Source organism: Dunckerocampus dactyliophorus, chromosome 12, assembly GCF_027744805.1.
Source record: "Dunckerocampus dactyliophorus isolate RoL2022-P2 chromosome 12, RoL_Ddac_1.1, whole genome shotgun sequence".
NCBI classification, from domain to species: domain Eukaryota; kingdom Metazoa; phylum Chordata; class Actinopteri; order Syngnathiformes; family Syngnathidae; genus Dunckerocampus; species Dunckerocampus dactyliophorus.
Genome location: NC_072830.1, coordinates 25,704,505 through 25,816,657, shown reverse-complemented (window position 1 = coordinate 25,816,657; position 112,153 = coordinate 25,704,505). Strand labels below are relative to the sequence as shown.

The 112,153-nt window shown below is 41.0% G+C and overlaps 2 protein-coding genes across 11 annotated transcripts; both read right to left on the bottom strand.

Annotated features, from left to right (window-relative positions):
* Positions 1–32,193: 32,193 nt before the first annotated feature.
* LOC129191054 (arf-GAP with Rho-GAP domain, ANK repeat and PH domain-containing protein 1-like) lies at positions 32,194–86,836 on the bottom strand. 10 transcript variants are annotated; one of them, XM_054794021.1, is made up of 35 exons: positions 86,693–86,836; positions 75,272–76,361; positions 72,212–72,375; positions 71,258–71,346; positions 71,105–71,187; positions 70,518–70,670; positions 69,527–69,596; positions 69,260–69,380; positions 68,946–69,130; positions 68,519–68,625; positions 66,801–67,000; positions 66,448–66,533; positions 64,701–64,883; positions 57,116–57,290; positions 56,600–56,734; positions 56,218–56,353; positions 55,984–56,086; positions 54,555–54,747; positions 54,415–54,460; positions 53,739–53,902; positions 52,390–52,602; positions 52,141–52,246; positions 51,917–52,064; positions 51,032–51,115; positions 50,372–50,449; positions 50,158–50,275; positions 49,227–49,340; positions 48,985–49,130; positions 48,814–48,896; positions 47,154–47,213; positions 44,977–45,040; positions 43,623–43,781; positions 40,173–40,209; positions 34,309–38,921; positions 32,194–32,650 (listed from the first exon to the last, which is right to left on the bottom strand). In XM_054794021.1, exons 2-33 carry the CDS (start codon positions 76,354–76,356, stop codon positions 40,189–40,191), a joined length of 4,872 nt encoding a protein of 1,623 aa, XP_054649996.1. In that variant the 5' UTR covers positions 76,357–76,361; positions 86,693–86,836; the 3' UTR covers positions 32,194–32,650; positions 34,309–38,921; positions 40,173–40,188. The 10 variants fall into 10 exon arrangements, with proteins under 10 accessions (XP_054649996.1, XP_054649997.1, XP_054649994.1 ...); XM_054794022.1 differs by having other exon boundaries at positions 34,309–38,916; XM_054794019.1 differs by lacking the exon at positions 40,173–40,209 and having other exon boundaries at positions 34,309–34,392; positions 36,277–38,921.
* A 7,264-nt stretch (positions 86,837–94,100) lies between these two features.
* stard10 (StAR-related lipid transfer (START) domain containing 10) lies at positions 94,101–111,155 on the bottom strand. The gene is made up of 6 exons (XM_054794251.1): positions 110,453–111,155; positions 100,859–101,006; positions 100,660–100,763; positions 96,748–96,865; positions 96,533–96,585; positions 94,101–95,423 (listed from the first exon to the last, which is right to left on the bottom strand). The coding sequence occupies exons 1-6, from the start codon at positions 110,609–110,611 to the stop codon at positions 95,217–95,219; spliced, it is 789 nt and encodes a 262-aa protein (XP_054650226.1). The 5' UTR covers positions 110,612–111,155; the 3' UTR covers positions 94,101–95,216.
* Positions 111,156–112,153: the final 998 nt, after the last annotated feature.

Sequence of the window (112,153 nt, the reverse complement as noted above, 5' to 3'; positions counted from 1 at the left end):
TCACCCGTAATAACGCCGCATTTTGTCATAAAAATTGCTGCATAAATAAGCTCTGCTTCTTCCTTCTCCTTTTCAGACACGTTGAATCGTGCAAACGTAACCACGTGATGTTCCTTAATGTAACTTGTTAAGCATGTCTGAAAGAAACAAGTGAACCTTACCATACCTTATCTTTGTTGCGTTTGCTGCTGTATTACAAAAAACATTTCCAGTCGTCCCTGGCCACTTCGCGGTCCAAATTTTGCAGCTTCACTCTTATCACGTTTTCCAAAATATATTCATTAATAATTCATGCTGTTTTGTGATTGATTATTGGTAAAAAAAAATATGTATATTTGAGCAAATTGTACATATTTTATGCCTAAATTAAGTTAAGTTAAGTTAAATTAGGCATAAAAATTCATAAAAATGGCTAAATGAACTCAAATGCAAATATAAGGCATTCGGAAAATGCACTCAAAGACGCTGTGAATGATATGTCGTGTTCTACGCTGGTCACTAGGTGTCAGTAAGGTTACTGCAATATACAGTGAGACACGCAAACGATTTATTGCTGGAACAACAGGCTTTTATAGCAGGTTTGAATTATCTCACAATCACTGTTGCTGTAGTAACCCGTGCCAAACTAAAGCAGGCTTTACATCCCGATATACGTGTTACCACACGCACGGGCTCCGCAATTTTTGGGAAATTTGTTGGCCATGGCCAGGACGTAGAGGAAGTAGGGTATCATAGGGGTTGCATGTGCGTCGTACTTATGGAACAAGTGATTCGTGACACCCACGTGTGTGCCGCTCACCCTCTGTTGGTAGCTTTTAGACTGTGACTGCAGCGTGCGATTCGTGCGTGCTAGCTGCACTTCATGTAAGGCTGTCGTACGTTTCACTCACTGGGGACGTACGTGTTTGGGCATCGTAGCAGCCCACTCACTTTGATGGCAAGATGGCCGTACTGGCTTCCTACAGCACCTACGGCTATCAGCGTGTACAGCGGGACGAGCCAGCTGCCGTGGCCGGGTGAGGTGCATTCATGTCGGATACGCTATGCGAGCAGCCGCCGTGCATCCACGGAGGTCGGGAGACAAACATAAGGGTCACATACTCCTCCTCTGCCTTGCCCTTGCGACATGGCTGCATGCACGCAGAAAATAATTTGCATCCCAATTTTCTTTCTACGGGCTTTGCGTACTGTCTGCGGGTTTGAAAATCCGTGCGGGCCACGTGTGCGTCTCTCGCGATTTTCCCAATTTTTGCACGTAGCCAGCATGTAGGAGCTCGCATGTCGTAATGTAAGGATCACTTAAAACTCAACTCTGATCCCTTGACATCCCTTCCTGTCCGCCCGCCCCTCAGCTCCGTAGGGACCACATTTATAGGAACACACACAAGCACAAGTCTTATTTATGTCTTAAATGGTTATTGACTCTTACTATGTCTACTATATTGGCTAATACGAGTGTAAAGTGATGATACTTCATGTCTAGATGGTGCTGACAATGTTAAAAACCTCATTTAAAAGGTTGTACAAAGGTGTTGTATGTTCTAACGACAAAAATATGCGATTTATAAATAAGGAATCCTACTTCCTGGAAATTCACAGTCGGGTCTGGACCCAATCAACCGCCATAAACGAGAGCTTGCTGTATATCTGTACCGCTGTCACTTTAGAAAGACACTCACACAAAGAGAGGCATTCTGTGATAATGTAGTAGCTTTCCTTGCGTGACCTTCTCAATCCAGGCTCGCTTACAGAGGTGATGACATCATCTTCATGTCTGACTTCTTTTGCATCAACCTGATTTTATAATTGCTAAAATACAATTGTGAACAAATGTTCCTCAAGTTATTACAATTAGTCCTTAACCAAATAGACTGTTGCATCCTCTTGCAAGGTCTACGGGATATACTGTACATTATCTACAGTAATTTCACTTGAGTGTTGTCCATCAACTTTAATAGACCATTGTCATACACCAACCAGACCCAGCAGGATACTACGGCCACAACGACCTTGGGCTTGAACTCTGAACCGTTTGGCTTGCGACCCACTGACTGGAACAAAAGCTCTCTTCTTTAAATGATTATATGCAGTAGCAAAATGAAGCGCTTTCCTGTGGGGACAGTGCTCTGGTACTTGCTAGTAAGTTGCCAACTCTGCTAAGCACAAAAGGAATTAGCTGGGCTGGAAAAAGCATTGCCCAGTGATGCGTATGCCCTGCTGTGTTGCGATTATGTCTTCTCAGACGGACACAGCTGATTGACTCCCGCTCTACCCTTCCTGTTTGTGTGTGTCTAGCGACTCTACTCTGGATACAGGCCCTGATGTGGTCTGCTGAGCCCTGAGTTGTCTTACAGGCTGATTTGTCATTCTTCCAGTACCTCCTGTCCACCTTATGCACTCAAGATAAAAGTGGTACATTCGTTAAACCAGAAACCATTGAACAAGACAAGAAACAAAATGCACCTTGCACTCCATCTTGTCCAATCACCAAATCTACCTGGCATCTACCGGTGAGTCCTCTTTCAAATGAATGGTGAAACAGCTGCACTCTACAACCTGTACCACTCTGCCTTAAACAAAATCTTGTCAGTTTTTTCCCCACTTACAGTCATTGACACTTGATATTAATCCCAGCTATGCGTAGATATAATGTACCAGTTCTAGTACTTTGTTTTCAGTTGTTGTGGTAACCCTGGCAACATCATTTGGAATCAAGTGTACCCAGTGTACCTTTGTCTCTCTCTTCCCTGCTCCACAGTAAATCAAACTTTAGATTCTCTTCCATTTCCTGCACCCACTAGAGGCATCACAGGGATTTTATACACTTTTTTTTTTTTTTTTTTTTTACAGGGGAGAGATTAAGGATCAGGAAAACACGTCCATCACACATGAAAGTCACCTGCCCAGACTCTCTTGTGAGCTGGCATTTGTTTTGTCTAAGGTGGTTACGTTGGAAGACAGGAGGCTTTTTGTGCAATCCCTGATTCCCCTGCAGTCCTGTCAAAGCTTCCCTGCACGAGGTGCCGAAACCCCAGATGCTCGTGATGCTGCATCATTAGTATGTGTATCAGCACAGTCGGTCACCTCAGCTCACTACACCGGCGGGTGCAAAGGGCAGCTTTTGCTTTTTTTTTTTAAGTAAAAGGAGTGCAAGCCAGAATAAAAAAGTGCCGTCTTCATATTGATATTTGAAAAACAAGACAACTTTCCTGAAGGGGGTGAACAAAACAAACACTTTAGGACTACCACACAAACACATGCCACACATCTCATGAAAATATAGGTGTGCTCGCAACCTACTGCTCTGTGTTTACTGAGATAAAGGCTTGTGAAGTTAATGACCACATGCCGCACATTAATAAAAGCCGGCTAAATGATTAATGCTATCGTGTTTTACATTGTGTTTACCATAAGTCACATTTAGAACACTTTTACTGCAAAAGCTTCTAATCTTTGCCTCCGGCATGCTTGTCTGATGTTTTTAGACCGAGTAAAGACAGTCAAGGCTCAACAGCGTCTAGATTATGTGAACTGTGACCTGCATGTGATGTGACAAAAAAGGTCACACCTAGAGCCGCCCCTCGCCACATGTAGAACACACGCTGTGTGTACGAGCCCTCCACAATGCATGGGGGGCTATATTTTGTGCAAGGGGGCGATCTCCACTAATGCACAAAGGATGCACATCGCTGCCGTGTCGCATCAAGTCAGCCCGTGGCAGGAGGAACAAAAGAGGAGTAATCTGACACCTGCCGGAACCTGGTGAGGTAATGTAACGGTACAGCTGCTGCCTCTTACGGCATCCCAGCCCTAAACAGTTTTTTCAAATTCATTTTTTTCCCTAAAACTAATTTATTGAGCAACTTGTTTGCCATTTATTGATATTACTCCAAAGCATGCATCTAACTAAATTCAGGTTCAAGTCAAATAGCACAGAAATTGTTTTCGATGGGTCAGTTGGGTCCTGGAGATGCGGTGACCACAGCTGCCCGGGGGCCCAATGTGATTTTTTTTCCACTGGGCCCAGAATTCCTGGCGGCCCTCCTGTTCAGGACACAAATAAAAAGTCAATTTGGCAAGGGGTGGCCCTGACAGTCTGAACAAGGTCAGTCCAACTCTTTATTGACATGACCGTGGCCAGACACATGGTGAACCTTCACAACAGCAACTCACATATTAAAGTGTGTTTTGAGCTGCTTGAAGTTTTATTTTTGCCAATCTCACAATCCAAGTCTTTTCATCAAGTGGTTTTCTGTTTGAATGCCAGCAAAGGCTTACCAATGTAATTAGCAGCAGCATACTCCATCTCCAAAACGAAATGCGACATGGTGTAGACACACGTCAACCAAAAGCGCTACATCCTTTAGCATACTTTTTTTCTTGCATGCATGTGGACTAAACGTGCACGGAAACGACACAAGGAAGAGACGACATTGCTGGTGTGACAGCAGTGTCGAAGCGGTGCTCTGCAATAAAGTGCACTGAAGCTTATTTTTATGAGCCGGGAAAATTCCTGCTGTTCCAGTTTGTCCTCAAACAGTCCTTGCCTTGTAAATTATATGATGACCAGCAAAATGCTGTTGACTTCTACTCTTTTCAAATGTCTCTGACTCTAAACCAGTGCTTCTCAAATAGTGGGTGGGGGGCACGGTGAGCTATCAGGGTGGGGGGTGTGAGAGGCTGGGAGCACTTTCAAAGCTATTTTCAATGTTACTCTTGAATACGCTTGTATGCTTCTCAGCTCTACATTTTGTTGCATTTTCCTGGTTTCGAGTTCAGTCTGACAAGTACAGATAAATAAGTAGTACTTCAAATTGGGGTTTGGGGGAGGGGGGCATGACAGAAAACAACAGAAAAGCACTGCTCTAAACCAGCACATTTACATGAGCATGAACAGGCTTCCTCGCAATAAAACCTGATTTGTTGTTACATAGGACTAAAATAGATACTGGGATTCCGGCAAATTTATTGAAATCCTAAAGCAGTATGTTTTAGATTGTGCAAAATGTTTTACAATCCAATATCAATATCATATCCAAAGCCAAAGCAATCTGAGGTAGCCTCATAGATCCATCAAGGTATAGGATTCCGATTAGATCACAATATCAATATGAATGTTTACTGATGATAAAGCTTTAATCTTACCGAGACAGCACAACAAAGATGTGCATTAAGGCTAAACTGTGTCAGCAGCTGATTAACATCCCCAGAGTGTTGCTCTCAAATCAGCTTCTGAGTTGATTACATCAGAGTTTGAGGTCTTCTGTGTAGGCAGCTTTCATGAAATGTTTCGAATGAATGGACTCGTCATCATTCAAGAGCATTGCCTGACTGGTGCATAGCTTCTCTCGTCTAGCGGATTGTTATCGTTCACCAAGCTGGGATGAAGCTGGGATGTGCAGATAGTGCGCCTGTAGCGTGTGTCTAGAGTTACAGCGTGGGTAGTAAACATTCTGGAATAAAAAAAAAGTGGGCTAATTAAAGACCCTTGAGAGCTGTTGGTGAAATGCAGCTGGTGAATGTCTTGTCCTTACCTGTCCTTCACATGGCTGCTCCCTCACTTGGAAGGGCTTCAAATCACACAGGGAAGCAAATGAGGCAGGGCTGGCTGGATGTCTTCCTGTGTGCATTTATTCTCAAATTGGCACACTGCTTTTTTATTTACGCATGTCTACATTTTAAGCATTAAAAACCACAACCACCTCCCCTGCTGAGCATACGACACAAGAACAGAACCAAACCATCAGCAAATTGATAACGAGTGCCGACTCGTTTAATGACACTGAACACCTTGGTAAGATTGGTCCTTCATTCCGTCTTTTGTGAAAAGACACACAGGCCAAAGAAAAAGCAAAACACAGGTTTTGCGGTACGCTGAAGTTTCAGCAGTTCTAACCACCAGGTTATGTGCAGCTTTAAAGGCATATTTTTCCTCAAAGTATACACGTGCTGTACAGTACATCAGACTTCAGAAGTGCCACGGTTTTTGGTATTTCTCAAGACTCTTTGGGGATGCGAAAGTTGTCAGTGGAGATTCTATACAAACATGTCATACACGAAGACAGTAATATTGCTAAAATGGTTTTCATCTCGCACATTGGACCAATTGATATCATTCCATATAACATCATTACTATCCATCCATCTTCTACCACTTATCTGAGATCGGTACATAAATACATCTTTACTAAAAGTGTTTTTAAATATAAGTGTACAGGATATAGTCCTGATAGCTTCATCCAGCTGTGACCTTCAGCATTTACTTGAGTGGTTGGTAGCTGAGTGTGAAGCTTCTGGAATGACCTTGGTCTGTCAGTCTGAGGCCACGGTTCTCAGCCGAAAAACGGAATGGGAGTGAAGTCCTGCCTCAGGTGGAAGAGTTCAAGTATTTTCAGCTCTTGGTCATGAGTGGATTGTGGTCGGTGCAGCATCTACAGTGAAAACATTGCGAGGAGCCAGTTGAGGCCACTCGGGCATCTAGTTTAGATGGTGCCCTCCCTGGTGTGTTTTGGGAAGTTTTGGGGTAGGACTCATTATGTCTCACACACATTTGAGAACGACTCTTTCTAACCACGGTGCAACTGGAGAAGGTGGCTGAAGACAGAGATGTCTGGGCGTCCCTACTGCTGAGTGCTGCCCACGCGATGCGGAAGGAAATGAAAAGATGGATGTTTACAGAAGAGCGGTTGTTTCTTTGCATCTTTAAAAAAAAAATGCCAGTGTTTTTCAAAGTAACCCCATTCGCACGGAGCTGCAAAAACGCCTCAAGACACTCTAATAGATCATACCGTGCCCGTACCACGTGTGCACGCCCCAACTGCTTGTCCCCCTTTCTCTTATCCAAATGCAGATTTTTTTATTCTGCTTATGAAGCTCGCTATCTTGAGCAGCACACGCAACAACAGCCCTGAGCTCTGCCATTAATGAATGAATGAATGTGACATACTTCAGCACTTGCATGTCTTCTAGTTCAGAAAAGATGTGGCTTTCACTTTTGCCAACTCCTCAGTAAGAAAAATAGCTATTGGCTGTCCGACAAGTCGCTAGATGATGTCATCAGATAATTTGCTTATTTTCTGCATACGACATTGTAAACAGATGCTGTAGGAAAAAAAGCATAACCTCGCAGGAAAGACAAAAATTTGTGAAAACACAAACTACAAATAAAGTGGATTCTTGGTTTGTTCATTTAAAATTGGCCATCACTTCATCAAAATAAAATAATTGTAATATTTTATCTCAGCTAGAACCTCTCAAAGTCTAGACAGCATCCGGACTCGCCTTCATCTTTTAACTTGCAGTTAGGATGACTTGTTTAATTTATCACACAACATTCTTCCATCACACGTTCTGACACCCAGACAGGCAAGTGACCGAGTCCCAATGAGGCTCGAGTGTAATGAGTAGCAATTTAATGAAGAAACATGTATGTTTTAGATCCCGCTATGTAACACAGGGCGAAACGGATGCTGCCACGCCGGCAGCATCGCGCCTCACGCATGTGTCATTCATGGATGTGTAGGGCTCCACTATACTCTCTATGGCGGGAAGCTGACCGTGCACTGACAGCTTGTGACTGCTTTGGGGCGGGGGCGGACCTCTCAGCAGCACCCACTGCAGCTCAGTGAGAACAGAAACTACAGAACAATACGGGATTTCACTTTTAAGTCCCCAAATACCAGAAAACTCTGGAAAGGCACCAGAAAAAGTCACTCGATTTGTCCCATCGAGGGCCGCATACTGAAAAATCAAAGAATGGGGCCACTTTGATATTTTCCATTTTGTAAAGCCATGCGGATATGCCAGGAAGTTCTATTTATTTAACATAGAGCATATATTCAACAATACTTACTATTTAAGAAAAAACAACCTGCACCTTTTTTGCTTGCTTTTCCATTTCTGTTGTTTTATTTTCCAAATATTTCAACATTTACATTTTCTTTTTCTTGTAATTTTATGACTTCATTCCCATAATATTTCGACTTTATTATTTATTTTCATAATATGATGACTTTAGAAAATAAGATCTTTTTTCTTTAATATTTCAACTTGAATTTGAATTTGTTTTATTTTTCTGTTTATTTCTTATCAGTGCTACTGACCGAACGAAACCTGGAAATACTTCCAGGCTGCGGACAAACGGAGCTTTTTAGTGGCAAAATCAATATTTCTGCTGTATGAACTTTTGCTCTGTTTGGTTGCAATTATTTTGTGTTGTACTTTTCACCTTTCGCTTATTGCACCTAGCTAGACCTCTCGAGAAGCAAGAGTGTCTACTCCCCTCGGGAACTCCCCCCCACACATGTACTTTCTCACCCTGATAACATGCAGCATGCCTGTACTGTATGTGTCTTTGTTCGGCATTCACATTCATACAGAGCAGCTTGATTGTTTTCTTACTGTCCGAGGGGGTAATCAAGGCGCTCCTAATAAAAAGACGAAAGCCAATATGGTTTCTCTGGACATTCTTTATTGATAGAAAAATTGCCAAAACAGCTTGCGAGCTTGTCGCTTTGTGGAGGATGGTGCAGTTTGATGAGGTCTCGGTCGAGCACCCAAAAATAAATAAAAACCGACACAGAGGTGATCCAACATCTCATTTTTGTTCCAATATGGGCCAATAACATCGGACATCCCAACTGCTACACTTTTTGGTAACTTGAAGACAATACAGTATGGTACATACAGTACACTCACTGCTCACTTCATTGGGTACCCCGCCTCTGTCATATGAGAGCCAATACATGATGCAGTATAGCTCTGCAACGCTTCACACTATACCACAAAAATAAACATCTACTAAATAATACACACACATTTATAACATGAGGTTGATTTGGACTCAACAAGCAAAGCAACCTGATTTATCATTCATCAACTGCAAAAAAGAAAAACCTTTGTCTGGCTTATGTACTTTTTGGACATTTATTTCCTAGTTTCTGTCCTTCTTTATCTTAATCCTCTCCTTTCTCTGCCTGAGCTCCCTTGCATCCCTGCTGGGGGTCAATTGCCTGAAACCCATGATAATAGCTCACCTTATCTGCAGATACATGTCTTGTCTCTGCTACCCAACCGTAAAGCATTATGAACCAAATCATCTTGAAACTAAAGCATCGCCACTTGATAGGCTTGTCTTAGCTTTTCAAAAAAGGTCCAAATGTGGATCACCTTGCTCCACTCCAAGAGCACACAACTCATAGTAAAAGCACTCTTCATCCTGTCTGTTTAAAGTGGTCTCACTCTCATGGCTTAAATGAATTGAATTACAGTACATTGTTTCTGCACGTCTGCCTGTTGGACATATTTATGTTTGCGTGCATTTTCCTGCGTCATTCAGCATGATGGTAAACTGTGCTGACATTACTCCACCCCTTTAACTGCACTGGAAAACATCAAGTTAATTAAATTGTGTGGGAAGGTACAAGAAAGTACTACAGTCGCTATTTGGTCAGTTTACAGTCACATGCAGTGGTAAACTGAAATGCACTGCAGATACTTAATCCAATCTTAGTCCAATCTAGACCATAAATCAGTCTGGATTAAAAGCAGAATAGAAACCGTGGACTGAATGGTTTGTTTTGGAGACCTCAGGCGAGGTAAAATGATGCACAGACAAGTAGGTTTTGTTTTGAAATGGAAACTTTCCTAAAGCTGCGTTGTGAAAAACTTGCCTGCATTATCAAACAAAACCTGCAGTGTTTTAGTTAGAAATCAGCATGAAGGCAGCTGACCATAGTTAGTCATGCACTGTGTCACAACACCGCCATGATTGCTACAAGGAGATTTTCTCCTGCAAAGCCTGTGCTTTTGCCCCCCACACTGGCTTTGACAGTCATATGCACGACTTAGCGTCCTAGTTAGTATAGAATTTCATGGCTCAGGACAGGCCACTGCGCCACATAATGTATGTGCCCCTGCCAGAACACAAAAATGATCCCGGAGCATGCAGTCAATAAGATGATGTAACTTTGCCTCTAGCCTCAGTATTTGTCACCAATGGGCACGTTTAGTGGACCCAAACAAATGTCTCAGGTGGTTTAAAAACAAATAAATAAAAACAAAAAATCATAGAAAAGGGGTAATAATGCATATGGAACAAAATAATCTTTCCTGCTGTCTGATGTGTAAAGTGGCACTTTACACTGTGCTCACACAGACAACAACATTTGTGATTCACTATGAAACCACATTAGATGCAGAAACATACAGTAGATCATCAAAATTGGTCAGATATTTTTTTTTTGTGGACACTTTGCCAGGCAGAGTTCACGTGTTTGTATATCAAACCCTCCAATTCACGCAAATTCAACCAATGCCTGTGTCTTATGGGTGCCCTCGCAATTTTGTCCAATCCCCGCAATTTCCCCACAAATTTTGGTCAATCACTGTCATTTTTGCGGATGAATTTGTCACTGAGCAGCGCTCAAACATGCACTTCAACTGTCTAACCAATCAAATAAGTCCCTGCATCGTCCAGCTGCATCCTTACCTCCTCGATCAGCGTTTCCCAGATGTTCTCAGAGAAATCCGTCGTAATCTACAAGCAATGTAGTGGGACATAAAGTGTGGTGAGGTTGTTTTGCAAGCTATGTATGCATTTGTGTCACAACAAACAATGAATGGCAACCTCGGAGATGATGGAGGCATGGCCCTATAGGCCAAGAGCTCAACAACAGCTTATCCGGTGTTATGCAAAAGAATACTTTTTAACAGTCTACTTGGGTCAATATTGGCTCTGATCATTTCAGTTATGGGAGTAATGACCCTCCGCTGTCACGGTAAATGTGCACTTTACTGGAGAAGGTCATTATTTTGAACAGCTCGCCAATCATGAACAAGTGTTACTCACACATGAACGTCCCCTCCGTCTGAGTGTTTTCAAAAATGTAATACACAAAAAAAGACATTGTCGTATAAAAAACGCATTACTATGCATCTTTAATGAAACAATGGTTTTGTTCAAACACAGCTCCTCAAAGCAGGGATGTCCAAAGTGCGACTCCGCGGCTGTTTTTTTTTTTTTATTGGCCCGCTACATTGTAAAAATATTATTTAACAAGAAAACTTAAACAAAAAAAGCCAACAAGTTGAAATATAAAAGAAAAATAGATTTTTTATGTCGTAATATTATGAGAAACATCACAACCAATACATGTTTTTTTTTTGTTTTTTTTTTTTAAATTAGGTTGCACAAACACTTATGTTACGAGAATAAAGTTATAATATTATGGCAATAAAGTGATAATTACCAGAAGAAAGTTCTGTCAGGATTGTGTGCTGCGGTACTGCCTTCTACTGCTTCTCTGTTGCAGCACACTCCTGAGCACCCTGATTGCTGATCATCTTCACCTGTGCCTGATTAGTTGTTCTATTTAAGCTGTGTGCTTACTCACATCCAGTGCCAGATTGTCCCTTTGCTACACCCTGTTCAGCTCCTTCCAGCTTGTTCTTGTGCATTGTGTTTTGGCTTTCTGACCCTCGCTCTGCTCACCTGTAAGTACCTACCTGCCTGCTTGACGTCTTCTGCAGTAGCTGTATTCTTTGGTACTTCTGCTAGTTTTTTGTTAGCAGCTCTTTTTGTTCTTGTCTGTATTTTTCCCTGCTCAGCTCACCTTGCTAGCAGTGTTTTTTGTTACTGTTTCCCGCGACTAGGTCCGGATGTATTTTGGTTGTACTTTGTTTCTTGTGTGGTTTTTGGTACCTTTTTGTTATCCATTTTTGTATTAAAGACCTTTTCTGTTTTCACCTATTCGACTCTGCATTTTGGATTCCTGCATCACGGCCTTGGCCGTTCATAACAGAACAATCTGGCCAAACATGGAATCCGCAGAGTTCGCACATATAAAGGCCGCACTATCCCAACAAGGTGCGCTCGTCGGCAGCCATGAGCAATCCCTCCGGGGAGTTATGGAGTCCCTGGCCACCCTCGCCACTAGCATTAGCGCTATTGAGCAGCATCTGGGACTTGGCTCTCACCCAGGACAGTCGGAGGGTGCAGCTCCCTCATCAGAGGTTGTTCGAATCGCACCTGCTGCCAGCAGCAGTAATAGTCGCGAGCCTAGCCTCCCACCCCCCCCACGCTTTTCGGGGGAATCTATGGATTGCAGACAATTTTTACACCAGTGTACCCTGATTTTTGACCAACAACCCAGCACTTACTATTCCGACCAGGCCAAGATAGCGTTTATAATGAGCCTACTTACTGATAAAGCAGCAGCGTGGGCTATAGCGGTGAGCAAAGCTAAGCCGGAGTTACGCACCTCCTATCCTGTTTTTTTGGAGGAGCTACGGCAGGTCTTCGATCACCCTATCCGTAGTAGGGAGGCCGGTAACCAATTGTTGGACCTACGACAGGGCAAACGCTCGGTAGCGGCTTTTTCTGTGGACTTTAGAGTGCTGGCGGCAGAAAGCCGATATGATGAGGAGGCTCTCCGCGGAATATTTCGCAAGGCTCTTAACGAGCGGATCAAGGATGAGCTGGCAGTGAGGGAGTTCACCACCACGCTCAACGAGCTTGTCGACCTAGCCATACGGCTGGATAATCGCCTCCGGGAACGTGATCGCGAACGCAGTGAGGGACTACCTGCAGGATCAGCCAAGAACCACCGTCAGGAGTTTCGGCTGATACCACTAACTTCCGGAACCAGCGGAACAGAGGGAGTTCCATCAACGGCGGCCACCGAGGAGATTGCGGAGCCCATGCAACTCGGGGGAAGACGCCTGTCTGCTGCGGAGAGGTCGCGGAGGCTACGACTCCGCCTTTGCCTGTACTGCGGCGAACCCAACCACACCATCAACAGATGCCCCGCGCGACCGGCACGCCGCGCCGGATCTCCTCCTGACGTTATTAAGGAGACTGGCGCAGGATCGACCGCCGTATCTAAGTCGAGGGAGAATCAGCCTACGCAGGACCGTTGTGAGTATGCTGAAATGCCTCCGGCGTCGGCTCCGACTCCAGCAGCCTTTAAGAGACTACAGGTGACTGGACTCATTACGGGGGGGGGCGTCAATGTTCGGATTTCTGCATTAGTCGATTCTGGGGCGGATGATTGCTTTATTGACTCTAATTTTGTTAAGGAACATGGCATTCAGGGGGTTGAGTTGAGAGACCATAAGGAGGTTCACTCACTGGATGGACGCCCCTTGGCGGTAGTCACTCATAGAACCGTTCCGTTATCTCTTCAATTGTCTGGCAACCACCATGAATCCATTAGTTTTTTTATCGCTCCGTCTCAATCCGCGCCCGTAGTTCTAGGTCTCACTTGGCTCCAGATTCATAACCCGACGGTGGATTGGACGAGGGGACAGATAGTTAATTGGGGCAGTCACTGTTTTGCTAGTTGCTTACGTTCCGCGGTACCCACAGTTTCAGGTAAACCTAGGAACACTGAGAAGATTGATGTCACTGGTGTTCCCGACGTCTATCATGACCTCCGCATGGTATTTAGCAAGGATAGAGCTCAGAGTTTACCCCCCCATCGTCCATATGACTGCGCTATTGAACTCCTTCCGGGAGCACCATTACCCAATGCTAGGCTTTATAGCATCTCTGGACCCGAGCAACTTGCGCTCAAGGAATACATTGCTTCCTCTCTAGCTGCCGGACTTATTCGCCCCTCGTCCTCTCCACTTGGGGCCGGCTTTTTCTTTGTCGAAAAGAAGGATAAGTCTCTACGGCCTTGTATTGATTTTCGCGGCCTTAATGACATTACCATTAAGAACCGTTACCCGCTTCCTCTCATGGACTCCGCCTTTTCGTCTCTTCATTCGGCCAAGATCTTTTCCAAACTCGACCTTAGGAATGCTTACCACCTGGTTCGAATCAAAGAGGGGGACGAGTGGAAGACGGCTTTTAATACGCCACTCGGTCACTTCGAGTATCTTGTTATGCCCTTCGGCCTTACCAACGCACCCGCCGTATTCCAATGTTTAATAAATGATATACTTAGGGATATGATTAACCACTGCTGTTTTGTTTACCTAGACGACATCCTGATTTTTTCTAATTCCCTCCAGGAGCATATCCAGCATGTACGCCGCATCCTTCAGCGGCTGTTGGAGAATCGCCTTTTTGTCAAGGCGGAGAAGTGCGAGTTTCATACCACATCCGTGTCCTTTTTAGGGTTTATAGTGGAGAAGGACAAGTTAAGAGCCGATCCCGCCAAGATCCAGGCGGTGGTCGATTGGCCTTCTCCCAAATCAAGGAAGCACTTGCAGAGGTTCTTGGGGTTCGCGAACTTCTACCGGAAGTTCATTCGTAATTTCAGCATAAAGGCAGAACCTCTGACAAGGCTTACATCAGTAAAGGTTCCCTTTGTATGGTCTCCCGAAGCTGAGGAAGCGTTTACCAAGCTTAAAGCACTGTTTACGTCTGCCCCTGTCCTTACTCAGCCTGATCCTGCCTTGCAGTTTATCGTTGAGGTCGATGCCTCGGATACGGGAGTGGGGGCGGTTCTATCCCAGCGCTCACCAGTCGACCAGAAGCTGCACCCGTGTGCCTTTTTCTCACGTCGCCTCACCTCGGCAGAGAGAAATTATGATGTGGGCAATCGGGAACTGCTGGCCATTGTGCTCGCGCTGCGGGAGTGGAGACATTGGCTGGAGGGTGCAGCCCAGCCGTTGGTAGTTATTACGGACCACAAGAACCTGGCATATATACGCTCAGCGCACAGACTCAACTCTCGCCAAGCCAGATGGTCACTGTTCTTAACAAGGTTTAACTTCTCTATCACTTACAGACCTGGATCACGGAATATTAAGCCTGATGCACTATCTAGGATCTTTTCCCCGGTGGAGTCGGACTCACCACCGGAGACAATCGTACCTGTCGCCCGGATACTCGGCGCCCTCCAGTGGGAGGTGGAGAGGAAGGTCTCAGAGGCAGCGGGACAGACGGAACTACCAGAGGGGTGCCCAGAGGGGAGATTGTTTGTTCCTGAACGACTCAGATCCGAGGTGCTGCTGTGGGGTCACTCGTCTAAGATTGCCTGCCACCCGGGGATTCGACGAACCCTATTCCTGGTCTCCCAAAGGTTCTGGTGGCCTACCATGACAGCTGACGTGAAGAAGTTTGTCGCCGCCTGCTCCGTCTGCGCCAGAGGTAAAGCTTCCCATCGCCCTCCTGCCGGTTTGCTTCAGCCGTTACCTGTCCCTGGTCGGCCATGGTCCCACATCGCAATGGACTTCATCACTGGATTACCCTCGTCATATGGCCGGACCGTCATACTCAATATCGTGGACAGGTTTTCGAAGATGGCGCATTTTGTGTCGCTCCCCAAGTTGCCCACGGCCCTAGAGACAGCTAAACTGTTGGTGAGGCACGTCTTCCGCCTACACGGGATACCTGCAGACATTGTTTCGGACAGAGGGCCTCAATTTGCTTCAAGAGTGTGGCGGGCATTTAATAAGGCATTGGGGGCGACCGTTAGTCTTTCTTCTGGTTACCACCCTCAGTCCAACGGCCAGACGGAGCGGGCCAACCAGGACTTGGAAGCAGCACTCAGGTGCGTTTGTCATCGACACCCCTCCTCCTGGTCGACCCACCTCCCCTGGATCGAGTATGCCCACAACTCGTTACCCTGCTCGGCGACAGGTATGTCACCCTTCAAGACTGTTTTTGGTTACCAGCCCCCGCTTTTCCCCTCCCAGGAAGCAGAAATTACCGTCCCGGCAGTTCATGTACACCTACGACGTGCCCGACGCATCTGGCGAGAGACCCGGGCTGCATTAACACGTACAGCAGAACACAACCGCCGGATTGCTGACAGGCACCGGGTTCCCGCACCTGATTACCAGCCTGGGATGGAGGTATGGCTGTCTTCTAAAGACCTTCCGCTTGCAGGGACCTCTCGGAAGCTGGCTCCAAGGTTCGTGGGACCTTACAAGATCAAGGCAATAGTTAACAAGTCAGCTGTCAAGCTGGAGCTCCCACCGGCTCTTAAAGTCCACCCAGTCTTCCACGTCTCCTGCATCAAGCCTGTCGCTACCAGTCCACTGTGCCCTTCGGTCGAGGCTCCACCCCCGCCCCGCATCATCGACGGTCAGCCCGCGTACACGGTGAGAGCCTTATTAGATTCGAGAAGAAGGGGGAGGGGGGTGCAGTATTTGGTCGACTGGGAGGGATATGGACCAGAAGAGCGCTCCTGGGTCGCCTGCTCCCGTATCCTGGATCCCTCCCTCATTTCCGACTTCCACTCCGCTCACCCCAATAAACCAGGTATGCCGCCAGGGGGCGTCTTATAAAAGGGGGGGATACTGTCAGGATTGTGTGCTGCGGTACTGCCTTCTACTGCTTCTCTGTTGCAGCACACTCCTGAGCACCCTGATTGCTGATCATCTTCACCTGTGCCTGATTAGTTGTTCTATTTAAGCTGTGTGCTTACTCACATCCAGTGCCAGATTGTCCCTTTGCTACACCCTGTTCAGCTCCTTCCAGCTTGTTCTTGTGCATTGTGTTTTGGCTTTCTGACCCTCGCTCTGCTCACCTGTAAGTACCTACCTGCCTGCTTGACGTCTTCTGCAGTAGCTGTATTCTTTGGTACTTCTGCTAGTTTTTTGTTAGCAGCTCTTTTTGTTCTTGTCTGTATTTTTCCCTGCTCAGCTCACCTTGCTAGCAGTGTTTTTTGTTACTGTTTCCCGCGACTAGGTCCGGATGTATTTTGGTTGTACTTTGTTTCTTGTGTGGTTTTTGGTACCTTTTTGTTATCCATTTTTGTATTAAAGACCTTTTCTGTTTTCACCTATTCGACTCTGCATTTTGGATTCCTGCATCACGGCCTTGGCCGTTCATAACAAGTTCAAGTAGTCAGAAAATTTAAAAAACAATAGCAGAAAAAACAGCTGCAATTTTGAGAACTGAGTGAAAATATTAAGAGAAAATTTTAGTAGCATAAACATCTAGTAGTTTAGTGGCAAAAAAGTCAGTTTTACAAGACAAACTCATACTATGAGTTCTTAGTAGCACAGAGTTGAAACATATAAATATAATATATATAAATATATATATATTTTTTTAACTTGGAATATTAGGAGAAACAAACAAAACCAGATGAAGTTGTAATTTTTGGAAAATTTGGTTGGAGAAAATATTATATTATAGGAATACAGGCATATTATTACAAAAAGAAAATTAACAGATTATTTAAGAAGAAATTCTTGCTTTTGCATTTTGTAGCTCTACTTAAAACCTCATTAAGATCCAAATGTGCAAAATGTAAATTCTAGCAATTTTTCAACTGGTCTTAAGATTTTATACATAGATATACTGTATATACATATACACGCACACACACACACACACACACACCCTCATATAGTATGTAGTGTTCTCTCGTTCCCAATAATAAAAAGTTTCATTTAAAATCTGCATTTTGTGTTCAGTTGTGTTGTCATTGACTGATATTTAAATTTGTTTGATGATCTGAAACATTGAAGAAATATAAGAAATCAGTAAGGGGTCAAACACTTTTGCACTACTGTAGTTGCTCATGATTAATCATGATTAATTAATATTAAAACTGTGATTAAAAAGGTTACATTTTAAATAATTTAAATGTTTTAACATTTTAAATGTAAAATAATGTAGTTGCACGAGTCCTAGCAGAACACTGTCAGGCTTCAGCATCACTTTCAGCAACATTTTCCATCCAATCAGTGTGTCATTCAGTTGACAGTTGACACAACACACTCACTTTAGCGCTGCACCCCTAAAGCTAAGACCACCATGTTGAAGTCACGACAACTGATATTCTTGCTCGCTGCGAACAGTTAGATTTGAGAATGTAGAGCCTAAGAACACACACGTGATGAGGGATATGTTTTTGTAGGAGATAGATAATAACCGAAGCCACTAAAATAGAAAAAAAACTGCTGTAAATGACATCACAACCCGCAGGACTGTCAGGCATCAAATGAAATGCTGACTTCAATCAACCCCCGGGGCAGATCTAGGAAAACACTGGAGGGATTATGTCTCGCAGCTGGCCTGGGAACGCCTTGGTGTCCTCCCGGTGGAACTGGAAGAGGTGGTCAGAGACTGGGAGTCTGAGCTTCCCTACTGAGACCGCTCCCCAGCAACGAGGATAAGCAGAGGAAAATGGATGGATGGATGGACTTCGATCAATATTTTCTTGTCAGTTCCCTCCACACCATACTATTTTGTTACTTAAATACAAAAATATAAAGTTAATGTTGGAACAACTCAAACCTCAATTAAAGTCAACATTTCATTTCTCGACTGCACTTTTTCCACACCAGCACAATAATAAAATAACAGTCTACAGTATGTGAGTTTGGTGTATTATAGCAGTGGCTCATTGGGCTCCGCGAGGCACCACATCTCTATTGGAATTGTCCGAACTTTGCCCCGCTATACGGCGCCCCTGCCCACCATCACCCCTTAATAACAAGCGGCGACGCTAATAGCGTCAATTTCTCAACTCAAATATTTATTTTTAATGCAAAAACTGAATGAATACTGTGAATTTTAAGTAGCGCAAAATAACACTGTGTGCCAGCCCAAAACCAGTTTCATTAACATTTCAGGAACAATCGTTTTTTTGTCCACAAGCTCAAAATGATTTGAACAAAAAGTGTGTTTTCAGTACATGGTATATCTGTAGAGTTTGCATGTTCTCCCCGTGTGTACGTGGGTTTTCTCCGGGTACTCCGGTTTCCTCCCACATTCCAAAAGCATGCATGTTAGGTTCATTGGAGACTCTAAATTGTCCATAGGTATGAATGTGAGTGTGAATGATTGTTTGTCTATCTGTGCCCTGCGATGGGCTGGCAACCAGTCCAGGGTGTACCCCGCCTCTCGCCCGAAGTCAGCTGGGATAGGTTCCAGCATACCCGCGACCCTAGTGAGGATAAGCAGCATAGAAGATGGATGGATGGTATATGCTTAGTGTCCATTTTATTTCTGTATTTTCTTTTCTACTTAACCAGAGCTGAGAAGCCACACTCACAGAGGTCGGTAGTGCTGAATGGAAGGAGTAAAACCCTCCTACCATGCTCGAGCGGCGAGTAAAGCATACTCGCTCATCACAATGCTGCACCAGAACTGAAAGCAAAGCAGCTTACACCTTCATGCCTTGACACGCTCTCCTTCATGCTCGCAGCACACAACACACTAAGGTTTCTGTGTCGTACCTGCTTTTCGCCATGCTCAATTGTAATTTCATGCATATACTGACAAATGTTATTGTTCTCCTTATGTGAAATTGAGTTTCAAAGAGCACTACACAGAGCTGTCACGACCTTAATAGACGACACCACCGTCCCCCTTCTGAATAAAAGTGCAAGATTATTTTTGGATGATTTTTTTGGACAACCACCTAAGACCTACTGAAAATGGTTGAAAACTGTAAAAAAAAAAAAAACAGTTTTTAAAATCAGAATCACTGTGCTACAGTGTCCTTGTTCTTAGAAACCCTCAAAGTTTTAATACATGACTTCCATTGGTGTGGAATGTATATAAGAAGTAAATAAATCCGTGTACAATGCAGGTGGCTTATATCGATCTATCCACACATCCATATTCAGTACTGCTTATCCTATTCAGGCTCGCTATGCCAGCTCACTTTGGGTGAGAGGCGGGGTACTGGAACTGACTCATGCACAGATAGAACTCCACACAGAAAGGTCCAAGTCAGGATTTGAACCCAGAGCCTTATTACTAATGTAGCTTGAATGTGAAGTTGCAGTAGTTTTTCAGCTTGTTTGGCCTATTTGTTCCTCTCCAGTGAGTCCATGTGAGTTTGGGCTTAGTGTGTTGTGTGTATTACCCTCCGGGTGTTTGGCTGCCACCATGACAGGCAGTGACCACCTCCTGGACAGAGTGGGCTGCAGCTGCTTCTCCAAAAGGAGGTTTTGAACAGGTTGCATTCCAGTTTGGTGCAGATAGATGGAAGATTAAAATCTATGCTATGATTGGGCTTGCTGGGCCTGTCAGTCTTGTCAGGCCGTTTCCCAAAAACATAATGCAACTATAAGTTCACAGTCCGGTCCCTTTTTCACCTCCATGCCCGGAACACAGGCTTTGACAGCAGTCTGATGAAATGAAACCTCCTCTTTCCAGCCCGAGAGCCTTGTTAGTTATTTCAACATTCATCATTTGGTAGATTTAAAACACAGGCCAATAAAAACAGACCTCCCAAATGTACTTTGAAAAAGTGAGCTTTCAAACTTTAACGAATTAATCAAAAGCATATGAAAGAAAACAAGTGGACACACTAAATGAAAGATGTGACAGTTTTCCAGAGACAAATCAGGAGCTTAGCTTGACTTGGCTTTTCATAAAGACAAAAAGCAACAGAAAGTGGGGAGAGGTATATTCTTAGCCAAGGGAAACATTGATTAACATGACTGTATTTTGTTGTATAGTTTAGAAAAGGCAGTATGAAGGCAGACACATTAAACAAATGTTTGTCTCGCCTTTTTCAGTTGTTTGGGTTCAGCTTGATTAATCTTTGCACCGTCGGTTACTCCCAGGCTGGTCACTTCATGCTATTTGTCTGGTCAACCAGTTCAGTCCGAAAGTGAGAACTGTATGGCATTAGCAGGGACGTGCAGTCATGATGAAAAATAAAACACAAACAAATAATTATACCATAAAATAAATATTCATATTTGTCCATTGAACAAATGGATTTTCTGTATGATTCCAATAGTTGTTCACATTTTCTTAAGTTAAAAAAAAAAAAAAGTTGAATTTGCACATTTCCTGATCAAATACAGACTCTTCTCGGCTTAGTGCGCAAGCCCTGCCTACCGTGAGTGTACTCAGTGAGTGCACTGATTTGGATCATGGTGCCTGCCAGTTTCTGTTCTGTCAGGATGTTGCAGTAATATAATGACGAAACATGAATTATACACCATGACTTTCTACAGCCTATGTAATGTCTTTAACGTAAGAGTAACGTAAGTGGCGTATTTAATCATTTGGGGGTCCGAGGCAAACCCAGGGCCCTGCACATCCTTGCAATGGACTGACAATTTAATTTAATTATTTTTTTAAAATTTTATTATTATTTTTTTTTTTACAAAAAGTGAGTATGTAATTTAGGCCACTTTTGTTCCCGTTTTTGAAATCTATTTTTGTTGTCATTGTTATATTTGTCCAAACAAAGGTACCTTTAGTTGTACCAGGTGTTAAAATGAACAAGAAACTGAAGAAACAAGGGTGGTCTAATCACTTTTTCTATGACTGTACATCCAAGCTCACCAGGAGGTGATCAGATTTTTGCAACAAAGAATAGGAGCTTTTCATGGAGTATTGAGTACATTTTTTCTTACCATAGTGAATTATTCTCTTCTTTTTTCTTATCCTCTTAATGAGCAAAATTAACATAAAAAATGTTATGAATGTTATGAATTAACATAAAAAAAACCTCCAAAAGGTCAGTGCCTCACCAGCCATGACCCTCACCGCACGTCACTGGGCATAAGGGACATTGCAATTTTGACGTACCTCTACGAATAGGACATTTAAATACATATTGCGGCACTTAACATATGCTGGCCTTGTGATTGACTGGCAACCAGCCCAGGGCGGACCTCACCTCTCGCTCCAAGTCAGTTGGGATACGCTCCAGTTTAACCCTGAACAGGATAATCAGTAGAAAATCGAATGACTGAACATATTCTTTAGAAATAATTTAGTGCTGTACTTTACATTATCGCTATTGTCCTCCATCACTCTTGACCCTAAACAGGATCGATGCATGTACCAATGAATAAACATTCACATTACCTAATACTCATGATATGTATCAAAAACATTAAGTGCAAAGTAACTTCCATGGGTACGCTGAACCGGACACAGATTTGTTGTGGGGCACTTTTATTGAACATTACAGCTTAACTGTAGACTGGTATGTCTCTATGACAGCAGTGAACATGTACATGGAGAAAAGTAATGAGGTTGTAAAAGAGAGGGATGAGAGTGGTGATTTTGTAGACAAGGAAAATGAGGGGAAGGAAGAGGATTATGCAGAAATTTCAACATTTCTGGGGACATAAAAAATGATAAAGAGGGAAGTTTACAGAATTGTAACAGGAATAGATGGAGTGTGTTTAAGACTCAGGAAACAATCTACATTATGTTTAGTCCTTTTATTTATTTATTTTTAAATACTATTCACCCTCCCTTAAACTGTGTGGAGTTTAGCCCTTTTCCCAAACAGCTTATATAACTCCGGACTACCCACACACACGGACACGCACACACACACACACACACACACATAAGCCTATGGCTACATCATCTGCACAGGGTCTATTTTTTCCCCAGTTCACAGAGTGACACCCATGTTGTTCCAGTATGTTGCTCTGTAGGGTGAAGGTAGCTGGAGACAGCATACATGCATGTGCAGCAATCATTGTCAATTCTTGCTGATCTACTGGCATAATGTTATCGCTGGTCGTTACAAATATAACAGACACAGGCGTGCAGCTACATATTATGACTAGCGTTGTGTAACAGCAGGACGGAAGCCACCTGAAGCAATTCCAATACTGCCTGCTTACAATAAAAGGACACATCATACCGGTGGAAACACAGCCCGGACCAAATTACAAACATATATTAAAAAACTCATACTTGAAACCACTAATGACATTTTTACTGGCTTCATCATCAGACAAAACACCAAATTGTCTTGTGCTTATCGTCTAGTACTAATTTCCCATAAGAGTTCAGTCTGATTCAGTTTGTACCTAGGCAACATAACAGTGGCTCTCTAAAATTAGAAAGGAGCAGATACAGGATCAATTATAGGGATAATCACATGCGGCAATGTTTAGCCAGTATTCCAATCGTTACACAAAAAGAGAAGAAAACAAAATATCTGACTGCTTTCATCAGATGATATAACGCCGGAAATCTAATGACAACAAGTAGAATAATTATCTCGGATTGTGCATAAAAGAGTTGTCTCGGGACTTTCATGAATGCACATAAGCAAACATGAAGGGGGAGGTTATTACTTAAGAGGGAAATATAACTTCAAAATGAACAGAATCCGTACAAACAAGGTTTTGTATTTCAGTTTGTGGTGTGAGACCATACAACAGTAGGGGAAGAGTTATAACAATGTGCAAACAGACAACACTTTAAAACTCAATCTAAAAAAATAAATAAATAATTACATCTCTGACATGTTCGAGCCACATAAACCATCTCGAGCTCGGAGAAGCTCAGGGAGTGGTCGCCTGCAGGTGCCCAGAGTCAGGACTAAACACGGTGTGGCTGCGTTTCAGTTTTATGCTCCCAAAATCCGGAACAATCTTCCTAAAGATGTGCGACAATCCTCAAGTTCAAATCCAAGCTGAAAACATGTCTATTCAACTGCACATATGACAACTGAAAGGATTTTATCTGCACCCTTGATTATTAATCTTTTTTTGTTTTATGGAATGATTTATGGAATTTTATGTAATGATTTGATGTTTTTATGGAATGATTTTATGAAGTGATTTTACCCTTCTTCTACTTTGAATTACCTCGTGTATGAATTGTGCTCTATAAATAAAATTGTCTTGCCTTGCCTATAAAAACATAAGACATTTATAATAATATTGTGATTAACTTCACAGTCATAGTTCTTACAGTCAGAAATGGAAATTGTATATTCAGTATCAATTAAAGGAACATGCAGAGGTGGCATTCGATAAACCTGAACTTTTGTCACGCTCCCTTTTGAGTAGGAAAACATACGTAATACTTCTACTATCCGTTATTTATTATTCTCATTATTTTTATTGTGATTATGATGGTTATTTTTCTTTTCATTCCCAGATCAGAGGACGTGCTGTGGCCACTGCGTGTGGGCTTGGCTTGGCTTTCTCTGGGTTCTGGATGGGCACGTCCGGCTAGTCGGTGTCTCGCTGCTTTTACGCGGCTAGGAAGCGATTAGGCAGCTACCTCGTGATGGCATCACTGTTGCTGTTTTTTCCGTCCATATGTCCATAGCTGCTGCATTATGTACAGTGTGTACCCTACAAGGTAGAAAAACAACAATCAACTAGAGCTATTTTTTATTCTCACCCTAATGTTCCCCAATTGACAGCAATCCATTGTTGCAGCAGAGAACTTTAAGCCCAAGAATAATGTCTAAAGCAATGGAGGAGTGAGGCAGTTTCTATAAGAGGATGGGATGAACCTTATCCATTTCAATTCCTCAGCTGAACTTTTAGCGAATGGAGCCTCTTTATATACTTTTTATGCTCAGAATCAAGATGGCAAGGTTTGTCCTGACCCATGCAGAGAGAAGTTTGATCCAGCTTTACAGGGTCAGTGCTCTGTTTGCAGGTAGCCGGTGCCAGTTTGTCTGAGGTTCTTGATGAGGAGACTTTTTCAGCAGTCACAGAAATGCCAGCGGTAAAGAGACCAAATGTTTTGGACGTTCTTCAAATTATGTCAAACCACAGAATTCGCTGCAGGGCATAACCGAGACAAGTACTTCAGCAAGTTAAACAATGAACGAGTCACATTATTTCCTCCCCCACAAGCTAATTAGTTATTTATTAAATGGCGTATGCTCAATAACATTCCTAAACTGGACACTACCTAATTAATGTTAAAAAGCAAAAAGGTTGGATATGGCTATCAGAAAATTTGACCGAAATGATTCAAAATGTCACCACACTTCCAAGGCCAGAGGTTGTGTTTGGGTTGGTTAGTCAGTTAGTGAACTTGTTAGCTGGCAGGATCATCAAATAGCACTGAAAAACTTCCACAAAACTTTGTAGAAAAACTTAAAATTATCATATTTTGAGGAAAATTATCATACATACCCAATTTGACAGCGCTTAGAACCATCTGCGACAGTAAAACATTACCACACAACGTGCGTACAGTAGTATACCTTACAATGCAGTTTTTACATTTAAAGGTGACCTGTTATGCTTTTCCTCTTTTCTGACCTATAAATGTTGTTAAAATGTTGTATTTTCATGTTAAACGATGCCAACATGTCAGATAATGAGGTTTGCACATTTGGAAGTGAGACCTGAAAGCACTTTTGGACGGCTCTGCACGCTGTGTTTGACAGAGTTTCTTTTAAACAACGAGTTCCATTGACGTCAGTGCAACCCAGACTTCCTTATACGGGCATGCTCAGGCAAACGCTGTAGGCCTGCCTTCCCCCGCTCTGCTCTGTTCACTGTTAACACGAATGGCTCCCAGGAAATGTTTGTTCGGGTGTGCAAGCATCAGGCAGAAGCGGTTGGAGTTGCTGATTCCCGGCCAGCAAAAGAAAAATATGCTCATCTGTCACCAGCACTTCACATGGGTCTGTCTGGTGAACATGGGCCAATACAAAGCTGGGCTATCCAGCAAACTTTTGCTGAAGTCCTTTCCAACGTTACTTGGTTGTGTTGAAGAGTCAGAAGAACAAGCTGTACCTAACAATTTATCAGTGGCCTAACTGTGTTTATTTTGTGTAAGTAATCGGACAAAAGGGGTTCGGCAGCTGTCCGGAAGTCCTCGCGAGTGCTTGGGAGTGTGACCAATCACAGCGGAGTGGGCTCGGCGGGAAGCCGGTGGTGAAGTAAATTACACAGACCGTTTGGGCGGGAGGCAGGAAAAGGTGCAGAGTCTGAAAGATCTAGAAAGCTTTCTGTGCGGGTTATCGTGTGGAGCGGCTCTATAGGAATAAACCAACAGCGCTGTTGTAAAAAAACAGTGTTGGCAGAAGAGCTCACACTGTCTGTAAAGAGGCACAAGACAAGTGCAGGATGTACTGTATCCTGTTTGTGTTTTCTAATAGCCATGTATTGAAGGGATCAAAATATCGTACATTATGGGATTCTTGAAAAAATTATTGATCGTGCACCATACTGTACAGAGAGTAAAATTATCGTCCAGTTGCGATCATTATTATACGTCTGGCAAAGCTGCCCACCGTATCCAGCAGAGCTGTAATGAATAAAAAGCTCGCTTGTGTGGCAGCTTTTAACTGCGCTGTGATGGCCATTAGTGACACCCGCCGTACTGGAGTACAATGGTGCTGTTTGGCATGTCAGCATAATAGGTCACATGGACATGTTGGACAGTTAAATGAGAGCCAATGGAAGGCCAGCCCCGTTGAAGAGCATCTCATCTACCATAAAAACAGTAATTAAATCTTTGGGGGTCTTACATTGTCAGTAATCCTCATTTTATCAGAAATATTGCGTTTTATGCGTAAACACTGCTGTTCATGTCAGACATTGTAAATCAATATCGCAATTTTTTCCACAAGTGGGTGACAACAATGCCATCAGCATTGTCCGCAAATGAAGCCTGATGAGAACAGACCACTTTATCTGCATAAAAGTAAGACGAGAGCTCTTACTTTTATGTCCTATATCTTGTGTTACGTGGTGGCCGTCATCCCATCACATTTTTTTCAAGGTGATGGTCTGATTTCTAAAATTGTGGCGATCTTCTTACAGCTCACGTTGTAACTCGCTTTACTAACTGCGCTTTACTGTGGGCCCACTGTTGTGATCTTATTTTTTTCTTTTTGCAGCTTGAAGGAATATAATAAATGGAAAGGAGTGTGCAATACTGGACTTTACAATAAATGCTCAATCCAAACTGAGAGAAGCCATAAATTCAAAAAGGCTTTCACTGAAAAACGCCTCAGTCCCTGGCGGTGGCGATTAATCAGACAGAGAGAGCCTATTTGCTGGAGTAAACACAAGAAAATGTTGACTGTACATTCTATTTAAAATGTTTCTATGTTGCAAACTACAATTGGGCTTAGGGCTGCAGCTATCAATTACTGTATTTTAGTAATCTATTGCTTATTTTGTTTCATTAATCGAGTTATCGGCTAAAACACACTTCAAAGCAGGACAAAACCCGAAACAAATTATATATACAGTTGTCCCTCGCTACATCGCGGTTCGAATATCGCTCTCTCACTCTATCATGTTTTTTCAAAAATTAATTAATGAATAAATGATCGCTGTTTCGTAGTTGACTATGCCCCATTATTAGTCACAAATTATTGAAATACAAGTTATATGTAGCATAATGGCCACTAGGCGTCAGTAATGACACAAAATATAGATGAGACATGACATTACATTACAGTACCGTCACACTGCATGTCGTCAGTCATAGCATGTCCGTCACAATAGAGTGAAAAGAAGTTCTCTTTCTATTCCGTGTGGAAGTGGGAAGCTTTTGTCTTCTTACATGGTCTTTCTTCCCCACTCTGTTTGAAACTCTTTAAGTTTAGAATAAATAAATTGGAGACTGATTAGTTAGCTGGCAAGCATCCTATCTAGCTGTGGCCATCTTTGTGTCCCTGCAGTGATCCCGTAGCCTGGGCATTAGCAATGTGGTGTATACAAAGAATAATATGAGTGTAAAGGTGACCATAAAAAACATCTTTAGAAAGTCATAAACAGGTTTTCTATGCTTTAACTAATATGCTTTAATACTGAATCGTACTTCGCAGAAATGAACCTACCGCGGGCGGGTCTGGAAGCAATTAAACACGATAAATGAGGGACGACTGTAGAGTGGAACCTTGGTTCATGTCCATCTCGACTGTTGCATTTTTCAGTTAACGTTGAAAATGTATGCCATAGTTTTTTAGAGGGCACAATAATTATCGGACTGCTAAATATTGGGCCAATATTAGGAATTATGATGCCATACCGATAAATCCGATAACATTAGAAATAGCTCCGATACTGTTCTGGCACTGCTTTTCTCCTGCCTGTGACATTAACGGCCTGTAGTAACTTACCCTGATATGACTTGTAAACAACCCGTCACTATTTCAGAGTAAGACATGTTAGTTTTGCCTGCTCGTTGCACCACATGCTCCACCATGAGGGAAAAAAAACATCAAGCTTCAACACATCAAACCTTATCATCCACCTGAAACGCCAACATCACTATGACGCCCGGGGCTTGTTCCTATCGGTGCAAAGTGGAAAAAGTTTGCCAGAGACGACCCGAGGGCTAAATTAATCTGTGATGATATCAGTTTGTGAAATCCAACTGTGAGCTGTTCTTGACTCCAGGTATGCACTACAACTAGAGTTAAATCTAAACATTATCGGTATCAGCCTTGAGAAGCAGAAAGTTATAAATGCACATCAACAACACTGAAATTGCACTTCTAACATGAGGGCATTAATAATGAAAAACAAAAAGAAAAACATTTTTCCTGAGTGTAGCCTAAAACCAGTTAATAAATAGATAGCTACCAAAATTGACTTTTACCTTGTTTCTGGTTTACTCTGTAAATGCGCAGGGTGCTTTCTGGTCATATGCTGCAGCATCAATGTAGTACTGTTGTGGAATGCCAGCTCGGTTTGACAGTACAAACATTCTACCACATTGTCTGTTTTTTTTAGTTTGAAATGAGCTCAAACTTTTGACAGATTCTATCATTTCCTTTGGGCCCTTTCCTCTCGTTCCCCCTTGTCACTCTTTTTGTTTGTTTCCATCACCACTCTCCACTGTTCCGCGCCACACGCACACACACGCACGCACACACACACACACACACACCACTGCTCTCAAGTGCAGCAGCCATGCGCAAACAATTTCTGCACATTTTATCTTCCAGTCACTCCGGGCGGAGTGACTTTATCCATTTTTATTAGTTACACTCATAAAATGAATCATAGAAGCAGAAAACAAATTGAAGCTTTTTTCCCTAATCCAAATAATCAATTTTATCGAATCGTTCAGCTCACGTCAGTTTGTTAATGAAGAATCCAAGACGGTAGACTAATGGAATTACTAACAAGATGTAATGGAACGAGATATTTCAGAAGAGCTGATTCAGTTCGGTTAAGCAAATAAAGAATTTAACCTTCGTTGTATATGGTGGCATGTATGGACAGTCTACACACTATAAAATACAGTCATCTATGTATGCACTAAAAGTGTTTGAGTTAATTAGGCTCTCTGTGTGTATTTGTGGGCATGTGGATTATGACAAATCAATGAACCAGAACACTGCATATGACATACATGGGTTCACAGTGTGTGTGCTGCACAAACTGTCAACGCTAACAACAACAATATAGGAACAGGAGCATCTAAAAAGGTACAAATTTACACATTCCATCTGCAGGCGTTTTATTAAACGGTCAACTGGCCATGCTTGGAAGCAGTGCAGTGCTATTTTTAATAAGTCATCAAGCATAATTTTCCAGATATGGTCGTGTGTTTTTTTAACTTTACACTGCAGCTCTCTTTCCACACATTAGCCTGATGACGCCACTACTACAGCTGTCAACATCTGCACTCTCTGTTTGTGCGTATGTGTGGCACATCATGTCAACCAGGTTTAATTCAACTATACGGTGATTAAGGGCAAATTCCAGAGGTTCACCCTCATGAATCCCCATCTACCCGAACACACACACACACACACACACACACACACACACACACACACAGTGACGAGCTGAAGGCACTTTGAGTGACTAATCTACAATTAGCACTTGTCTCCCGGCCATTCATTGCTCCTCCTCCATCCTTCTCTTCCTGCCCTCTTTCACCGATTCCTGCTCCGAATGCAACTGCTGTGAAGGTGTCTTTAATGCATTCATTTCCTTTTACTATCATTATTTAACTTCCATCATTCTTTCAACAAGGATTGCCACTCGTTGATCACTAATGTACTACGGAGAAAAGTGATAATCATTAAACAAATCATTCAACTCAACGACCTTTTGCACAGCACAGGACCAAAACGCAGACTGACCAATCCCCAAGAAGAGCAGAGCAGGCTCTGCCACTGACAGATGAGTTCCCATAGTGATACTGATTGAGTTTTAATTGTAGCTGAAGAAACAATAGCCGATATAACACTTTGCAAACTAGTTGAGATTGAATCAGCAGCATCTCCGCTAGTTTCAGCCAAGTAGCGCACTGCATTTTGTCCCAGTTGCTTCAAGTGTGATCAGTTAACAATGAGTTTCACATAATCCATCAGTAATTAATGATCAAGCACAGTGTTTCCCACATAACTGCAACCTATTTCTTGGGGGGAGGTGTCGAAGACGAGGGGAATGACTCACTCACACTCTGCTCACGAGATGAGGCGACACACGATATTGGGCTCATGAGAACATTACTTTTAAGAAAACTAAAATGACAAAATATAGGATTGACTGGACAAAATTTATTTAACCGAGTTAAAAACAATGCAGGCACATTTTGAAATGGTTTATGCATGTATGACCTAAGCATGATGCTTTTTAACTGTTTAACTTTTTTCCACTAATTGAAACAAAAACAAAAAATGATAAAAGTTAAAATAATGGCGGTAGTAGTTGCTACTACTCTCATTTATGTTGGTGTGTCGTTATGTAAAAGGCACATAGACTGCAAATTGCAGTAGATCAGTTTTATATTAATGCTAAAAGAACTATAGTTCCCAAGATGCTTAGAGTGCGCTCCAGGAAGCAGTGAAATAGATGCTACTATGACATGTTTTGATAGGAGTCTTATGTAGCGATCGTGTTTTGATCTGACAAATGTTATTTAACTTTGATCTAATGTAGAATGACTACAGCTTCTGCTTGGACATTAACACGGCGGCAGCTGTTCAACTCCGATAACAAAAACAGTTACATGTCACGAGCGAGTGACGCTCGGAACACCGTTGTACGTCGGATTGCAAGGTTTATAGTGTGCTTAAAGCACATAATGTGCGGTTCCAATCCGACCTCAAGTAAAATAAAACAATAAAACGTTGAATCAGGTTATTGCAACAAAACATCAGACACAAGACTTGTTGCTAATGTGACTTAAAACCCAACTTTGTTTGGTGTTGAGTGCAGTTATGCCCTGATGATAAAACTATGTTTCAGTCTGCTTGTTTTGATTTCCAGTTGCCTGTATCATTGACTTGAAGGCAGCAGTTCAAAGATGTCCTGGGTCTGATGGGTCCCTGAGAATGCTCTGTGCATTATTGAAGCACCGTGATTTGAACAGTTCGTCCAGGGAGTGGAGAGGGCAGTCCACAATTTTCTGGTGGTGACGACCCTCTGGGAGATTCCCCTTCTTGGTCGCTGTGCACAAATATGTTTAGATCTGCAAACTGACTTTCTTCTGTTGCTGCTTCTATTGCTTCTTCTCCTAATGCCTTCAACAACACAAGAAAAGGCTAGATTTGTCGCAGATTGCTTTTTGAAAATGAGTCTCTAGAGCAGGGGTGTCAAACTCGTGCCATGGAGGGCCGAGACACTGCAGGTTTTCTTTCCAGCCAGTCACTAAAGCAGGTGATTTTAATGATCAACACCTTCGGTTTGAGGGAAGGAGCTCATCAATTAAATCACCTGCTGAAGAAACTGGTTGGAGAGAAAACCTGCAGCATCTCGGCCCTCCATGGCACGAGTTTGACACATGTGCTCTAGAGTGCTCTGAATACCTGCTAAATATAGAGTCGCTAAGTTGGCAAAACTGATCCCTCCTGTAATGTTTTCTTATTGTCTGGCAGACAAGGTGTTAAGAAGTGCAGTTAGGATGCATACCGCCACCTACTGTCCAGAATTGCAACGAAAAGCTACATTCACAGACAGTCCCATTTTAGTGTGTTTAAAAGCGACGGCAAATGGGAAGCGGGCCGCACAGTGGCCTAGTGGTTAGCATGTTGGCCACATAGTCAGGATATCTGGGTTCGAATCTCCGTTCGGGCATTTCTGTGTGGAGTTTGCATGTGTGTGGGTTTTCTCTGGGTACTCCGGTTTCCTCCCATATTCCAAAAACATGCATGTTAGGTTAATTGGTGTGAGAAAGGGTGATGGGTTTGTGTTGTTCTGAACATTCATTTCCCAGGACTGCACCGTATCTTGTTATTGTTATCTGCTGGCCTTGTCTACCAGATGCTTGTTATGTACTGAGGAAGACAGGACACTCATATAACCAAACTCGGCTGCCTGGAGCCTGTTTTGTTAAAACAGTAACTCTGTGTGCGAATGCGTGAGTTTTGGGGCAGGCCACCCCGTCCTCATGCTCGCACGAACAGACTTGCATAAAGAGGGGTGAGCGAAAGCACCTAGACAGAGTCTGCTGCGGGTTTCGTACGGACGCCCAGCCGGTTGATGCACACTCTGCCAGGGTTGTAGGCTCTCCAACCCAGCGCGTCACGGTAAGAGCTACATTCACAGTGCATAGCCAATGTTTGAAACTGTAACTGTTTATGTGCGTTGAATAAAGATTCAAGATTCAAGATTCAAGAGAGTTTTATTGTCATGTGCATGGTAAAACAGCAGTTATACCATGCAATGAAAATCTTATTCTGTTCATTCTCCCAAGAAAAGAAGGAAAACACAAGAAAGAATAAGAACATAAGAAACATAAACACATAAACATAAATACCAATAAATTAAGCAACAACAACAGAAGAGACATTAATACAAGTAAATAATACAAATAAATAAATAAATAAATAAAGTGCTATGAGTGTGTGCGTGTGTTGCGTGCGGCGTGTGCGAGTGCTTCGTTGAGGAGCCTGATGGCCTGAGGGTAAAAGCTGTTTGCCAGCCTTGTGGTCCTGGACTTCAAACTCCTGTAGCGTCTGCCTGACGGTAGGAGTGTGAATAATGAGTGTTGTGGATGCTGTGTTCAGCCATATCCAGTTAGTTGTGGTTTGTTCTTTCCCGAGCCAATCTCCAACGAATCCTGATAAAATAAAAAGGTGTTTCATTACAATTGGCGACTCTAAATTGTCCATAGGTATGAATGTGAGTGTGCATGGTTGTTTGTTTATATGTGCCCCGCGACTGACAGTCCAGGGTATACCCCTTCTCTCGTCTAAAGTCAGCTGGGATAGGCTCCAGCGTACCACCGCGACCCTAATTAGGACAAGCAGCATAGAAAATGGATGGATGGCAAACAGGTAGCACCAAATCTATTCTCTTTATGGCGGCCTGCCACAAATAAATACATGTACAGGAAACACTGAAGGAATGATTGTGCCCATCCCTTCTTCATGCATCATCACTGTTTTGAATCTTACAAACACAAAAGCTATCTTGGATTATTGTACAGGAACAGCATTTACATGCCTGACAGTAGACACTTCATGCAGATTTTATCAATTCAATTTTCTATTTTAGGAGCTGACCCCCACCAGCATTGTTGACCCTTGCAGAAAACTTTGTTTGTTTAGGAGCAACCAAACTGTGGTGAACTTTTCATGACTTGCAAGGTTCTAAGAATATCTCAGACCTTTCCTCACTGTTCCATCATGCATCATCCTCAGGCAGCAGTCTTCTATCTGACCTAGACACTTACCCAAAGAGAGGGCCTTTTTTTATTGCACCACCTTTACTGAGTTCATCCAGTCCTCCAGTTTACACTCATACTGTATAGATTTTACCCTTTCTGGTTTTATTGATTTGACCTTTTTTACCCGTTAATTCAATTTTTATTGCTATTCTATTTTTATGATTTTTAGATTATACTGCTCCCCCCATCTTTTCTCTCGCTCCAGTTACGCCTTTACCCTTTTTTTTTTTTTTTTACCTCCAGACCTCCACATTCTCTCCTCCTCTCTTTCAATAAGTTCCTCTCTTCCTCCCTTAAGCCCTTGTCCTTCCCCTGAATACCTCTGCACTCACTGCTTCGGGGGAGATAAGTCTTGTGTCAGACAGAAAATGTTCTGCAATTCCACTCTAACTGCCACTAGGAAGAAATAGGCAGACTGGGAGAAGATAAGAATGTGTGATGCTATAGAAATACATGTGAAAAGAAAGTCATAAAAATGCCATTTCATTTTACAGATGCTCTTCTAAAACAGTGTGTTTAGGTTTGGTATGTAAGCCGTATGTGCTGATTTTAACTCCTGATTCATGCATGCAACATTGTGTATAAAAACACGGAAAGACAAGTATGTAAATTATGTAAATACTCTGAAAATAGACATAACCACAGTAAAAGTCCGATATCCTGATCCGCTCAGTCTGTGGCCGTGCTGAGACAGGACAGAGAACAAGAGTCATCCGACTGATTGTGAGGAAAAGAGGAGAGTGGTTGCCATAGGGACCAGGATAAGGACCTTTTCCCTCTGGTTTCTCGAGGACCAGTAATTGGTGATCAATTTGAAGGGCGGACCGGAGGGAGGTAATCAGACGCATCAGAAAAGCATGGTGGCTTTTGCATAATTGAGGAAGCACTGCAGGAATCAGGAAGTGTGTGTGTGATATAAAAGCCCTACGGGTGCATGTGTGTCTGTCTGTATGTAAATTCTGGCGCTTTTGCATGTTTCCTTGTCAGCCTAGAGGTGACTGCCAACAAGGTGTAAATGAAATGCTCGAAAGGAAGCTCTTCAGTCTTACTGCATCCAATTCAGCGACGCTCCACATGACTGCAGACCATCACGCTCATCCTATGGATTGTTCCGTGTGGGCGAAGGGGATGCTCTGCAAACAAAGAAAAATGTCTTGGATAAATGTATTAATAATATAAAAATATACATTTCTGTATTATCACTACATTTATGAAGCTATTAAAAAAAATCTAGAGAGATTTTTAATTTTATATAACTACAAATGTATTGACAATAATAAAACCCAGAAATAGAACTGGTTTATTATTTATGCTTATTTTAATCATAATCATTAATTGTTAAAATCTTGAACTTCCAACTATTGATATAAACCGTTAAATACTGCTATTCAGAGGGTCACTGAAATAACCTGCCTACGCAGACATAAATCTCTCACGCCTCATTATGTTTTGCTAGGATCTCATATCTTAGAGGGTTGACGCAGCTGCCCTCTCACCTCTTCCATCTCAGTGACAGCTGCTCGTGTCTACGCATGCCATTGAACTTCACGGATATAAAAAAAAAATGTTTTAAGTGGAGAAAGATAAGTGGAATGCGTGAAGATTTCAATGCATCTTGACGTCACATGAACACAGCCAACTGACATGAAGTGGAAGGTTAAAAATAACATGCTATGACCTCTGACAGAAATATTTTTATTGTGCAAATAGACTGAAAGATCCAAAGCCTTGATGGGCTCGAACAACATTACACAGCAAAAGCTTTTTAATGCTCATCAGCCGCAGATGCAGGTCATGGCTGCAAGAAGGTGGAATTCAGAATCCCAACTCTGGTTTCAAGTCTTATGCATTTCAACACTGCTGGTGAAAGAACCAGGAGGTATGGACATGAAGTCATGAGGAAAAAATAGGTACTCCGTGGTGGTTTCAATTTTTAACTGTAAATGACACGAGTGGCGCCCCTTGTGTGTCGTGCTCCAAATGTTTTGGAAGACATGGCATCATACATGTAATATTGATAACCTCAAGGTTTTATAGTCATTAGACAAATGGTCTGTGACTTACGGGCAATTAGTTTCCAAGTCCAGGAGGTGACTCTGCAAAGACGTTCTGCTTGATGGTGGCCATATTTTTTTAGCTTCATTATAAAGCTCACATTGATTCAAACATAAAGCAATGCCCAATAACAGTAACAGAAATGATAATACCAAATAAGTCTTATTTTGCATATAGTTGGATATTGGTATTTTATATAGCTTTTTTACAGCCATTTTATTTGTTAATGTTGTAAATGTAGCTTTTGTATTGAGTTATTGTGCGCAAACTGTGTGGTTATTTCAGTTGTTTGATGTTGATCGCTGTATTTACAATTTATTACCACTATTATTATTTATTGACTTGTGCGCTACAACTAGTTTCCCCTGGGAGACAATAACTTGTGGCACAGCTGCGCCAAAATGATAACAGTTGTGTACATTCTACGTTTGGAAAATGATCAACGCCTTAAAACATATATAATAATTGTAAAAAAAAAAAAAAAATGTTTGCTACTGCGCGGATTTCACTTATTGCGGGCAATTTTGGGAACCCGTCCCTGCAGTAAACGAAGGAACACCGTATTCATTCATACTTGTAGAAGCCTTGACACATCCAATATGGCGGCGACGTTGGCGTATCGCAGAAGTGGACAAATGCACTCGATGAGGCGTCTTGCTGTCTGAGTGTACCCAGGTAATTGTTGACACAGAGTAAACTCCTATTCGGAGGCTAATTTGTAACATCGGAGTGAAGTCATGCTAAAAACAACAACTTTAAACGAACAGACACATATTACACAAGTGGATAGCCACCCTTTAGTGTACAGCTATATAGCATGAGAGGCTAAGCTACCTGTGGAACTGTATCACTCGCACTTCGGGCTAGCAGCCAACAATTAGCATAAATAAACAATACGCGCATGCCATTAACATATGCTTTATAGCATATTTAAAAAATTAAAAAAATTAATTATGCCTTACCTGCTTGCATCTGGGAGCGTTTACTCAACTTGTTCAAACACTAGAACACCTTCCCATGCACCTGTTCATTGACAGGCAAAGCATTGTGGGTAAAACTCTTGCTTTCAAAATAAAAGTCCACATTGAGGTCAGTAAGAAAGACAAATATAATGTACAGGAGACTCACCAAGGCATCAATGTGTCTGTGTGCAGGTCACGAAAGACTGTACAGAAATGTCTTTGTAGGAATGGATTGGAATGATAATAACTTGTCAGACATTTTATGTTCAAAATGAAACACAGCTGACTGCAGGTTGACATCAATCTATTTTCTATGGTAGCTATCCTTTTCAGGGTCAGTCTGGAGCCTATCCCAGCTTACAGGTGGGCTATCCTAGACTGGTCACTAGGTCAATAGTATCAATAGTATTGGTAGTATTGGTATAGGCAATACTGGCCCTGTATTTCCTTGGTATTGGATCGATACTAAAATTGGCAATAGCGACCACCCCTACTGGTCACCAGTCAATCACAGGGCACAAGAGAGAACAAGTAAACTTCCCAAAATCATGCGTGGAAACAAACCTTTCTTTCTATGAAGGTTTTTTATTTGCATAAATGTTGTTTAAAGCTACCATAATACAGAATTTGCATACCTACACCTTGTATTGAATATAATGTAAGTCCGTACTTTTTATTCTGTGCTTCGTTACTAAAACAATGAAGACTGTTGTAGCTTTGCGCAGACATTAGCATAAAAAAACCTCACCAAATGTTTTTTCATATATTCCATCTGAATGTAAATGTCTGCTGATGAAGCTCAGCAAGCAGCATAAACCACTTTAAGCGCCTCTCTGTGACGCTATTTCCATCTACTGTGTGCTTTGACAGGAAACGAAAGACACTTGACACCCACAGGTGCACATTCAGATTTCTGTGGAGCGCCACTGTTGACCCATGTGACCCCCAAACACCCTTGAAGCTCACTTTAAATGTATCTCTGTCTTCCATGTGGGCCGCCTTTGAACAGCTCTGTTCTGTCTCAATGCTTCTGATTTATGCAACTGCTGCTATGACCTTTATAGTAAAGGCCATTTTAAATGTGTGTCTGTGAGCGTACAATTATGCATGAAGCTGTGTTTATCTTCGGTGGCTCTCGTGTGTGTGCATGAAGAGTGAAGGTCTCCTAGTGTGCAGGAACCTCGCGGGGATCTCCGGTGTGTGTCTTGAGGTACACGCTAACCCTGATGTGTCAGTTCTGCTTAGAGAAATGACCACAGAGCTGGTGGACCACCGTGACTCAAACATCCTCACATGAGAAACTCTGCAGCACCCCTTTAGCCCCATATGATCACTGTAACCCCTCCACATACATGCCTTTGACACATGTCCTGGAGGCGCATCTATAGGCTTCGCTCCCTGGTTACAACTCAACACTGACAGAAAACCCGCAGGCCAGGAAAAGTTAGCTCCTGTGTGTCACGTGTCGTTTACAGCAACACACACACACACACACACAATTAGCAGTGTTTATTAGAGTTGTGTGGACATACGGCGACTTGTGAACATATACAAATATCTCTAGAAATGACAGATTAAAAATGATTCTTCTGTATCGCTGCTGCTTGCATATTTTAGTCAAATGAACATGGAGTGTCATTTTAGGGTTAAGTACACTTGTGGAAGACCTTTCATTAACGGCAACAGTCAAAATAACAACTTGCAACAACTTTCCTAACAATAAATAAGTGGCATCATGACATTTGTCTTGATTAGCTCTCATGATATGAGAAAGGCCACTGTGGATTCCACATTTTTCTTTTAAGAGTGGCAAGAATTTGCTTTTTGCGATTAATATTATGCTTTTGGGCTATAATAACTAAACATACACTAAAAACACACACGCTATATAAACAATTTACTATTCTATTTTTTCAAATAAATAAGACCATTTTGCAAGAGTGCCTGACCTACAGGTGGCACTCTTGACAGGTTATTGATGCGCAGTCCAGTGCTGCAGGACGTTACAGTTAAGAGATTGTTTCATAACTCTGTTTTGCACAAAAATACAAAGTCGTTCAGACGAGATGACAGACAAAAAACGGTGTTATGTAAATGGTTTGAAATGTGGCCTTTACAACACACACAAGGACACACAAGCACACTCTGACCAAGGTCTCACAGTACAAAACACTTATTTTGCTTACAATAGCAATGATTGCATGTTCAACTGCAGGGTTACCGCTACAATTCTTTGTGAGCATAATACAGAAAATGGAATTCAGAATGAAAAAAAAAACACTCTATACTTGTGTAAATCCTTCTTGAAAACAAACAGATACTGTAATAGGATTTAATGTTTCCTTCAGACTGTCTCTAATGCTTCAGGCCCATGATGCAATGCAGTAAAAAAGTGTGGAGTGCAGGCTGAGGACTCACACTTGACCCTTGCCAAGCTGGAGGAAACCAATAGGATGACAACACTCCGTCAAACTGTCAACCTCAACTGCTCAGGAACAAAAACAGTTTACCCATTGTCCATTTATTTTGTGTTTTGGTCCAGTTCATTTCGTCCTGTTCCTTCTCATTTCACGCTCCTTCAGAATCACAGACTGATGATGTCACTGGAGTGTTGACAGGCCACCTGCTGACGCCAGGCACCTGCCCTTTAAAAAGATGTACAAGCTGAAGGTGAGTGCTTCCATTCCATGTCTGCTATCACATCCATCAAGCTGCTCTGACTCTTCCACTGAAAAGTCAAGCTTGAAATTTTCTTTAAGACTGCAGACTTCATGGAGCCATGGCAACCACACAATGCTGCTCATAACACACAGTTTGAGTTACTACGGCATTAAAGGAACAGTCCACCCAACTGAATCATAATCATCCATGAACCAAGAAGTAGCCTGCTAAATATCAAACACACAAATACAAGGCACACGTTTTAACTATTTTGCCGTATTAGAGGTCTGAAATTTACAATACAGTATAGTCAAGCAAAATGTCTTTACTTTTTTAAGTTTTTCCATAATGCACTGTGTCTGAGCAACACATTCATTAGGGTGCTGCAATGACGTTAGCCCCTCTCTGGGCTGCGGGCTCCTCTGGCTCCCTTTGGTGGACAGAGACAGTATTGCAGCACCAGTCACCCTTTTCTAAGCTGCTTGTCCTCCAATGAAATGCTTTGCTCAAAGAAAATGCATTATTGGAAAACTTTAAAATGTCCCCCCCCCAATTTCAAACTCATATTGGTACATGTCTGTATATTTATTAGGTATACGTTTTGAGTGTTATGTTGCTGTGTGACGAGTTTCGTGTTCTGTGTAAGATGACATTGAGTCAGACTGTTAAATTAGTAATGACCTCCTGCAATTTCCAATGGATTGACAAGCTCATCCTGAGATTTTTCATAGCTCATGATTTGCTCCTGTCAAATAAAGACCTGGCTGTTCCTCATGGACGTGTGCGTGCCACAATATGCCATCTTATAACGTGGACACATGCGGCTTACACACCGGTGCGGCTTATATATGTACAAATCTGTTTTTTCCTGGGCCGCACGGTGGTCTAGTGGTTAGCATGTTGGCCACACAGTCACAGTCGGGATCGGGAAGACCTGGGTTCGACTCTCTGTTGAGAGTAAATATTTGAATCTATTTACTTTGAGCAGCTTAAAAGTTGTAGAATTTGGACCCCAATTAACACTTCATGGGGGAAGCTGAACCGTAATTATGCATGTGGTGTCCTGCACGACTTCAATACTCAGTTCAGTCAGCAATAAATGATGTGCATGCTTTCCTTTTTCTTTGCCTTAGACAACATCTATTCCAAATGAGGGACCTGAGACGATCTTGCTGACTGCTGTATATGACTTGTTATCAAAGGAGTGTTTTAATTGTTTTAATGAAAAATCTCACCTTAGTGCAACGTCCACTATCGAACATCTCTAAAGAGCTGGAAGATAAATGGGCAAACAGTTTAGACCATTGGCAGGGAGGAGAAGAGGGAAGAATCTGTGTCACACAGTCGCGCACGCGCACGCACGCACGCACATCAAGCTTTAAAACACATTCTAGATGTATCACAAAATAATTCAACCCTCACTGTAAATTTTATTGTTTTCATAGTTTCTAAACTTGCAGTAGTTTCCTACTTCAAATATATACTGGGTGTCCCAAAAAGTATACACACTTTAAATAATTGTAAAGTAGTTGGTTATTTTAATTTATTAAATTTTCAAAAGGTAATAATTATTATTTTGGCATCGCCTGTTCTCAAACTGAGGTCTGTTCTGGTCTGGTCTGCTGACAACGTGAAGCAGTGGAATCACACGCATCACAAAACAAATCCCTTAGTATTTGTGTGCATTCACGCTTTTTTTTTTTTTTAGAGTGAATTTCTTCCAAGTTTAGTCTTCAATGGGTTTATAATCTGCAAAGGAAAAACAAACAATTGAATTACCAGCAGCTAAAGGATGTATACATTTTTTGGAACGCCCTGTATATGTAGTATATAAGTATTCTAAAAATATTGAAAGTTTGTACATTTTGAAAATGATTGGAACTCACAATGGGGGTTGAATAATTTCAACTGCAAGAGTAAATATACGATGACAAGCAGAGAACTTTGAACACATCAGCGTACGCTGTATACGCCAATACCTCCATCCACACATAGGTGCAAGAACCCAGCAACCTAAAGCATCCCTAAAGCAATCACAGCTCCTGTCAGACCCTTAAAAATGACTGAATCAATGTACTTGAAAGATGAGAATCAATAGGTACAGCAATCATGTCACAGTGCGGCATTGCACTGCTGGCGTCTAATGGTAAATAAGGGATGCCTGGAGAGGGCAGAGGGAGACAACAGTATCACCATATTGTGGACATTTGGTCCCCAAGCATGTCTACCTTGTGAAGCCTTCTGGATGGTTGCACTAACCATTCTCCAAAAAAATGAGACCAGATGGAGTGGATGATATTAATGTTGTTGGACTGCTGTGGTCAGATGTCTGTGTGCTTGTAATGGAGCTTGACAAAAGCTACAGAGATGATGTTTGTCAGATTCCTGCCAAGTCTACAAGGCTGGAAGGCTGCAAAGCGCTATGGCAGCAGTGTTAGTTTAGATGGCCTACAGGCACCAACTCCTTTTCGTTGTCTTTGCTTCTTGTTGTTTTGAAGCTTCCCAAAGTCCTGCCAGAAGAACTTTTGCACGTGTCTTTTCCTGGCCCACACTTCCACCAAAGGCGATTTGCACATAGTGCAGTCTACCCGTCTCCTCTTTCTCTGGTTTTTAGCCCAGGATAATGGAACCAGTTTGGGTTTTTTTTTAAAGTATAAACTCACAATTTAGGAAGCTGCATCAGTGGTGTGACAATTAAATCAAAGATGAATCACAGAACAGAGATTATGTTGCTTCACAGGTACAAACCCCACATTCTTGTCCAGGAAAATAAACAGAAATAGGTCGACATATTCCAATGTATGTCAGTGATCCTAACTGTTGTATCAAAACCCCAGCCTTTACAAATACAGTTTTCCCTCGCCTTGCATTTTGTATTTGGCAGGTTCACTCTATCATGGTTTTTCAAAAATATATGAATGAATCAATCATGCTGTTTCGTGGTTGAATACAGCCTTTAAGTAAAAAATATGCAATATTGAAGCAAACTTTACTTTTTTTTTACCTAAAATTATTATTTTCAAGCAGAAAAAAGGCTACAGTAAATGTTCGGTGAGCCACACAAGACAAGACTTGATCGCCGGAACAACAGGTTTTTATTGCAGGTTTGATTATCCCAAATAAAATTCCTGAATAAAAACACACACAAGCTGTTGTTGTGGCTGTAACCCACGACGAGCTAAAATTCAACTATGAATCCCCAATGTCACTCCCTGTCCACCCGCCACTCTGCTCTCCTAGCACCGGAATGCATTTACAGCAACACACGTGAGAATAAGTCTTATTTATGTCTAAGTGGCTTACTTTCCGTTATAATGTCTACTATATTGGGTAATACGAGTGACTATGGGGTGTTATTTCATGTCTTGAGGGTTCTAGTGATGTTACAAACTGTATTTAGAAGGTCACAAGCAGGTTTTCTATGCTCTAATTATGAAAATATTTTATTTATAAAGGAGTTTTACTAAATTCACTAAACAAGATCGGGTCTCGAACCAATTAACTGCAATAAACGAGGAATTACTGTATAATGCTCTTTAATTAGTATTTTATAACAGCAGTTTTGACCGCTGTTTGTTGGTAGATTGTGAGCACGATAGCAGTGTTACCCAATAACGTAAAGTCGATTTCCATGAAACTTTAAAGTTGTCCAGTACTGTGCAAAAGTTACAGTACTGTACAGGATTACACTAAAAACACAAAACCAATTCCCACCAAACTTTGTAGAGGGGAGGCACATGGACCAAGAAACAAATCCATTAGACTTTGGTGAGGATATGGATAAAGGGGTTCATATAGTACAGTATTTATTATTACAATGGAAGTCATCAAAGTAACAGCCCACCACTCAGAATTGTTACTAATACATTCCTCAGTTACATGTATGTTCTTCCTTGGTGGAGGTCTGTACGCTCTACTGAGTGACATTGAAGTTCTTTATAATCATTAGGAATGCTTCCATCGATCAGCCACTGATCAGTATGCCAATAAATGACTTTCAACGCCGACCACAAAAGCTGATCACCTGTGGCTAGTACTATTGCAGACCGCAGCCTGTAACAATCCCTGCGTGCAGTCCAGTGTCTTGCCCTAACGCAGTGGTTCTCAATTATTTTTCTGTCATGCCCCCACTGGGAGACAGAAATATTTTCTGCACCCTCCCCCCCTCAATTTGAGATGTAATTAATTATTCATTTTTATTAGTAATTACCTAGTTTTTGGGCCCCATGGTAGTCAAGGGACCTAGGAATTGTCTTGACATTTCCCCTTTATACAGCACGCCTGGCCAGTAGCACAGACAAATTTATAATTAATTAATATGATTAATCCATGTGATATCGGTGTCGGCCGATTTCATTCATGGATGATCAGTATTGGAATTGAGAGCATAATAACGTGATTGGCGCATCCTTAATAATCATTAAAGCAACACATCTAATGGTGACCTAAGACTTTTGCTTTTACTTTTCTGTAAAGGCAGAATTTTGAATACTTGGAACTCATTAGATCATGTGTACCTAAAAACGTGTGAATGAATGCATTTCAATTATTTTGGAGTCTACTGAGGACCAAGGTTGAGGGGGTTTGTACCACCAGTTGTGCACCACCATCTCTGAATAGCTCAAACAGCTTGGAGCCGTCTGCTTCTGCTGAGATTGGACACAGTGATTGGTAGGGTGACTCACAGCAAGCGGATCTTGGCTGAAAGCTGCTACGCTGTTCCGCATCTCATTCTCACTGCCACGCAGCGGTATCAGTGACACATTACCGTGACGCGTGTCCGGCAACACGCGGCTCACCCGGCTCGGCTGGAGTCCATCCTGAGGCCACACGTCACCATCGTTCTTTAGAGAGGAGCAGAGTGACGACAAAGACAATGATTTTGACACCATCTATGACCTGCAGCTTTTATGTGGCCATTGTCCTCCATGCTTGGTCATGTTGGCTCTAAGGGCTACAACAAGCACAAGGACAGTGAACTTTTTATTTTCACTTCTTGAAAATGTTGCCAGAATTTGGTTCCTGAATGAAAGTCTTGACAATCTCACAATTATGCTATTTTTACTGTATCACATCCTTTTGTTTTTGTTCACCATTTTCAAAGGTTGCAAGTTCTAAGTATAACATATTTTTCCGAAATCAAAGGAGAACACTCCTGCGTACGTAGTTTTATATAATAAGCACACATTGTGCCATGCTGATGTAAACAGCACACGCCTGTACTATGTTTAGATTTTCAGGGGATTTCTACTTTAGTGACACAATATTCCCATGCCTGATGTGGCCAATTGCACTGTTTGCTGTAGAGGGTGTTGTGTTGCAGCAGCTGAGTCACAAACATGAACAGTATTGAATATATTATTGTTTAGAATTTAGCAACCTTACATACATCACAACTATTGCTGGTATGTGCTCTGCTCACAGGATCAAGAATACAATCCGATGTAGGGCTGCAACTAAGAATTCATTTTCTTAGTCGATTAACCTGAAGTTTGTTGTTTCGTTTAATCGAGTAATCGGTTAGGACCTAAACGGACCAAATCAATATGAACCGAACACAGTTAGCGATTTGGTCTGCAACATATCAGAAAAAAGGCAAAAATGTCAATCACTGTTTTCCAAAGTCCAAAGATGGCGTGTGTGTGAATATCTTGTTTCCTGAAATACAAAGATAATAGGTCTGCTTTCATGGATGAGTAAGGATATTAAAAAATATTCACATTTGAGAGGCTGAAATCAGGATATGTACATTTTAAAATCAAAACACGATTCATCAAATACCAAAATAATTGTTGATTAATTTGATAATAGAATAATCATTGATTAATCGGTTAATTGTTGCAGCCCTAATCTGATGCTCAAAAAGCACAATGTGACACTGTTGGCATCCGGACATAAGGGTACCAACAGATATCGGGACACCAATAGGAAGTAAAAGTGGAGTCAATACAGCTTCCACTCTTCTGCGAAGACTTGTATGCATCATGTACAGTCGTGTCACTGTGTGTGTGTGTGTATATGTGTGTGTGTAAATCGAACCTGAATACTCAGAAAGGTAGCATACCACTCCCTCATTTCTGGCTGAGTGTCACAACAGAGATACCTGAAAAAAAAAAAAAAAGAAAACATGATAGGTTACCATGTTCATTCATTCATTCCTTCCTTCTCTACCACTTATCTTGTTTAGGACCACGGGTGAGCTGGAGCTTATCCCAGCTGACTTTGGGCAAGAGGCAAGCAAGGTACACCCTGGACTGCTCGGCAGTCAGAAACAACCGTTCACACTCTTATTCACACCTATGGACTTTTAACCCAGTGCTTCTCAAATAGTGGAGGCGCAAGGGGCAGTGGGGAGGGAGGGCTTTCAGTATCAGTGTTCTGCTAACGTTTGGTCTCTACTTCGCAAGCTCAGCAAACAGGTTTTCAATAAATACAGGTTCTCAAAAAAGATTCCAGTTGAGTTCCATTTCAGAGGCTTTACCTTGAAGCACTTTAAAACTGAATATACAAAAATAAAGCACCTCAATTAAGATACAAATAATTTGTCTGTGACATTCAACACACACAAAATGCATTTAAACAAATGCGCAAGATCGATGCAAATTTACATTGCCAACTTTGTGACTTTCTCGCTAAATCCAAACCCTCTTGGCGACTTATTTTCTCAAAAGCGACTAGCAACAAATCTGGTGAATTTTCCTGGCATTGTTGGAGACTTTTCTGGTATTTGGAGATTAAAAAGTGAAAGCAGATATTGTTCTGCAGTTCTGTTGTCTCCTGCCGAGAGATCCGCCACAAAGCAGTCACAAGCTGAATTAATCCACTGAATTAATCTAACATGCACACAAAAAAACTTAAGCATTTGAGTTTTGTGTGTGTGTTTGTGAGTTTATGGAGTGTATCTGTGTATGTACAAGCATACTGCATGCAACTCAGGTTGCCATCATACAGCCCTCTGAGTCATCAGCAATGCTGTGGTGCTGAATAAATACCTTTTAATTATACATGATTTTGGCTTTCAGCACATATTTTGAATAAACATTTATTCAGTTGCTCTCCATTGAGACCTAACAAAAACACAGATAGATCAAAAAAAATATTTGAACAATTGGTGAACAAGAAGAGGTCAAGTAAGAGAGAAAAGATTTGGCCTCATACGCACCCTGGTTCTGAGATACAGCTCTTGTATTGGATCTCATTAGATTGTGCAGGTGTACCTAATAAAGTGTGAGTGAATATATTTGCCCACCCCCATACACGTCACTCGCATACACATACCTGCTTTCCCCCAGCTTTGCATCATGAAACCTAACAGAGCTCATTAAAGCTTGCACGCCAACAAACAGGACAGTCTATCTGCTGTATCCTTAACAGATACATATTTATTATTTATTCTTGGTTTGCAGTATTCAAATCATTGTCATTATTACTATTATAAATTCAATCATAATGACACACATTTAGCATGTCCCCAAAATCAGTTCTTATACTGTATTTAATATGAATTTTATTAGGATGTATCTATTGGTTGGTTGATTGATATCTATTGATATCTATTGGTTGGTTGATAAACTATGTGGAGGAAAATATGAGTACGCCTGTCTATTACAAATATTTACATTAATGCACACTCACACATACAGTACACCCACAAATTCAACTGAATGTCTTAGCAGCAATTAGATTCATCAACCTGGCTTCAAGTGCATTTTGGAGCCACAGAAGAAGAGAATACATTGAACTGTTAATAAATTCCATATGGCTGAGTAATATATTTTTATTTTTGCCCTTACAATTAAGATGACAACTCTTTTATTATGAGGAACTCAACATGTAACCCATCACAGTCACACAGTGAACACTGGAGCAGCAGGCAGCTTTCCAATGCTTGGATACCTGTTGGTGGAGTTAAGTGCCTGGCTCAAGGGCAACACCCTGCTCCCTACTGCTCCATTTCTCCCTAACGTGAGCAAACTGTGGGACGGGAGCAACACTGCCATTACTCGAGTTGATGTCTACTGCTGTTGACAAGCTGTAATCTGGCACACACATGGATGAACATGCAACGTACCCATGCATGTCCTACAACATACTGTACAATGTCAACCATCCTGGCTGCAATTTAGCCAATACAGATGTGGCTAATAGGTTTTTATTTGAATATATACAGTATATAAGCATATCAAGATAAATAAATAGGCAGAATTGCTACTCACCACTGCTGTCTTTCTGGCTTCTCTTGTTTCTTACTCTCATAGACAACAGTCAGGCCCCAGCTACAATCAGGAACAGAGGTTGGTTATTTGCGTGGCATTTTTGGCCACATCCTGCCCCCTACAGGGCTTTCTCACAGCCTATTAGTCCCGTCACAACATTTAGCTTAAATGAAGCCAATCATTCTTGCATAATAAATATGATAAATAGCAAGTTGAGTTTCATTTGTGACAGAGAGCTGGCCAAAGTTAACAACATATTTAATGCGGTTTAGAAATTATTTTAAAGTCAGTGAAAACCATTACAAGTCAGTTGGTTTATTGACGGATTCAGAAGCTGTGTGTACTGCATATATCAGCATATTTTTGCTTAGAAGCCTGATTACTTTCTCTGGTTGGATGAGGAAGGTTGTAGTTCATCCTCTAGTGGTCTTTAATAGTATATTTATGGCTAAAAGTAGTAAAGTCATCATGATTATTTATTTGATTGTTGATTTTGTATTATCATTATAATAGACATCAAATGACATTTGGACACTCCATCTACGGGAAGTCAAAATGTGAAATATTGAGCTCTCCCCTCTGCAGCTACACAGCTTCACTCCTCTGGTAAGACTTTCTACAAGATTTCTATCCCAAAGGTGCAGGTTCATGCCTTTATAGACTTACTTTTTATGCACAGGAACCAGAAATGTCTCAGTAAGATGAAAAATTAAGATATAGGGGAACCAAGGGGTCTCGTTCAATTCCTAATTTATTAACTCATTCAATACCAAAGACATATTTATAAGTTCTCATAAACCCAAACGTCCGATCCCTAAGACTTATCTATATGTCTTTTTTTTGCGCGAGAGGCAAAAAGACATGATGACGCAAGGGCACATTAAAATATGTCACTGTTAGCAGTTAGCAGTTAGCAGTTTTTAAGCCATAAAAAAGGCCACAAGGTGGCAGAAGTGCATTTGATAACTCTTTTGCATGAAAATACACACTCGACAGCAAGGAGGAAGTGAGAGAGCGTGGAGGAGTGTAGCGTGCAGAAGGTTACGCATTGTAGGGACATTTTAACGCATGCACACACGTGCTCACGTGCACATGCTCACGCGTGCACACAGTTTAGTTCCAAATGTGAAAATTGGTGTTAAAATTCTGTTATATTTGTAAATAAATTGTTATTTTGATGTAAAACAACCCTTTTTTGTATTGTTTATGTTGTGGTATAGTTGTTTAGATATTTGAGCTGTCACAAAAGCAAAGCAAGTGTGTCAAAGTGAAAGTTATCCTTCAAATGCATCTTTTCACAAAAAGCTGTTTGCCTCCCTTTCTTGTTGGGAACTGATATTTTCCTGAAACTTACCTATGTTGTACTGCTGATTACTAAAGAACAGAAAAAGGTAGAAACAAACTTTTTTTCTGATGAAAGATGAGAGTCTAATCCTTCTTTTGGTAGGTTCCATGTTTATGTATGCCATAGAACACCATATTCTGCGTGCCTTGAAAAATCAGTCAAAATCGTCTAAAATGGCACAAGCACACTGAAGAGGTTGAATTTTGAAAAATGTCTGGGTTTGAATGTGTTAATAAGAGGTGTGTACCAATTATTTTATATATTTATATAGTGCATCTTGAAATTGTGTCATGTGATTACATTGTATGCTCTCACCATGTGGGAGGACGCAGTTTCTTCTTGATGCCCAAGTAGATCCTCAGGTTCCTTACCGGCCAGTCACGTTCCGGGCGGTTGCTCTGGGAGACAGAGGAGAAGAGGTGAAGGAGCTGGTGTGAAATAGTGTGTGGGAGGAAGTGTTCGCATGTGTGCTTGTGCCAATCTTACTCTGACTTCCTTGTACATCCGCAGAGAGCTAGAGTTTAGGATGAAATACCGGTCGTGGAAACTGCCCGAGGAAAGTCCCAACCCCAGGATGCTTCGCTCCTCTCTGAATTTCATGATGCCATGTTTGGATGGGTCAACCTTACTGGCTGGACAGCATAAAGAAATGAGGTTTTAATAGCAGATCATAGGTCATAGGGACGTTCAACAAAAAGAAACATATTGTGATCAAATGATTTGCCCACCTAGGTAGATGATCATTGCCTCCATAGCGATGTGTTTCTTGACAAGCAGATGTGAGTCTGTGCCAAAAGAGTGAAGGATGGGTAAGACTCGCTCCTGATAGTGCAGGGGACGCTCTGAGAAGAAAAAATTGAACAATATACAGTATGTCACTCTCTAGCAGACAGTGGGGGAACAATTAACATGACAACTGCAATCTACAACATTTTTAGTGTCTACAAAAGAGAAAGGGAGGCACAATAATTCGACTTCATCTTCTTCAGCCATTTCCACACCTACACATTGGACTCAAAATAGGTGCTTAGTGTAGTGTGTGGGAAACAACTCAACTGAATTCTCTCCAGCTCATCACTTTCCCAATTCCCTTTCTCAGGTGTCCCTTGTTTTCTTTTCACATCAGCAACAGGAAATCTTTCCAATTATATGAGCGTTCCTGGCATTTCAAAAGCCACCTACGGGCTTTGAGATGGTGAGCCAGATGGCACACCGGGAAGGCTCACAAACAAACCGTAACACAGCTTGGTAAGTGAATATTCTTGCCTCTTATGTTTGTGTGTCACTTACATTGATTGATGTGAACCCATGTTCCTTTGGATTAAGCTTTTTATCGCTGTAATCGTTTGCCCTACCATTAATTCCTCAATTTGCACATAATGTTACCACTGCACATATAGAACTTTGCACACAGAACTTTTTCTTTGTTTTTTTTTCTACTTTATGCATTTTTAATTTTATTGCACAGTTTATTCTGTAGTTGTTGTTTAGTTTATAGTACTCCTTTTTTAATGTATACTTAGCTTTTTTTTTGCCTTTTATATTTATGTTTAATGTTATTTGTGGGGCACTGTTTGGCATTCATTAAGCAAAGAAAAAATGTCATTGTACACATGGCAATAAATCTTATCTTATCTCATCTCAGGACATCAATCTCACCCATTTCTTCCTTGTCAATGACCTCCCAGCAGTTCCAGTACTCTTTGTCTTTAACAGGGATGTTACGCCTGTCTAATATCTCACATGTCAACTCTGCTGATGTCATGGAAGCAGGGATCTGAGGATATAGAACCCAAATTTCATGATGTCAGAAGTGTCTGCGATATTTTCATACAGCATGCAAAACAAGAGTGTGTCCTGTGAACCAGGGTACCTTAACATGTTGTTCTGCAGTGTCCTTCTTTTCCTCTAAGTAAACTGTACAGATGAAATGCCCACCTGGTTCAGTACTCTAAGGTTGTCAGTAGATACACACGAAATATTAGAAGGTGTTAGTGAAAATGCATTCACTCATGTCTAACTGCAGCATAACATATGCTGTGGATGCACATATGTTATGCACCCAAGCATCAAACTGATGTAAAAAAAACAAATACTTTGAATAACTACAGCACTGTGCTAAAGTCTGAGGCCACCATTAGATATGTTGTTTTAGCAATACCAAGGCTAAATTGTTAACTAGAAGCCATAGTGACACAAACTTTAATACCTGTACATTCCTGTATCAGCACCTTTATCCACATCCTCACCTATTTAACAGATTCTTCCTTGGCTGGACTGGTGGAAAATTGGTTTTGTATACTGTTTAATCCGTCTGACTGTCCTATTTATTGTTTGGCTGTGTCAAAATGAAACAATAAAATTGGTAGCTGCCGAATGCTTTTGCTCTTTACTGTATGTGATATGCATATGACTTTAATACTTCACAATGATGCCGTAAACTCCAACACATGTGCACGCTCACATCCAGTCCGTGCCGTGCGGTGACACAAAATACATGCAACATACAGTATATTAAAAGTTTGTGACTCACAGGGAATTTTGTGTTCAGCTTCTCGCGCACTTGGATGATGGCAGTGATCTCTTCCAGCTGCTTTTTTAGCTGCTGCTCATCCACCTGCATACAAGTAGGTATACACATATTGATTTGCTCTTTGTTTCACAAGCTGGGACTTTTTTTCTAAACGTACATACATCTTTATCTGTTTGTGAACACAAAAACAAGGTTTGGGGTTCTGACAATCTGACAACAAATTTTAATTACCAGCCAGCAGAAATTTTTACAAACTGGTGTTTTCTCAGACTCAGACTCTCGAACGTACTATTTATAAAAGGCAAGACCGCCAACTGGCCTGTAGGTGGTGCTGTACCTTGCGTCAGAAACAGCCACAGTAATCATGGATCAGTGTGATGTTTTCAGAAACAACAGAAGAGTGTCTCTGCGGGAGAAGATCTGCAGATGTCAGGCCTAGTTTTGCCATGTCCAAAATCATTTCTGAGTCGGGCTCCAAAGACATTTTAGCCTCCAGAGCCACAGGTACACAAGCATGGGCGTTATCATTCACTCTCTTGCTTTGAAAATGAAAACCTCCGGTGTCCAAATATTAAAGACACATCTGTTTTTGGTCTGTCCCCCCCCCTCCCGCTTGTATTTCCATTTTATGTTTTGTGTTTCAAAATGAAATTAAAATAAACCCATCATTTTTGTTTATTGATTCCCATTCACAAAGAGAAATGTGCTGAAATTCCCACATGCATTTCAAAACTTTTTAGCAAAACTAGAAAAGAACTTTGTTGATAACGCTCAAGCACCATCCTTATCATTGCATTTTCATCTGATAAACAAAAGAAATTATTATAGATTATTTCATCTTTCATCAGGGATTTAATGCTTCACTACACTCTTAGTGTCTCTTACCTGAAAGATGAGTGTGTAGTATTGTATGAGGTCCTCGATGGCACGGCCTGCCGTGTAGTCCTTCCCATCATTCTGGAACAACGTTGGACCAAACACTATGGCCAAGTTATGGAGATTCATCTGGTTCAGCTCAGCAAACCGCTGCACACTGGAACACAAGCAGGAATGTGTGCATGAGTTTTTTGTGGCGCTCACAGATGGACGCATGCTTATGTGTTACTTACCAGTAGAGGTGGTTGATAAGGGCCCGTAGTGTAGCCCTGTTAACACGAGGCAGCTTGTTCAACAGCACTTGATACTGAGAGATTTTCATACTTTCATCCTGTATAGCTGGGTGATGAGGCAGAGACATTAGGGAGAAATGATCAATGTATGCAGCAAACATGAAAAAGTACAGCATCAGAGACAAAATGTTTTTTATGTGACTGATCAGGCATGACAACCGCTCTGCAAAGCTCTTATTTGAGCCTTACCAGCCGTAGTGAGCCAGGTGCCGCCATCTTCAGACGTGAAGAGCCCTTCTCCTAACTCCCTAAAGAAGCGCTTAAGTGTGTTGGAGACGTCGTCCACCTGGTGCTCTCCTTCCCTCAGGCGGAGGCTGCGAGCATCTTGACGAAACCTCTCGCACAGCGCTGCAACGCGCGAGTTCACACCGCTTTTGCGATAAATCCCCTCAGATGTTAGGCCTAAAATAAAAGCCAACATGTAATCATAAACACCAGCATGATCTAATGAATGTTTATTTTTGTGCTTTATTTTTTTATTTCATTACATTTATAGGTACAGTTATATTGTGCACCCTTTATGTAACCTTGAAAAGATACAGCGTAGCTAATAATAAAAACAGTTAAACTAATATTAGGGATGTTCACTAATGTCAGCCGACCAATATTATTGGCATAGAAATGAGGTATTGGTTCATATCGGTATCAGTTTTCAGTTTTTCTGCTGATAATGTTATCGCACAAGATTGCTAGTTCAGTATGTCCGCGGCCTGGAATGCCTTTGGAATGTAAACATGCACTCAACATACACTGTAAAGTGCTGCGAGGGGAAGTAAGGCGTCTTCCTTTACAACTTTTAATCTAATATCACACCTCAGGAAGAATCACTCTGAGTCACAAGCAGCTAGCTGCAAGGAGCAGTGCTGAATAAGCCCAGTTTATACTTTCACTGATTATATTAGTCCAGCGGTTTACACTTTTACACTTTGCACTTTAGTTTGTTCTTATACGGATGTTTGTGCCACATAAAAATGTGCAGCTTTCCAAATTGTGTTGTTGCCAGCATTATTTCATTGGATTCTTATATGTTAATTTACTATGTCTAACTGGTCTAACTTGTTGCTAGTGGGAGAACATGTTATTTTAGTTGACTATTGGTCATGATTCTTATTTTGTTGAGAGAAAATGTTAAAAATAAATATGGCACTTTTTCTATAACTTATATTGTACATTGCAGTATTTGCCTTACTTTGTACTTTGTTTATTTATGAAATGCATACAGTGGCATCACTGTAAAAGAAGCATAACGTGTTAATCACATGACTTTAGTTTGCGGGAAGAGCTACTGCCAATATTGGTATCGGTAATGAAGTGCTGGACAGTATCGGCATATCTGATATTGGTAAGAAAACCAATATTAAGCATCTTTAACTAATACCTGTCTGTCACTTAAAATTGAGCATTACAATCTGCAGCATTAAGTGAGATTTTCAAATTAAGCTTCAACAAAAGGATCACGTTGATGAAGAAGAGGTGTCTTTTTCACTGCCTGTATGCATCTGTATTGCTGTGTGTGACTGCATGGATGGTCCCCTCACCGCATTGTGTGATGTAGTCGATGCAGCTGTGGACTATGACCGGTATGTCTGTGTCGGTCAGCTGCTGCTGACTCAGAGTGTCTCCTCCACTCCCTGCTGCTGTCTGTATGGCAGCACACCAGCCAGCAAAGTCCAACTTCCTCTCTCCCTCTATGTAAAGTGTTCTAAGTAGAAAGAAACACAGACAAAACCAAAGATTAGATTTTATATATAGGGTACCTTCAAAAGCGCACAGTGAAGTGAAGCCATTATTCATTCACTCCTCAGTCACACACTGGTGGTGGTAATCCACATCTGTAGCCATAGAGGCCCTGCGGTAGACTGACAGAAACATGGCTGCCAATTCGCTCCCACGGCCTCTCCACCACCACCAAACATTCAAACACCAGTGTGGGCAGCACTGGAGGGAAGGTGGGTGAAGCGTCTTGCCCACGGACACAACAAGACTGACTGGATGGAGGGAGAACGCTCGAACCACCAACCTTCCAGTTTCTGGACGACCTGCTCTACCTCCTGAGCCACTGCTGCCCAAACAGGACAAAAACAAGTGAAGAGGAGGAGGAAAAGGGGGAGGCAAAAACAGCCGACATGGCTTTACTCCCGACATTCACATTATTAGACACTCTAAAATTGTTGTGTGAACTGTTGAGAAAACAAACTGCAGTTATCCTCTCACCTTCCTCTCTCCACCAAAACCAGCACCTCATTATCTTGTTGGATAGCTAAGAAAAACGAAACATAAAGCCATATTATTTCATGAGCTCAAACACTATGTGGTGTTGTTTTCTCACTTGTGGATGAATATGTGTCACTTACAGAGTTCATTGAGTTTGCGGAGGTGTATCTCCTCTCCCTGGCTGTTCTCCAGGTAGGCATGAAGAGTGGAGCCCACCAGAGCAAACCAGCCCACCTTGGACGTTTGTAAGTTCAATCCGTCTTTACACTTCAGCCGCCCGATTCGCTCAAAGCCTAACCTCAGTAAAGGCTCTGCTTTGGCCGGGATGAAGCTCTACAAATCAAAGAAATTCAATATAGCTTTGTGAAAAGTTATACGCAAGTCTCCCTGAGGTCCTAATATGTTTACTGAAGCACACAGCAAAAGCCAATGCTAAGTAAATTTTGTGAACAAAGAAGGCTACAGCTCTTCCCTTTTGTGTGTGTGTGTGTGTGTGTGTGTGTGTGTGTGTGTGTGTGTGTGTGTGTGTGTGTGTGTGGTGTACCAGAAATATAGTCTAGAGGTCACTGCAGTACAGTGAGCTTGATCATACTGTCTTAATGGCGAGACATGCTGGAGCCATGGACCCACTCTCCAGTCATCGTTTTAAGTGTTTCGTCTTCTTCTGATTCAGTATAGATGGCTTACACGGCATTAGGCAGACACTACAGCATCTTCGTTATTATTATGAATTTTAAAATAAAGCAAATTTTTTCTTTCATCAGCTGAGTACAGGGAATTTGTCCGTTTTAGCTCTGCCCAATAATTCAACAGCGAGACAAGCGATCATACTAATGCTATTGTATTAGAAAATTAAGCATGTAAAAAATAATTTTCAAAAATAGTTTTTCCTCCTTTCTAAGGACGAGTATCTTATTATATCAGAAATGTCATACTGGTGAGCTCAAGGAAAGGCAGCATTGGTGTTCCAATTATTTCATTTGGGGCCGCACGGTGGTCTAGTGGTTAGCATGTTCGCCACACAGTTCAGTCACAGTCTGGAGATCGGGAAGACCTGGGTTCAATTCTCCCTTGGGCATTTCTGTGTGGAGTTTGCATGTTCTCCCCGTGTGTGCATGGTTTTTCTCCGGGTACTCCGGTTTCCTCTCTCCACATTCCAAAAACATGCATATTAGGCTAATTGGTGACTCTAAATTATCCATAGGTATGAATGTGAGTGTGAAAGATTGTTTGTCTATGTGCCCTGTGCCCTGTGATTGGCTGGCGACCAGTACAGGGCGTACCCCGCCTCTCGCCCCAAGCCTCCAGCATACCCCCGCGACCCTAATTAGGATTAGCGGCATAGAAAACGGATGAATGGATATAATGCTTACAGCCTGGGGCATATTTGCAATTTTGCATTGTATCAGGGCGTTACAAAGTCATCTGTCTCCTAATGATTGATAATTCAGAACATTGAATAACACATCAACAAATGACAACAAATGATATACAGTAGTATAGAATTTCCTTCCTGGACATGGTTCATTCGTTCAAGTATGTGCATTTCTGGGCCATTAAGCTGGTTACCTTGGCAATGGACTTGACCCATTCTTTGTGGCTGTTGGGGTCATCTGTGCCAAACAGATAGAGGCGCTCTGATTCTGAGTAGATCTCAAAAGTGTGGTCATACCTGTGAGATGGATGCAAAACACGACTGGTAAGCTATGTGGCATTTTGTGTATCACACACCATCAGATATATGCCATTAATTTGTGGACATGCGTTTGGTTGTGTATATATACACATATATTATATATATACCCATGTTTTTCAGGGACATCCACAGCCAGGCAAACTATTTCTGAGGCTTTGAGAGCTCCATTAGGATTGGCGTTCTTGTCACTCTCATAGTAGCTGAAGGTCCCGTCGTTGAGGATGCACCAACGACGACTGAACTCTATATACAAGAACAAATGCAAAGTTTCACAATGAGTCACTGGACACTTCATTGGCAAATCAAAACAATAAAAAGAAACTCCTCAGTATGATGCAGTGCAGTTCTAATTGTAAATTAAAATCTCAGTCTAAATGGCACATCTCTGTTGTAAAGTGTGAGTAAACAGTGCGTTTCTAGATAGACCCGATGAGGCATTTGCAGAGTGACTGAAATATGGTTGGATGCTTATCCAGCATGCTCGCATACCCTCTCTGGCCTTGCGCTCTATGATAGCCCGAGCCATAGAGCCAGTCTTGAATAGGAAGCCATTGTGATACACACAAGTTGGAGCTGAAAAGTGAACTTCCTCCATTCCTCCGTCCACCTCAGAGCAAGGAAGCTCTGTGTAAGCAGGAAAAATACAGAAAAAAATTGAAATACCACTAAATAAAGAGAAATTCAGATTGAGGCAAAAAAAAACAAAAAAACACTGAAAGTCATTATGGTTAGTGCTACACATTAGATGCCCATTGTTTTGAACATACAGTAACACAGATAAACCATTTAGGAACAATTACGCTTGGGAAAACAAAATATAAACATCTATTTTTCCCCCTAATAGTCAGGTGTATCATATGTATACAGTCTTTTCCCAAGGTATGTATTTTATGGGTAGAGTTGTCATCGTATGTTGACAAATACACTGCAGATGCAATATAAGTAAATGTCTGTCAGCAAATCAAATAGTAAATGCACTTCCACAAACCTGCAGTCATCCTTTACCTGTGTTCTGATTGTGCCTCAGTAATTCAGCTTGCAAGGGTTGTGAGTGTGCGTTGGCCAGGGAGAGGGGAGAGGGGCAACTGACCATGCCAGTCGAGCAATTCACATCTGCGCCACAGAAAATCAGGCTTAATGTCTCCAGCACATCACTGCACTGTACATTTATGCACAACGCCTGTGGAGAAGGAGACAAACAACAAGCATCGGAAAGTTAATATTCACACAAACAGGAGGGTCTGCGATGTAAGCCTGACACAAACTGTGTATGCCATAAACTGTGTTGAGAATCAAATAGCGGCAATTAGAAGACATTTAATTAATTTCTTCATTAAATAAATGAATAAATTAAATATACTATTATTTTAAAATAATTTGATTATTTTTAACAATTAATGTAATTCATGTATTTATTTATTTTAAACCCTGAACTATATTGAGGTAGCTGGGTGATTTACAATATAGACAAGCTAATATACAACAACAGAAAAAAACAAATACAAAGGACAAAATCATATAAAATATGTGAAAATGGTATTTTAAACAAAAAGAAAATAAGTAAAATAATAAAACCATATTTTAAAAACTTATTTAGAAAGTCGTAAAAACGTTTTCTATGCCATAACAACTAAAATATTGGAGGGATTACTGTACAGCTATTGGAGACTCCACGTTTTAATAAACAGCATGAATCTGAAAGCAAAGGCACAACTTAAAACCACAATGGAAGGGTGAAAAAGTCAAACTAGAAAACACACTCATATGCGATTGGAAAACACACACACACCAACACGAGACAGGAAAACCTCAACACTCTGAAACCAAACCAAAGCTGCAGTTAGTGGATTATGGCTGTCACTGGACATTATTTGTTCTTACCGGTTGATGACAAACAGCAATGAAACCAACCCCAATGGACAAAATGATTCTTTAACTGCAACTTAAAACAGTGAAAATGAAAGATAAGAGTTCTAGAACACGGAAGACAGGGGGCAGAATATTAAGGCTATTATGACTAAGAAGAGTAGGATGCAGTGTTTTTTCAGCTGCGGAACCCAGTGACACACACACACACACACACACACAAATATACAAAATGGGCCAAAACAAATACGTGCCTTTGAATCTGATTGAGAAATTCCACAGCACTCTTTTAGACATCTAAAAAGAAACCCTCCTTGAAGCACGACTGACCACACACATAGATTCACTCACTGCCTCAAGTTTTGCAATGATAAACGAGTTTTATTCAAATTGATCAAATACAGTATGATCGACCGTGACAAATCAAAGAGACTGTCAGTCAATGGCATATCAGGATTTTTTGAGCTACGAATGAACAATTATCGTGACCGTCGGTCTGTAGTCATTTATTTATGATCCAAACAGGGCCTTATTTCACTCTAGCTTGAAGATGGTCTTGTGGGAATATTGAAAACTTGCTCAATTGCAAAATAAATACAAATTGGTTTGATGAGGAAGTCTCTGAAATGCAGAAGCTGGTGTCCTGTCAACTTAACAGCTCCTCAGCAATTGCAAAGGTTGCAGAGATGACACATCAGCTTTATACAGCATTTAGTAAGCATACTGTATGCTAAATATGGTGTTGCTGCATGCAGCACATCACATATCTAATGATGATATGACAACAGTGACAAGAAACCAAACAACATGGCTCTCATCTAGGCCAAAATGACTGGTAATGCAAGTTAAAAAAAAAAAAAAAAAAAAAAACATGAGCATACCAAAGGTTACAAGTATACACTAATATATTGTAGTATGTGTGCAGCAGTGACATGCAGTATTTCAGCTTTGTAATAATGGAATATTGAAATCTAGCAGCATCAGCTAGATTTAGTAACAAGTCAAATGCATGACAGATTTTCATATGCTCTGATGAATAAATGAATTAATAAATGAACGAACGAACGAACTAGTGAACTTGACTGTCAAGATGGATGATTGTGGATGCAAGCTCAACGGAAGGGGATGAGACTTTTACAACAAAGTAACAGAGCTTTTCCTGGAGATGGATAGGAAGGATTGCATTTCATATACAAATAAAAAGGTAAGACCACAAATGTTTTTCAGTTTGTAAAAAAAAAAAAAAAAAAAAGGAAAAAAATATATATTTTTTTTTAACAAAAGGTGAATTGTTCTTTCCTTTTCTTGTTGCCCTCATAAAGAGCAACCTGCATGTCCCAAAAAAAGTGTGCGATCAATACATATTTGGATCTGACTGTGTCATTTAGTAACGTTTCCCAAAAGAATGACCCAATCAAATATTCACACACACAACTTGCCACAAAATATACTATACCATGTCAATGGTATGATGTAAAACAAGCAAAGCATCTACAGTTGCGGCCCAATGGTTTGACATTTTTTCTTGTTCTGCTACTACTTTTTTATTTTTATTGAAAAAGAAAATCTCATTTTACAATGCTGATCTACTTAGGAACTTCCGAATGTCAAAAATACTTACTATAGTAATTACCATCATAATCAAAGCAAAACACAAAATTGAAGCAGCAATATTTGTGAAATAGAGAATTTTGCCAACACTCTACTGTCTTCTATTTTATCAACGAGACTGTCCTTATCAAGCCCAAGTTTAATGACACAGAACTTTGAATGGCGTTCTAATCTGAGAACACAATGATGTCGCACTGTTTTTATGCATTCGGATGAAACAAAACTAAATCAGCCTCTGGACATCAATGTGAAGGGTTATCCTGTACACCGCATGTAGGTCAGTGTTACATATCAATAGCTTGCGAGAGCAGTGAGCCAATTAGAGCAAAGCACAATGAGGAAATAGGTTGTTTGGCTGTTTGAGCGCAAACGTTCCTCCAACATCTGCAGCCTGTGAAAGAAAAGCAATGGAATAACACACATAAGCAGGAACGATGGAGGTAATTGGAGAATCTTGGCCAACATCCCCAGAGAGCGAATGAGAGAAACGGAGCGATTTTATCTGGGTGTGTCGACATTCGCAGAGCTCCATCTGGCTACTTGGACAGAAGTGAGGGGAGGAAACGAAAGAGTGGAAAGAAAAACTATTGTGAAAAAATGATTAAAGCCTCAGAGTCAAATTCATTAATCAGACACTACTTGTACAAACTGTAGCTGAAAAAAAAACAAATGATGACAACAGACACTCTGTGAATGCGTGCTTCGGCACACACTTCATGCACTTTATCACATATTGGACACACCCACGATATATTAAATACCGATGAAGTAGCCTATTTTTTTTGCATTAGTTCAATTATTACGTAACGTGGGTTTACGGAAAGAGAAAGAATGAGAAGGAGGTAAAAAGAAAAAAAAAGCAGTTCCACACAAGTGTGAAAGATACAATGGTGCATAAGAAAAAACTGGAAAAAGATAAAAAGGACACTAACTTATTGCTGTTATACCAGCAAAGCACTCCACAGTCGTAGATCACAATATGGCTGCCCATTCACAAAATTAGATCTGTAATTGAAAAGATAACTACAATGGCAGATATCCTTCAAGGCACAGCAGGGCCGCCCCTGGCCAAATTGGGACGCTAGGCGGGTGAATTCTGCAGTTTTATTCTCTAATTGGTGACAGAGCAGGAAAGGGCAGGGAGTACGTTTGCTATAAAATGTCATCATATACTGTCAACACAGATGGTAAAATCATATTTTAATTTTTACCTATCTTTTGATGCTCCGTCAGTCAGGGGCCCTTGGAATTGTCCTAACTTTCTCCCCATATGGCAGCCGTGGTTTCTCTCTCGTGCCACGGGCTGACTTGGTGCTCTATACAAGCCTCACAGCAGCAATGCACTTCCATGAGCATTTGCCGAGAATGTGCCCACTTGTGCTGAATGGGTCGGATCGGGGGGGGGCCTAGGCACAGCACATCTTCTGCGGACATGCTCAACTCATTATGAGTCGCAAAACACTGTTGTACTCCAGTCCTGTAGGTGATGCGTGCGAAAAAAAAGTGGTTGCCAAGTGCCAATTGCTAAATAAAGCTGCCACACTCCGTAATGCAAGCAGACTGTAACGGCAAAAAGTGAACATAAAGGTAATGGCTTATTCCTTCTAGTAACTACAAGTTTTAAAAATAATGAGCAAATTTGTTGGATTGCAAAATATCGTGCAAGTGTACCTCATGTTGTGGCTGGTAAGCATATGCTCTGTCCGCCATCGTCTCATCCGGGAACAGTGAAGGACTTTAACAATCTTTACAAAGTTTGAAACAAATGTAACAAAGAAGCACTGTAACATGAGAGGTATCTGTGTCTCAACTAAACACCAATGCAAAAACACACTGACCCAGTGTTCCACACATACGCTCCTTGCTGGATTGCGACACTTTTCGCATGCATTCATACATCATTTTAGGCTAATTTCTGCGTGGAGGAAAGTTCATGAACTGGTAGAGAAGACCAGAGAGTGAAACGGGATGAAACTGAATGACATGAGAGAAAGACACACACAATGATCTCCATTGACAGAATGGCCAACCATTCACAGTACACACACACACACACACACACACAAAAAGCAGAAAATATGCCTATGCACGTTAATATGTATGTTGACCTATCTCAGCCCTCAGTAAGCAAAGTATACACAAAGGCTGCAATGTGCAAACACTTTCACGTCAAAACTAACACATGCAAGCACTGTCAGAGATCCAAAGTCCACTGACACAGATCCAGGCTTCCAATAGTCAATAAACATTTACACCCCTTAAAAGGACCAATCCACATGAACGCACATGCAGACGAAACATACTTTCAGGAGTAAACAATCTTACCTGTACACTTTCAGTCCTTACAGTCTCTTTAGATTCAGTGAAATTGGAAAAAGCGTAAAACACCAGAAAAGGGATACACTTTGCAGCACGTAAGTTTGAGAGAAACGTCAACAAATAGCAGGCCCTTACAAAACAGCAAATGAACGAGTGAAGAGGGAAACTTTCTTCAGCAGTTACAGCCCAACAATGAAGGGCACAGGGGGAGGAGGAGAGAAGCAGAGGCGGAGTTACAGCACATTCCAGCTATAGAAGTGAGTAGTGATGTCACATTCGGGAAAGGGGGAAAAACAAGGAGAAAGGAAGCTGAGATGTGGGAGTAAAAAGGCAAAACCAGATGAAATATCCTGAGCGGGGCTTTACTTTTACGTTGTCTAAGGAGCTGCAGATGTTTCTATTGACCTCTCACACACTGCTTGAGAGTAGCAATGGTAACAGAGACTATCTTGAGAGGGGGCTCTGGATTCGATTAGGTCCAGCATTGAAACAAAAACACAGAATTCAAGATATCAAATGACAGTGAGGAAGACAAACACTGAGAAAGTTGAAACAGGAAAAAGTGACAGCTATCTCACAGTGACAGCCACAATGAAAATGTTGAGTGTGCATTGTTGGAACTGTATCACCTGCATATCCCAAACATATGACTCACACACACACACACACACACACACTCGCTGAAACGCTTGATAGGAAAGAAAAGTGCTCATAGTCAGGTGGTAAATGTGAGTCACAGACAAACTTAAATGTGTGTTTGTGGTAAGTGGGTTAAGCCACTAATGACTGATCCAGCTGGGTCTCCAATATGAACACATTCACAGGACTAAGTGAAATACAGAAAAAACACATTGCAAAATCTTCAACGACTTTTCAAAAGTCTTGCCTCCCCTTCAGACAGTAAAATAAACCACCAGCACAGGTACTGGTAGCCTGTTGCTCCATCTGGTTGTCAACAAGTAGTTCTTTGACAACAATGCACTACAGTGTGTCCACAGCCAACTAATCATTGTCTTACATACCTCATATAATTATAGTGGAACCTTGGATCTCGTACGTCCCGGTTTTCGTACGATTCGCTTTTTAACAGAACTTATTGCCTAAAATATATCTCAGTTTTCGTACATTGTCGAAGTTATCGTACAGCCAAAAGTGCCCAAACTAATGTGGGTGGTTAAGTTGTTCATAGAACGCACACAGAAAGATGGACAACTCTGTTTCTGTCCCATTCCTTCTTCCTGATAAGCAACGTGTGCCTTGTGTTGATGAGGCGTTCAAGCACATTGCGTATTTGTGAGTGTTCCGTGTGCTTTTTTTTAATTATTACAGCTGCAAAATAACCCACTAAGATGCCAAAGAAAACTGATGATTGTACCTGCCGCTGAAGTTTACAATAAAGTTCAAGACAACGAGTATACAACTCTAACCTCTTTACTAACTCTAATCTCTTTAAGTTGGTAACGGATTAGAGTAAAATAGCGTCCGTAAAGGTCTTCCGTCCCCTCCCTTTCTCCCTCCACTCATCTCTGTGTTAACCAACAAGAGTCTTCAATAAAAGGTAACATTGATTTTAAATGTTCATTGATGCATTTCATTCATCATTTATCTGTATTTTACATTGTTTTCTGCATGTAACACTACAATTAATCTCTATAAAATATGTTTTTTGTTCATATTTCTGGGTGTCTGGAAGGGCTTGCTTGGATTTACATTATTTCCAAATGGGAAAAAAATCGCTTCCATTTTTGTATGTTTCATTTTTTGTCGGCTGGATTAATGAGGAAAACGGAGGCTCCATTGTACCTGCAATTTGCAAGTATCGGTCACTGAGAGGGCCGCAAGGTGGCCGAGTCGATAGCATGTTGGCCACAAAGTCAGGGGAACGGAAGACCTGGGTTCAAATCTCCGCTTCGGAAGTTTGCATGTCCTCCCCATGCATAGGTTTTCTCCGGGTACTCCGGTTTCCTCCCACATTCCAGAAAATATGCATGTTAGGTTAATTGGTATAATGAATGTGAGTGTGAATGATTGTGCCCTGCGATTGGCTGTAAAAAGTGGATGGATGGACGGTCACTGAGAAGCTGCATCATTCATTTCTGTTTTTTCATGATTTTGGCTCAACACATGGGACTCAATACAGTCAGCTTTTCTAATCAAGCACATCATTTTGGAAGGGTCCACAAAAAATAATTAGGGAAAGATTGAAAAAAAAAATAATAATAATCATCTGTTGTACTTCCTTGTTTTTGATGTAAGAATAGTGAGACACCAAAGTGTCAGATGAGTGACGCAGAGCGTTTTTACATGCGAGTTCAACACGAGAAAGATTAAATGCTATGGTGAAAACCTGTCCATCTGTCACAGTATTTTAAAAGAGGATAATAAAAGAGCAAAATGTGTCTTGTCTATTCTTAGTGTCTTAGTCATTGTCTGACAGCCGTACTGTGTAGGGTGAGTGTGCAACATTGTACATAGGAAGAACCGTAAGCCTCGAGAACAGAAACGCAAAACTGCAGAAATCGACACCGAAATGTGTGGCGGGGAGGGTGTTGACAGTTACATAAATTACTATGGGTGTACTGTGAATGAAGTCAAGATGATGAGTCAGTTTAGTGGTCTACGACAAAATCTTCCCAATGCATTACGCTTGTCTTTCATGGCTGTTGGCTAAGTGTCGCAACTTCCAATATCTCTTCGCTACCTACAGGAATGCTCAAGCAGTGAGTCAGCTGCACAATGTGTATGTTCATATTCACAAACTTGATAACAAATTAAAGAGGAAACTAGGACTTACATTATTGAGCTCTTTCTGGTTGCCGTACAGAGGGTGGTACTTCCTGTATTTGCCGTGGCGGTACTTGTTAGTGATGAAACGCCGCCGGTCGTCGCTGCAGCTTGAGGGTGACAGAGCCTCACTTGGCGGGACGTTAGCTGCCCAGAAACTGTTTACACGCACGTTACCAAGCAGCAGGAACACCTGTGCACAAAAAATAGGGCCAGAGGAAATATTTCAAAGGCAACAAAGTCATCAAGATGTGTGTGATCACCTACAAATACTGTACATACTTTAATTATTTATTAGGTATGTAGTATAGGGGCAAAAGTACAAGGACACATTCACTGTAGCGTCTAAAAATGGGCAGTACAGTGTCACATGTGGTTAGTACAGCTCCATCACGATCAAAGACCATTGGTTTGAATCTCAGCTCGGACCTCTCTAGTGAAGACTCTAAAGTGTAATGGTGTGATTGTGCTTGTATGTGTCCTGTGACTGACTGGTGACCAGCCCGGGGTGTACCCTCCCTCTCTCCCAATGTCAGCTGGGATAGACTCCAGCTCACTCGTGACCCTGAACAAGATATGCGGTAGACAATGAATGGAATTATGGATGGATGGAAATGAAGCTAAATTAATGCCCAAGGATGTCATGTTGAAACAAAAAAATAATTTCCCCAAAGTGTTTCCCAATTTTCTGTTCACACAAAAATCTTAGTTGTCCAAAATGTCTTGGTAAGATAAAGAATTCAGATTCAAGGAAACGCCACCAACCTCTGATTGATTAATTAACTGATTAGTACGAGTGTAATACTGTACTTTGCCATCCAAGTACTACTACTACTACACATATTGGTTCTTGTGGAAGAGTGTTTACATTTTCAGCATTTAAATACTCTATTAACTACAGTCGGCGGGAGAGGCTCGCTACAGGCTGCAATAATACAAGCCAGAGGTGATCAGCTTTTGTGATCGCCGTTGAAAGGCATTTATTGGCATATGCCGATCACATGCTTTTTCACGGAACTCGGACGATTTTGATCGGTCACCGATCGATTGGTGCATCCTTAGTTTGTACTGTTATTTTATTTGCCTTTCATAGATACGTTTGGAAAAAATAAGTCAGGGGTCCTCATTGTTTTTTAGGCCAACGACCCCCCAACAATATATATTGTATAAGAATGTGCTTCATATTAAAACAGAGCCTTGTGCCATACACGTACCTTCTTATATCCAAATAATACACAGGTTCATATATTCCAGTTTGTTTGTTTTTTTTTAACATGTGCAAGGTACAATGAGTAGGGTGGCCATGCCACTGCCAGAGATCCTCTGTCGCTGGATGTGTGCATTTCTGACTGAAACATGCTATCTTTTGTCGCCATTTACCCATTTGTTACGATATGTTAATGCTATGTGTATGTAAATGCATTTAAATTTGAGGAAAACAAAAACTGATGGGGGAAACATAAACACTGTTAACCAAATATAGCAGCACCTGGAACCCCTGTTGAAGACCTCTGGCCTAAATCATATTTTTAAGATTTTCAAGAAAGTGAGGGAAAAAAGTCCAATTGATTTGTGACTTTCCTATTTCCTTAAGTGACACTGTCGACATTGACAAATATACTTTTTAAAATATATTTTTAACTGAGGATGGAAACTAAATGTTTTTTTGCAACAACAAAAAAAAGCATTATTTAAGAAACGTGACAATATAATTCAATGCACATCTCATGAAACTGCAACATGGGCACATGATTTACCTGTATAAGCTCCTCTGTCCAAACCTTCCTGTCCATTTTCAGACTACGAACCTTCGAGATGCTCGGGCCCAGTCCTCTGTGCTCCCCTGAAACACATGTGCACATCAAACACACACTCACCAACTTTGACGGAACCCTACATCTGCTCAATGGAACACGCTTCGATACTTTGATTTGGCCACAACATCTAGATGAGGACAATAAGAGTTTTTCCGCCATTCTTGATATGTCCTATATTTTCTTCACACATGGAAAAGCCAAACATTCCTGGCATTCTACAAACCACATTTGGAAACAAAACCATACGCACCCTTCTAATAATTCTATAAAGATGTTTTCCTTAAAACACAAACCTGCACATCGTTTGCAGACCACAACACACAAGTTGATAGCTGCCCATTCCGGTTTGGGAGCCCCGCAGTCTGCACAGGAACTGTTGCTTGGCTCCGCCCATATGCGATCTGCGACCTCGCTATTGGACAAGGCCTCACCTATGGAATCCCTCATGGCCTCCACCCACTGATCTTTGAGTTGCTCTGACTCCGCGATGAAACTGCGAATTGAAAAAAACAAACTTCGAAGTGTTAATGCCGCCATGACAGCATCCCTTGGTGACTACCAAGTAAGACGAGTTAGAAAGCCAAAGTAGCCTTTGCTTGCGAATTGTCTCTCATCCTCTGAGAACTAAATCTTATTCTGCTTTTGTGCTGCTAAATATATTTGAGCTCAAGACGGGAATCCAAAAACACACTTCCATACAGACACAAATAAACACTTCTTCTTCTTTCTTCTTCTTCTCAGTCTAAAAACATGGTGTCTTTTCGCCATCAAGAAAATACTTGTTTACAGAAATGATTCAAACAGATGTGCAACCACAAGGCTCTCTTCTTAATAGCAATTCTGGGCAAATTACTAAAAAAAAAAAAAAAAAAAAAAAAAAAAGTTATTACTTATAGTTATTTTCCCCAAAAAGTAATTGAATTAGTAAGGTAATTCCTATTTCATAATGTAATTTGTTACCAGGAAGGTAATTACTGTGTTACTTTTTTTTTTTTAACCTTCAAATATATAAAAGAATTGGGATTTAGCTTTGTAACGTTGTATGCTGTTGAGAGATGTTTCATGAGAAAGGCTGAGGGCTCGACTGGTAGATCTCTACCAAAACGCTAGGGGCAGTTTTTTTCTGAGTATGAACAACCAGAACTCTTGTTGACTAGCTATTTAGCTTCCTGTGTAGTAGTAGTAGTAGTAGTACTAAACAATGGCGACTGAAGCAACAGGTATATATATATATCCTTGCATAATAAAGTGCCACAATTCACTGTAGGTAACAATAACGGCGTTGCATCATTTGAAACAGTAATCAAGTAAATTACCCATTACTGGAGAACAAAAGTTACACTGTGGACTAATCTAGACTGGACTGCTGGGATCCCTTTCTTTCATACTTAGTTGAATCAACTCTTATTTTGAATCCATTCGTGCCTTATTTATTTTCAATGCATCTTCTGCTAGAGTTTGCACCTCTCTCCTTCCCTATTGGGAGTATAATAAAACCCCCGTCAGGTGACTTGACGGTTGCTCTACACAAATAATAAATAATACATCCATTTAAGAAGACTCAACAATCAAAAGAAATAAGACTATACATATGGTCAGCATGACAGAGACAGACATACTGTAGTGACTTATGAAACTACACAATGAGCTTCAGATTTCCCCATCCTGTCAAGCTGAGCCTTTGCACAGCAGGCAGTGAAGTCAGCCAGAAGGCCACACATACCACACCAACACATGCACTTGTGCACACAGACACAACTTCTCCACAAATAAACACACACAAAAGGCTTTTCACCCTGCAGAGTGATGTCTAGTGGAGGCCCCTGTGGATAACCGAGTGGTGGGAATTCTCATGAAGTAACTTTATCCAATACTAGCAGAACAACTACTGCAAAAAACTAGCTCCAAAAAATTGATTGCAAAGATAAGAATTGTGCTTTCTCATTGCACATTTACAATTCTAAGTTTAAGAGAGGGCACACTTAAGGCTTTGGGTGCACACATACAGTACCTGAAAATGCGGTAAGGCGTAGTGAGATCAAAGCTGCGACGATCTGTAACTTTAACATTCCCTACATTCATCTCAATGGATGTGATTCCCACTCCGATACGGTAATCCTGCAGAGAAAAAATGGTTCTATATCAAAAGCCAGTGTTAATATACTCCATTAAATCTTGTGTTTTACTGTGTGATCGGTGTACCACCAGAGATTTGGACCGTGCCTTAAAAATATCCCTCTGGATCCCCCATCAAAAAAAATTACCAATTTATTGTTTTCGAGGGCCCCTGTCCGACATTAGTAATGACTTTATATATTTCTGTGTATGTTTAATTTAGTTATCTGACATTGCTAATCAACTGTTAATATTAATACAGTATTTCAGTGCAGTTAAGTAAATGTAACTGTGTGTTTCCCAAACACACAAATGACACTCACCTCCATGTTTTTATAAAGAAAGACTTTATCTGTGGCCACAACTGTGAAGAGTTTGGAGCGTAAACCTTTCAGCTCCAAATAGCCTTTAAAATCTGGAGTCAAAGGTGAACCAGGGTTCATTGTACTGCGCCTCTGGCGCCCTCTTGTGCAGTCCTGCAGCAGTGTCACCCACTCATTTCTCTCAGCTGGATGTACAATCAGTGGAAAAAGAAATACGTTCACACAAACTTAGATTTGAGTTTTTCATATGCGTGAACTGTAACCGTGCATTATAGTGGACAACCACAAAGAAACAAAAAAACAATCAGACAAACCTTCACTTTCAGCCTTGAAGATAAATGTGCGATTGTTTGTGATGACCTCAAACTTCAGCTCCCCCACACTTGTCACATTAGTTATTGACGCAGTCGAGATGATTCCTTTCGAATACACTTGCTGTAACAAACAACAGCCACAAATGTTTGATCAAACTGCACCATACCATGACATGCAGCCTGCAGATGTGGACATGTTTGAGCAAAGGGTCTGAGTGCGTATCTGTATGTGAAAGGAACGGATGTTAATACATGTGTGGTTAGTACCTTGTCATTGTCGAAGTATCTCAGGTAGTCAATATCTAGCTTTACCCATCGCCTCTGATAATAAAGAGCCCTGTGTAGGAGCATACAGACAGGATATATTGAAAATGCAGGATAATGACAACAATAGGAACGATATATGCTGTTAAACTGTAGTAGCAATAGTGATTGCCAAACGTATTAGTTATTCATTCATTGATTAAAGAATGCTAGGAAAATGTTTTTTTAATGAGTACTTTCAAACTGAATTCACCTTTTTATACCCTAATTTGAGCTGGCACACTGGACTTCTCTGAGAAGTCAAAAATTATTCCAGCATTTAACAAATAAAATTAATTTTTCAAACTTTTCTAAAGTAAATGCCTATAATATGGCATCTTAATCAAGAAAAATAATGTGCTGTACTATTCCTCTTTTAGAAAAAATAACACCCCTATAGTAACCTTTACGCTGATATTTCCCAATATAGTAGACATAACAGAAAATCTAGCTCTCTCATGACCCGAAACAAGTGAACATTCACAGAAAATGATACTGCAGATAGAAAATGAAGAAATGTATTTCTTAATTAGGAGTTGGGCATGACTCCTTAGCCCGTCATTAATCTGAATTATTTCCAATACCATCTATCCATCCATTTTCTATGCTGCTTCTTCTCATTAGGGTCGTGGGGGTATGCTGGAGCCTATCCCAGCTGACTTCGGGCGACAGGCGGGGTACACCCTGGACTGGTCGCTAATACATTCTAGTGAATTCTATGTTTCCAACTTTCTTGTCCACCATGAGTGACCTCTAACCCTGGATGAATGGGAAAAAAATACTAAGGAAAATGTTTCATTTCCTGTAGGTGTAATGGCCAAGTGTCCTAATAACTTCCCATACAGTGTGGGATCAATACAGTGCTCCAGGTTTGTAGTTTGCCCATATGCAGAAAGTACCTGTGCAGTCTCCGAGCTACTAAACTACCAATATGTAGGTGTGTTATCAGCCATACCCCTGGGGTGGATTCTTGTCCAGCCAGCCCATCTTGATAACAGCAGAGGCCTGAGAACCATCTTCTTTAGGAGGTGAAGCCAGTCTGCCCGTGTTAGGTAAGTAGATGCTGCTTTGAAGGCTGATGAGGCCCGGTTCCTCCCAAACACTGGAACTATGGATACACAATGATGACAAAGATCATATGCAAAAATAAATAAGACAACGTGGTCTCAGGAAAACACAATGTCAGCAAAACTTTAATCGATGAAAGAGTACATTCTATCCTGTTTGGTAGCAAACAGATACTGCTGGTCTTTCCAGGTTGTTGCGGTCATAAATTACAGTAAACACTGTGCACGTCATGTAAATGTCAAACACACCTCACTCACTGTATACCAAGACACAATTTATACACAAGTAACGCACAAACATTTAAGTCATTTGAGAATGTGAAGAAATGTAATAGATGCCGTTCTTGAAAAACAAAACCTCAAGGTAAGTAAACAAGTAAAGCCCGTCAAGTAAAGGCTGTGTCTTAAGTTCATGTGTGCGTGCGTGAGTGTGTGTCTGTCTGGCTTGTGTAAATGATCCTTGCATATGACTTACTCATCATCATCTAACAGTTCGTCATCACTGCACAAAGAACTGTACCGTCCCTTTGCTACAGCAGGCACTTGCAGGGACATTTCCTATGGGAGGAGACTGCTGTCATTCATAAATGCCATAAATGAATACATTCATTATAGTAACTCCACAAACCCTTTCTATAGGGTTCACTTGATTAACGCTGGCGTAGGACGTGTCCGTTTCTTCATAGTTGTCAAAGTCACCATCTAGGGAGGACAACGCTGGAACAAAACATGAAAAATAATGACGAGCAAAATGATTGATTCCACTGAGGTAATAATCAGAGGTGTGGACAATTTTGATGACTTTGGACTAAAATTGGACTCGGACTTTAGTCCGATGACTTAAAAATACCTGAGATTTTCAGTGTGTTGAGTAAAATGTGTCCCCATTCAAAGTATTCAACATTTTCCCACAGAATCTGCTTAATTGAATGCATCAATTAAGGTCCAATCAGGTTTAAGGGGAAACTGCACTTTCTTTGAAATTTTGCACATCATCCACAATCCTTATGTTTTTTCTGTGCGTTCTAAAGATATAAAAACAGATAAAGGGACAGCTCATTACTGCACGTAAAGGGAGACACCTATGCAGTCTACAAAAACAGCTATTAAAACACCTCCAAAAAACCTCCAACAAGGTTTTATGGTTTTGGCTGCGACCAAGTAGTAGCAGGTACATTCATGATCACAGGTAATACAGTATTTTGGTCCTTTTAAGCATTATCGGAACTTCCTTCCTGGGCGCATTGATTTCACATAGCAACATAGAAACGAACGCCTACATCTAGCATGAACATTTCCAAACTCTAAAACAAAAACACAGCAGCAGTAGTTGCAGCTCCAATATGTAGCGTTACCTTTCGGTAGTGGCCTGAGGCACGTCACATTATATGTAAATGGAGCGTTTTTTTTTCAGAAGTCTTTATAGGCGGAATAAGTGTTTGCCATATATTTATATCTTTGCCATATATTTATATCTTTAGAAGACAAAGAAAAGAGAGAGAGATGTGCTCATGTCTCACATAAGGATTGTGGATGATGGACAAAATTAAAGTTGAATTATTGTGGGTGCCACTGTACATACTTGTCTCAGGAGGAAACTGGAGGGCTCCCCCAGCAAGCAAGGCAGGCTGAGAGTCTGGCTGGCTTGACTTTTGTAGGATTTCTTGAGTTTGAGAAGTCTTGATGCGAGGAGGAACCCTTGGAGTTTGTTCTTGAAGCAGCTGATCAGTTTTGCTAGAAGACGGGCTGTGAGACATGTCAACAGAGATTTGGGGAGCATCAGAGTTGTCATCTAGCACCATGGTAGTTGAAGAGTGGGTGAAAATCCCACACAAGCGGCTGATTCGATACATTCGCCGTTGGAAAGAATCCTTTTGACAGAATGTCCTGTCCTGCCCTGTCCCCTCTCATTCCAGTGTAAATGACATACAAAGAGGAAGGTTTTTCAAGTGATGAGAACCTGGTTAGACTACTTGATTCTATTCCACAGTCTTGATAGCTGCTCTGTAGCCTGATTTCATCATGCTTTAAAACAGTGGTCCACAAGCACAAAGTGAATACAGACCCCCTATCCACCACTATAAGCTTGGAGTTTGTTTTTCAGAGAGAAGATTATAGCGCCACTGCTCGATGTGTGTGCTAACAGGCAGTGTGCTAGCAGGCAGTGTGCTAGCATGAATTAACTTGAAGCTGTGCACACAACAAATATACACATTAGCACTCAATAACGTCATCAAACTTTACCTTTATGCATTCCCACAGAGTATCAGCATGTGGGAGCAAATATGAAGTGAAAAACCCCCGATAAAAATCCAGTATTGTTGACAATCTGTGCACAGTTGGAGAAGGCTAGCGCACGTACAATGGTGCGTTCAAGGACTGTCAAACAAAGTGGTGCACTCGCAACAAACAACATAAACATGCAAAAACTTCAAACTATATTATTTTTTTAATGGCCCATATTTCCAAAATTGATATGCATTTACTTAAAATTGTATTTAGTTATTTACAAAAGTATTTTTTTGTGTGTGTATTTTTTTTTTTTATCATTGAGCCTAAAAGGTTTCCTCGGCCCAGTTCGGCCCCGCCCACCGACTGGTACTGGGCCCCGGCCCGGTGGTTGAGGACCCCTGCTTTAAAAAATAAAAGAATGAATTTGCTTCACTTTAAAAAGCTAGTGTCTCTCTTCTCTTCTGCTCTTCCTATCTGCCACATTTTCTCCTTCTATATCTCATTTTGGCAACAGGTCTGAACCTGACTCCTGTGGAATACCATCGCTCTGTAAACGGCATACCAAGGCATCCAATGCAAACACACACAAATGTAACATGCCACTATGTGTGCATGCTGAAGAGTATTTTAATATACTGTATAGAGCTGAATCATATACGCTTTCTTCATGCTTTTATCGTCTCCGACAAGACTATCTTTAACATTAAGAAATTATAAGTACACAATTATACTTTTTTCAGTTTTTTTTAACTATATAGGGTAATACGGGTGTAAATAAATAAGAAATCCAACTTCACTTATCACGGCCGGGTGTGGAACCAAAGAACCGTGATAAATGAGGCATGACTGTAGTTAGAATCCACAATGCGTGAACGTCATCATGTCATCAGTGTAGGATTATTATACCTCCCTAAAATAGGTCCACAATGACGGGAAACTGGCCTTTTCACACAGTTCCTCCTATTTCTCAGAGGAAGAGCAGAGAGAATGGGGGGGGGGGGGACACTTATGTTGCTGTACTTAACACAATCTCAGCTACCTCATACAGTAAACCAACGCCTCAATGAGTGCTCTTTGCTCCATCAACCTGAGATATGCGTTAAGTGTGGAATTCTTGAAACACTGGTAACCTACTGGAAAGTGCAGCAGATACGCCCAACATATGAGCATCAAACTTTGCTGTGACACACGCACACCTATTTAATGCTTTGTGGCTGTCAATGTGATATATGAGCTCCACCAATGCAGCTGAGAGAACAGCTTCTTCCTTAGGTAACACATCCACAGCAGCTTTAGTTAACCGTTGCAAAAACGGCATTTCTAATATTAGCACATGCCTTCTTCATTGTGTACAATCCAAGAAAACCTGGGGCATCCCTTTCGGCACATTACAATTTCAAAACGTCAGGTATTGTCTTGTAACCCAAACAAGAAAACAGCAAAGCCAACCACAGATTATTTCTGCAAGCATAAAGAAGACAGCACAGAAGTAGAAGTCTTCCTTGTTTAGAACACAGAAAAGAGGGGAGGGGGTGTGAAGGACAAAGCAATGACGAGACGCATAAATGTGGATCAAAGTTACCTGCTCGGTCATGATAAAAACAAGTCCTCTTCCATGACGATAGAGGCATTTTAAAGACACACTTATCAGCACTATAGAGAGCAAGGAGAGGGGGGAGGAAATGACCAGTGAATCAGAAAGGGGGAGGAGGGACAAAAGCACACTGACATCAACACAAAAAGAGCATGTGAACATGAGCTGTCACAAGCAAAACTACGAAGAGACATCCTGGAGAAAATTACTTCTCCATCTATTCCCCACTATCTCAATTTCTCCCTGTCACTCACAGATTAGCTTTCAACTGTGTTGTTCTCCATTGTGACTTCCTCCCTCTCACTGCAGCTACTTCCTGTTTAAGCGAAAGCAGAGGGTACAGACCATGTGTGCAAGTAGTACATGTGCCGCTACTACAAAGTTAAATATTAACACAAGCGTTGTTGTTCAAGAAATAAAGTACAGAACGTGCATCCATGAGAGGCACACATTTTATTTTCCCAGCCTCCACAGGTGGATGAGAAGTTCATTGTATCATCTTGTCCACAAGATGGCAGTACCGTCTTTTTGGTCCATCAGTAAGTATCATCATACACTCAAGGACTGCATATTAAGGAGAGCGCTAACCTCCGCCAAAGCCTGTGTGCTTGGATTTTGTTATTTTGACTGCATACAAAAAAATGTAATAGGTTCTTCCTTGGTCCACTCCCCACAGTAGCATCTGTGACGAAAACATGACCTTCTTGATGGAAGTAAGATTCAACTAAGTGACAGGTGGGACTCACCTGAACTAAGCTCCCGCCTCCTTTAAATGGCATGCACATAGGAGCAGAATGAATCTGCATGCAGACTTACCTGTGAGTTCTGGAAGACAATACAGGACGCCTGCATGGAACTCTTGGAGGGCCTCTTGAAAATGTCCCAACTTTTGGAGGTAGAGGTGGAGCTTTTCTCTCTTCCTTGGGCGAGGCTGTGAAAGATGTTGGAGAGGTGTTTTGTGTTCCATCACTGCTTGATTCTTGAGCTGGCACGTCAAGGGATAATGTCTGACGGTGTGTTTGGGAGGAGGGGACCCGAGATGGCTGGACAGGTTCTTGTGTGGGGTTCTGGGTTGGGCTACGGAACACAGATGGACTCTGTGCAGTTTCCATTTCGGTAGAAATGGTCTGGAGTGTTGAGGCGGGGCGTTGTGCAGGAGGTGAGGGTGTCAAGGCGGAAGTGAAGCGCAGTGGAGGGCAGTTCAAGGTGCTCCGTGGAGGGACTGGAGGCAAAGAGGTGTCACTAGCAGGAGAAATTAGGGAGGTGGGTTGAGAGTCCAACAGCACTGGAGCACTGGAACGGAACTTTGTCCTTTCTTTTGGAACGGGTCTCTCTTTTTCTACATTTACGCATTCAACCATAATGCGCTCCTCTTTGGGTTCAACGACTATCACCCCCTCACCCTCTTCTCCAAGTTCCTCCTTCTTCCTGGACATTTGTTTATCTTGAGGGACTGGCTTCTGTTTGTCTCCACCTGCAGATTCATTGGTCTGTCCATTTTTCTTCTCATCTATGTTCAGGACAGGTTCTTGTTCAACAGGGACTGGTGGTCTCCCACTCTGTGATGCTTTGTGCAGACTATTCTCCAATCGTTGATCTCGCTCTGCTTTCTCAGCTGGAACATAGACTGAATATCCATCAAATTGTGGCGGCGAGGGGACATCTCGAGTCTTGTTTAGGTTAGCAAGGATGCGTCTCTGGTGGCCTGGAAGTGAGATTCCCATCTGCTCCAGCTGATCTAGTGTGAGGTTTTGGCATTCTGCTAAAGTTGATAGTCCTGCACTCTGAAATGCTTCACAGTATTGGTCAAGACGGAGGCCACTTAACCAGTCCCACACAGTGATGCAGTCCTCAAGCTGAGACATGTCAATGCAGTCAAACCTCAGATCATCATGGTTCATGCAATCTGTGGAAAAGCATTAAGAGTAATGTTGTAAATTTCAGACAAGACTTGAAATAATTTTGTCAATCAATTAACCGCACAATAAATAAAAACAAACTTGATAATTTTGCCAGCCTCGATTTACTGGCAGACGCATACGTGCTTGTTTTCCTCCTCTGTTCACTGTGCGCATCTGTCTCAACACCTGAGAGCTTTGGTTCTACAAGCGGAATGAAATTATTTGCTTATTTTATTTAAAAGCGCTTGACATTCCAATTACAATGTTAAATACGCTTGAGAAATTAAAGTTTATTGCTTTTGATACAGTGTACTCAAATTATGTCATATATTACCATTACATTAATGCAAAAATGGTCTCAAAATAATGTTGAAAATAATATTGTTTATCGGCAATAATTTGTAGGACAATTATCATCCAGAAAAATGTGTTATGACAGACCTACGTATCTAGAAAAATATCAGCTAACATAGCTGTCTACACACATGTACTGCAGCCATCCTCCTCACTCATGCGCCACACACACACACACACAAAGCTTTCCACCCGATGCGTTCGTGGCCACACAAAGCAGTTGGACATCTAAATAACCCAAAACCTGCAGGTTGCTACAATATGATACTTGCCTGTAGAGAGGAGTATATTACAGCTTCACAGAAAAGCAATAATAATTAGGGACACACAATATTTTTTTTTCCAAGGCCAGCAACTTGGGAAACTTCCTGTTTCTCAAGACCGATACCCAATAACTTTTTATTGCTATTATTATCTCAGTCTTTCTTTCCGTTTTTCCTCACTAGCATTTTGTTTAGCAGTTATATAAGCTATTTTTAATGTCAACGAATCTATCAGTATGACATCATAATTCCCCATATCGGCCCAAACAATGAGATCATGTAGCAACTCGGAAGTTATGTGCGATGTCAAAAGTTCTGTTTGTGAAGCCTGTTTGTGAAGTTTGTGTCTGTGAAGCCGCGTCAAGGCTTGTGTGTGAACGCAGCACTGCATCTGGAGAGACAGCTACTTTCGCTGATATTCTTGTAGATACCTTTAGTGATATTCTTTTGTCCTGGTTGCATATTACAGCAAAATGAGCTCCGATATGAGAATTGTATGGATAACGGCAGATACCAACATGTACATATCGGGATCAGACTGGAAGTGAAAAACTGTGGATCCCGGCATCCCTTGTTCTTGAGTAGTGTAAAATAGGGGTGTCCTGATACAACTTTTCCACTTCCGATACGAAACCGATATTGCAGCCTTGAATACTGGCCCATACTGATATTGCTCCAATATCAACACAAATCCTAAATACTTGAATTTACTTTGTAGTGTAGAATGTTAGAAAAGGCTTAATCAAGTGATATCACTCAAACAGAGAACAATGGGCAGCCACAGTAGGTATGAGGAAAACTGACCCATTTACTTCTTTCTACATGTGGGGTATAATTTTATCCACTATGTAGTGGCGGTGAGGCATAATATAGCAAGGTTCAGAGTGCTCAATGAAACGTTTCAACCTGACTTTACTCACCACCGACCGGGCTCGTTCCTTTCTGTGTCGGGAGGACACAGAGACATTCCCAGGCCAGCTGAGACATGATCCCTCCTTGGGCCTCTTCCCGGCTGGGCATGCCCATAACACCTCACCAGGGAGGCGTCCAGGAGGCATCCAGACTAGATGCCCGAGCCACCTCAACTGGCTTCTCTGAGCTCCTCATCATGTCTTAGGGTGGGTCCATCCATCCTACAGAGGAAACCCATTTTGGCCGCTTGCATCAGCAATCTCATTCTTTCTGTCACGACTCAAAGCTCATGACCATAGGTGAGGGTGGGCACATAGATCAACCGGTAAAGTGAGAGCTCTCTCTTCACCACAACGATCGGGTACAGCGACCACAAGACCACATCATCTGCGAAGAGCAGAAACAAGGTCCTAAAGCCTCCAAACCTGACCCTCTGGACGCCATGGCTGCGCCTAGAGATTCGGTCCATAAAAGTTATGAACAGAATTGGTGACAAAGGGCAGTCTTGGCGGATGCCAACATTCACAGGGAACAGGCTCAACTTACTGCTCTGGTTTCAAGGACTGAAAATATTTAACACAGTGAAATGTGACATCAGTGTCAGACTATAAAAAGCAAATGGATAAACCCTGATGGCCAATGTAAAAGAGGAAGCTGTGTAAGAAAAAGGAAGTGTTAATACCTGGTTGACAACAAATCATTTTTGACTAGTTTGGCAATTTTCTGCATTTTTCCCAACATTTGTGTCTGTCAGAGCCTAATTAACAGTATATTCATAAAATAATTACAGAAATGACTCATTTACCACTTGGTCAGAAGACCAAGTGGTAACCAGACTGAAATCAAAGCACTGATGCCTTCAAATGAAATAATTTGAAGATTATTTTATAGAGCTGTCAAAAAGTAGCAAGCAAAGACACAATCTTACAGAGGAAGTGCAACTTACACCACAAGCATTGGGACACACAGCTCGTCCACTTTACCGCAAAGAAACTCGTAAGATCTGCACTGTCCTCACATGCTGCCCTAAACATTAATCCAGAAAACGACTTCCTTGGTACTACATAGAAGCTTCTTTTATACTAAAAGATTATTTAGCCAAATTTTACAACAAGGTTACTACAGATGCTCATGCCAACACAGCATGCACCAATATAATAGACCACTAAGGTAAGTGACAGATGGTCGCCGTGGCAACGCCAAACATCCTCCAACTTACACGTCAGTCTACTGTCAAAATGATGAAAACCTTATATTGCAAAAGTTTGGTTATTAGTATATTTTGTTGTTAGGACAGATTCATGGTGGCAGTCTTAGAAATACTTCACTAAACTGACCTAGTGTTGAAACAAGTGCAATTTCCTTTGGCAAGTTCTCTTCTAACAGAGTCGAGAGAGTAGAGTAGAGGTGAAAGGGACAGTCTTCCTGCTTTTAAAATGAACAAATGATTTGGTGTGTTACTCGCTAACACACACACACAACTGCAGGTTCAAGTCAGACAGTTGACGCCTCCTTGTGTGCATGAGTGTGGGTGGAAGTATATGTGTGTTGTGGCTTGTTTTGAAGCATTTGTGAAACCAAGAGTCCACTACATTTGTAGGATGAACTACCCCATCGGCGGTTGTTGGATTAACATTTGGTCAAAAGTTCTGTTGTGATGTAGGGGCAAGGGAATGCATCATGACAGTGGAAGGCCTCCACGAATATACAGTAATGACACGACAATCAGGGTAGCGTGATTCAGACACATGCTTTTGTCTTGTTTAGTCCAGAACTTATAAGAGACAAATGGAAAGCATGTGCATACAAAGCTGTTCATACGAGGCCTGGCTGATACTGAAGTCATTCAGTCTGTCTCCGATCAACAGTGTGATTATGTTAAATGATCGTCACTGCTTGGAAGAAGCGCAAAGAAGTCCCTTGATATCACATGAGCCCAGGAGTAAGAAATAGCATGAAACTATTAATGATGAGAAGAACAAACAGTCCCAACACTGCTTGGGGTTCAGAAATTCTGCAGAATGTATGATAAGCAAAACTTCCCCCGGAGAGAAGGGCTGTGTGAATGTGCATGTCTGTGTGTGTGCACCCGTGATACCAATAGCTGTGAGTGCTTTGGCTTCGGCTATGCTTTGGTTTTGAATGCCGCTGTGGATGTAAAAAAAAAAAAAAAAAAAAAAAATTGCACCGAGTTGTTGGAGAGATGCTTGTCTGCTTCCTGACTACTGATGGTATGATGCTATGCTATAAACAAACAAAACTCTAATTTGTCTAATTACACCAAGATCTTGTTTAGAGAAAAATGTAAACATAAGGAATTTTGTATCTTTACTGAGCATATTACAATACCATGAAGTAAGCATGGCGGGCATACCAACTAGTCAATTACTGACTGTTGAGGATTGGACAGTTGTGTGTAACTGGCTACTGATTGGTAGCAAAATCTGTGCAGCAATAATCTGACTGGAAACAGGAGTTCAGAACATTCTGAGAGAAATTATCCCATTCCTCTATTTCAATCCCACAAATTTATAGAAAGAGTGTTCTTGTTCTCCTAAATAGAGTGAGGTTACGCATGCTAGCCAAGTTAGCATAGAGGCTAGCAAATTTAGAACACCAGCATCTGCATTACTTCAGCTGTGCCTTTGCTGGACTGTCTGTCTGAAGACTGCGGTCTTGTTGCCATGCTCATATTTCTCAACCCGGTGTAAGCTTATTTGAAAATGCTGAGGTTTTCCAGTGTTGCAAATGCTGACATCCCTTTCTCAAAGGCTTTACTTCATCACCGCTGTAGTTTCCTCAAGCAGTGTTTTTTTTCTTTCTGGACATTTCGATTAATTTACGTCCCCACTTTCCCCTATTGTAGTCATATTCACCTCCCACTGCATCCCTCCCGCAGCCAATAACAGGGTCTCTGTGCTGCCCGCACAATGGAGCGGTCTGTTGCTTGGGCAAATGCACCAACACACACACAACCATACACACACACACACACACACACACACACACGGTGAGGGAACACTGTAAGACTCTGGTCACACATTCTAAAACAAGTCGTCACTTAATAATGTGCGTGAATAGGTGACGGGGTGCCTCTGGCAGTGCTTCAGGCCTCATATCCCCTTTTTGACACACACGTACACACATGCACGCCAAGCCAGGATGTTCTTAAACACATTCTTTTGCCGTTAAACACAAAACATAACACAAAATGACACAGTTGAGGGGCATATCCTGTTCAAAGAGTTTTATCGTAATGTGGTCTAATACAGATAATGTGTCTTAGGGCCTGTCCACGCGGGAACATTTTCAGGTCAAAGGGGTAAAGTATTTCATCATTTCAGCCTTTCATCCACACAGCAACAGAATTCAGGGGTGCCCTGAAAGAATATTTTCTGAAAACGGCTTCCAAAGTGGGAAAATCTGACAATGCTGCCTTGTCGTTTTCGTGTGGACCAGCAAAACACTACCTTCTGGTCTGTGACCAGCTGTGTACTGCTGTCAAAAAGCCAACATAATATCTGAATATTTCGACTGGCATGATTCCCAGTCGACATTCTCCTGAATTTTTTTTTGTTTTATACTTAAAAATTACTCGCAGAAGTAATTCTTCTTTGTTGTCCAGTCCAGTGCAGACAAGCTGTCTGTTTACAGCGCCACATGGAGGTGTGCCTTGTGTTTTACACTGTTTTCACCCAGTATTCCGTTCTCGTGTGGATGGGATTTTTTTTTTTTAATCCACTTAAAAAAAAAAAATGTGTTCCCATGTGGTGAAGACCTTAGTTTTGATAGACTACAACCACAATGTTAAACACATTGTTAACTCTCAAGTCCTAAAACTTTCTAAAAGTAAGTTCACACAACTAAAACATAATATTCAACCTATCTGTCGATGACATTGGAATACAATGAGACAACTTATTTCCCTAGGTTTTATACATATTTAATATTTTATTCCCCTCAATTACTTTACCTGCTGTGGCAAGCTGACAAAAACAAAATGAAAACGACCAACAGCGAGAGTTCTCAAACACGTTTCACATTGCTGTGGTTTACACCAGTAGCTACTGTGGCCTACTGTTTAGCCGATGCACAGGATTGTGTGTGTCACTCAGGTCCCATGTGTGAATGAGAGCAGAACGCCTAGTTAATGAGGTCAATGAGTCTTTATTTTCACATCAGCACCATACAAAGCCATCATTAGACAGAAACCTAAACAGATGCACTGGCATTTTTGACAATACTTACATTTACTGTACTTTGTCTACTGCAGTTGCAAATTACTATGAGCCATCTTAAAATTATAATAGCATATATTAAGCTTTACTTACAGATAAGACTGCTTGCATGAACTGTATTTTAATGGTTTAAACAGAATGATAATACTGCACTTCACTGTAGATCACCACAATTGCTGGGATTCTTTTTCCCAGTCACTCGGCAGACTTCATAGGGCACCATCAATAAAACATGGCAGTCATGGTCACCGAGTGTTTACATTACTAACTAGGGGTTGATGGGCCTACTATATCCAAACACATTTGATTTTACTGTATTTCACAATTGAATCATTACTCTGTATTAAATATAAAATCCATGGAAATAAAGAAAATGTAGTGTCATGTGCCGAATCTGGTGTATGGGGTATAAGTTATTTTTGAATTCATAGTGGACAAGAAAGCACATGCTCCAAATGACTAATCCACTCACCACTGGATACGCTGCTTTCAGCCCACTTTCAGCAACATTTCAATAGTGACTCAGCGCTGCCAGTAAAAAAATGCATCCCAACAATGTCTTCTCGTGAAATGTGCGTGTGTGTGTGCGTGTGTGTGTGTGTGTGTGTGTGTGTGTGTGTGTGCTAAGACAAATGCCTCTTACTCCTCAGTGATGTGTTTCCCATCAGGTCCAAACTAACGCCTTATACACAGTATCCACTTAGAAAAGCGGAATGATTTTTTTAGCTTGCATAAATTGCAACATTTTCTAAATGGAAAGTATAAATGCAGCAATTTAAAACCAGGACCACATACTCTGTTGTATTTTGCTGAAAATGTTCAGATTATTGAATCTTTAATGTCATTAATAGGCCACATCCTCATTGCAGGGTTTCCCATGCATTCACTTGTGGTGGCCCGACAAAATTTAATTTGGACCGCCACAGAAGGATTTAGCGGTACCCTGTTTTTTCGAGATTTGATCTGCTAGATTTAGATCTGCTCACCCTCACTCGCAATCACATTACAGTATAATGGGACTGCCTGAATGGCTTGTCGTTACAACTCCGTCCAGTGGATGGCAGCGTAACTGTGCATCGTCACAGGCCATTCATCTCGCTTAAGGAACCGGTACTTTAATTTGCAAGCACACAGTGCTTTCTCACGGTGCGGACCAAAGAAAAAGGTACATTAAAGGTACATTAATGCACAACAAAAACGCCATTCAATGTGGGTAACAATGCTTAAGCTCAAGCAACAAACTCATAACTTGAACTGTTACTTATACTGCCCGCAAGGCATGCTAGGCGCTCCGGCGGCAACTCCTCCCAGCGCTACAAAAGAGTGTGATATTAGATCTATAATAAAGTGCACATTATCTTTAAAATCTGCGCCCAGACCTGGGGAAACACTGTGTTGTATCATTGTACATACTGCTTGATGTGTCCCTTGATTCCAGTAACCTCGCCCCTCCTCTCAATATATCATGGAGTGACTCAGCCATGAGTAAGCCGCTGAGTGTATGAAACAAATGGAGTTGAGGGGGGAAAAGGGATAGAAAAGTGATGAGAACAAAGACGAAAACAGATGGACAAATGTCAGAGAAAAAGCCTGCATTCTCTGTCACTGCGTTTCAAGTACCCAAACATGGTTTGGATGTAAAAGAGATTTAATTGAGAGAAACTCTTGGCATGACCCTGCATCTGTGGCACACAGTAGTGTCAGTAGACATGCAGATTAAAAATCTGGCTTTACAAACTAGATTACTAGTTTACTACTTTACCAACAACTACAACAGCAAGGCAGCTAGGCAGGTTGGGAAAATGTCTATAAATATGGAATGCTTAACCAGTTCAGGGTCATAGTTTTGTATTTTTACTGTATGTTTTGCATATGGCTAATGGCTATCACATCTGGTGAATGTGTGGGTTTTCTCTGGGTACTCTGGCTTCCTCCCACACCCCAAAAACATGCAAGTTAGGTTAATTGGAGACTCTAAATTATCCATTTAGGTGTGAATTTGAGTGTGGGTGTACATACAGTGTCCAGTGCCCGAAAAAAAGAAAAAAAAAATCATGTTGGGACCCATTTTTTTATCTTTTAATAATTACCTATTTTTTTGTGTCCCCTAGCAGTCTGGGGCTCTTGAAATTGTCCTAACTATCCCCCATACGGCGCCCGTAGCAGTCTCGCCCAAAGTCAGCTGGGTAAGAAAACAGCTCTTCCGTGACCCAAAAGAGAACAAGCGTTATAAAAAAATGGAGGGATATGATACATACTAGAGGTGTCACGAGACACTCAGTTCACATGACGAGGCAACACATGAGATTGGGTGTACGAGAACAAGACGAAGACAAAAAGTACAATTTTTTTTTCTAAATATAAGAGAACATATTGCAATCTACTAATTCTACTATGTTACACTTTGCTGTATGCTACCGGCCCCACCTCCACAAAAAAGATTGTATGATTCACAAAAGGGCTCACTCCGTTCACGCCATTGTTCTATGGAACAAACGCACCAAGGTGCTGAAGGCAATACACAGAGTGAATCCTCTTCCTGCTTATTCGGATGGCAAGAGATGAGGAAAACAGACACGCATGTGCGTGGCGTTGTATAGAGGCAGGCAAAATGATCCGGTTCATTTTCATTTATAGTGTGATTAATTATTTCATCATCCCGGGTCGAGTGCCCAAGAGACTTTTTTTTCTGAACGAGAAATCTTGTCGCATTTGAATCTCGCGAGATCTTGTGACAAACCTAATACATACCATTTTGTAATACTATAATAATTCCTGATTAAACAGTACTGGAGAAGTGAGAGGTATTATTGTCGTGATGCATTCAGTGTAGCATCACTATGTGGTCACAGGGTGGCAAATGAAGAACAGTGCAGAGTCTCGATATTATGTCAAGCGGCTGAAATTCTGAGAATTGCATGAACGCATGTGCGACCAGATAAAAGTACGTGTCCCCTAGGGGCGTCCCTCCTTAACGTGACAATGAAAAATAGTCTGTGAAATGTGTATTCAATTAACGACAGCTTGTCAGTCTAAGCCTACCGATGCCAGTGTGTGTGCGTGTGATCGGTCACATTTGACTCTCAATTATTTTACCATCTTTATTTACACATTTTGCCTGGCTCCACTCTCCCTGTGGCGACATTATCTTATTATTACTGAACATTTTTTGTTGCTGAAAAACTTGAGCACAGCCCAGTACTTGACACTAACGCACAAATGAGCGAGTTTGCCAACCCACACTAGCTCCTAAAGAGGAAGAAAGGAGACAAACACCAAAGAAGAAATAAAGGGGGCGGTTTTGAGGTTATAATGTATATGATGCCAACAATGAGGCCTTCCACAACCTAGGGACAGAAACGAGGTGGAAGGCAGTTGCTATTTATTATTTGAGAATTTATATCAGTAATACAGTGAAAATGAGAGGAAATGTGAATATTTACTTTGCCAGTCGATTTTGGTGTGCGGCCTTAAATTTTTTTGCTTACGCTCCAAAAATTTTAAGTTGGCACCACTGTGCTCCTAGTTAGTCTGGAGCCCTGCTGCAGCAACCGCAGAAGAAAAATGCTGCAAATGTCAAAAAGACACAGAACCCCCCAAAACGATGAAATTAAGGAATGAAAAGATACATTATATATGTTAACTTTGACAGCCCAAATGTTACATAAACACGAGAACGACTCAAAAAAAGCCTACACTGTTCAGCGTTTAAATTATTTCAAAGTAGGCCTACACATGCCCTATGTACTTCTGTTAGTTGAATTCTGTTCTTGTAACAGGTCAAATTTGAAAAAATGTTCAAACTTTTAAAAGTTTATAAGCTGTGTAATGTTTTGCATTTTTTGTGTACTGGAAGAGGAGGCAAAATGTCTCCTTTGATGCTAAAGGTTGCAGACTCCTGGTGGTGTTACCTGCTTTTGTGGCCAGTGAGCCACAGGATACCCATGACAGAAAAGAATTGAAACATTGCCAGAAGGAGTTCAGAAACTCGTGCAAGACAAAAACCATGCAATGCGTCTTCTATTTGACTTCTCACAACAAATTACAGTTTTATGGAAAGTATATTTGCATCTAAAACGACATCTAAAAACTGTCACAAATTCCACACACAAGTGACACAATCGTAAAAAAGTTTCACTTGTGATCACACACTGCCAAATGAGCTCAAAATAAAGTACCATGTCAGCAAGTCTCCACCCAGCACAAATTGTGTCGTGTGAGAAGCTTAAAAAGAATGAATTCCACTGGGGATCAACATGCTCCTCGTTGGCGTTGCACTTTGCTCGGCCCTTGAGAAAAACAGCCATTCAATAGTAAACCAAAACACCAGAATGGCATGCTTTTCTATATTAATGGATAAATGTACAGTCATCAGTACTGTATTGTCACCGGCACGTCACATTTGTTACACCAATGCAGCCCAAGCTAGCCAACACGTACTTTGTGAAACCCACCACACATCAACATCAACATCATCATTATCATTATCATTATCATTATCAGCTGTTGTGAGAAAGTTGATGAAAAGCTATTGTTTTTTTTCTAAAGCGCTATTTTTTAGCACCTTACCGTTTTAGTCGCCGGCTTAGTGAAGTAACTAAGTTTTCTGTCAAAAGTCAACTTAGTATCCCAACAGCGACGCCAAATAACGGCATTAACATTTTCTCACGGATGAACAGCAGTGAGCAAACACTTCCAAGCGACACACTCGCCGAGCTACAATTAAGCTATTATATATCTTCCGGGTTTGCCCTTCAGATTTAAAACACTTACTGGTGTACACGCGTTTCGTGTTTTATTTTGAATGAAGTGTAACGTGTACTTCCGTCTGCACTATTTGCCCATTGTTGTTGTTTTGACACGGCAAACGCTGCAATTGGGTGGTCACATGACCGGTGGTAATTTGGACAGCTAACCACTCAAACCAACGTGAGTTGTAACTGACATAAAGCTTCTCTTATTTAAGCACCAAGCATTGAAGACGTTTAAGAGAAGACCATGCTTCGAAATGAAATGACATTTTGTATTCTACTGTAGTCGAACGTTGGCCTGCATTTTTTATGTTCTGGAGTATTTTCATTCAGGTAACAACTAATTAAAGTCAATAATTTATCTGCCATGACTTTATCAGCCTGACAAACACCAAGCAGCAGAAAGCAGAAGTTTTGTTCAAACATTTGGAAAGTAACGGCTTTGCTTTTTTCCTTCCTTGTAGTACCTAAATAAACCAAAAGGGGGCGACAACACATAAGAATATCTTATGTGTTGTCGCCCCCTTTTGGTTATATGGATCCACCGTTATCACTGCATTATTTATCAACATATTCACTTTTGCGTGTCTGTAAATTTGTTGTCCTCTTGTTAACGGGGCCCATGCAGACTCGAAACCAAACTCAAAAAGGCAAGTTTAATATCTTAGATGCTTTATTGTACTTGCTTTATAATACTTGGACTCTTGACAGCTGTGCCTATATCACCTTGGAAACGATTAATCATTCAATTCACAGGTGGGTGTGTAGCTCTATGGAAGGAAGGAGGGGTGGACATTTTTTAAAATGCAATGGCAGCCAGCTCAGTCAGTACAGACCAAACTGTCATGATGCTGTCCAGCAACTCCTGTCTGCTTTCACCTCTCTCTCCTCTGTGTTGCAGTGCCTATGTATGGAGTTCCTGGGGCGGAGCTACCTTTTCACACCTGTAAGCAGTTTGACAGACTGTTTTCCTGCTCTAACCTTCTACTGTCCCCAGCGCTTGTTAGCCATTTCTTGTACCTGATGTTTTTGCTCTGTGTGGTCGGATCTTTCTTGCCCTCGCGCCTTATGTTTGTAAGTGCCTAGTATGGCTTCCCCTCAGTGACCTTTTGCCACTGTTTCTTTTTTGTTCCACCTTTTTTACGACTTGTATCCACATACCATGTGCTTTTTGTTTTGTAATGTAATGTAATGTAATATAAATTACATTTTCATTGGGGTCCAACAATTGGTAGGAAATTATGGAGGACTAAAAATGAGCGATAAGAATGGATCTGGGTATGACCGGAGCAGAGAGGCTGGATCACTTCCTGAGCACTCCCAAGGTTAAACAAGGCAGCTGACATCACCAAAACGGCTCAGGGAACAGCACTGTTGCGTACTCAGTAACATCTCTCCCTCTAGGGGTGTAAAGCTTCATCTACTACATCGATGTTATGATTTACATTCCTATGATTCAACTACATCAATGTGTGTTCGGCAAGTTGCCATTCCGGACAACATATTTAAACATAGTTTAAAAAGGTAATCAGGTAATCAATCGATTGCATCGATACAAGGAAATAAAGCACTGGATTTAGGCACGGCAGGCTTTATATGGATGTGTGTTTTTAGCACTTTTAATGATAAAGATGCTAAACATTACTCGATGCAGGCTGTCTGTCTGTGATGTCATTGCCATGCCCAGCAGACGACAAAACGTAGCATGGCGGATGTCACAGGACAAGCCGGTGAGCGAGAACTAATTAACCCACCATAACGGTCCAGTGTGTGGAAACACTTTGGCTTTTGCAAAGAGGGAGTTGTTCTAAAGTCGCTCGCTGTTTGTAGGATATGGCATGGCAGATGGCTGAGGACAAGCCGGTGAGCGAGAAATAATTAAGCCACTATTGCAGTCCACCGTGTGGAGACACTTTGGCTTTTGCAAAGAGGGAGATGTTCTAAAGTTGCCCGCTGTTTGTACGATATGTAAAGGTCAAGTAAAATACCACGGCAACACGACAAATCTCTCCAACCACCGTGACCTACTAAGGCGCCGTGGGATTTCACACTGACCATCCAAGCACCTCTTGAGTAGCAAGTAGCTGAAGAGATGTTGGTTGCACTTTATTTCAATATCAATATTGTATTCTTTTTTGTTGAAAAACAAAAGCAGAAGTAGCAGGTAAACCTACTGTTGAAATGTTGGTTGCACTTACTGATTGAAATCGGATTGAATATTGAAAATGAGAGCAGAAAAGGTTAACCTCCTGTTAATTCAACCTGAAGTCTTGGTTGCAGTTTATTCAAATAAAATGTGAATGCAGTTGCCATTAATTGTTTACTTGTTTATATCCATAATTAATTTCTACCTGATTCCCTTACAAAAAAACAACGGGAATCTAGGAAGCGTCACCTTCACTGTCCAGTATCCAAGTATTTATTTCACAGTCACACTGGTTGGCTAAAAAGTTACTGAATCAATTTAAAGTTACTGAATCGTTTTGAATCGGCCACATGGTAATTGGTCATTTCTGATGTAACGCATGCAACAAAACAAAATAAAAGGTCATAAAATGTTCTAGAATTTCCACTCCTCCATGAGGACACAATCGAACTGGTGGATAATGGCGATATCACCTCAGCAAGGTACTGATCTAAAGGTGTGTGTGTTTGGGTTTATGGCTAGAAAACTGCTATGTAGCCCAGTTTCTGTGCTTCGGAATGTCATCACACGTTAGAATTTGTTTCCCCTCAATGAACCGCAGCGTACCAGTGGCAGCAGCACTCATGCAGCCTCAGGCCATGATGCTACCACCACCATCTTGATACTCACTTGTGTTGCCAGCTATGTAGACAATGGCTGTGTGTCAAGTCAAGTTCAGTGAAAAGTATATATTTCCCCTATACAAGGTGGACGTTGACTACTATAAAATATACCCATGACTCATCTCTATGGTATTGTCACTTGAGAAGATACTATAATATAATGAAATGTGATTGGTATACTGTACTCACTTTGTGAGATACTGTCAAACTGTACTAATGTAAAGGAATAATACAGAGAAAAAGGAAACCTTGTGAGAAAATCAAGAGAAATCGGATTGAGATGGGGTACTGGAGGCAGGGCGTAACTGGAAATGTGGGAATTAATGAGGGGGGAAATGAAGAATTAGGAAGAGGGTAAAAAGGAATAGACACAGGAAACAGACGGAGAAGCCAAAGATGTGTGAAATGAGGATGGAGAAAGGGGAGATGGAGAAGCAGGGGCAAGGCTAGGAGGAGGTGGGGTCTCTCAGTTCTGGTGGGCCAGGATACTGCAGGGGTGGCAGTATGACACATGCAGACACACACACACACACAAAGGGATGCTGGTTGTCAGTGGTTATCAGTCTCCTCCTACTGCGGAGGCAAATGGAAGACAACATGGGGATGCCACCACATTACACACACACACACACACACACACTCACACACAATGATGTTGGCCTGAGTAAGGGGGCCTCATTAGACTCTGAAGATGGATGGGTGGTTATACACAAAGAGCTGTAGACACCTCATTCATACTTTATTAGGTAGTGCATATGCTGGGGTTGTAAAAAGGCCACCGCAAGTGTGCAAAAAAAAAAAAAACAGCATCTAAAGCCAGAAGCCTTTCTGAAGCACTTGCATGAGCAGTAAAGTAATAATTTTTACTAAATTTTCTGTGGTGACATAAACCTTCCACAAATCACAGAGCAGCTTCTGCAGAATGAACATGCACTTACCCTGACAAACTATACTTACATTCATCAGTGACATGAATGCACTCATCTTTCCACTCCGGAATCGATCACACTGTGTTACTGTGGCAACAGATTGGGAACTCTTAATTAAGATGTAGGTCAGCGCGCAAATATGCGCTACACACATTCATGTGCATGGACCCATGCAATCAAATACATGCTCACTGTGTAACAGCGGTTTGATGTTTTAATCACGGTGGGATGTTTTCTAGTCAGTCACTGTGTGACCATGTGCAGGGGCAACGACAAAACATGTTGGGTTGGTTTTGTTTTGTTTTTTTTAAACTCATTTACACGGAGGGCCGCACGGTGGTCTAGTGGTTAGCACGTTGGCCAATACAGGAACAGCCTGGAGATCGGGAAGACCTGGGTTCGATTCTCCCCTGGGCATTTCTGTGTGGAGTTTGCATGTTCTCCCCGTGTGCGCGTGGGTTTTCTCCGGGTACTCCGGCTTCCTCCCACATTCCCAAAAACATGCAGGTGAGGTTAATTGGCGACTCTAAATTGCCCATAGGTATGAATGTGAGTGTGAATGGTTGTTTGTCTATATGTGCCCTGTGATTGGCTGGCGACCAGTACAGGGTGTACCCCGCCTGTCGCCCGAAGTCAGCTGGGATAGGCTCCAGCATGCCCCCGCGACCCTAATGAGGATGAAGCGGTATAGAAAATGGATGGATGGATGGATTTACACGGAGATGCAACATTGCTTAAAAGCACTGTAATTTGCACAAACTGCTTGTGCTTCTGGTATTATCCAAAACCAATACAGGAATTTGAGCTATGACCGGAATGTGTCTCTGCTGGTCACACTTGGCTGGAGAGGCTTGAGCAGCACACAAACAGCCCTGCGCTTCGGGTCAAAATTACACATAGATTCAAATATATACTGTACATGCAATCTTCTAGCTATAAAAATAGTGCTGAAGAGTCTTAACTTGACAAGGCAACACCCTATTCTATTAACTTCTTGCTAGTGATCATGACTGACTGCAGTTGACAGTTTTTCTTTGCCTGCATAAAATAATTTGAGAAAACAGTGTGAAAGTCTAAGAAATTCAGTGAAGATCTAACAGTAAATGGTCACAAACACATCAGTTTTGATGTGTGCGTTTCAATGTGCTGTTTTAGGATGGATAAAGCAGACCAAAATTCCAAAAGCCCGAACCTCAACCCTATTGAGCATTTGTGGACAGGTCCACACCAGGAAACCAATCAATTTAAATGAATTCAACCAACTGTGCCAAGAAGAGCGGTCAAATATCCAGCCAGAACGCATCTGGTCAAGGTGAAACTTGCTAAGGGACATTTCACCAAGTATTAGTGGGGGATCTCCAAGTATACATTTTAACCTGTATGCATTATTTTGATCCTGAAAAAATAAACTCAAACTTGTGAAACCAAGTCTTGCTTTTAAAAAGATGCATTTTGTACATTGGACCCTCACATATTTGTGATAGTACATTGTCTGTACTCAATCATTATCAAATTATGTTTCTGTCAAGTACAGTATTTTATCAGTTATCAATTTATTACTATCATTAGGTCTGTAGTTTCCTTACGGTACGTATAAACCTCGACTATCATTGCACCATATTGTTATAGTGCCTCATGACTCTCCTTGGTATTTACAAAAGGCAAAAAGTACATTTGGAATACAGGAGATGCACAAATGTATTGTGAGTGAGTGAAACTGATGAGGGGTGCTTCTTCCTACTCGTTTTTGGACATGCAGAACTGTGAATTGTGCTTATGTGATGTTCTCAAGTGTAAGTTGTGTGCATGTTCAAGATGAATTAAACCATTACCATGAATTAAACCATTAAACCATACTAGCATACTAATATATATAGGGGTGAAGGAAATAATCACTTCTTGGATGTATCGCAATGTGGACACTGGCGATTACTAATAGAGTCACCTAAGTGTACGTAAGACGCTACCAAAATGGCTGAGCATAAACGCCGCATCCGCTGGATTTAAAGCGAGCGTCTGGAAGCACTTTGGCTTTCATGTACTGTAATTGAAGGTAAAAATGAGGTGGAAAAGAGCCAGACAATATGCAAGCTTTGTCATACAAGCTTCAAATATTTTGGGAACAAGACAAATATGAGAAACCACAGAGCACGTTTCCACCCAAACCAGAAGGGAAAACAGCCAGCTGAAGTTGCTGCCAACCAGAGAACCATCGAGCAGGTGATAACTAATTTTCCACCCAACTCGGAAAAGGCGAAGCGAATCACAAAGCTAATCGGAACTTTTATTGCAAAGGATTTGTGGCCGGATTCGATTGTTGAGAAGCAAGGCTTTCGTGCTTTGTTCCACACTTTGGAAACTAGATACGTCCCATCGCAACGTTATTTCACTGACACTGCAAATGTGTTTTTTTTGGTTATTCATAATACAGTATACTGATGCCTGCAATCGTTATTCTTGTATGACAGCCCTTGGTACAGAAATGTATTTTGTTTGAAAGCTGTTTTTGACTTTGTTATACAGCAAAAATATTATTTTGTCTGACTCTATGCTCAGGATTTTAGTTTGAATTCAGAAGTCTATTATTTATTTGTGAATAATAGCAGATTTTTTATGTTGGTTACTCAGAATATGCTGAAGTTTGTTAATTTTATACATACTGCTACTGTGGCGCTTTACTTTTCCTGCTGGTTCTGTACAATGGGATATGTTGGTAGATGTAACCTTACAATTATTAAATCATAATGGAAGTAAATAAATGTGTTTGTTTTAATTTTGGATCATTACAAATGTGCTTTGTTTTAGTAGTACATAGTGAGTAAAAAGAAATTCTATATAGAAAAAAAATTATCCATGAAAAAACTGAGAAAGTATTGATCACAAAACCAGATGCATCGATAATCATTTTATCATCGCATTGCAGGCCTCTGAATTGTAATCGCATCGAATCATGAGGTGGCCAGAGATTCCCACCCCCGAGTATATACTAGCATTTATTACCCGCAAGACATGCTGGGAAGCCCAGGCACCCATTTCCCCAACAGGAAGTTATCCGGCATGCCTTGGGGGTTATAAATACCAATATTATTTTGCATGTGTATGTGTGTACGTGTGTATTTCGATGCTCGCATTGTCCGTGTGGTGCCATTACAGTGTGTTCCATAGGTGTTGTTTTCTTTTTAGTTGCTCATGCAAATTAAAGACACGCACAGTACTGCCTAAACATAATAGCAGAGCCCCCCAGCTTGATTGTCAAAAATAAAAAATTTTCATGGGTTTCTCAATTACTCGCCATTTGCCAGTATACGACGTAAAAGCAAGCATCTACTGTGTAATCATTCCAATTCGTTCAAGTCATGTATGGCCCAAAATAACATTCACTCCCATGAGTGTGTGTAAATTTGTAATAGGAAATGTACCATCAGAGTGTCAAAAACACACACATACACAAACTTTATATAAAAAGGAAAAATGACTCAGATCTCAGTGGAAGTTTGAAAACCTCTGTAGGAATCTGTATTAAATTTCTAAACTTACATTCATACATCACTTGAGTAGAGAAAGAGAAGGATGTTATGTTACAGCTGCATGAGTACATGTCGTTCTATCTTTGTGAGGACTAGGATTAAAAAACTGCAAGTGAGGATATTTCCGCATTGGAGGAATTGTTTGGCTTCCCAGATAAAAGCACAGTTGAGCATTAAGACAAATGGCAGTAATGAATTGGTTTGGTTTGCCATGTATCATTTTGAGGCATCAAATTGGGCTATGTGGGCATTTCATTACCATCTTGGTGGAGCCTCCCTCTGCTGGCTATTGGAAAAAATGCAGGTTGAAGGCACTTCCAGATTCGCTTCACCTCTCAGTCCAGAAGGCTCTGTCTAGTCTTGGGTTCAGATTTGTTTTAAGGTTGTGGTCAAACTAAGATTAAACATTGGGATAAGGCATTGAGTTGATGAGAGTCCTCACAACTATAGAACTGACGTTCTTAAGGGTCCGCTGGGATCAACAGCTGCCTGCATATTTCTTGTGTGCTTACAAAACAACTACAATGATGGCAGAAAGAAAGAAAATTGAAATGATGTGCATAAATGTACTGTGTGAGAATCATGTCTTTGCAAACTTGAGCTACATTGTTTTTGCTGAATGAAAGGTACAGGTCCGTATGTAAACAGTTTAACAGTAAATGTTGCAGAAAACATTCCTAATTTGAAAATATCAGGCAAATCCCGTTTTTTGACAAATATTTTACCAGTTGTACAAAATAAGTATTTGTAGGCCATTGCAAGTGGGTGCGCATTTGTGATTGTACTGTATCGTGATGAAATAGAAAATGTATGTATGCATGCATGCATTATGTAAGCAAATATGGAGCCGAGTTTGTCAAATGTGTGTTTGCATGAATGCTTCCATACATGTTTTGTGAGCATGACTAGATACATTTAAAAGTACAGTGTATGAAATGAATCACATCTACGTGTGTAATTATGATTGTGTATCAGGCATGCATGTATCCCTGCATCAGTGTGTGCATGAGTGTGTGTGTGTGTGTGTGTGTGTGCGTGTGCGTGTGTGAATACATGACCCAGGTTTGACTCCAGTGTGCTAGTCACTGTCATCCCTCTCATGGGTCTCAGCCAGGGAGCTTTCGTCAATATTTTCCAGGCTCTCGGCATGCTGAATGCTAAGATCAGACAGTGGGATGCTGGGTAATGTAGTCTGTTCAGGGTAGAGCCAAGGCTTGAATCCTGGGTTGTGTCTCTGCTTCCATTCGGAATACTTCAAACATGCTTTGTTGATCTTCTTCATTGCCTGGAAAAATGACAATACAGATAGTACCTATCAAACTAAGTTCATCAGATTTAGATGCTCATATATATATATATATATATATATATAAAAAACATGATTAGAGCCCTCTAGACATGACCTAACAGCCCTATAGTCCCCTTTACACTTGTATTACTCAATATAGTAAACATAAGAGTAAATAAGTCATTTAAGAAATAAGACGTGCTCACGTGTGTTGCTACAGATGTGTTCCCTAGGGGAGCTAAGTGGCGGGTGGACCGGAAGTGACGTCAGAGGTTCAGAGTTGAGCTTTAGCTTGGTGTTGGTTACTGCAGCAACAGTAGCCTGTTTTTATGATTTTTATTAGGGCGTATTGTGCCTGTTGTGAGATAATTCAAACTTGCAATAATAGCTGTTGTTCCAGTGATCAAGCCGAACATTACAGTAATACCCAGTGTAAAATACTACATATCATTTGCAGAGGACAGTATTTGATGCATCTTCTGAATGTCTTATATGTATTTTAGTTCACTTAGCCATTTTTATGCTTGCAAATGCTTAATTTAGACAAAAAATATATATATATAATGTGCTTTAATATGCATATTTTTGGCTACAAATAGGCCACATTCAACCATGGAACAGCATGAGTTATTATTAAATATATTTTTGAAAAACCGTGATAAGAGTGAAGCGGCGAAATTCAAACTGTGAAGTGGCGAGGAACAGCTGTATCACTTTTGCTTTTGAGAGCTCACATTTGGACTATACTGTACTATAACAGAATAGTAACTAAAATTGCGGCAGTGAGTTTACAAAGTAGTCTGGCACCAAGGCATGACGTGTAACATGACAGTGTCAGCATATGTAACGAGCTAAGCCTGCATTCCTTGTTGTCGCTTCTAACAACCCATCTGTCACTTTTCAGCGTGCCATTCTGTCTGTAGTTTACACAGGATCAATTGTGCAATATTTCCTATGTGAGGAAGCTTTAAAAAAAAAAAAAAAAAAGAGGCCTGAAGGGAGATGAAGAGAGACAAATGAATAGAGAGGATCGAGTCTACAACTGCCACATCAGTCCATAAACCCTTTTTTTCTACAGCGTCTGTATGAAACTGTAAATGACTTACACGAGGAGCAAGAAAATGAGAAGACTTGTTGACAACCCACTTGGGTAAAGAACCTGGAAAAAGAAAATGTGACAAAGTCTCATATCTTGAAAAATGTCTTTTCGCATTGTCAGCGTCTCATCCCTACACCTATCGGTTTTGATGCCTGATGAAATAAACCAGCATGCTAAAACCAAAAGGTGAAAAATGAATGCAAAAACGTGAGTGTTATTTACCTCGTGGATCTACCTGTGCCATGTATGTGAGGGCACAGTGCTTGGGTCCCTGGCTCTGGACCATGTAGCCAGTCTGTAGGGATACAGCTCTAACCATGTCCTTTTTCGGAGGATATTTCTGTAGGAACACCACAAACACACTTTTTTTAAAAATTGTTCAAGAACACCTGACAGAGAAGTTGGTAAATTCTTCTATTCCCTGTTGCAAATAAACCATTTATCAAATGACCTTCATACCCTCCTCCATCACTTCTTATTGAACAACACTGTGTTCACAAGCCAAGCATCGTCACAGCTTAAAATAATTATCTGGTAAATGCTACCTCCACCCAATTCTATTTATTTAACTGTGATACTCACTAACTAAAATTGGGTTTTGTTAGCCGTCAGTCAGAGACTTGTCCAAGTCCAGGCCACACAAAACATGCAACAAGGTGTTAAACCTTCATGAAACCTAAAAAACCGTGGCTGCCTCCTTTAACTACCGCATATTTAATATCTCATTCTAACTATCTGTCATTCAGGTTGATAAAGTGGATTACTAATAGCTTGGGCTAATTGAAACGGGCTCATGTTGAGGCCCTGGAGAAGCAATCGGAACCTCAGAAACAAGAACCCCATACTTTATCTTTTCACATCTATTTTTAATGCATACACTTTTCTTACGGGTGACATAGTAGGAATTCATGCTGATGGCATTTGGGAATAAGAGATCTCCCCAGTTTTGGAGCTTACTAGTTAATGATACTTACTTTTAGTTAAACAAACAAGCCATTTTGCTGGAAAAATTCCTAACAAAATGAAAATAGCTGAAGCAGTTCCAATGTTTTAAAATGGAGACAAACATCAATTTACAAATTACCGACCAGTTTTCTTATCACCTCAATTTTCTAAAATTATCGAGAAGCTATTTAACAACAGGTTGGACGAATTAATTAATAAGAATGAATTACTAACAGGTAGTCAATACGGATACAGAGCCAACATTTCAACTTTTATGGCACTGATTGAAATCACAGAGCAAATTTCTAATGCTAAAGACCACAGAAAGTGTGTAGCTGCAGTATTCATGGATCTTACAAAAACCTTCAATACAATTAATCAGAATATTTTAACAACAAAATTAGAAAGGTAAGGAATCAAAGGATTAGTTTTGAATTATAATAAAAGTTATCTAGCAAACAGGAAGCAATTTGTAAAGCTAGGAGAATACACATCTGCAAGTTTAAATATCACGTGTGGAGTACCCCAGGGGTCAATACTGGGACCAAAACTGTTCAATTTCCATATAAACAACATTTGTAAAGTGACAAAGGACTTAAAGTTGGTCTTATTTACGGATGATACTACTGCCTTTTGTTCTGGGGAAAGCACACAAGAGCTAATTAAAAAGGTCCAGGACGAAGTGGTCATATTAAAGACATGGTTTGATAAAAACAGATTATCCTTGAACTTAAGTCAAACTAAAATAATGCTATTTGGAAATAGCAAAAAGGATACGTACAATCAAATACAAACAGACGGAGTGGGCATTGAAAGAGTGAAAGAAAATACATTTCTGGGGATCATAATAGATGAAAAAATGAGTTGGAAATCTCATATCAAAAATATACAGCAAAAGGTGGGGCGAAATACGTCATTACTGAATAAAGCAAAATTTGTTATTGATCAAAAATCACTCCACACTCTTTACTGCATCTTGGGTATTACCATATCTAACGTATTGTGTGGCGATATGGGGCAATAATTATAAAAGCAATCTTCACTCACTCAATGTACTGCAAAAAAGATCGGTGAGGATCATTCATAATGCCGCGTATAGAGAACATACAAACCCTTTATTTTAAAAATCACAGATATTAAAATTTGCTGATTTTGTACATTTTCAAACTGCTAAAATAATGCATAAAATTAACAGTAACTTGCTATCGATGGAGACACTCATCTTACTGAGATGTTTGAACGAATAGATGCATCTAGAAGCACTGACAAAAGTGGACGTTTGACCATCAATGACCATTTGTGGTCTTTCCTGCTCATTGGTGAGAGCCAGACCTTGCAAGTGGTCAACTGTGTAATAAACTATTAGTCATCACCGCTATGTCTGTAGGAATGCTTGCTTTAAAAAGCAGTTTATTGTCCCACAAACTGATGCTCAAAGATATTATTGTCAACACTTTTTAAGACTAAATAATGATGATATATGATATATGATAATATACTGTATAACAACCACAATAATAATAATAAAGCTTTTTTTCCTCTTATTTACTTGTCTTTGTCTATTTACATCAGGGCTTTCCAGCTGTACTTGGATATAATGAAATATAATGAAAATATAATGAAATTATAATGAAAAGAAAACAATTTATAATAAAAAGACAACATATGCATATCACATTATACATACATATACATTTAAAGACAAGTCCAAACATCTACATTGGTTGATCTGACAAATCTAAATAAAATTGTCATTTTATTGTCATAATGGGGACTACAACCAAACCCTCTGAACACTAAATGTGACCTAAGATTTGTTCCCAAATGAAATTCAGCTTTTGCCCAAAATGAACTAACACCAAAATATAAATTGCAATATGGGACCATCTGATAAACATTCAGTACATTCACACACTCTGCTTTTTGGGGTTTTCCATGCAGGAATGCGGAAGGCGAGGTGGAAGTCAACAGCTAATAGTCACATGAAAGGTCTTATCCTTTTGTAAACATTACATTAATGAGTAAAACTGAACAGAATAGGAGGGGAGGGGAAAAGAACCGCAAACAGGCATAAACGGATGGCAAAATAAAAGACTAACTGTGGTGGTCCAGTGCTCAAAGAGAATGACGGGAATGGTTTTCTTTTCTCAAAACATTGTCATCAATTTATTTTTACAGACAAAATGCTAGTTTTAGTGACTGCTGAGTGGGGCCGAGTTTGTCATTTGGAGTCACGAGGCCATTTTAATAATCCAGACTATTGGCATGAATTGAATTATTGCATACCAACGGTAAAAATCAAAAACTGTTGCACTAAATAAATTGCTGTCCACATCTTCTCATTAGACCAGAAACATGAACTAAACGGAGGTTTGATTTTTGTTTCAGCTCACGTGGTTGCAGATAATCAGCCTGCTTGTTCATGAGAACAGCCGGTAAAAGTTGAACAGCTGAAGCATTGTGGATGTTCAGTTCACCTATCTTTTCTCCATACAATCAAGAGACATTAGTGTGTCTACTGTAGTAGCTCTTGGCACCCCAAACATGCTTAAAAGGTGTCATTTATTTGGGTCCCTTTTACCACTTATGACTATTCAAACACTAACAATTTTATTCACTCATTTATTTTATTCACGTATTCTGTTTCAACACGTATTCAACTTTTTCCATTGAGGGCCACACACTGAACGCCATTTCAATATTTTGTAGACCAACACATTTAGATTTGCTAAAAAAAAGTTATTAATATTTCCAAGACAAGCCTGCATCTCAGCTTTGTCTTATAGGTGAAAAAGCGTTTTATTAGTATGAACTTGCTGCAGGCTGCAAATGACCCATGGGCCAAATTTGCACCCACTGGTCAAGGGTCACGGGTGAGCTGACTTTTAGGAAAGAGTGGTACACCAGTCAATCCTAGGGCTCCTTCAGACATCAGTTCCGTACATACAATACATGCACGCGTGACAACCTCTCCTCATATTATAGTAGGTTTCATACAGCATAATGCCATAAAGCTTATTGAACTGATTCAATCTCTAACCAGCTCATCTAATGCGCACTCATTTGTTTCATCTCGCTGCTTTGGTATCTCTGGACACCTTTGTACACACACACACACACACACACAAGTTGCATGGCAGAAGCTGAAGCTAACCATATGTGGACATGTGTGTCGGTGCGTGAACTTACTGCATGTTTAACAGAGTAGTTCATGATGATGTAATCTTTCCCTATCGGCAACCAGGAGCGAAGCGTGATGACGTCTCTGTTACGGAGTGGATTTGGACACTTCCCTGTCAGCAAACACAGACAAGAACATGCAATTTGTATGTCACTCATATTAGATTAATTAATGAAGCGGAATGTGTTAACCAGCTTTGGAACATACATGAGTAATAGCCAACATCTGCATTGACCGTAAGTTTTCCAATATCGAAGGTCTCAATGACATTTGTGTCCCATTTCTTTCTGTATTCAATGTCATGGAGGACATCATACATGGTCTCAGCTGACACCTCCTTACAGACCATCCGACACTGCGTCAGAAAGAGAGAAAGAGAGAGAGAGAGAGAGAGAGAGAGAGAGAGAGACAATGGCAATGAGAAGTCGGACAAGAACACAGTGACTCATTGACACACTATATTTCAGATCTGTTTTTCGAAAGCTGGGTACACTTTGTACAATTGTGGCGTGGGGTGACGTGGGGAGATCATCCATCAATTTTCCTATGCTGCTTGTCTTTATTAGGGTCACGAGTAAGCTGGAGACTATCCCAGCTGACCTTTGCCAATAGGTGGGGTACATCCTGGACTAGTGGTTATGTACGCTCTCCCATTAACTAATTAAAAACCTAATTTTGGACCATAAACACGAGAACTCGTTATATTGCAGTGCGCCGTGGAAGAATACACGATGTGCTCAATATTAGCTGCACTTGTTTCAATCGCTTGACTGTCGCAAAGATGGTATTGCAACATCTACCCGGACGTTTTTATTATTATAAAAACGTTTTTACGTTTTTGATTATTATGTCTACTATATTGGGTAATAAAGAGTATAAAAGTGACGATGGGGGTGTTACTTCATGTCTAGAGGACTCTTAATAATTGTAATGTATTTAGAAGGTCATAAACAGGTTTTCTATGCTCTAACTATGAGAATATTCCATTTGTAAATAAGGAATCCTACGATGCGGAAATTCACAGGCCTGGAAACAATGAACCGCAATAAACGAGTTAATTACTCTATTTTATTTTAAAACTAATGTTAAAATCTTGTCTCTTCCTCGTGGACCAAATCTCGTGTATCTTCTTGTGTCATGAGCTGGGTGTCCCATGACACCCCTATTAATAAGTCAATGCAAAATACATAACATTACTGATATCCCCTGACTATGAACATCAAACACACTGTAATAGGGGGACCTAAATCCCTATAAAAATATCAAAATCTATGGCTGACTTCGCACAGCCATACAAATGTTTATTCCCAACCTGTCTGGTGAGGGTGTGTCTGAAAAACCATGGGGATTTCGACCTCTGTCAGGTTTAGAACACGTGTAACCAATATAAACACAAGCTAAGAAGAGTGGAGCCGTTACCACAGTTACAAATACCAGAGGGACTTAAGTGTTAATAGTAGACCAAACAAAAGCAAAGACACACGGCATATGTATACCAATAGTACCAGAAGTAAAAAGGAGTAGAAGAGGTGGTAAGTGAAACAACAGAGAGAAAAGACAAGAGCAAATGGAAGAAGAAATGATTAAAAGGGTGCTTCTCTCTCCCAGGTGACTTTATTACAAATCAGCCTAGTGGGCTTTTAAGAACATTCTGCTCTCTTTTGTCTCCCTGGAGGATTAGAGTAAGAAAAAAATTGCCTCAATAATTCATTCCTACACTTCAGTTATTTGAAATGGAGATTTTCTCCATCTCCATACATTAAAAGAGTTGTTGATTATATGTGCACAAAATGGGTAGTTTCTCTTGGCCAACTATGTTGCAGAGGACAACGTCAAGAAGGTGTGGGTCCATTACAGTGAGTCATAAAACGCATCTTAACGTCTTACCAATCATTTGATTGCGTTCAACTGATGGATTTACATCAACATCAGTGGTCACCAACCATTTTGAGTCCAAGATTATTGGTCTCAGCTGTTTTTACTATTTTGTGTTCATTTTATTTCTGCAGTGTGCCTCGGGCCAATGACAAATGAGCCAAAGGATTAATATGACCCCTGGGGTGCGCTTTGAGCACCCCTGCTTTTGTGGCTCTTCGGCGAGGTTCGGCACATGGCATTAGCTCTTTGAGCAAAACACAACTCTATTTGGCTTGATGGCTTCCTTTCGTGGGTGGGCAGTGGTGGTTGAGGAGAGAGGGAGAGTTTTGTTGCGGCTGCAGCTGGTCAATGTATTACAACAGTCGCCGCACGTCACGCCAGACTTATTGCTTGCAGGGCGAGCATGTGGTGTGCGATGGCACCTTAGGGTTTCAGGGACTGGGCTCAGAGCTGGAGCTGGCGGGGTGTGTGCCTGGAGACCGTGGAGGCATACAGGCATGTTCTGGGGTCTAAATGCATTCCTGATGGCATGTCTGGTGGTCACTCTCTGGTAGGAGGGGGTACTGATTTGATAATGCTTTAATTTTTCCTAATATTTTTGGGATTGACCGGGATTGATCACCTGGTCGATCGTGATCAACAGGTTGGCAAGCCCTGATCGACATCATGTTTGGGATTCATAGGAGGCATCTTTACACCACCTATCTGGACTTATCATTTTGAATGCAAGACTATTTGTAACAAAGCTCTACTTTTTCTTATTAGTCCGGTTAGTTGGTTCAATGCAAGAAAGGCACAGTTGGCTGAATTAAAAAAAGGGACTCAGAGAGAAAAAAGGATATTTGTATTCACAGGCAAACTGAAACAGGAGGAGCTTGAGAGAATCCTGGTCCGAGCACAGACAAACAGCACGCCAAGTACACAAGCTTAATTTCGTTACATTTTAATTCAGTTAACTGCACAGATGGAACAGCAAGGAGATGGAAATAGAGAGGCCAGTGAAAAAGTTCAAGACAAACGGAAGACAGACCGATAGAGAATCAACATGTCTTTAGGGGTTTTTTTTAGGTCTTTCTTCACCCACTGACGCTAGATTAAATGATATTTGACCCTTGTACATCCTCTCCAGTCTGTTCACTTTCCGTCACAACCACACGCTCTCCTTCCCCTCTCTCCAAGCTGTCAGCTCTCATCACTAGCTCCCTTGGGTGCTGATAACATGCTTGTGAGCAGAACGAAACAGGAAAAAATACAACCGTCAGTCAGTGAGTGAGTGACTCAGAGGCTCCCCTCTGTGTCAGCAGGGGCAAACCTCGGAGTCTCCCGCCTCTGCTCATGTGGCACAGAGGTCAGAGAAGTGACGAGTCAGTTTACAGTTTCCTACCGACTATTAAATGTGCATGAGATCGTAGAACCGTTAACATATTGTAACTTATCATTTCAGACTGGAAAATTTCCTAACAAAATGAAAATAGCTAAAGTAGTTCCAATCTTTAAAAATGGAGACAAACATCAATGAACAAATTACCGACCAGTTTCCTTATAACCCCAATTTTCTAAAATTATCGAGAAGTTATTTAATACCAGGTTGGACAAATTTAGCAATAAGAATGAATTACCACCAGATAGTCAATACGGCTACAGAGCTAACATTTCAACCTACATGGCACTGATTGAAATCACGGAGGAAATTACAAACGCTATAGATCACAGAAAGTGTGCAGCCGTGGTATTCATGGATCTTACAAAAGGCTTCAATACAATTAATCACAACATTTTAACAAAATTAGAAAGGTACGGAATCAGAGGATTAGTTTTGAATTGGGTTAAAAGCTACCTAGCAAACAGGAAGCAATTTGTAAAGCTAGGAGAATACACATCTGCAAGTTTAAATATTATGTGTGGAGTACCCCAGGGTTTAATATTGGGACCAAAACAGTTCAATTTGTACAGTGCATCAGTGACATCTGTAAAGTGACAAAGTACTTAAAGTTGGTATTATCTGTGGATGATACCACTGCCTTTCATTCTGGGGAAAGCACACAAGAACTACTACAAGTCAAGGATGAAATGGCCATATTAAAGAAATGGTTTGCTAAAAACAGATTATCCTTGAACTTAAGTCAAACTAAAATAATGCTATTTGGCAATAGTAGAAAGGACACGTACGACCAAATACAAAGAGACGGAGCGGACATTGAAAGGGTGAATGAAAATACATTTCTGGGGATCATAACAGATTAAAAAAAAAAAGAGCTGAAAATCTTACATCAAAAATATACAACAAAAGGTGGCGAGAAATACTGCAATATCAAATAAAGCAACATTTGTTCTTGATCAAAACTCACTCCACACTCTTCACTGTTCTCTGGTATTACCATATCTAACTTATTGTGTGGCGATATGGGACAATAATTATAAAAGTCATACAATTTAATGTTCGAACGAAATTTTATGGGAAAAAGAAGCCCTCAAAACCAAAATAATCTTGGAGTTTCCATGATTCATTAGTTTATTAATTCCAGCAGTACCTATAAAAGCGACCAGGTAACAGTATCACAACACACCTTCCTTTTACCTCTTCAGTAGTGTATCAGGCATCTTGAAAGGATTGAGTATTTTTACTTCAAATTTAGTTTTATTATACAGTAGAGATGAAACAAACATTTCATACCATGATTGCTGTTATTGTGAAATTATGACTGAATTATTTCACAATACAGATCCCCACTATTCACGGGGGTTAATGTACAAGACCAATAGCAAATAAACACGAGTAATTGAGACGAATGTCTACTTCTGACACTCTAATGAAGCCTGAATTATGATGCTGCAACGAGTACTCTACGCCGGCTCGCTCCTCCCCCTCCAAGCCTTCCTGCTCAGCTGCGTGATGGCAGAACAGCAGATTGAGCGATCATGAAAAATTCAAGCTTCCGTTACGCTCACATTTACATTAAAGTGCCAGTTCACAACAGAAGCACCGCCCATGTGCGTTTGTTTGCACTTTTTATGTACTTTTTGCTTGGCTTTGTTTGCCGAGCCTGTCCTGTATACTAGCATGAATAAATAGCACCTTACTCTGCACACGCACGCACACACACACACACACTGCTGATGCAAACAAGATACACCTATCCTGAAGCACCATCAGGATCATCAGACATGGGCGAACTACAGCCCACAGCTTTTGAATCCAGTCCGTCAGACGTTTCCAAATGATTTTTTTTTTAACCTTTAACATCAAAGCTCAGTGTTTCCCCTACAATTTTCTGAAGCTGTGGTTGTGGGCTGCACGGGAATGCCGCCGCTGTGTCATGCCGCTGCTGCGCCTGCATTTTCTTTTCTTTCCTTTTTATTATGACAAATAACAATTTTTACGACTTATTTATTTATTAACTCATTTATTTAACAACCAGCAGAACATGAACTCAGGACATTGCAAAACTGTTAATTTAATAGCAAAGTAGCTGAGAGTATTTAAAGTGAGAGTCTGTTGTTGAGCTTCTTTTCGTTACCTGCTCTATTGAGTCCAATGGTACTATGTGACTAGTACAAATGTACATTACAAACCTAAATATACTTTGATGCCTGTTTTAGAGTAAAACGAATACATGGGAAATGAACTGTTCATTAATAGATTTTTTTCATTCAAAGTGACACAATTAACAAAATAAAATAATTTTAATATTTTGTTACAGAAATCTGTCCTGTATAAACAGCATAAATTGAGAGTCCGGGGTTATGACAGCACAGGTGTATCCATCTTGCAGCATTATTAAAGCTACTTCGACAAAAAGAAAGGAGAGGTGAGCTATTTTATGCCTGCCAACACTTAATTGTACTTTATTTACAAAGTACATCTCCACTCAGTGTGCTCATTTGTCATTAAATACAGGCGACATGCTTGAATAGAACACTTATAAGAATACTAAGAGGTGAAGGAAATGTTCTTTGGTGAACTACTCAACATTAGCTGGTGAGCTTCTGCTCGCTTATGAGCAACCTGTGATAGCGTGACTATCTTAAAAGCTGGACATACTCCGTGTCTGTTGAACAACTTAGTCACACAGCTCGTGTTTAAGACAAGCCATAAGTATTATAATGATAACAAGAGAGCAGGATTGTTAAGTGACACCTTAAAAAGTAAGGTAGCATGAACGTGATAGCCACTTCTAGCTTGCCCGTGGGACGAAAAAAAACGAGCTAGCTAGCTACAGCCAGAGAGGCAGTGCAAAATGGGTAAAGGACACGAGGAAGTCAAATGAGAGATTGAAACGTGAGAGATCACACATGCTGGCATAGATAAGGCTTCGCATGTGACAAGCAGTCGTTAATTGACTACACATTTTACAGACTTTATTTGCACGATAAGACGGAACAAAGTGACCATCAACACGGGACACGTACTTTTTTCTGGTCACACATGAGCAAGTGCCAACACAGCAGACAGGCGATTCCGGTGCATCCATCCATCCATTTTCTATGCCGCTTCTGCTCATTAGGGTCGCGGGGTTATGCTGGAGCCGACCCGAGCTGACTTCGGGCGACAGGCGGGGTACACATTCCGGTGCATACTTATCAAAATAAAGCGCAGTGAAACATTTTTATATTTTAAATTGTTTTAAACTTATTGTGGTCAGTATTTGCATAAATAATAATCTATATATGTATCTATATAGCATATAAAGTATACCCATTCATACAACATGTTACTTAACATTATTTTGTAGATCAATTACATGTAGCGAAAATCATGAAAGCTGTTTATTTTTAAATTACCTTTAAATCTTGTACTATAAAAATTATTCCAACCGTTTAAGCGCGAGACTCTTGTGCTTTCAAGTGATATCCAGGTCATTACGGTAATCATAGGGACTACGTCACAGCAGCTCCAGGAAGACAAATCCCCGATGAAGGCCGAGTGCAAGGGCGTTTTTTTACCATTTGTTTTTGTGTTTTGCGGTGTTGTCGCCTCTTTGCTAGGTTTTTTTTTTCTTGACTACAAAACAGAGGGGTTCTGCTGGGAAATAATCAAGGAGAGAAGTCCACATACTATTGATATTCAAATGTTTTATAGTTCATATTGTAAATCCCCACATTCTTTTTTCATATACATTGTGGGTGTCTTGCTCAGTAAAAAAAAAAATCCTCAAATTTTTTGCATGTAGTAATGCAAAGCAACCTCCAGATGTTAAAACTGCTCCTAAAAAAATGGACCTAAGCACATGCAACAGATATAGTATAACATTTTGACAACTAAAAAAAAAAAAAAAAGACAAATAATGGCAGGGCTGGGAAAATCCTGCTGTTGCTCCCCCTGCACAAATAGATAACACCCATGCACACACCCCTGCATGCACATACAGTATTTAACAAAGTAAACATGGTTTGCCTCACTCACACACTTTAGACCCGGATACACCCACAAGAAGGTGCACGCCGTGTTTAGCCTTAACTGCAACTGCAACCATTAAATGTGAGTGTGTCATTTATAGCAGGTAGGCCGGTATGTAAATGAGTCCTGTCTAACCTGTTCATAGCCAAAATCCATCTAAAGCTACAAAATTTGTTTTTTTTCTGTCTGCGAACACTTACAAAGCAATGGTAACAAGCCAGCTCTAAAATAATGTGTCAGATGGCACGTTACAGTTTCTCCAACAGGCATCGCATTCTCCAGTGGCGTCGCACTTCTCATGACACCTTCACAATGCCTTCCAAGACAAACATTTACACCCGAGACACATCGTCACAACTGATTTCTTTTAGCAGATAACAGGGTTTACTTTTTAGGTACGTCCGACGTTTGTTTCATCATTTCCTTCCCATCGTAACAATACAATGGTTTAGGGGGAGATGGTGATCATACAACTCTGTGCGTTTTTTGAAAAAAGGGATAAAGAGTGAGGAATAACCCCAAAATTACGCTCCTGTTAAACATACTTTCAGCAATGGCTTTACAAATAGATGGGGTCTTTCTAGAAAAGGGGAAGTTGACACAGTGGTCAAATGGTCAGCCACATGGATCCAATAATAACCTCTCAAAAGTTATTATGCACGGTATAGTTATATCTTACAATGTCAAACCAGCTCTTATAATAGTCATATTTTATGATAAGATTGTTTGCAGACAGTAAAGCCACGAGATTATTAGTCACTGGTTATGCAAGGGTGCAATTACCCGATTAAACATAGTGTAACTAGAACGTGCTTCTGAAATGACTCTATTCAAATAATGAATGGAATTACATTCTCGTGACGGTCAAGTCTTTAGAGTGTGTTTACACGGTGTGATTAAAGTAAAAATGCACAAAATCAAGACAACGTGACTGTTCCCAAAAACACGATGAGGCCGCGAGATCAACACAGACGCCACCTTTGTGTTTTGTTATTTCATAAACTTTATAGTGTTTCTCAACTTCTTTATCAAATGCTGGCATTTGTTACTTTTCGATTTGGGGTAACTGAGGTGAGAAACACTATTTGAATTCAAGAAATAACTCATGGCAAAACAGGAAGGTGGTGTCTGTGTGATGTCTCGCTGACACGTCGTGTCTTTGGGTACAGTCATGTCAAGAATCATGTCTTTTATGAAGGTAAAAGTAACCTTAAATGTCCATTTATTCCTTCCTGTCATCATATATATGTATTTATATGCATTTCAAAATTGTTTTATGCATGTAAAACTACAATTATAACTATAAAAACATTTATAATAAAATGTTTAGCTTTCTGGAATGGATTGATTGGATTTACATTATTTCTTAAAAACTGATTTGGTTAGCGTCTCACAACTAACGCAAACAAAGATGCCACCGTTTATGTAATTATGTGGTGTGCGTGTTGGTCACAGCCTAGTACAAGACGTTTTTTTGGCGTCATGTGTGCGGTCTTTGAAGTCTAAAATTAACTGAATTAAAATAAATATGCGGGCACCGTGCTTAAGTGACTGCTTCATACACCAAAAAAAACAAACAAGAGAAAGCACAAAATTAACATAATATAAAATCTATGATAAAAACTGTCAAAGATCAAAAGTTTGCTCCCCATGTTTAGATCTCATAGGCTTTTAGAAACACACAAACTTCCAAAATGATCCAAATTAAAGAAGCAATGCTTTACTGTCGTCCGTGTCTTTTGTTTGAAAATGAGCAGGAATATGCAAAAAAACTAATGAAGCAATTTTCGTGAAACTTTGTGTGAGGTGAGGCATGGGCCAAGACGGAACTCATCACACTGTGGAACATATCCAAATACGAGGTGTACTTCCAGCAAGTTTGCATCATAATGCATACGTTTTAATGAGATAATCTGGCATGTGCGTGAGTATCCAGGAAGGTACAGTTTAGTGCTGATCTAAATTAGGATTGTTTGGCCATTGCGAGACCTTTTTTTTTTTGCTAATGTCGGATGGCCACAACATTAAAAACACCTCCCAATATGACCATTTTCCCCTTTCAAGTGCGTCATTGGCTTTGTGTGTATTTGGTTTTAGATCATTTTTGTGTTTGGACATTTGGAATAATTTTGGATGTAGCGTTTGGACATTGCTGCACGTTTGCCCCTGTCAGCCACCGCAGTTGTACCTTTCTAAAGTCTTGAAAATTGATGGACGGGGTTCTGTGAGAAATAAAATGCCATCAGCTGTCACTTCTCCTGGTTGAAGATTTCCATTTTCTTGCATCAGGTATCACAAGCACATAGCTGAGTCATTCATAAATAAATGAGAAGCCATGTGAGTCACATTGATAAAAGTATAGTAAATTACATAACATCTTGTGTGGTGTATATGCTAAATAGTAAGACAAATGACACTGTTGGTGCAGTCAAACGTTGCTTTTCCCGTTTTGTGTTATTTGGCAGTTTAGTATTTTTATATGAGCCACTGTTCTGGTCATTTCTGCCTATGTTGGGCATACTCACTTTCATTTTGTGGACTGACTTGCCCTCCTCCAGCGCCTGGGTCCACACCGTGATGTCCCCCTTGTTGTAGGTCCCACTCCAGCCTTCCTCGCACAGACACTCTGCCTTGAAGCTGGCGAACGCCCGGTCGTCCGGGATGCTCACAGTCCGACCAGACATGTCTCTGTACCGGGAAGATCGGTACAAAGGCGAGCGGGGACTTCGATGGGGATTCTCCCTCCTCTTCTCTTTGAACAAGTTAACAATCTAATTCAATATTGCCACAAACCTGCAGCGCGTGTTGTGGTGTCGTCAGGGTGGTGCAATGAGCAATTAGCCAAACAGAGGTGTGGACGCCGCCGCGCACAGGTGGAGCAGGCAAACCGATTAAAAAAAAGAAAAAGCACCGATAAATAAGTCAGTCGAAAATAAGTTTCACTTAGACGTCAGTCGTATGAAGCAGCCTCTTTTCAGACCAAACATATGGTGGCGTTTCCGCTACACACTCGTCAAGGCGTCCTTTCCCTTGCTTTCTTTTTCGTGTTTCCGTGGTGACTCGGTCTTCAGTGGCGCTGCACTACTTTGTAATAGTTCTCCATCCCTACAGTCGAGAGAATGCGGCGAGAAATAAGAGATGGAGTGGGAGGTAGAAGGGAGGGACACCGTAGTTGGTAGAAAGCAGCTTGGCGGATCATCAGGCAGGCGACGCAGCCGCGGCTTCAGTTGGAACGCCTCCGAGTGATGCATTTATGTGCACCTCCTAGTGACGCATTCATGTGCACCTTGTAAAAAGCGCAGCTGCCGTTTGGGGATTCTAGCTCCATAACAACGTCATAGGCTGCTCACGTTTGGCTACACACCAGTAACTCTGTGGTAAAATTGTTTTTAAATTCCAATATTTCTTACAGTGGCATTGTTCTGAATATCCGACAAACATCTTCACAATAAAACATTTTTAGCTGTAGCCTACATAGGACACAGTATTCGCAATTCGGCATTCGCGTCCCCGCAAATTCACAGATTCTTTTGTTGTGGCGGACATGTTGGCGCTTTCTCAGGAGGGAAAAAAGGTAAATTATGTACCAAAAAAGCCGACCGATCAGACCTCGCATCAAAGTTGAGGCAAGTTTAGAATTTTTTGGAGGTGCATGATCCACCAGGGGGCTTGGAGGGGGACGACACGGCTGGCGTCCGTGCCATGACGATGTGGTATATTTTAGTTTCTAACCTTACTACTAAAATATTTTTTGTCGCTTTCATGCTAATGCACCAAACCAGTCGTCTTCTTTGTTCCGTCCTTTTGGATTAAAGTTAAGTAAGTAAAAGCAGTGGTGCCCAAGTATCCAGAACTCTCCACAATGACATTGTGTTGCGTTGTTACTATTCCTTTTTATCCAAGCTGAGCACTACCAAAACATTTAATGGTAAAGACCTCCTGTACTTGGCCTGTCACTCATGTACTTCAAACCACGGTATTATCATCTTAAGAGTATCATTATATTATCTTTTCTGTATCATCTCATCGTCGAGGGTCCTGGCAGCACCCAAAGATAGCAAAAACCCCACTTTTCCAACTTTTCGGACGGTTTTTCATGTCCGCGGTTGTCGTGAAATCACATTTTTTTCAAGTTGCAAAAACCACTCTTTATTGGTCCGGGAGGTGGGCAAACAGGACCCGAACATGGCAAAAAAAGGCCACTTTTCTGATGGCTCGAATTTTGT

Excerpts from the sequence above, each read along its gene's own strand:
- LOC129191054 (XM_054794018.1), bottom strand. The coding sequence starts at position 76,356 with ATGAACCATGATGATCTGAGGTTTGACTGCATTGACATGTCTCAGCTT. Across the intron at positions 70,671-71,104 it reads GAACTGTTAGATGATGATGA|TTCCAGTGTTTGGGAGGAAC; the intron begins GTAAGTCATATG and ends GTGTATCCATAG. Across the intron at positions 49,131-49,226 it reads GGCAATGATCATCTACCTAG|CCAGTAAGGTTGACCCATCC; the intron begins GTGGGCAAATCA and ends TATGCTGTCCAG.
- stard10 (XM_054794251.1), bottom strand. The coding sequence starts at position 110,611 with ATGTCTGGTCGGACTGTGAGCATCCCGGACGACCGGGCGTTCGCCAGC. Across the intron at positions 96,586-96,747 it reads GGCACAGGTAGATCCACGAG|GTTCTTTACCCAAGTGGGTT; the intron begins GTAAATAACACT and ends TTCTTTTTCCAG. Across the intron at positions 95,424-96,532 it reads CTCATTTTCTTGCTCCTCGT|GCAATGAAGAAGATCAACAA; the intron begins GTAAGTCATTTA and ends TCATTTTTCCAG.